Source organism: Nyctereutes procyonoides, unplaced genomic scaffold (assembly GCF_905146905.1).
Source record: "Nyctereutes procyonoides isolate TBG_1078 unplaced genomic scaffold, NYPRO_anot_genome, whole genome shotgun sequence".
NCBI lineage: Eukaryota > Metazoa > Chordata > Mammalia > Carnivora > Canidae > Nyctereutes > Nyctereutes procyonoides.
The window spans coordinates 56,670,342-56,814,520 of record NW_026575047.1 but is presented as its reverse complement, the minus strand read 5'-3'; the positions used below and the strand labels follow the sequence as shown (position 1 = coordinate 56,814,520).

The window sequence follows — 144,179 nt, the reverse complement described above, 5'->3', positions numbered from 1 at the left end:
TATAATATGATTTCATTTATATAAAGTTCAAAATACTGTATTACTTGGAAGCACACATGTGTATAACAAACCAATGAAGAAAAGCAAGATTGTGTTTATCACTAAAGTCAGCATAATGATTCCCTCTAGGGTAGAGGGAAAGTAAATGAGTGCAGAAGGCATGCATAGAACTTCGAGTTCATGTTACTTTGAGTAGTTTTTACATGGGGATATACTTTATCATTGACAAAACAGTACATATTTCATAATTTAAAACTTTAAGGGGTGCCTGGGTGGCTCAGTCAGTTAAGCATCTGCCTTCAGCTCAGGTCATAATCCTAGAATGCCAGGATTAAGCCCTAATTGGGCTCTCTGCTCAGCAGGGAATCTGCTTCTCCCTCTGCTTCTCCCACTGCTCATGCTCTATCTCTCCCAAATAAATAAAAATGTTTTTAAAAGTTGTTAAAGGAGGGAAGTGAAATTGAGAAGAAAAATGAGGTTGAGGGGGAGTGAGTGAGTGTATGTGTATCTATGTGTGTATGAGAGAGAGACAGAGAGAGAATGAATAGCAGCTGCAATTTGAATCACCAGCTGATTAGTCTTATGATAAATCACACTGTTATTCTTCAATATCTATCTGATTTTGTTCAGGCCAAACCGGCAAATTAAATGTGAGAGGTGGTACAAATCAACACCTCTGTGTCTTTCAAATTTTGATGGTGTGGCACCAATCACTAATATTCCCTTTATGGAATGGTATTACTTTTGTTCTTTAAAAAAATTAATATTTGGTTTTTGGGTTTTCTGGGGATTTTGTTTTGCTTTATTTTGTTTTGTTTTTTGAGAGAGAGAGCATATGTTCAATTTGGGGGGAAGGGACAGAGGGAGAGAGAATCTTAAGCAGGCATGTGGCCCAATATGGGGCTCAATCCCATGACCCTGAGATCATGACCTGAGCCAAAATCAAGAATCAGATGTTTAACCATCTGAGCCACCCAGGTGCCCTTGTTTCGTTTCGTTTTGTTTTGTTTTAATACAGGGTAGGTTTACAGCTCTATGCCATGTTAGATCCTTACTCCATGGGTCAGGAAACAATGTAAAGATCCTGATACATGACAAGCATACCTACTATAATTCACTTTTAGGCTCTAGAGAATTAAACATTGGATGGCTCGGGGACCTACTGGATCCACTGAGAAATGATGCAGCTGATGCTCACAAGACTCCATTCTTTTTTTTTTTTTTTAAGATCTTAGTTATTTATTTGAGAGAGAGAGAAAGATCACAAGAAGAGGACAAAAGGCAGAGGGAGAAACAGACTCCCCACTAGGCAGGGAACCCAATGAGGGACTTGATCCAAGGACCTGGATCATGATCTGAGCTGAAGGCAGACACTTAACTGACTGAGCCACCTAGGTGCCCACAAACCTCCACTCTGACTGAAAGATCAATGTGTCTTTCAGCTCTCCAAGAAGTACATTATCTCAGAACCAGTGCCCAACAATCTGAAATGTCTGGATATTCTCTTTCCCTCAGTGAACAGTGACACTGCTAAATAGTAATATGATCCTTTCAGAAAAGCTAGAAGGAAAAAAACACAGTCTGAGTTTGTTGGGTTAGCCTCAAATATACCCAGATTCATCTTCATTCACATTATTCTATATTTTCTGATTCACCAAGTGACTCCGGCTTGGGACTTAGTTAGTGGGTGACTGTGAGTCTTCACTGAGATGGTATGTATTAAATTTTAGTTAACCAAAACTAGAGTGGCACTGATCAAAAGAGACATAGTGGACTGCACACCTATTTCAGCCTTTGGTACCTTCTGGAAAATTGGCCCCTGTTTAAGATCTATTTAGGCCAAATCATTCAGATTGCTGTGCTAGCTCTTCTTTGTAAAGCTTCTCCTTATGTTGGACTTTGTAAATGGCCTTCAGGAGCCTTCTTAATGATATGGACCAATAATAACTGTTTTGTTAATCAAAGCCTTTCTTTCAATACTCACTTAAGTCCAGTTGACTACAAAAAACCATTTAAGTAATTATTTGGTCACTATTTACTATGGATTACTGTCCTATTCATTACCATGATTAAGATTCTTATTGCCCTTAGACCCAACCATTTCAGATGCTAGCCCCAGATGTCTTTATTTTTTCATTTTTTTATCCTTTTTTCCCTCTTTTTATCCAAATTTTAATTTAAATTCTAGTCAGTTAACATACAGTATAATACTGGTTTCAGGAGTAGAATTTAGTGATTCATCATTTACATACAACACCCAATGCTCATCATGACAATGCCCTCCTAAATACCCATCACCCATCTAGCCCATCCCCCACTCACCTGCCTCCATCCACCCTTAGTTTGTTCTTTTTCGTTAAGAGTCTCTCATGGTTTGCTTCCCTCTCTCTTTTTTCCTTTTCCTGTATATTTATCTCTTTTGTTTCTTAAATTTCTTAAATATATATGTGCACATATATATATGCACATATATATATGATGCATCTTCTTTATCCATTTGTCACTCAACGGGCTCTGGGCTCTTTCCATAGTTTGGCAATTGTTGATAGTGCTACCCTAAATATTGGGGTCCATGTGCCCCTTCAAATCTGTATTTTTGTATCCTTTGAGTAAATACCTAGTAATACAATTGTTGTCATAATACAGTAGTTCTATTTTTAACTTTTTGGGAAATCTCCATACTGTTTCTCACAGTGGCTATACCACTTTGCATTCCCACCAACAGTGTAAGAGGGTTGCTGCATCCTCAATGACACCTGTTGTTTCCTGTGTTATTAATTTTAGCAATTCTGCCAGGTGTGGGGTATGGTGTCTCATCATGGTTTTGATTTGTATTTCCTGATGATGAGTGATGTGGAATATCTTTTCATGTGTCTGTTGGCCATCCAGATGTATTCTTTGGAAAACTATCTATTCATGTGTTCTGGCCATTTTTTAACTGAATTTTTTTTTTGGAGGGGGTTTTGAGTTTAATATATTCTTTAAGATTTTGGATATGTCATGTGAAAATATCTTCTCCCACTCTATACATTGGTTTTTGAATTTTGCTGACTGAATCACCCCTGAAGCCCAGGAATAAATCCCACTTGATCATGGTGCATAATTCTTTTAATGTAGTGTAGAATTTGACTTCCTAATATTTGGTTGATAATTTTTGTATCCATGTTCATCAGGAATATTGGCCTATAATTCTCCGTTTCAGTGGGGTGTTGGTCTGGTTTGGGAATCAGGTTATATTGGCATAAAATGAGTTTAGAAGTTTTTCTTCCTTTTCTTTTTTTTTTTTTTGTATCAGTTTGAAAAGAAAAAGTATGAACTCTTCTTTAAATGTCTGGTAGAATTCCCCTGGGAAGCCATCTGGCTTGGACTTTTGATTTTTGGGAGATTCTTTATTACTGATTCAATTTCTTTGCTCGTTATCAGTCTGTTCAAATTTTCTATTTCTTCCTGTTTCAGTTTTGGTAGTTGGTATGTTTCTAGGAATCTTTCCATTTCTGCCAGGTGGTCCAATTTGTTCACTTATACTTTTTCATAATATTCTCTTATAATTGTTTGTATTTCTGTGGTGTTGGTTGTTATTTCTCCTCTCTCATTTGCAATTTTATATATTTGTGTTCTTTCTCTTTTATTTTGGAGAAGTATGGCTAGGGGTTTATCAATTTTGTTAATTCTTTCAAAGACCAGTTCCTGGTTTCATTGATCTGTTCTACTGTTTTGTTTTCTTTTGGCTTGATTTGTTTTTTTTTTTTTCTTCCTAATCTTTATTATTTCCCTTCTGGTGGCTTTAGGTTTTATTCACTGTTCCTTTTCTAACTCCTTTAGGTATAAATTTAGGATGTGTATTTGAGACTTTTCTTGCTTCTTGAAGTTGACCTATATGCAATATATTTCCCTCTTAGGACCACCTTTGCTGCATCCCAAAGGTTTTGGACTATTGCATTTACATTTTCATTTGCTTCCATGTATTTTTTTTATTCCCTCTTTAATTTCCTGGTTAACTCATTATTCTTTAGTAAGATGTTCTTTAACCTCCATGTATTTGTAATTTTTCCAATTTTTTTCTGGTGGTTGACTTCAAGTTTAATAGTGTTGTGGTCTGGGGATCCCTGGGTGGTGCAGCGGTTTGGTGCCTGCCTTTGGCCCAGGGCACGATCCTGGAGACCCGGGATTGAATCCCACGTTGGGCTCCCGGTGCATGGAGCCTGCTTCTCCCCCTGCCTGTGTCTCTGCCTCTCTCTCTCTCTCTCTCTCTCTCTCTCTCTCTCTGTGACTATCATAAATAAATAAAAAAAATTAAAAAAAATAGTGTTGTGGTCTGAAAATATGGATGGTTTGATCTCAATATTTTTATACTTACTGAGGGCTGATATGTGACCCAGTATGTGATTTATTCTGGAGAATGATTCATGTGCACTTGAAAACAATGTATTATCTGCTGCTTTAGGATGAAATGTTCTGAAAGTATCTGTTAAGTCCATCTGCTCCAGTGTGTCGTTCAAGTATTTTTTTAAAAGATGTTATTTATTTATTCATGAGAGAGGCAGAGACATAGGTAGAGGAATAAACAGGCTCCCTACAGGGAGCCTGATGCGGGACTCGATCCCAGGACCCCTTTGACCTGAGCCAAAGGCAGATGCTCAACCACTGAGCCACCCAGGTGCCCCTCCAATGTTCTATTCAAAGCCATTGTTTCCTGTTAATTTTCTGCTCAGATAGTCTGCCCATTGCTATAAGTGGAGTGTTAACATCCCCCACTATTATTTTAATATTATCAATGAGTGTCTTTATGTTTGTTATTAATTGATTTATATATTTTGGTGCACTAATGTTGGGGCATAAATACTTGTAATTGTTAGATCTTGATGGGCAGACCCCCTAATTATGATATAATGCCCTTTTCCACCCCTTGTTATGGTCTTTGGTTTAAAATATAGTTTGATTGATATAAGTATGGCAACTTCAACTTTCTTTTGTCCATCTAGAATGATAGATGGTTCTCCATCCCCTCACTTTCAATCTGGAGGTAACATTAGGCTTAAAATGAGTGTCTTATAGGCAGCATATCCATGGGCCTTTGTGTTGTTGTTTTATCCACTCTGATACTCTATGTCTTTTGATTGTAGCACTTAGTCCATTTAAGTTCAGAGTGATTATTGATACCATATCACCAAGTTTCCTGCACATCGAGTGTTGTGAAGCTTCAGCTGTAGAGTAAATGGGATCTAGCAGGTTCTAGTTTATTTTACCATTTTCTTTTGGACATCTCCTTAATATAGCCATTACTCTCAGAAACAGGAATATAACAGGATTTCCTAGGAATCACACACACACAAAACAGTGACCTAGAAAAAAATCACAAGATGGAGAAATTCACCTCAAAAAAAAGAACAGGAGGAAGTAATGGCCAGACACTTTTTTTTATGATAGGCACACAGTGAGAGAGAGAGAGGCAAAGACACAGGCAGAAGGAGAAGCAGGCTCCATGCACCAGGAGCCCAACGTGGGATTCGATCCCGGGTCTCCAGGATCGTGCCCTGGGCCAAAGGCAGGCGCCAAACCGCTGCGCCACCCAGGGATGCCCCAGACACTTAATTAATACAGATATAAGTAAGATACTTGAACCAGAATTTAAAGAACAATTCCTGGGATACTAGCTGGGCTTGAGAAAAGCATAGAAGAATATACTAGAATCCCTTATTTCAGAGATAAAATAACTAAAAACTAGTCAGGCTGAAATAAAAAATGCTATAACTAGGATGCAAAACTGACTGGATACAGGGACAACAGGATGGATGAAGCAGAATAACAATCAGTGATATAGAAAATAAAATTATGGAAAGTAATGAAGCTGAAACAAAGAGGAAATGAAAATATTGGTTCGTGAATGTAGACTTAGGGAACTCAGTGATTCCTTAAAGCATAATAAAATTTGTATCATAGGAATCCCAGAAGAAGGGAGGGAAAAGGCAGCAGATGGTTTATTTGAGCCATTTATAGCTGAAAACTTCCCTAATATGGGGAAGAAAACAGGCATTGAAATCCAAGAAGCACAGAGAACTCCTATTAAATTCAATAAAAGCTGACCATCACCAAGCCATATCATAGTCAAATTCCAAAATACACAGAAAGAATCCTGAAAGCAGCAAGAGAAAAAAAAAAACCTTAATCTACAAGGGCAGACAGATCATGTTTGCAGCAGATGTCTCCACAGAAACCTGACAGGCCAAAAGGGAGTGGTATGATATGTTCAACATGCTGAAGGGGAAAAATATGTAGCCAAGAATACTTTTTTCCACAAGGTTGTCATTAAGAATAGAAGAAGAGATAATGAATCTACCACACGAAAACTAAAAAGTCTGTGACTACTAAATCAGCCCTGCAAGAAATATTAATGGGGACTCTTTAATTCAGGGTGGGGGGAATCCTAATGATTAGAAAACATCAGAATGAATTTGTGCCTAGCAGGAACTGTGAGCCACCTTATTTGTCTTACCTTAGGGCTGCATAACTCAACAACTCTGCCATAGCAAACTACAAAAGATTTGATATCTTGTCATCCTACAGGAAATCATCCTTGTCTACTACATTAATGACATTTTTCTAGTAGAGAGTGGAAACCTGGGAGTGGCAGGTACCCAAGTTTCCCAGGTAAGGCACAGAGATAATAGACATAAAACCAAATAACCCATCAAAATTTAAGGGCCTCACACCTCCATGAAACTTTCTGGGAATCAGTATCTGGGGCATATGTTCTAAAGAAAAGATTCACAACAGCTGTGTTTTCAGTTTCAAAGGGGGAATAGCACTTTATTGCTATTATGAAATAAAACCCTCATGAAAATAGAAGAAAAGGGAAATCTATGCACAGATGAGGGCAATAGTAAGCATAAAGGAGAATAAGACAGTTACATCAAACTGAGTACTTACAACATCCAACTGCATTAGCTGGGGAAGCCCTGTAATGACAGCTAAGCTGGAATCCTGACTGAGAGACCTGGATGGGGCTTCCCTTTCAACTACCATCCCCATAAGGGCCATATTTATAGGGCAAATGATAGGATCTGAAGTTAAACATTTGTTTGCCTAAGTGAAGTTTGCAGTGAGCTGCATTCCTGATATCATGTCTTTACATATTCAAGGAGACTGGGTTAGGTGTGCTTGACATCCCCTCCCAGATTTCATTGGGGATGGGGGCAGCCCAGCCTGGAGAAGGAGAGGATGTAGACAAAATTTACAGCTCTTCGCGTCGAGACTAGAAAGGCCAATTCTGAGCCGGAGGCCAGCTAATGTCAACCAATTGGGCTCCTGAGTTCACTCATGCAGCACAAGTCTCACAAACAACATTTTTTTAAATAATAAATTTATTTTTTATTGGTGTTCAATTTGCCAACATACAGAATAACACCCAGTGCTCATCCCGTCAAGTGCCCCACCTCAATGCCCGTCACCCATTCACCCCCATCCCCCGCCCTCCTCCCCTTCCACCACCCCTAGTTCAATTCTCAGTTAGGAGTCTTTATGTTCTGTCTCCCTTTCCGATATTTCCTACCCATTTCTTCTCCCTTCCCTTCTATTCCCTTTCAATATTATTTATATTTCCCAAATGAATGAGACTACATAATGTTTGTCCTTCTCCGATTGACTTATTTCACTCAGCATAATACCCTCCAGTTCCATCCATGTTGAAGCAAATGGTGGGTATTTGTCATTTAAATGGCTGAGTAATATTCCATTGTATACATATAACAAAACTTTTTTATCCATTCGCCTTTCCATGGACACCAAGGCTCATTCCTCAGTTTGGCTATTGTGGACATTGCTGCTGTAAACATTGGGGTGCAGATGGCCTGCACTTTCACTGAATCTGTATCTTTGTGGTAAATTTAAGCAGTGCAATTGCTGGGTCACAGGGAAGATCTATTTTTAACTCTTTGAGGAACCTCCACACAGTTTTCCAAAGTGGCTGTACCAAGTTCACATTCCCAAAAACAGTGCAAGAGGGTTCCCCTTTCTCCACATCCTCTCCAACATTTGTTGTTTCCTGTCTTGTGAGTTTTCACCATTCTCACTGGTGTGAGGTGGTATCTCATTGTGCTTTTCATTTGTATTTCCCTGATGACCAGTGATGCAGAGCATTTTCTCATGTGCTTGTTGGCCTTGTCTATGTCTCCATCTGATATTTCTGTTCATGTCTTTTGCCCATTTCATGATTGGATTGTTTGTTTCTTTGCTGTTGAGTTTAAAAAGTTCTATATAGATCTTGGATACTAGCCCTTTATTGGATATGTCATTTACAAATATCTTCTCCCAGTCTGTAGGTTGTCTTTGAGTTTTGTTGACTGTATCCTTAGCTGTGCAAAAGCTTCTTATCTTGATGAAGTCCCAATAGTTCATTTTTGCTTTTGTTTCTCTTGCCTTCATGGATGTATCTTGCAAGAAGTTGCTGTGGCCAAGTTCAAAAAGGGTGCTGCCTGTGTTCTCCTCTAGGATTTTGATGGATTCTTGTCTCACAGTTAGATCTTTCATCCATTTTGAGTTTATCTATGTGTATGGTGTAAGAGAATGGTCTAGATCCATTCTTCTGCACGTGGCTGTCCAGTTTTCCCACCACCATTTATTGAAGAGACTGTCCTTTTTCCAGTGGATAGTCTTTCCTGCTTTTCGAATATTAGTTGACCATAGAGTTGAGAGTCCATTTCTGGATTCTCTATTCTGTTCCATTGACCTGTGTGTCTATTATTGTGCCAGTATCACACTGCCTTGATGATCACAGCTTGTAGTACAACCTGAAATCTGCCGTTTCATTGCATCTGTGTCTTTGGGGTAAGTCCCTAGCAGTGCAATGGCTGTGCAAATCTGACATTGTGATGCCCCCAGCTCTGGTTTTCTTTTACAACATTCTCCTGCTTATTTGGGGTCTTTTCTGATTCCACACAAATCTTAAGATGATTTGTTCCAACTCTCTGAAGAAAGTCCATGATATTTTGATAGGAATTGCATTGAACATGTAAATTGCCTTGAGGAGCATTGATATTTTCACAATGTTAATTCTTCCAATCCATGAGCATGGAATATTTTTCCATCTCTTTGTGTCTTCCTCAATTTCTTTCAGAAGTATCTGTAGGTTTTAGGGTATAGGTCCTTTACCTCTTTGGTTAAGTTTATTCCTAGGTATCTTATGCTTTTGGGTGCAATTGTAAATGGGATTGACTCCTCGATTTCTCTTTTTTCAGTCTCATTGTTAGTGTATAGAAATGCCACTGATTTCTGGGCATTGATTTTGTATCTTGCCACACTGCCGAATTACTGTATGAGTTCGAGCAATCTTGGGGTGGAGTCTTTTGGGTTTTCTAAGTACAGTATCATGTCATCTGCAAAGAGGGAGAGTTTGACTTCTTCTTTGCCAATTTGAAAGCCTTTTATTTCTTATTGTTGCCTGATTGCTGAGACTAGGACCTCTAGTACTATGTTGAATATCAGTGGTGAGAGGGGATATCCCTGTAGTGTTCCTGATCTTAGGGGAAAGGCTCTCAGTTTTTCCCAATTGAGAATGATATTTGCTGTGGGCTTTTCATAGATGGCTTTAAGGATACTGAGGAGTATTCCCTCTATCCCTACACTCTGAATGTTTCTTTTTCTTTTTTTTTATTTATGATAGTCACACACACAGAGAGAGACAGAGGCAGAGACATAGGCAGAGGGAGAAGCAGGCTCCATGCACCGGGAGCCCGACATGGGATTCGATCCCGGGGCTCCAGGATCGCGCCCTGGGCCAAAGGCAGGCGCCAAACCGCTGCGCCACCCAGGGATCCCAACTCTGAATGGTTTTGATCAGGAATGGATGCTGTATTTTGTCAAATGCTTTCTCTGAATCTATTGAGAGGATCATACAGTTCTTGATTTTTCTTTGTTGATATCTATCACATTGATTATTTTATGAAGCTTTGCACAGTGGCAGTATCGTAGCCAATGAGGTATATCCAAGGCTCGATTTTTGCTAATTGTTTTTCTTTCTTTTTTTAATAATAAATTTATTTTTTATTGGTGTTCAATTTACCAACATACAGAATAACACCCAGTGCTCATCCCGTCAAGTGCCTCCTTCAGTGCCCGTCACCCATACACTCCCACACCCCACCCTCCTCCCCTTCCACCACCCCTAGTTCTTTCCCAGAGTTAGGAATCTTTATGTTCTGTCTCCCTTTCTGATATTTCCCACACATTTCTTCTCCCTTCCCCTTTATTCCCTTTCACTATTATTTATATTCCCCAAATGAACGAGACCATATAATGTTTGTCCTTCTCTGATTGACTTATTTCACTCAACATAATACCCTCCAGTTCCATCCACGTTGAAGCAAATGGTGCGTATTTGTCATTTCTAATGGCTGAGTAATATTCCACTGTATACATAAACCACATCTTCTTGATCCATTCATTTTTTGATGGACACCAAGGCTCCTTCCACAGTTTGCCTATTATGGACATTGCTGCTAGAAACATCGGGGCACAAGTGTCCCGGCGTTTCATTGCATCTGTATCTTTGGGGTAAATCCCCAACAGTGCAATTGCTGGGTCGTAGGACAGGTATTTTTAACTCTTTGGGAACCTCCACACAGTTTTCCAGAGTGGCTGCAACATTTCACATCCCCACCAACAGTGCGAGAGGGTTCCAAAGGGATTCAAATTGGCATTCTATACTTTTTAGGGTATAGATCCTTTACTTCTTTGGTTAGGTTTATTCCTAGGTATCTCATGCTTTTGGGTGCAATTGTAAATGGGGTTGACTCCTTAATTCCTCTTTCTTCTGTCTCATTGTTAGTGTATAGAAATGCCACTGATTTCTGGGCATTGATTTTGTATCCTGCCATGCTACCAAATTGCTGTATGAGTCTAACAATTTTGAGGTGGAGTCTTTTGGGTTTTCTATGTAGAGTATCATGTCCTCAGCGAAGAGGTAGAGTTTGACTTCTTTGCCAATTTGAATGCCTTTAATGTCTTTTTGTTGTCTGATTGCTGAGGCTAGGACTTCCAGTACTATGTTGAATAGCAGTGGTGAGAGTGGACATCCCTGTCTTGTTCCTGATCTTAGGGGAAAGGCTCCCAGTGCTTCCCCACTGAGAATGATTTTTGCTGTGGGCTTTTCATAGATGGCTTTTAAGATTTTAAGGAATGTTCCCTCTATCCCTACACTCTGAAGAGTTTTCATCAGGAATGGATGGTGTATTTTGTCAAATGCTTTCTCTGCATCTAATGAGAGAATCATATGGTTCTTGATTTTTCTCTTCCTGATATGATGAATCACATTGATTGTTTTATGAGTGTAGATCCCACCTTGCATCCCAGGGATAATCCCACTTGGTCATAGGGAATAATCTTTTTTTTTAATTTATTTTTTTATTCAAGCACAATTTGCCAACATATAGTGTAACAACCAGTGCTCATCCCGCCAAGTGCCCCCGTTAGTGCCCATCACCCAGTCACCCCAACCCCCCGCTCACCTCCCCTACTACTACCCCTTGTTCATTTCCAACATTTAGGTGTCTCTCATGTTTTGTCACCCTCACTGATATATTCACTCATTATCTCTCCTTTCCCTTTATTCCTTTTCACTAATTTTTATATTCCCCAAATGAATAAGACCATATAATGTTTGTCCTTCACTGATTAACTTACTTCATTCAGCATAATACCCTCATGGTCCATCCATGACGAAGCAAAAGGTGGGTATTTGTCATTTCTAATGGCTGAATAATATTCCATTGGATACATAGACCAAATCTTCTTTATCCTTTCATCTTTCCGTGGACACAGAGGCTCCTTCCACAGTTTGGCTATTGTGGACATTGCTGCTAGAAACATCGGGGTGCAGGTGTCCCGGTGTTTCACTGCATCTGTATCTTTGGGGTAAATCCCCAGCAGTGCAATTGCTGGGTCATAGGGCAGGTCTATTTTTAACTCTTTGAGGAACCTCCACACAGTTTTCCAGAGTGGCTGCACCATTTCATATTCCCACCAACAGTGCAAGAGAGTTCCCTTTTCTCCACATCTTCTCCAACATTTGTGTTTTCTTGCCTTGTTAATTTTCCCCATTCTCACTGGTGTGAGGTGGTATCTCATTGTGGTTTTGATTTGTATTTCCCTGATGGCAAGTGATGCAGAGCATTTTATCATGTGCACGTTGGCCATGTCTATGTCTTTGTGAAATTTCTGTTCATGTCTTTTGCCCATTTCATGATTCAATTGTTTGTTTCTTTGCTGTTGAATTCACTAAGTTCTTTATAGATCTTGGATACTAGCCCTTTATCTGATATGTCATTTGCAAATATCTTCTCCCATTCTTTAGCCTGTCTTTTAGTTTTGTTGACTGTTTCTTTTGCTGTGCAGAAGCTTTTTATCTTGATGAAGTCCCATTAGTTCATTTTTGCTTTTGTTTCTCTTGCCTTCATGGATGTATCTTGCCAGAAGTTGCTGTGGCCAAGTTCAACAAGGGTGTTGCCTGTGTTCTCCTCTAGAATTTTGGTGGAATCCTGTCTCACATTTAGATCTTTCTCCATTTTGAGTTTATCTTTCTGTATGTTGTAAGAGAGTGGTCTAGTTTCATTCTTCTGCATGTGGATGTCCAATTTTCCCAGCACCATTTATTGAAGAGACTGTCCTTTTTTCAGTGGATAGCCTTTCCTGCTTTGTTGAATATTAGTTGACCATAAAGTTTAGGGTCTACTTCTTGGTTCTCTATTCTGTTTCATTAATCTCTGTGTCTGTTTTTGTGCCAGTACCACAGTGTCTTGATGACCACAGCTTTGTAGTACAACCTGAAATCTGGCATTGTGATGCCCCCAGATATGGTTTTCTTTTTTAATAATATCCTGGCTATTCGGGGTCTTTTCCGATTGCACACAAATCTTAAGGTGATTTATTTCAACTCCCTGAAGAAAGTCCATGGTATTTTGATAGGGATTGCATTAAATGTGTAAATTGCCCTGGGTAACATTGACATTTTCACTATATTAATTCTTCTGATCCATGAGCATGGAATATTTTTCCAACTCTTTCTGTCTTCCTCAGTTTCTTTCAGAAGTACTCTGTAGTTTTTCGGATATAGATCCTTTACCCTTTGGTTAGGTTTATTCCTAGATATCTTATTATTTTGGGTGCAATTGTAAATGGAATTGACTCCTTAATTTCTCTTTCTTCAGTCTCATTGCTAGTGTATAGAAATGCCACTGATTTCTGGGCATTGATTTTGTATCCTGCCTCACTGCCGAATTGCTGTATGAGTTCTAGCAATATTGGGGTGGAGTCTTTTGGGTTTTCTACGTAGAGTATCATGTCATTGGTGGAAGAGGGAGAGTTTGACTTCTTCTTTGCCAATTTGAATGGCCTTTAATGTCTTTTTGTTGTCTGATTGCTGAGGCCAGGACTTCCAGTACTATGTTGAATAGCAGTGGTGAGAGTGGACATCCCTGTCTTGCTCCTGATCTTAGGGGAAAGGCTCCCAGTGTTTCCCCAATGAGAATGAATTTGCTGTGGGCTTTTCGTAGATGGCTTTAAGATGCTGAGGAATGTTCCCTCTATCCGTGCACTCTGGAGAGTTTTCATCAGGAATGATTGCTGTATTTTGTCAAATGCTTTCTCTGCATCTATTGAAAGGATCATATGGTTCTCGTTTTTTCTCTTGCTGATATGATCAATCACATTGATTGCTTTATGAGTGTTGAACCAGCCTTGCATCCCAGGGATAAAACCCACTTGGTAATGGTGAATAATATTCTTAATGTATTTTTGGATCCTATTGGCTAGTATCTTGTTGAGAATTTTTGCATTCATGTTCATCAGGTATATTGGTCTGTAATTCTCCTTTTTGGTGGGGTCTTTGTCTGGTTTTGGAATTAAGGTGATGCTAGCCTCATAGAACGAGTTTGAAAGTATTCCATCTGTTTTTATCTTTTGGAACAGCGTTAGTAGAATAGGTATTGTTTCTTCTTTAAACGTTTGATAGAATTCCCCTGGGAAGGTATCTGGCCCTGGACTTTTGTGTCTTGAGTGGTTTTTGATGACTGCTTCAATTTCCTCCCTGGTTATTGGCCTGTTCAGGTTTCCTATTTCTTCCAGTTCCAGTTTTGGTAGTTTGTGGGTTTCCTGAAATGCATCCATTTCTTCTAGATTACCTAATTTATTGGCTTATAGCTGCTCATAATATGTTTTTAAAATTGTTTGTATTTCCTTGGTATTCGTTGTGATCTCTCCTTTTTCATTTGTGATTTTATTAATTAGAGTCTTTTCTCTTTTGTTTTTAATTAGGCTGGCTAATGGTTTATCTATCTTATTAATTCTTCTAAAGAACCAACTCCTGGTTTTGTTGATCTGTTCTACAGTTCTTCTGGTCTCTAGTCATTGAGTTCTGCTCAAATATTTATTTACTCTCTTCTTCTGCTGGGTGTAGGTTTTATTTGATGTTCTTTCTCCAGTTTCTTTAGGTGCAAGATTAGCCTGTGTATTTGAGTTCTTCCCAGTTTTTTGAGTGATGCTTGTATGGCGATGTATTTCCCTCTCAAGACTGCTTTTGTTGTATGCCAAAGATTTTGAATGATTGTATTTTCATTCTTATTAGTTTCCATGAATCTTTTTACTTCTCTAATTTCCTGGTTGACCTTTTCATCTTGTTAGCAGGATGCTCTTTAACCTCCACGTGTATGAATTTCTTCCCAATTTCTTCTTGTGATTGAGTTCAAGTTACAAAGCATTATGGTCCAAAAATATGCAGGGAACAATCCCAATCTTTTGATATCATTTGAGACCTGATTTGTGACCCTGTATGTGGTCTATTCTGGAGAAAGTTCCATGTTCACTTGAGAAGAATGTGTATTCATTTGTGTTTGGATGTAAAGTTCTGTAGATATGTGTGAAATCTATCTCGTCCAGTGTATCATTTAAAGCTCTTTTTTCTTTGGAGATTTTATGCTTAGAATATCTATCATTTGTAGAAAGTGCCATGTTCAAGTCTCCTAGTATTGGTGTATTATTATCTAAGGATGTCTTTACTCTGGTTTTTAATTGATTGATATACTTGGTAGCTCCCACATTAGGGGCATAAATATTCATGATTGTTAAAACCTCTTGTTGGATCAATCCTTTAAGTATCATATAACTGTCCCTCTTCATCTCTTACTACAGTCTTGGGATAAAGGGTTCAATCCTCTGACATGAGGATTACTACCCCTGCTTTCTTTTGAGGACCATTTGAATTGTAAGTGGTTCTTCAACCTTGCATTTTCAGGTTGTAGGTGTCCTTTGGTCTAAAATGGGTGTGATGTAAACAGCAAATAAATGGGTCTTGCTTTATATCCAGTCTGAAACCCTGTTCCTTTTGATGGGATCATTAAGCATATTCACATTCAGAGTTACTATTGAAAGATAGGAATTTAGTGTCATTGAAATGACCTATTCAATCCCTGTTTTGTGGGTTATTTCTTTGGGCTTCCTCTTTCTTTTACAGAGTCCCCCTTAATATTTCTTGGAGAGCCGGTTTGGTGGTGACATATTCTTTCAGTTTCTGCCTATCTTGGTAGCTCTTTATCTCTCCTTCTATTTTGAATGACAGCCTTGCTGGATAAAGTATTCTTGGCTGCATGTTCTTCTCATATAGGACCCTGAGTATATCCTGCCAGCCCTTTCTGACCTGCCATGTCTCTGTGGAGAGTCTGCTGTTAATCTGATAGTTCTCCCCATATAATTTAGGGATCTCTTGTCTTTTGCTGCTTTAAGGATTTTCTCTTTATCTTTGGAATTGCAAGTTTCACTATTAAATGTCGAGGTATGGGATGGTTTTTATTGATTTTTGAGCGGGGATCTCTCTATCTCTGGGATCTGAATGCCTGTTTCCCTCCCCAAGTTAGGGAATTTCTCAGCTATGATTTGTTCAGATATGCTTTCTCATCCTCCGTCTGTTTCGGTGCCCTCGGGAACCCCAATTAAACAAAGATTTTTTCCTTCTGAGGCTGTCATTTATTTCACTTAACCTTTCATCATGGTTTTTCAATTGTTTGTCTCTTTTTTCCTCAGCTTCCTTCCTTGCCATCAACTTGTCTTGTATGTCACTCACTCTTTCTTCTATCTCATTAACCCTTGTCGTTAGGACCCCAGTTTTTATTGCATCTCATTTAATTGATTTTTAATTTAGGCCTGATTAGATCTAAATTCTGCAGTCTGAAGTCTCTTGAATCCTTTATGCTTTTTCCCAGATCCTCCAGTAGCTTTATAATTGTGCCTCTAAATTGGCTTTCTGACATCAAATTTAATCCAAATTCTTTAACTCTGTGGGCAAGATTAATGTTTCTTGTGTTGAGTTCTTCCTTCTAGTCATTTTGCTCAGTATAGAGTGCTAAAATCGAGTTGTACTGGAATCAGGAAGAAAAAAAAAACAAAGAAAAAGAAAAGGCAAGGCATTTTTTTTTCTATATACTGTTTCTATATACTGTAAGTCCCTCAACTTCCCATGGAGCTTTCCAGGGCTGCTGGGCTAAGAACTTGCTCTTCGTCTGTCCTTCCAACCAGTCTTCTGGGGGAGGAGTCTGCTGTGGTGATTCTTAAGTGTGTGCACCTGGGAGAGCTGCCTTGCCCTCTGCCAGGTACACAGCTCAGTGGGAGCTGTTTATCCTGTGTGGCCCCCATTCCCTCGCAGCCCTCCTCCATCCCAGGCACAGGGTGACACCAGGAGGAACAACAACACTGGTGGCAGCCAGCTCTCCAGCTCTGGAGTCAATTTCCGTAGTAACTCCTGCAGTCTCCCAGTCCACACTGGCCTGATGCTCTAGTGGCAGGTAGCGCTGACTGACACAGCTTGTTGGTGCTCAGTGACAGGAGCATCCTTGCTGTGCTGTGCCCTTCCCCTCCTCCACCTGTCCTGGGGGAGCGGAGGATCCTGGGCTGTGTCCCCCAGTGCCCTGGGATCTGTGGCCTGCCGTGCTGGATTTGTCCTTCTACCGGGGCTCCCGAAGGCAGCAGGGCACAGCCCCCTATGCCTGGAGCCACCGCCTGAGCTTCTCCCGAGGCTCCGGCGGGGTGCGCGTTCTAGCCCTTTACCGAGCTTGACCCACAGTCTGTGTCATGCTCTCCCCCTGGCGCACTTCCTCTGTTAGTGACCCCAGGAACCTGGAGGCTCCTCTGCCTCTCCTGCGGTTCTGCCTGAGTTCTCTACTAAGCACCTTTTCATTTGGGAAGAATCCGGTGCAGAGTTTTAAAATTCCTGTTTCTCTGGGATTGTGCTTTCCTGTCCTGGAGACTTTTGCTGCCTGGCTTTAGCCCGACTCCTCGTGGGGGCCCCTCCCTCACTGGATTCTTATTTAATTTTTTTTTTTTTTATGTTTTCCTACCTTGTTAAAAGCACAAACTCTTCTCTCTGTAGCATTCCAACTGTTCTCTCTTTAAATCTCAGTTCAAATTTGTAGGTTTTCAGGATAATTTGAAAGTTATCTAGGTAAGTTGATGGGGACAGGTGACTTGGGGACCCTACTCTGCCATCTTGTCCCGCCCCCCAAAAAATTTTTTTTAAGATTTTATTTATTTGAAAGAGAGATAAAGAACAAGGAAGGGGAAGGGCTGATGGAGAGGGAGAAGGAGACTCCACACTGAGCAAGGAGCCTGATGTGGGGCTTCATCCCAGGACTCTGGGATCATGACCTGAGCAAAGACAGACACATAACTGCCTGATCCATCCAGGTGCCCCATATCAAGGAAACCTTTACCCACCCTGGGAGCAAAAATTTTCATATATATATATATATATATATATATATATATATATATATATTTTTTTTTTTTTACTAAAGTCTTATAGTTTTAGTTCTTACATTAATGTCAATGATTCACTTTGAGTTAATTTTCATATATGGCTCGGGGTAGGAGTGTAAGTTCTTATTTTGTCCATGAATGTCTAGTTGTCCAGCACCATTAGCTGAAAAGACCATGCTTTTTCCATTGAATTGCTCTGGCAGTTTGTTTTGAAAATCAGTTGACCGAAAATGTGTGAATTTTTCCTGAATTCTCTATTCTGGTCCATTGATTTACACATCTATCATTTTATAAATACCTCAATATCTTGATTACCTTAGCTCTATCATATAATTTGAAATCATGTAGTATATAAAAGAAGAAACAGAAAAGCACTTAAAAATTACTTTGGCCATTATACACAATTTGCATTGTATTACAAATTTTAGGATCATCCTGTTAATTCTGCCAAAAAAATTGCATTGAATCCATAGGTTAACTTGGGAAAAAAATTCACATCTTAAGAAGACTGAATCTTCCAATTGGAAGGGTGCAGTGTTCTCTTTATTGAGTTCTTAATTTTTTGGTAATGCTTTGTAATTTTCATTGTGAAGTCTTATGTTCTTTTGTTAAATGTATTCTAAACTATTTTATCTTATGTGAATTTTATTTTATTTTATTTTATTTTCAATTTTTTTTAATTTTTATTTATTTATGATAGTCACAAAGAGAGAGAGAGAGAGAGAGGCAGAGACACAGGCAGAGGGAGAAGCAGGCTCCATGCACCGGGAGCCTGACGTGGGATTCGATCCCGGGTCTCCAGGATCGCGGCCTGGGCCAAAGGCAGGCGCCAAACCGCTGCGCCACCCAGGGATCCCATCTTATGTGAATTTTAAAATCAGCTTGTTGGGGCACCTCGGTGGCTGAAAGGCTGAACATCTGCCTTTGACTCAGGTCATGATACTGGGGTCCTGGGATCAAGTCCTGCATCAGACTCCTTGAGGAGAGCCTGCTTCTCCCTTTGCCTATGTCTCCGCATCTCTTTCTGTGTCTCTCATGAATAAATGGATAAAATCTTTAAAATAAATAAATAAATAAATAAATAAATAAATAAATAAATAAGGACAGCTGGGTGGCTCAGCAGTTGTGTACCTGCCTTCAGTGCAGGATGTGATCCCAGAGTTCTGGGATTGAGTCCCACATCAGACTCCCTGCAGCGAGCCTATTTCTGCCTATTTCTCCCTCTGCCTATGTCTCTGCCTCTCTCTGTGTGTCTCTCATGACAAAATAAAGTCTTTAAAAATAAACAAATAAATAAAATCAGTTTGTTAATTTCCATAAACTAATGATGAAACATTTTATTAAGTTGTATTGAATCTGTACATTGATTTAAAGACAATTGACATCTGGAAAATATTTAATCAATGAATATATAAAGATAGAATAACTATATATTTAGACATTTAATATTGCCCAGTAATTTTTTTATAGTTTTTTGTATTGAGGACTACTATACCGCTTAGTACATTTATTACTCCATATTTGTGGTTTTTCAATGCTATGATAACTTTGTTTTTTAAATTTCATTTTTGAGTTTCTTGCTGCTATTATATAAAAAGAATATTGATTTTTGTATACTGATTTTGTTTCCAAAAATCTTGCTAAATTTTAAAAGTTACTTATAGATTCACATGGATTCCTTTTATATAGTAGGGTATAAATTTTTTCACTTATGAATGATGATGCTTTTACTTCTTCCTTTCTAATTCAAATGCTTTCTATTTCTCTGTCTTGCCTAATTTCACTGGCTGATCTCCAGGAAAATACTGAAAAGAAATAAAGAGAGTGAAGATCTTTGTTTTTGTCCCAACCTTGAAGAAATGCTCCTAGTCTCTGACCATCTAGGATGATTTTATTTAGAGCTCCTCACCAATTAATTAAGTCACTTGTGATTTCCCATAAGACCATGTATAGCCATTTTCTCTTTCCACAAAAAGTGGATGATGTGCATACAAAGTTTTACCATTGGGGGGATCTTTCCGACCCCACACTACTGTGTTTTTATTTTCTGATCATGCCAACAACATCTCTTGATCCACTGTAAATCAATTCAAATATATATTTTTTCTTTTCTCCCGGCTGGTCATACAAAATATTCCATTGGTTCAAAGATAAGAGCTAAGAGAGAGGCAACATGGAGGTGAGAGACAGTTGTTATTAGAGCTTACTTGTAATGTTTAGATCTGCTCAAGCCTGATCTTAAATATATCACTTCTGCTCTTAATGATGAATTTATGTTGGTTCTACTTAGTCTTATAACTACACACACACACATATAATATTTCCAAATATGTATATAATATTACTAAAAAGTATATATGGCAATAAAAGAAGATCTGAATCTGTATGTTGGAAAGGGTCTCCTGTGAACTAAGGAAATCTAAGTTCATGTCCTAGTAAAACTGTTAGATATTAAGATTTTTAAAAATCTGACTCTGTGTTAAAAGACAAAGTTTCTCACAAAGTACAGAAAATCTAGTTGCCATCAGATTTCTTAAAAGCAACAAAAGTAATGAAATCATGGATCATCATATACATAAAGATCAAAGACAAAATGTAAACCACATTTTTTAATCCAATTAAGCCATCCTTTGAATATCAATGATATAGGAAAACAGTTTAAAATATGAACAAAACTCAGGAGATACATATGCCTGACCTCTTCCTGAGGAACTTACTAAAAGATGACCTTTATCAAACCAAGATATAATCAAAGAAACATCAGTAAAAGGACTGGTTATAAGTTTTGAATGTATTTACTTATAGCTCTAACCCTAAAACAAATTGATATTAAGAATTGTTGTAAAAATTATATGTTATTACAAAGTAGAACTTACACCATTCTTAATTTTTTTCATTTTTTTTATTTTTTTAAATATTTTATTTACTTATTGATGAGAGACACACACAGAGAGAGGCAGAAGTATAGGCAGAGAGAGAAGCAGACACCCTCTGAGGAGTGTGATGTGGGACTCAACTCCAGGACCCTGGGATCATGACCTGAGCCAGAGGCAGATGCTCAACCACTGAGCTACCCAGGCATCCTTAACTCATTTTTTAAAGGTTTATTTATTTATTTTGAAAGCAGGGGGAGGGGCAAAGGGAGAGGATGAGAATCTCATCAGACTCCCTTCTGAACCCAATATAAGGCTCAATCTCATATCCCTGAGATCATGACCTGAGCTGAAACCAGAAGTCCAATCAACCGAGCCACCCATGTGCCCCTATACCATTTTTTAAATATGGAGAGAACAGAGAGCTAACAGGGAGAGTAGAATATCCTCCTCATTGTTGTATAGGCAATTGGTAGAATTCAAAATTTATTGCATAGCTGTTAAATAGTCAAAATCTAAATAAAGGAGACTGAAGATAATATATAAAGCACTAGTGTAAATTTTTCTATACTAATTCACATTTCTTAAATACCCAAAGAAATAAACTCAGTAAATATAAAGGAGAAAGGAACAATAATAATTACATATACATATATTACATATGCATATAAAATATGTATGAGGTGTGGGGGATATTTTTATTAAAAATAAATTTTTTATTTAAAAAAGTCAGGAAAGATAATCTAAAAAATGAAAATGGCTTCTTATAGGGATTGAGTCAGAATGAGGTTTGAAAGGATGGGAATTTTATTTTATTTATTTATTTTTAAAGATTTTATTTATTTTTTTATTTGAGAGAGAGAGCATGAGTGGTGGAGAGGATCTAAAGGAGAGGGAACAGCCAACTTCCCCGTGAGCAGGGAGCCCAACGTGGGGTTTGATCCAAGGACCCTGAGATTATGACCTGAGTCACACTGGCACTTGTGAAAGAATGGGAATTTTAGTGAAATATTCCAACATATCTTTTTATGTAGTTTTGATACTTGAAACTTCATAATGTTTTATAAACTCAAAGCTGAAATTAAAGAAATGAAGATGAAATTATAAAATTTGGGGCACTTGGGTCAGTGAAGTGTCTGCCTTCTGATCAGGTCATGATCCCAGAGTCCTGGGATCTAGCTCCTCATCAGGATCCCTGCTCAAGGGGGGGTGCCTGCTTCTCCATCTCCCTCTCCCCTTTGCTTGTGTGCACTCTGTCAAACAAATAAATAAAGTCTTTAAAAAGTAAAGATCAAAATTTCAACAGATAGAAACAAATAAACCTATGTATCAAGCTAATAATTAATTCAGGAAACTTCTGAATACTATGCTCTGATCATCATTAGGGGGATTTAGCTTAAGAACTAAAAATCTGCAAAGAAATCTTGGATTTTACTTGGTACATTTGCTGTTGATAGTGGTATTGGTAATCTGAGTAATGCAAGATAAAGCAGATGATAAATATATTGGGTTCTCACTGTGGGAGAAGGGAGAAATAAATATAGAGTGAGAGAAGGTGCAGAAGAATCCAGGAGTATTGGATGTGAAATTTTGTCATACTGAATAGAAAAAGGAAATCCATGAATCCATATTAATTCTAAAGAAAAACAGTGGGTAGGAGGAAAAGCTCTTCTTGACTAAAAAAATACAGCTAATATAAAAGGAATGGAGGGAAAATTATTGTACAATCACCAGTGTAAAGTTGATTCAGACAATAATCACGCATGGATACAAAACTAGTAGGTAAAATGTTGAAATATTTACTCAAGTCTCAAAGTACGACTATTCACATTATTTTTAATTACAATAAATATTTGTAATGGAGAAATCTAGCAGATACCACACTAACCAAGTAATAAAACTTAGCATCACCAATAATACAACAAACTACCATATGTGCCTGCTTTGGTGAGGAAAAGAGTATGTAACATCATCTATATATCATTTTCAAAAATATATAATGTGAATCTAATCATGAGGAAACAATCAGATGTATCAGATCTGAGGATTCCTATATAACTACTGCCCAAGCTTTAAAGAATCACGGTGATAAAAGAAAGAAAATATTATGAGGTGGTTTAGAGATAAATAAAGGCTAAAGAAATATAAAAACTAAAGGTGTGTGTTATTTAATTAGGTCTTGTTCAGAGAAAGAAAAATGCCATATGATTTCATTCATATGTAGAATTTAAGAAGCAAAACAAATGAACAGAGGAAAGGGGAGACAAATAAAAAAAAGGACTTAACAATAGAGGACAAAACTGATGGTCACCAGATGGGAGCTGGGTGGAGAGATGGGTTAAATAGGTGAAGGGATTAAGAATACACTTATCATGATAAGCACTGAGTTAATTGTGGAATCAGTATGTTGTGCAACTAAAACTAACTGTTAACTATACTTAAAAATATAAATACATAAAAACATAAGCAATATTATTGGAACAATTGGGGAAACTTGATTATGGGTTGTGAATTAGATAATATTATTGAGACAATGTGAAATACTATATGGTGTTGTATAAGAATGCTCTTGTTCTTAGGAAAAATATACTGAGATATGTAAGAATAGTGTCATGAAGTCTGTAATTTATGTCATATGGTTTCACAGAGATAATAAATAATTGAGCAAATATAGCAAAATATTAGCTATATTGAATTCTAGGTAAAGAAAATTTGTATGTTGCAACAACTATACTTATTCTTTAAACTTTTCTTTAGGGTTAAATAATTACTAGGAAATGGTGAAGGAAGAATAGTTATGGCATGTTTCATATGAGAAACAATTGTCATAAAAAGAGAAATAGAAAAACTCCTGGGAGCTAGTTAGTAGGTTTCATAAGTTTGAGAGGTCTGAAGTTCAGACTGTACTTAGTAGGAAAAAACCTCTGGATGAGAGGAGATTACAAGCATTTAGGTAATAAAGCATAATATTGTTGGTACTCAGTGCTGTGAGAAGTACCACAAAAATGGAAATGAAAGAATATAAGATTGACCTTTAAGTGTTACACTTCTGGATAAGCCACATATGGACCAGGGCAGAGGTTGCATAAGTCACTTTTTTTAAAAAGGGAATTGGCTTCCAGATCTGAAAAATGTAACTGAAATGTGGCATTTCTAAGAAAGTCAGTCATTGGTGGAAACATTGAATAGAGTTGGCCTAGGAAATGCTGGATACAAACTTCTTTAGGGACGTTGGCCAGTGAAGATGATTCTTTTGGTGGGGAGGATGCAGAGGAGCAGAGGGAGAGGGAGAGAGAGAAAATCTTAAGCAGGCTCAATGCCCAGCACAGAGCCTGACATGGGGCTTGATCTCACATCCCTGGGATCATGACCTGAGCCAAAATCAAGAGTTGGACGTTTAATCGACTGAGCCATCCAGGTGCCCCGTGTCAAGATGATTCCTAATGGAAGTTGAATATATTGGGTATTTGAGCTTACTGTCATCAAAATTCAGTTCCTCCAACTCCCTCTGTCTAGACCTCAAGCTTCATGAGCAAGTATCTGTTATTGAGGGCCCTGTACATCTTCTTACAGGGAAAGAATGTTCTGGTCATATGCACTGTCAGTATTCCAGTCCCTGTAATAGTTATTTCTCTATTTAAATCAAATTGGCATTCTGATTTTAAAATTCTATCTTCTCAGCTTAGTTAGTGTTAATTTGGTTGGTGGACTGCCCTAACAGGCTTCTAAACCTGCAACCATGACAGGCCATCTGAATGTGGTAAATTCTTCAGATTTGGCTCATTTGTCCCTTTGTTTATTTGTGCATTTATTCATGTAGCAGATGCTGTTGGTAACCTGGGTCTTATCAACATAGTACATGCCAATCCTAGTTCCTGTTGCCAGCATTTGCATTTTTTTTCTTTGGGCACTCTCTGACCAGCTGGAACTGTCATGCCCCTCCTGCAGCAAGCCAGCAGTGTGAGCAGTCACTGGGACAGTCAGTGTATAAAAAACTCCCTCTCCCTATTGACAGGATAAGTGTGAAGTGAATATTCTACACTTACTCTCAGAGTTCCTCAGCAGAATTAAGCACTATTCACCCACAGTGGATACTTGATTGATAATGCACACTTTTTGGTTTTTCTCCTTCCCTAACTCATTTCCTTGCTTCCCTACCAAAGTTTCTATGATCACCTCCCAAAGAAAATACTTGTACTCAAATTATTGCCTCAAATCTGCTTCTGAGGAACCCCAAAATAAGACAATTTCATTTATTCACCCATTCATTCATTAACATTTACTGAGCATTTGTCACGTGCCAGACAGAGTCAAGTCCTTAGCAATGCATGGTCTCCTTAATCATTATTCATATCATCCCCTTTACAAATGAAGAAATTGATGCTTTAAGAAGTTAAGCAGCTCATCCAACATCACAAAATAGAACTGAGTGCTGGAAGGGAGTGGTGGCAGATTAGTTTGGCTGAGGCTCTCACAATCTGAGTTCTGGGTTGAACAGTATGGAGAAGGAGGTTTCTGTTGGGGTAACAATTGAGAATATTGTTCTGGTATACAAGTATCCTCTGCTTCTGAAAGTTCATGTTACACCACTTTGCTTTTATGAAAGACACACTTTAGCACATACCTATTTTTACTAACTGAAAGAAATCTGAAGATTTTTACTTTTACAAAAAAAAAACAGTTGCAGTGAAAATAGTGCTCAGTATTTGTTTTGCAGCTAGCCATAATAGAAGCAGCGCATGCCCAGAGCAGGGGACAGTGTCATCACCAGCTTCTTCTCTAGGAACTACACTAGCATCTCAGCATCTGCCATAGTTTTTAACTGTCTCTATGAGAATCTTTACTTTTTATTTCCATTCATTGTGTCATCCATTAGCAAGATGTTTTCTAAGGTATCTGAAAAGCCTATGAGAGGTTCTTTTTTTTGGGTCTGGGAATGCTAAAAAGATTTTCAATGTAAATTAATGGTAATTGCTTTTTTTTGCTTTATGTCATTTCAGCTTATGAAGGATTTCATAGGAACATTCTACTTTTGAAAAGCAGAGAAAATTGTAATACTGTTAGAGATGACTGAATGATTAAAAAAGCATTTCAATAAAATATATTTGAATTTTAAAAAATTATCTTTATTTTCTGGGAAAATAACAACAACAACAACAACAACAACAACAACACACACACACACACACACACACACACACACCTGAATTTAAATCCTACCTCTACTAGGTTTCAGCTGTAAGACATACAGTTACTTACTCTAAGCTTAATTTCCTAATCCATAAAATGTATAAACTCAAAATTGTTATAAGAATTAATGAGATTTATTCAGACAACTAGCACCAAAAGCGTATAGAAATGTAATCTGTGGAAATAAACTGTCATTTCAGAAACTCCGTGTTAAATACTAAAATACAGATGCAATTAGTACCATGCTCAACCAAATTAAAACAAAACATAAAACATCTTATGACACGAATAATATCTACATTGTTGTCTTAAAAAGCCTTTGTCTTTCTATATCATAATGATGGTTTACTGTCACAAAGCAAAACTAAAAACAAACAAAAAAGGCAAGGGTTAGGTATAAAATTGTTTGAAGCAATCTTAGAGTCCAGAGTCCAATAGTAAATTTTATCATTTTAATAATTTTGTGCTGTTGGTGTCAAGCAAGAATAAAAAAAAGGAAATATTGCTTATCAATTGAAAACAATATTCATGGGTGGCTCAGCAGTTGAGCCTCTGCCTTTGGCTCAGGGTGGGATCAGAGAGTCCCGGCATTGAGTCCAACGTGGGGCTTCCTGCATGGAGTCTGCTTCTTCCTCTGCCTGTGTCTCTGCCTCTGTGTGTGTGTCTCTCATGAATAAATGAACAAAATTTTTTTAAAAGAAAACAATATTCATTATTCTTCCATAGCCAGATATCTTCTTTTGTTGATATCCTGAAGAAAAAAGTGTAGTCTGCACCATTTTTAATAATTGATTTTATTTAACCAATGCCCTTTCTTAGATTTAAAAAAGTATTTTGTTAGAATTCCTGTTAGAATAAGTATTAAAAATAGTTTTAGACATAGGAATGCAGTGTGAATGATTTCAAAGAACTAAATGATTCACTTGTTAGAAGGCAAAATTTCTGAGGATGGGTTCATTGATTCCAGTGGAACTGTTTTATTCAGAACAGCTCAGATTAGCAGCAGTAGCAGCAGCTGGTATTCAGTGAAACTCTTTTCCACCTACTCTCCAACTGGGTTTAAGGTAGGCACAAAGAGACTGAAATGACCAAGGTCAAAGCATGATAGCACTTCCAGGCTTTTTTCTTGAATGACTTTTTTTTTTAAATCCCAGTAAACATACAGTATTATATTAGTTTCAGTGTACAATATAGCACTTCATGGGACACCTGGGTGGCTCAGTGGTTGAGCATCTGCCTTCAGCTCAGGGCGTGATCCCAGAGTCCTGGGATCGAGTCCCACATCGGGCTCCCTGCAGGGAGCCTGCTTCTCCTCCTTCTGCCTATGTCTCTGCCTCTCTCTCTGTATCTCTCGTTGAGAATCAACTTTTTTTTTAATTTTTTTATTTATTTATGATAGTCACACAGAGAGAGAGAGGCAGAGACACAGGCAGAGGGAGAAGCAGGCTCCATGCACAGGGAGCCCGACGTGGGATTGGATCCCGGGTCTCCAGGATCGCGCCCTGGGCCAAAGGCAGGCGCCAAACCACTGCGCCACCCAGGGATCCCTCTCTGTATCTCTCGTGAATAAATAAAATCTTTTTTAAAAATACAATATAGCAATTCAACACTTCCATACATCACCCTATGCTCATTACAAGTATCCTCCTTAATACCCATCACCTATTTCACCATCTGCCCACCCACCTCCCCTCTGGTAACTATCAGTTTGTTCTCTATCGTTAAGTCTATTTCTTGATTTCTCTCTCTCTTTTTTCCCATTTGTTTTGTTTCTTAAATTCCATATGAGTGAAATCATATGGTATTTGTCTTTTCTGATTTATTTTGCTTAGCATTATACTCTGTAGCTCCATCCTAGTCATTACAAATGAAAGATTTCTTGCTTTTTTAATGGTTGAATAATATTCATATATGTATATATCACCTCTTCTTTATTCATTCATCTATCCATGAACCCACTTATGCTATTTCCATAGTTTGGCTACTGTAAATAATGCTGCAATAAACATAGGGGTGCATGTATCCCTTTGAATTAGTGTTTTCCCATTTTTTTGATAAATAATCGTATGGTAATTCTATTTCTAACTTCCTGAGGAATGTCCACACTGTTTCCTATAGTAGCTGCACAATTTGCATTCCCACCAGAGGCACAGGAGTGTATCTTTTTCTCCACATTCTTGCCAATACTTGTTTCTTATGTTGTTAATTTTAGCCATTCTGACAGGTGTGATGCAATACCTCGTTGTGGTTTTGATTTGCATTTTCCTGATGGTGAGTTATGTTGAGCATCTTTTCAGTATCTATTGGTCATCTGTAGGTCTTCTTTGAAGAAATGTCTATGCATGTCTTCTGCTCATTTGTTTATTGGATTACTTGGTTTTTGGTGTTGAGTTGTAGAAGTTCTTTGTATATTTTAGATGGTAACCCTTTATCAGATATATCATTTGTAAGTATCTTCCATTCCCAGGTGGTCTTTAGTTTTGGTGTTGAAGGGGATTAGGAGTGCATCTGTCTTGATGAGTACTAATACATGGAATTGTTGAATCACTATATGGTACACCTGAAACTAATATAACACTTAACTACATTGCAATCGGAAAATTAAAAAAAAAAAACAAGAAATTGCATGTAAAAGGGCTTCAAATGACTTTTTGAAAGTGTTTAGAGAACTGCTCCAGCAATGGACTCATGTGCGGAGTGGAAGAAGTTGGTGCTGGAAGGGAAAGCAGGGCCCACATCCAATGGGGCTTGGTTTTGGAGTTTGGACATTTTCCAGAAAGCTGTAAAGAACCAGTGACAGATTCAGGCAAGGATGCAATGAAATCATATTTGTTTCCTTAAAAAACATTCCACAGTGAGATTCAGTAGCGAAGTACTGTAATATGGACCAGCATTGTGTTGCATTTGGAAGATATAATAATGAATAAGGTGGTATGATCTTGCCTTTCCAGGGCTTACATTTGAGTTCAAGCGAGAAACACTAAGGATCTAAATTAAGGTAGTATCCGTGGGATTGTATAAAAGGAAATGGATGTTATAATCATAATAACCATCATAGCTAGTAATAATAATAGTTTATTACCACTTATTGAGCATGTCCTATATGTCGGGCACTAAACACTTCACACGTGCTGTCTGCCCATTTCCACACAATAGCCAGAATGATTCCAATGGGTTAAGTTTGTTGTAACTCTCTCAAATACTTCTAGGACGTCTCCACCTCATTCAGTGCAAATACCCATGTCCTCAGGATGAGGTACATAGCCTGGACTGTGGCCCACTCTGACTTCCCTGAGCTCATCTCAACTCTCTCACTTTGTTTCAGATACTGTGTATGTGTGTATGTGGAGGAGTATACAAATTTTCTAGGGAGTCCTAGGCTGCTGTAGGCACCTTTCTGCTTCAGGGCCCTCTCTGCCTGGAATGCTCTTTCCCTTATACCCTACATCTCATTCTGTCACTTCTGTCAAGCTTAAATGTCACCTTTTCAATGACACCACTCTGGCCATCCTGTGGCATTCTCTGTCGTCCTCACCTTGTTTTACAGTTCTCCTTAGCATTTATCACTTCTGATACACCAGATTTGTTATTTTTCTCTACTAGATCCTAAATCCCATGAGGACAGGCTTTGTTTACTGCTGTATTCTTGACACCTAGAACAGTGCTGGTCATTTTATCTGTCTGATAAACATATATTAAAAGGATACATGAAGACTTACAGTGGCCCTATGAGAATTAGTACTATTATTTTACCCACTTCATTGGTGAGGAAACAAAGACATTAATTGGAGGTTTATTTAACTGAAGGTTCTGTATCTAGTAATTGTCAGAACTTGGATTTGCATCAGATAAAAAAAATTAAGTGCTGGGCACTTTAATTATGCACCCAGCACTATTCTAAAACCTTTACATATATTAACACTTAATTCTCACAATAACCCCATTTTCAGATGAGAAAAATAAATCCAGGGAGGGATTTATGATTTTGCCTGGCATTTTTGCATTTGCTAATAAATTTGGAGCCTGTGCTCTTAACCATTTTGCTATGCTACCTATTTTTAAAACTGGTGCTTTAAGGAGTATATGACTTTCCATCCTAATTTGCCAGGAGAGTGAGGAAGAGGAAGAAATCTTGGATTACTAACATTATTGTGATTGAGGACTGCCACAGATGAGAGTCATCAAGTCAGGAAATGTAGGATGAGTTGGTTTCATTCTCCCTTAACTCCAGACATCCACATCCAAACGCCTCCTTGATTTCTTCATTTGGATATTAGGATACGAGTTCAGCTTCAGTAAAAGGTATCTAGAATAACCATGCAGATTATAGAAGTTAGCTGTCTCACACTAAAGCTCTGTGACTCACGAAGTCTTCAGGGATCCACCTTGTACCTACAAAATGGCTCACATTCCCATCATCAGAAAGGGACAAAGTGAAAAGAGGCATCCCATTTATTTTAGAGTATCATCTAGAAATTGCTCACATCGTTTCAATGGCCAGAACCTACTGACATGGCCACATTTAGAGAGTTTATTACAGGCAACCATGTGTCTGGCTAGATAAATCCATTATCATGAATGAATAGGAGAATGTATATTACGGGTCAACTAGCAGTCAATCTCTATTACAGATATCCACTACAAGGATAGAGGCATCTCTAACTTAACATTTGCAAAACCCAATTCCTGCTTGTTCTTCCAAAATCTGCTCTTCTCCAAAATTATTCCCGTCCTAGTTAGTGGTGGAAAATGGAACAAATGAGTAGTTTGATTTTAGACATGCCAAGTTTTGAGGTGCTATAGAACATCCAGTATAGATTTCCAATAAGGGGTTGAAGATATGTCTGGTTCTGAGTGAGATCAATAGTCAAGATTCAGACTTGATCCCTGACTGATATAAATGAAGAGGAAGAGTATATGTATATGGTACTGTCGGAGACTGCATAATACAGAGGGCAAAAAGAAGCAAGGATGGAAAGGAAGAACATTGTGCAAAGACTTCAAGAAGAGGGCCCAAGACACAGGGAAAGAGGCTGGAGAATGTGGGGTGATGGAACCAGTGTGTGAGCCTGCAAAAAGGTCAGATACCATGAACACTGAGAAGGAACTTTCAGATTTGGCCATTGTGCTTGTGCCATTAACACAAGCAGTGTATACAGTAAAATGGGGGCAAATGCTAATGTAAAGAGGGACTTAGAAATGACAAGTACAGATAGCTCTTCCAAATAGAAGGAACAGAATTAGTAGAGGGAGAATTTATGAAGAAGAGAGGGAACAACTAAGGGATTAAGAGTCTTGAGATTCTTTCCCACCTCCCACCGAAGGGGGAAAAAAAAGGCTGTAGAAAAAAGGATGGCTCACACTTTAAGGCATAAGACAACATAAAGACTCCTAATTCTGGGAAACGAACTAGGGGTGGTGGAGGGGGAGGAGGGTGGGGGGTGGGGGTGAATGGGTGACGGGCACTGAGGGGGGCACTTGACGGGATGAGCACTGGGTGTTGTTCTGTATTTTGGTAAATTGAACACCAATAAAAAATAAATTTATTATTAAAAAAAAAAGACAGGAGATCAGGGTGAGTGCAAATTAGGTAAATCTGCAGGAATCTGGGTGAAGGTGTGGAATTCATGAAGTGTGTAATGCCAATCAACGGTATTGATAATACTATTATTATTACTAAGCCCTAACATTTACTAAGCACCTCTCATATGTCAGTCAATATGTTAGTAATTTGACACAGGCAGAGGGAGAAACAGGCTCCTCACAGGGCGCCGGACATGATTTAATACTGTCATTTATCATTAATTGTTCTGGGATAATTTAAATTCCACTAGCTTATTTTTTTACGTTTTTTTTTTTTTTACAGGTTATAATTGGGAAGCCTATACATATATCTGACTTATAATGTTTTAAGAATGGCAGTTAAATACAGTGCTATGTAAGACTGTTGATTTTTAAAAAAAAATGAATATCAGATGAATGGGATCTATATAGTATTTCTGGGCTTAGCGAAGTCGTAAGCCATTAGGAATATTGTTTGTTAGTGATCCCACTACAGCTTTGCTAAGTGTCGCAGAGCCATAAAATAAGCCCTTTTAAATAAAAAGGTGACCTTGATAGTATGAAGACGCATGGCTTTAAGTGGCTTCAATTGTCACGGGGATGGAATCAGCATCCCCCCGGCTGGTGTGGACCCTGAGGCCACCATCTCCGAACAACCTGCCAAGGGATGGGCTTTCACCTTCTACTACAGTGATGACATTGTGTCGGCGGGAGGCCCAAGCAGATGACCTTGTCCCCTGAAGGTGGCTCACGCTCTCGGGGTACCTCTGCAGGACCTACACAGGTCGCCTGACGGGAAAGGGCTGAGATCGAAGGCCCGGCGTCCGGAGGCGTCGGCCCCGCTATGCGGGGCTGGAAGCCATCACAGCCCCCGCCCCCCGGCGGACCCATCCCGGTTAACATCGGGAGCGTTTATGTCCTAGCACGTCCCTGGACTTGGGTATACCAGGGGGCCGTCCAGCCCTCCCAGGGGCTCCAGGGGGCTCCCGGCGTTACCCCCTTCTTTCCGCGGGGGTAGAGCCACCACAGACAGAGGTGGCTCCATGGAAACGCGAACTCCTCTGCCTCGTCCCAAGATGGCGACCAGCCCTGGTAGGACTCCAGGGAGCCCTGAGCCACTTCCCCTTCCCAGCAGGCCCTGCGCGGGCGACGACGGCAAGAAGGCAGGGGGCAGAGCCGGCGTGAGAGGGCGGGGCACAGCGCTGCGCCCGCCCGCGCGCACCCCAGCCCCGCCTCACGTCGCAGCGTCCCGGCCCGGAGCTCTCGCCCGGCCGGGCGGCGCGCGCTGCCTGCTGGGATACTCGGCCCGCCCAGCCAGTCCTCCCGGCTTGCGCTGCGGCCGCGAGATCCGCGTTTTTTTCCAAGATGGTGGCGCTGGGTTCGGGGTGACTGGCAGTAGACGACAGAGCCTGAATCCCCTTCGCCGGAACCTCGACACACCGCCTTCCTCCCGCTCACGCACCCCGCTGCCACTTAGCCATCCGCCGGCCTGCGCGCTCGCCTTCCGCCGCCGCCTCGGACTTGGGCTTCATCTTTGCGGACCCAACGCTTCGGGCAGCGGGCGGCGGCGCCTCCCTCGGCGCGTCTCGGGGTCGCGCTCGGAGCAGTCCGCAGCCCAAACCCGGCTCGGCGGGCCCCGCAGCTCCCCGGCGCGGACAGGCGGCGGCTGGCGGCGAGCCTCGGGGTCTCTTGCGGCCCCGGCGCCCCCTTTCCCGGCCTCCGTCTCCGGAGAAGGAAGCGCGGGTCCCGCATGAGCCCCGGCGGTGGCGGCAGTGACAGGGAACGAGGCGGTGGCGGGCGGAGGCGGCGAGCGAAGGCTACTGCGACCAGTGAGGCAGCCGCGGCTGCGAGGGCCACGGCCCGGGCGCGGGGGCGACCGCAGGTCAGTGTGGCCGGGGGCCGTTCCCGACGTGGTCTGTGTCGCCGAGCCGCCTTCCGGGGCCTGGGAGGGAGGGTGGGAGGCTCCCGGACCGCGCGGCGGTAGGGGCCGGGGGAGGGGGGCTGCTGCCAGGACTAGGCCTCTGGTGGCGGCGGCGGCGGCGGCGGCGGCGGCGGCGGCGGCCTCCGTAACTGTCAGTCCTGGCCGAGGGCCGGAGGGAGGGTGGTGTGGCCGGAGGGGACGCGAGCGGGCCCGGGGCGGGGCGTGCAGGGCGTCGAGAGTTGGCCTCGGTGGAAGGGCTCGCGGAGCAGGCCGGACCCGGGCTGGTAGGGCCGGCCCTCTCCTCCCGAGGGGAGAGTTTTTCTTGAGGGCTCGGCCCGGTGGGTGAAAAATGCTGAGCCTGGCGCTGCGGTGGGTTGGGATTTGGGGGTGGACGGTGGCGGGGGCGGGGTTGGGGGGGGGAGGGCGGATGAAGTGGGAAATCAAGCCCCGGGTCGCGTCCACGGATTATCCGCGTTTTCATGTTAAACGTGAGTTACCGGGTTTGCCAGAAATTCCCTTAAATGCAAACCTGCAAACAGTTGGCATCTTTTACTTTCCCTTTTCAGTTGAGAAAATGAAAAGGACTCTATCTTCGTCATGGCGTGGAGGTTTTGTTGGTAAAGTGAGAATTGAACGTGGCAAATGCTTTAGTCAATAAAACTGTTAGAAATGATTTTAATGTAGACTTAGACTCCTTCAAAGATAATTTAGTCTCTGAATTTTTAAAAACGACCAATGGGCATACTGAAATAGAAATATTACTAAATCTGTCTGGCATTCTATTTATTAAGTGGCTAGGGTGCTGTTGAAATGTAAAAGAATAGTAATACGGGATTTACAGTCCATAGTTACCCTCCGTAAATATGAGGGGGAATATGGATATGACCCATAATTTTGGAGAATTCCACTGCCTGCAATATTGAAAGAAGCAGGAAATTATTCCAGAATATTCTGGGGGAAGAAAAGGGCCTGAAATGGAAAGGACCTAGAGTTTGGAAGTAAGACTGTTAAAAAGTTACCTGTCAGAGTCACTGTGGATACCCAGTAAATATCTTGAGTGAATTAGACAAGAAGGATAAGAAATGTTTATTCATAATCTCTGACTAATAAGTACTCAGATTATTGTGTAAGCCATGTAAAAATTTAGAATTTAGAAAGATAAAAATATGATTTTGTCATGATGTATATAGAAATAATTTTAGAGGTAGATAGTGCTTATAAATCGGGTTATCACATTTGTAATAAAATGAATACAATATTCACAATGATGCTGATAAGACCAAAGAATGAACCTGAAGCCGTTTAAAGAAACTAATAATCATGACAACAAAAGCAAGAAATAAATTCAAGAAATAATGATCTCCTTACGAGAATGGGATTGGAAACTAAGGAAGTCTTGTATTAATATATATTACCAAGTATTCTAAGTATTATGTACACTGTTGTCTGGACATTGCCTAGTTCTTGAGGACTTTACAGAGTAAATTACAATATTACAATGTTTTGGTTCCTTTTCAGGGGTTTTGTAAGCTGTTTTTGTTTTACTTCTCTGAAATTGTACATTTTTTTTTCATGGCTTAAAAAATACCTTCTTAAGTATGCTTATTAGAAGTGTGAGGAAGACATATTCTCATCTCACTTGCCCAGCTCATGTAATAAGGTTTATTGGGTATTTAAAATTGGATTTTAACATTTAATCAGTTGTATTTCTTAAACTTTAGATCATTTTTAAAGTGGTATTCCTCTCTCCTGTCCAAAAAAGAAAAAAAAAAAAATCACCCCACACATCTGAAATGATTTGCCATTTCAAATAAGCAGTCAGTGGAATAATCCAAAACTATGCATCATATCTAAATTTTTCAACCCAAACACTTGAAATATTTACAGATGTTTATTTTCTTAAATGATTATTGGTTATGTTCTTGTCATGTGGCACATTTTTGTTTATAGCTAAACTAGTATCGGTCAAAACAGGGACATTACATTAAGTATATAGGTATCTGTTAAGAAATTAGTTTTTTGATTTTTTATGAGTGAAGACAAATTTTCTCTTTTTAGGATAATTCGGGATAACAGAGTTTTGGCTGATTTTGACATTCCCTGCTCTGCCCCCACTGCAAATGAAAAGATAAATTCAGACATTATAGTGTATACAGGGAAGATAGCTTTGGAATTAGATTCCATTTTTAGTTCTGGGCTCAACCTTACTTGTTTGATCTTAGTTACTTAGTCTTGGTGAGCTGCAGTTTCGTCATCTGTAAAATGGGGTGGTGAAACTAACTCAGTTTCAAGGATTAGAGTTTGTAAAATGTCTGACATTTCAGCCCTCAATAAGTATTATCATTTGAAGTCTTCCTGAAACGCCGTTTTTTTTATTGTTCTTAATATTATTCTCACCTTACACACAGTGAACTCTTACCATGTTATCTTTTACATTATTTTCATTCTCACTACCTATGAATTCCCTTTAAGGGCAGGGACTTCTAGTGTTTACTAGAAAGTGTGTTGCCAGAGTATGGATGAATTAGTTACAGTAAATAGCTAACGTTATTGGGTACCTACTGTGACTGCTGTGAGGGTTAGGTGTAGGAGCTACAAAGACAGGAAACTGTGTGTTTGTCCTTTGGAGGCTTATAGTCTAGAGGACTTTCTCCACTTAACACCATGTTTTGTGAAGTCTATCACACAAGGGAGCCTCATCTGTGCTTTCGGTCATAGGGCAGTTCTGTGGACCCAACACTTCCTGCCTGCAGCTGCTATTCTAAAGAATATTGTTTTACGCTTTTATACAACTATTTGGCACATGTGATATACTTTATATGTCTTTATACCTTGGTCCTACTCCATAACCCAAAATCGGGCACAGTGTGTGTGTGTGTGTGTGTGTGTGTGTGTATGTGTGTGTGTATGAAATTTACTTTGGTAGTCCATAAAGACTTTGATATTTTTCTGGGGTGATTGTCTTCTGGTTCTAGATTTATAGAAGTTTCAAAGGTGAGTAGGACTGTCCTTGAGGCCAGGCACTCCCGTTTTACACCTGAAGAACTTGAACTGCAAAGCTTTAAAATGATTTTTCAAGGCCACCCAGGTAGCAGAGCTAGAACCACAGTCTGAGTTTCTGGACTAGAGTTCAGGACTCTTTGTACACAGGGGCACATGTTCTCTCCTACCTAATGGGAGTAGTTTGCTTCTATTTGAGTGTTTTCTACACTATTATTGGAAGACAGACTTCATAAGATGTCACCTTTGGCCTTCTCTGAGCATAACAATGCAGGAAATGGGGCTTTTTCTTCTAATAAAGGAAGTCAATTGAAACTACAGTAAATAGAAAGGATGTTAATGTACAAACATATCTTGTGTATGGAACAGGTGTTTAAAATATTTAAAGGTGCTATATAATGTCATGACTTAAATACATAAATACATATTTATAAATAATAAATATTTATACCAGCTTTCATTTTCATTTACTCTCAGAAATGTTACCTATAGTGTGCTTTTATCTAAGTTATCTTTAATAAGTAAACACCATTATGGATAATAAGTTAAAGTTTTTTTAAGTTTAAGGCCAATCTGAGAATGAAATAAAACTAATACTTTTTTTTTGGTAATATTGCTGTTTGCAAATGAGATTTAGCTGACAGTTGTTACTGTTTGATTCTAAGCTTCATGACTGTGAACTCCCTAAATTATATATAAATTTTAAGTTTCAGAGTCTCAACAGGTTCAGTGAACAAAAGCCACCAAGAACCACTGATGTGGAGGAAGAAGCACTTACTTTGGTGTCAGAAGATCATGGGTTCATCCTTCCCATCTAGCTTCCTATCTGGTCCCTAGCAGGTCATTTATCTTTCAAAGCCTATGTTCTGTTAACTTCTGTTAAATAAGGTGATACTTGCTTTGTCTGTTTCAAAGGATTGTTTTTCAGATGTGGTCATTCTCAAACATTGGAATAATACTGTATAAAGTGACCTTATACATGATTTAGTGACTTGCCCAAGAAAACCAAGTTGGTTGGTGGTAAACACATGATTGGAACCTTGGTATATTTACATGCTTTTCTCTATAAACATTTTTAAACTTTTCATACTTCCAGAAGTATTATTTTGGGAAATATTTAGTGCGTGAATTTATTTTACATTTGTTAACTACATTTGAAATAAACAATAGATCTTAATAATTAGCGATGCGGGGGCAGCCTGGGTGGCTCAGTGGTTTAGTGCGCCTTCAGCCCGGGGCGTGATCCTGGAGACCTGGGGTTGAGTCCCACGTCACGTCAGGCTCCCCACATGGAGCCTGCTTCTCCCTCTGCCTGTGTCTCTGCCTCTCTCTCTCTCTCTATGTCTCTCATGAATAAATAAATAAAATCTTTAAAAAAAATTGTTGATGCACTATTTGGTATCATTAATCCTTAGTCAAATTCCTTCTGTAATTACCTTTACTTCTTGACCTCTTGTTAATTTGATAAATGGCAGGTGAATCATAAGGTTGACATAGATTCTTACTTGGTAAGATTATTCCTGAAGTTCAAACCTAGGAAGTCTGCTGGAATCTACAAGACATCACATTGGATCATAGAAAAAAATCCTATATAAGACTTTATTAAAGTCAGCATCTATACCATAAATACAAGCATGGAAGTTGCATTTGATCCCTCAACACTTATTAAACAAATAGGATAAAATGTTCCTTAAATGAAACTCCTTGGCCAGTATGGAGCTTAATGTGACTCTTAACAGTTAAGTGTGTTACAGAAGTTGACTTTCTATACTCTTCCAGGTTAGTTGAGGTTAGTCAAGCACAGATCCTTTTATATTACAGAAATAAAACGAAAAAAAAATTGACCTGTCTCTGCAGTATGCAGGCTTGTAACTCTTTGTTGCTAATGCAATGTGATGACTTCTTGTATCAAGAGGGATATCTTATCCATTTCAAGCTTCTAATATAATAGACTTCTATTCTTGGATGTGAGAGGATAGTGTTAGAATTGTTTTTGTGGCCTGTAACCACTATCCTAATATATTTACTTTTATATTCTTTGTAATTCAGAATAAATTCTGAATTTTTCCTCTGAATTAAATATGCAGACAGTACAGAGAATAATGTAACAATCATGTATCTACCATTCAATATGGATAAATGTCACATTTTGTCTCTTGTACTCTTTAGCTCCATCTTTAAAACTGGTGTTACTCATTTTCTTCTGAGATGATACTTCTAGCACTGTAGATACCACTATGGGAGTTTTCTTCGTGCTGCCAACAAATACTTCCTTTCTCTTGTCAGATGTAAAACATAATCCTTTTCCTTGGAAGGGAAAGGATGAAATGCCCACCAATGTTTTCTCTATAAAGGTAATGGGGTCATAGGGAGAAACATGAGTATTTCCAGCTTATTAATTATTTTAGTATTTTTTCTTATGGATTCTATTTATTGTGCTTCTGTGTGTGTATATGTGCCAATATTGATAACCTTATAATGTGCCGTAAATAAGGATGTTGATTATTTACCTTTGTTAAATAAAGTTTTTGTTTGGGGAAAAATATAATCTTTCGAGCACCTGTTGTATGTGATATGTATACTGATCTATTTCACACAAAGAGTAATTGGGTAACATTTTTCTTTTATACTTTTCTTTTTTCTTTTTCTTTTTCTTTTTTTTTTTTTTTAGATTTTATTTATTTATTCACAAGATACACAGAGAGAGACAGAGACATAGGAAGAGAGAGGAGAAGCAGGCTCCATGCAGGGAGCCTGATGGGACTCGATCCCAGGACTCTGGGATCATGCCCTGAGCAGAAGGCAGATGCTCAGCCACTGAGCCACCCAGGCATCCCCTCTTGTAGTTTTCTGAAGTGAGCTGACATTGCATTATATTCCATGTTGATGATAGAAACTATGCTGTTTAAGATATTCTAAATTTAAAACTTCTAAGAAATGAAAGTTTCCCTAATTACTTAAGCTGTTTCATTCATATTCAATTTCTTACACATTTTTCTATATCTGTGACATATTACTATAGACTGAAAGATAATGTCCTTCCAAAATTTAATATGTTGGTATTGTAACACCCATTTAAATGGTATTAGGTGGTGAGGCCTTTTGGAAGTGAGATCATGAGAGTAGAGTCTTCTTGAATGGGATTAGTGCCTTATAAAAGATTTCAGAGTTCCCTCTTCCGCCGTATGAGGACCCAGCCAGCAGACAGACAGCTAGCTGTCTGTAAACCGGGAAGGTGGTTCTTGTCAGATACTGAATTTGCCAGTTTCTTAGGCCCTAGGAATTTGAGAAAGAAGTTTGTTTATAAGCCACCCAGTCTGTGGTATTTTGTTTTAGCAGCCTGAAATGGACTAGGACACATTAAATATATTTAAAAAAACAGAGAGGGAAAGTAGGAAATTAAATGGATAAAGTTTGGTAGGTAAGGTAGGGATACATTGTGCTTGACAGAATGGAAATGCTTAAAAAGTGGAGAATAGTATTGAAATATGAATGCTTAAGGAAATATATTAGAAAAACCAAGCTAACTTTAGTTTTAAATACATAAAACTAGATTTCTGCATTTCAGATATTATTGTATATTTCTTTACTGCCCAGAGTACTGTATTTCAAATTATCAACATGAAAAAGTCTAACTGGTCTCATTTAACTTTAGAAGGGAGTCAGTTCGCTCCTAAAATTCTTCTTACAACTTGTGGGCTAGATGAAAGGCAAGGAAGGGTGAACTTAAAAATAGTTGGATCTCAACTGGAAAATAGGTAAGTCACTTATCTCAACTGAAATTAAATCTTTTCTTTCCTCTTGGATTGAAGATTCTAGGAGAACAATAAACATTTGCTGCCTGTCTCCTTTTTTTCTTTTCATGTATAGTTTTATATATTTGTAGGTGCTTGATGAGTTCAGGACTACTTTTAGATATCTACTGTGGGTTGATGAACTAAGAAAGAATGGTCAGGAACAAAATCCTCTAGGCTTCAGAACTTTAATTAATTTTAAGTAGATACAGGACTAGGGGTCAGCCTAGATAATGGGCCAAAGACCTATCTATGTTATGGCCCCACTTTACTGCCTCTGCCTGTGCTGACTTTGACAAGGCTTTCCTAGTAGGAAGGGTATGTTTGTGTTCTCCGTAATTCTAGCTGACATCAGACTTTGAGAAATTGAGGCTTATCCCTACCTTACAAGTGTCTCTTAAGTGATCAAGATTTAATTCCCCTAAGTGCTATTTTAGACATGTAGCATGTGTTTAAAACTGCCATGACTACAATAGTATTTATTTTATGTTCTTATCTCGATATCTTCCTTTAATAAGAGTAGATTGGGTTAGATGATCTCAAAGGTAACTTTCAGTTTAGATACTATATTCATTTTTTCTCTTTGAATATATGTTTTAATTATTATACTTAACACATACAGTAAGTAATATAGGAAATATTCATTCCATTCAGAACTGAATTCTTCCACTTTCGATTTTTGAGAAGTAAATGCAGTCTTATGTATTCACTTAACAGCAACATCGTCCTAATCTTTCCCAGTCCTATTACCCTCTTTCTACTTAGATAATAACAATCCTGAGGTTGAGTATACATCATATTGTTTATACTTTTACTGTACCCTTGTACGAGTATCCATAAGTGATAGATGTTCTGTTTTAAATTTTTACAAATGGTACTGTATTGTACAGAATCTTTCATCAGATTCCTTTAAAAAATTTTTTTTGAGATTATATATATATATATATATATATATATATATATAGGTGGATGTGTGTCTAGTTTATTCAGTTTGCCATATGGTACTCCATTGTATGGCTATATAAAATGTATTTCACTATTGATGGATATTTTGAGTTATTTCCCTTTTTGTTATAAAAAATGCTGCAGTGATTGCGTTTACACATTTTTTTGGTTGAGATATTGGGCAGACTCATTAAAGTGAAATTGCCTGGGAATAGGTTGTGAACAACTTTTACTTTATTAGATATTTTTAAATTCTTCAATAAAATCAATACGCCAGTGTATACTTTACCAATATATGTGTATTTTGTTTTCCAGCATCCTAGCCCATACTTGGGATTGTCCTATTTTAAAATTTTTGCAAATTTGATGGCTGTGAAATACCTTTTTTTTTCCTACCTCACTTTAATTTGCACTAAATGGTGAAAATTGTGGGTAAATGGATATGAATTTTATTATTTTTGGTATCTTTTAAGTTTTGTAAATTAAAGAATTGTTTTAAAAGAATGAGCCATTTTCATACAGTATATTTGTTGTAAGGGACCTTGAGGATCATCTCATACAACCTTCTTATTTTGCAGTGCAGCCATGAAAATTTACAGAATAAAATATTGCTTTTTGCCCATTATGGTATTCTCTTTTGGGATATAGAATCTCAAGTTTCACTGTTGAAATCATGAGTCTTTTCCTTTATGATTTGTATTTTTTGTTAAAATCCTCTTTTATATTGTCTCCTAGGGGTTGAGAGGTTCATGTTATTTGGGATTTTGTGGGTTTTTTCTTTTTTAAGATATTTTGTTTATTCATAGAGACACAGAGAGACAGGCAGAGACAGAGGCAGAGGGAGAAGCAGGCTCCATGCAGGGAACCTGACGTGGGACTTGATCCCGGGGTCTCCAGGATCACGCCCTGGGCTGCAGGCGGCGCTAAACCACTGTGCCACCGGGGCTGCCTGGGATTTTGTGTTCTTGTGAGTTTTTTTTTTTTTTTTTCTTTTTTTCATTTAGGTCCATGTGGGAGGGAGTCAGAAATCAGATTTTTTTTCATATGATAAGCTAGTTCCAACATTAAATATTGAATTCTTCCCTCTTTTTTTTTTTTTTTTTTGGTCACCTGTATCACCTGCCATGTACTTGGGTTTTAGTTTCTTTTTTTGCTTTTTAAAATTTTTTTGGTCTTTTTCTTTAAAACACCAGTACTACATTGTTTCATTTCAAATAGGTTTATATTAAGCTTTGAAATCTGAGAATATAGGCCTCTCTTTTATTAATTTTCAGAACTATCCTGGCTCTTAGACTTTCATTCTTTCATAATCATTTAAAACTGGTTTATCAGATTCCTTTGGAGATATTATTTGGAATTGCATTGAATATATATTGAGAATTGATGTGGTTCATTTTGTTATTTATTTGATTCTTCTGTATTTTGCATTTTTCTACATAAGTGCCTTTTACACATATCTTATGTTTGTTCTTAGATATTTGATTAATGTTTTTACATTTAAATAGCATCTTCTTTTAATAACATTTGGTTGTTGCTGGTATTGATTTTGTATCCATCAATTTGGATGAACTCCATCATTTCTAATAGTTTTTAATTCTTTTGGATTATTGTGAACAAATTACAATTCTGTCTTTTCAAGTGATCTTTTAAAAATATAATTCTAACCTTGTTACTTTCTATTTAAAGTTTTTCTTTGACTTGCCATTGCTTTTAGAGTAAAATTCAAAAACCATTATTAGTTAACAAAGTCCCACGTGATCTAGATTTTCTACTTCTTCAGCCTTACCTTTCTCCACACTCCCTATTGAACAGAACCATCCAACAGTACTGACCTTTTCAGTGTTTTGAGCTGTCCAACCTGTTTCTTTGCCAAACCCTTTGCCACTGCACATTTGGGCAACAAATTTCACCCATCCTTTAGGTCTCAGGGAATACTGCTAAATATTCCATAGTATTACTCAGGGAAGCCTTCTCTGAAGAATCCTCTTGTACTCACTGGTTTTAGTGCTTCCTTGTATTATGCTGTTATTGAATCCTGCTTTTTCTAAGTACATAATTTCAACTGCAATTATGTAATTTCTTTACTATTGAGTTGATTGTATGAGAAAAGTAAATGGTTCTCTATTTAAATGATTTTTTTACAGTAATCTTTAAACCAAATATGGGGCTCCCACAACCCCAAGATCAAGAGTCGGTGTTCCACCTTACTGAGCCAGCGAGTTGTTCCCTCTCTTTTTTTTAATGTGCAATTTCAAGCATTTGTGAGTGTTGGGTGAATGAATGAATGTTCGTGTACTGATTGTTCTAGAAATATTACGCCAGTTGGTAGCTAATCAAAAGAATGAAACTACTTTGAGGTATTTTACTGCACATTAATAGAAAATTAAATGCCCTCAATTTTTACTATTTATGTCCTTCAAGTGTGGCTGGTCTTTAGAACAACAATTTTCTGTTTTTAATAGAAGCAGTTTAGTTCACTTAAAATTATATGTGGTAAGTTTTCTTAAAAGCAGTTTGAAGTTAAATTAGAAGCCAGTGGTCTTTTGTTATCCTTAAGTCAGATTTTATGAGTTTGATACACAGGTGAAATAAAATAAATCTGCAAGTATGTGTTCATGATTATTTCAAGGAAAACCCACCTACCTTTAGTTATTTTAGTATCTTGTACTATACATCTTTGTGTGTGTGTGTATGTGTGCGCGCGCACGTGCTTGCGTGTATAACACAGGCTGAAAGCTAGCATAATTCGGGGTGTAATTTTAGGTTAGGCACTATATAAGATTGAACTCGAACTATCGTGCAAAAAGAACCCAGGGGAAAATTTCACGGTAGCAAGCCCTTGGGACTACATGGCACATTTGCTTCTATTTTCAGTTCATAGAATAGTTGACTAGAATGAGTGATTTATCATTAAAACTAGGAAATTGAAATAATTCTGGTGACTTAGAATTTCTAAAGGATCTCTGTAGATGACACTTGATCTACACTTAGATAAGATATGCTCACTGCTGGTAATCATGTGATAAAATAAGTGTGTAAAGATAACCTTATTGGGGGAAAATAACATTATTGACCTATCATGAGTCTGCTTTCTATAGTTATTCAGATAGGTAAATAAGCATAATTTAATTAATTTCTAAAATGTTCACAGAACCCAGAGGGAGGGCAGACCAGTTATTTTAGAGAGTTCAGTTCTTTTCCAGTGCACAGTGATTGTGATCCCAGAGTTCTCCTATGTATAACTGATTGTACAACCTAGATTTGCAGCACACTCTCAATTTTAAGTATTAGATTATTCCTATAAATCATAAAACCAAAAATTCCAACATTTTCATATTTCCAGAGAGCCTCCTTTATTTCCTGGTTGGTTGTCCCCCTCCCCCCATATTGGTGTGTAGAATTATTTTCGACTGAGGAAGTACAGGTAGATAGGTGTATATTTTTAAGTACAAAAATAAATGAACGTTTCCTCTCCCTTTCTTAGCTAATTCTAAAACATAACAGTTGTTCAATGTAAGTGTGGAAAAACATAAAATTGCCTGGCAAATACCAAACAAGTATATCCGTAACTATAGGTACATGCAGCTTTTATCCTTTCTTGAGAAATTAAAAAAAAAAAAAACAACAACAAAACACTGTAGTTTTTACAGTTTCTAACTTTATTGAGATATAATTCACATAACCATAAGATTCACCCTTTATTTTTTATACAGATTTTATTTATTCATGAGAGAGAGAGGCAGAGATACAGGCAGAGGGAGAAGCAGGCTCAATGCAGGGAGCCTGACATGGGACTTGATCCCGGGACCCCAGGACCACACCCTGAGCCAAAGGCAAACACTCAACAGCTGAGCCACCCAGCCATCCCAGATTCACCCTTTTAAAGCATACATTTCAGTTTTAGTATATTTGGGTTGTAGTATATTCAGTATATTTGGGTTTTAGTGTATCTACTACCACTAATAGAACATTTTCATCATCCCCAAAAGAAACCCTGTACCAGTTAGTAGTCATTCCCTATTCCCTTGTCCTCCAGCCTCTTACAAACTCTAATCTGCATGCTTTCTATGAATTTGCCTGTTCTAGACATTTCATATACAAGAAATCATGAAATACGAGCCCCTTTTGTGTATGGTTTCTTTTTGCATAGTATTTTTAACTTTTTTTTAATGGCTGAATAGTATTATACTATGAATGTGCGAACTGTTCAGCCATCAGTTGATAAATCTATTTGGATTGTGTCTTTTTTCGTATGAATCACATTGCTATAAACATTCATATACAGACTTTTGTGTGAACATATATGTTCAGCTCTCTTTGGTATATATATCTAGAGAAACTGCTGGGTCATGAGATATCTATGTTTAATATTTTGAAGAGCTACCAAAATCCTCCAAAGTGACTGCATCATTTTACAGTTGCATCAGTAATGTATGAAGGTTCTTTCTGATAGCTCTACTTACATGCCAAAGATGATTGTCTCTATTTTAGTAATTTTTGTGTGTGAAGGTTTCTCTTTGTGGTTTTGATTTGCATTTGCTTAATGATTAATGATAACATTTCATGTGCTGATTGGCCCTCTTTGGAGAAGATCTACTCATATCCTTTCCTGTGTTTTAATTGGGTCATTTTTTCTTTTTACTGGGCTTTAAGCATTTTTTATATGTTCAGATGCAAGTCCCTTATCAGATAGATGATTTCCAACTATTTCTCTTCATGCTATAGGCTGTCTTTTCACTTTCATGATTGTTTCCATGAAGCACCCAAGTTTTAATTTTTGATGAAGTCCAACTTACAAATTTTTCTTTTGTTGCCTTTGGTGTTAAGAAACCATTACCTAATCTGAGGTCATAAAGGTTTATGTCTGTTTTCTCTAAGACTTTTTAGTTTTAGTTCTACATTTAGGTCTGTCACCTGTTCTAAGTGAATTTTTGGATATGGTGTGATAAGTTTAGATCTGGAATGCGTTTGGGATGTTTTTGGATATGGTATACAAATACCTATCTTTCATTTTTTTTCCACTTGGGTAGCCAATTTTTTAGACCACTTGAGGGATCCTTTGCTCATTGATTTAAAATGCTGCCTTTTTATTTCATTCTATTTTTTTTAAAGATTATTTATTTTAGAGTAGTGGAGGAGCATAGGGAGAGGGAGAGGAATTGCAAGCAGACTCTGTTGAGCATGTAGCCCAGTTTGGGGCCCAATTCCACGACCCTGAGATCATGACCTAAACTAAAACCAAGAATTGTATGCTTAACCAACTCAACCACCCAGGAACTCCAAAATGCCACGCTTTTATAAACTAAAAAAATGAAGTATAATTTGTATCCTATAATGTATACATTTTTTAAGTATATAGTTTTATGTATTTTGATGCATGTATATACTGTAACAACTACCACAGTTAAGATACAGAACATTTGAGTTACTCCCCAAAAATGTTACTTTGGTAGTCATTCTTCCCTTTTTTTTTTTTTTTTAAATTTTTTTTTTTCATTCTTCCCTTTTTGCTCTGGGCAACCATTGATCTGCTTGCTAGTTTTCCCTTTTCTAGAATTGCATATAAATAATATGGTAAGTTATGTACTCTTTTTTTGTTTGTTTGGCTTTGTTCCTTCAATACATATTTGAGATTCCTCCATTTTGTGTTTATCAGTTTTTTTTTTTTCAAATATAGTGTGGCTGTGCCACAGTTTACTTATTTATTTGGTGAACATTTAGATTTTTTCCACCACTAGGATGTTGTGAGAAAAGGTACTCTTTGCATGTGTCTTTGAACATACTTTCATTTATCCAGGGTAAACAACTTAAACTGGAATTATTAGATCATATAGGTTTATGTTTGAATTTATAAGGAATTATTTTCCAAATAGTTATGCTATTTTGCATTCCCACCAGCACTGTTCTTTCAAATCCTTGTCAGCATTTGATATCCTCAAATGGCAGACATTCTGATGGTTGTGTAATCCATTGCAGTTTCTTTTTCTTTAACTGTAAAATACACATAACATAAAATCCACCATTTTAAACCATTTTTAAGTGTACAGTTCAGTGGCATAAAATACATGCATGTTGTTTTGCAGCCATCACTCTTACTTATGTCTGGAACTTTCTCATCATCCCAAATTCAAATAGTAACACTCCCTTGCCTCCTTGTCTTTCCCCTCTCTCCAGCCTCTGGTGACCACTGTTCTACTTTCTGTCTCTAAAAATTAGACTGTTCTAGCTACTTACATAAGTGTGATCATATAATATTTGTCCTTTTGCTTCTGGCTTGTTTCACTTACTGTGATATTCTCAAGGCTCACTCATGTTATAGCATGTATCAGAATTTCTATTTTTCTTTTAAGTTTGATTTATTTTTGAGGGAGGGAGCATGAATGCAGGAGGAGAGGGGAGAGGAAGGTGCAAATCAGACTCCCAGCCCAGAGCTGGGCTCCATCTATCTCATGGCTCTGAGATCATCACCTGAGCTGAAATCAAGTCAGGTGGTCAAATCACTAAGCCACACAGGAGCTCCTCCTCCCTTTTAAGGCTGAATATTATTTCCTTCTATGTAAAAATACCACATTTTGTTTAGCCATTCATTCACTGGACACTTGGATCTTCTTGTATGTTTAGTTCTTGGGTATATACCTAGGAATGATATTGCTTGGTCATATGGTAATTCTGTTTAATTTTTGGGGGAAATCAGCGTATCATTTTCCATGTAAGGTGTACCCATTTTACGTTCCTACCAGCAATCAGAAAAAGATTCCAGTTTCTCCACATCTTTGCTAACACTTGATATTTTGTTATTTTTCAAAAAATTTTTTAAAATTTTTATTTATTTATGACAGAGAGAGAGAGAGGCAGAGACAGAGGCAGAGGGAGAAGCAGGCTCCATGCACCGGGAGCCCGACGTGGGATTCGATCCCGGGTCTCCAGGATCGCGCCTGGGCCAAAGGCAGGCGCTAAACCGCTGTGCCACCCAGGGTTCCCTATTTTGTTTTTTTTAAAAAATAATTTTCATACTAAAGGGCGTGAAGTATCATAGTTTTTACATTTCCCTGATGAATGATGTTGAGAAGTTGTCATGTGTTTATTGGCCATCTGCGTATTACCTTTTGTGAGTACCCAGATACTTTGCTCATTCTTTTCGGGATACAAATGCTTTATTAGATACATGTATTTCTTCTGTGTCATTACTGATTTTTTTTTTTGGTCAATTATTTTATTAATTACTAAGAACACTTCAACCATAATTGTGAACTTGTTATCTTTTCTTTCAGGACTGTCCATTTGGTCTCATGTATTTTGAAGCTCCAGCTGTCATGTGCATTCATATTTAGGACTGTTAGATACCTTTGAATTGATTCTTTATTGTTATGAAATATCTCTGTGGTCCTCTATTAATGTTCATTGTCCTAAGGTTTACTTCGTCTGGTATTAGTATAACCACTCTTCCTTGTGATGATTCATGTTTACATATTACATCTTTTCCAACTTCTCTGTATAGTGTTTCTTTTAGACTGTGTATAGTTGCATCTTTTTGATTTTTACAATTTCTTGCTTTCTGAGTGTTTAGTCCATTTACATTTATTATACTTGACTACATGATTGGGTTTAAGACTACCAAGTTACTGTTCATTTCTATTCCATCTACGTTCTTTTTTCTCCTCTTTCCTGTTTTCTTTTGGATTGAGCATTTTTATAGAAGTCTGTTTGATCTTTGCTATTAGCTTATACTTTCTCTGCCCCCAGGGGTTGTACTAGTATTTACAGTATATCCCTTAATTTGTATCAGTCTATTTTCAGAAATATACTTCTTAGAGTATATTGTGAGAATTCTAATAGAGTATAAATTTGTTTACTCTCCTCTGTCATCCTTTGGGTATTGTTGTCTTATATTTTACTTCTATGTAAGTTATAAATTCCACAATCTTACTTGTAATTATTTATTTTTAAAAATTCTATTTATTTATTCATGAAAGACCCAGAGAGAGAGAGGCAGAGACATAGGCAGAGGGAAAAACAGGCTCTGCAAAGGGAGCCTGATGCAGTACTTGATCCCAGAACCCTAGGATCACACCCTGAGCCAAAGGCAGAAGCTCAACCACTGAGCCACCCAGGCATCCCTGTAATCATTTCTTTTATTTTTTATTTTTTTAATTAGTTCTTTTAAATGACCAGTTGTTTTGTAAAGAAATTTAAAAATTAAAAAAAAACAGGTTATTAAACCAGATTTATCAACATTTTTTTGATATTTATGCTCATCTTTACCATTTTTATTTTCCTTTGTGTAGTTTTCTTTATGTAGATGATGTTTTCTATCTTGTGTTATTTCTCTTCTACTTGAAGAATTTAAAATTTTTTGAAGTGCAAATACATGAGCCAGAAAACTTTCAGGTTTTATTAGCATGAAAATGCCTTAATTTCTTTATTACTTTATTAGGAAAATACTCCAACTCAAGTGTGAAATAATTGTAGAATATAATTCCACAATTAACATTTTTCTTTGTGTTGTATCTGTCCATTATTTGTTTTAATTCTTAGAGGCTTTTCAAAGTAAGTTGCAGTTATTATTATTCCTCATCCTTAACTTCAGCATGTATGTTGTTAACTAAAGCTTAGTAATTTATTATTAGATAACTTTAGTATATTGAATTTAACTGATTTTAGTATATTATTCCAGTTATTTATTTCTGTGTAATAAATCACCCTTAAACATCAGCATTTAGTTTGCTTATGAGTCTGTGCTTTGTGCATACTGGAAGGCACAGCTTTGTCTTGGCTTCAAGTATGTCACAGTGGCTTGATAACTGGTGTAACTTGATAACTGGAGGCTAGAATTATCTGAAGGATGGTTCACAAATCTGGAGATTGATGCTGGCTGTTAGAACTTCAGCTAGAGTTCAGATCTAGAACACTTAAATGTTGCCTTTATATGTGGTCACTTGGCTTCCTTACCAGGTGGCTGACTTATTCAATATATGGTGACTAAATTCTAAGAGTATCTTAAAAGAGCAAGGCGGAAGTACATGGCATTTTTATAACCTAGCATTAAGTCACACAGCACCATACTCTTGATTCAAAGATCACAGAGGCCACTCATATTGAAGAAGAAGGGACATAGACCCCACCACCTGATGGGAGAATGCCAGTGTTAAGCTTGTAAGAATAGCATGTGTTATGGATTATATTGTGTGGTGACCATATTTGGAAAATAAAATCTGCCAAATATACATACCATTCCATGAGAGTTTTGACAAACATGTACACCTTTGCAATCCAGCCTATACCCATTTCTAGTCAGTTTTTTCCTCCAAATCAACCATTGTTCTGATAACTTTCATCTTAGATTAGTTTAGCTTGCATTAGAATTTCATATGAATGATATATTAATTTGTATGAGGTTTTTTTTATTCAGCATAGTATTTTTGAGATTCATCCGTGTTACTGCATGTATAAGTTGTTTGTACCTTCATTCTTATACTGTTTTCAGTTCTTAGCTGTTATGAATAAAGCTAAAATGAATAATTCTTTAAAGTTTGTGTGAATATAATATCTTTTCTCTTGGGTAAATGCCTAGGAATGTAATTTTTGGGTAATAGGATAATTATAATGCCAGATCTTTTCCCCAAATTCATTTGTTTTGTTTTATACTCCTACTAACAATAAATGAGATTTCCAGTTGCCCAGTGTTGTTAACATTTAGTTGTTTTGATATAGCCATTCTAGTAGTTGTATAGTAGTTTCTCTTCATTATTTTGGAGGGCAGTTTCACTTGATACATAATTCTAGATTGACTTTTTTTTTCAGTCTTTGTTTCTTTTTTTTAAAAAAATTATATACATTTTTAAAGATATTTATATTTATTTATTTATTTATTTATTTATTTATTATTATTTTAGAGCATGTGTGCATAAGCTGGGGGAGGGCAGTGTAGGAGGAAGAGAGAGGGGGAAAGAATCTCAAGCTGACTTTGCAGTGAGCCTGGAGCCCAGTGCAGGGCTTGATCCTGTGTCCCCAAGATCACGACCTGAGCCAGAAACCAAGTCAGACACTTAACCAACTTAGCAACGTAGGTGCTCCATGTTAGCCTTTGTTTCTGATGAGAAGTCTGTGGTTATGCTTACCTTCTTTCCCTGTATTTGAAGTCTTTTCTTCCCCTCTCTCCCCCTTTTAAGATTTTTCTCTTTATCCCTGATTTCATTTGTGATTATCCTGCTTAGGATTTGCTCAGTTTTTCTTTTTGCATGTGTTTTTTTGATCTGTTCATTTATAGTTTTATCAAATTTGAAGTGTCAGTCATTGTTTCTTTTTTAAATCACCTCCCCTCCTCTTACACAGTCTCTTTTTCTTGGGACTCCAGTTACATGTGTATTAGACCAATTGATCTGGTCTCAGGTCATTAACATTTTTAGTCTTTGTGTCTCTCTGCTTCAATTTGCTTTGTTTTCGGTTTCATTGTTTTTTTTCTTCCTACAGTGGCAAATACTTTCAGATATCTTAGTTTGTATTTCTAAAACTTCCATTTGGTTTTTATGTTTTCTGTTTCTTACTCATTCAGCCTTCAATTTTTGAGCATATTTAGAATAGTATTTGAAAACCTTTATCTACTGGTTTCATCAGTTCTTTCATTTCAGGGTCCATTGATTATCGGTTTTTCTTTTGGTTCTAGGTCATATTTCTGTTTTCATAGTTACTTATTGGGTGCTGCGCATTGTTGTTCCCCCCCCCCCCTTTTTTAAGATTTTATGTATTTATTCATGAGAGACAGAGAGGCAGAGGGAGAAGCAGGCTACATGCAGGGAGCCTGATGTGGGACTTGATCCCGGGACTCCAGGATCATCATGCCCTGAGCTGAAGACAGACGCCCAACCACTGACCCACCCATGCATCCCAAGGATGCTGCACATTGTAATAGTCTGTTGTTGAGTGACTGGATTTTGTTGCCTTTTTAGAGTATTAAATTTTGTTTTGGCAGCCAGCTAAGTAACTTGCTGGCCACTTTGATCAAGGCTGTATTAGGGTGTGTCTTCAGAAGGCTATATTTAAGGCTAGTAGCTACTATAAAGGCATGGCCCTTTTTAGTTCTTTACAAAATGTCCCCAGTGTTAGTATGTTCTCTTCACTCTGGTTGGGGGGGCGGAGTTTAGGGATTTCCCAGTCCTGAATGAGCTGGGAATATTTCAACTCACTACTCTTCTTTGTCTAGCTTCAGGGAATCTTTTGCCTTACAGTTCAGGTGCAGAATCAAAGGACTGCCAAGTGGCAGATTTCTGGAACGTTTTTTCTGTGTAGCTGCTCTCTTCTCACTCGGTTTTGCAAATTCTATCCTTCAGCCTCTGGAATGCTTGAGTTCTTGGTTTTCACTTTAGTGATACTGTTGTCCTCTGATTAGGTTTTCCCTACATTGGCTACATATTGAAAAGTGCCTCTAGGCAGAAATCTGAGCACGGGGTGAGGGGGCTCATTTTATTTCTGTTGGTTCTCTCTTGAATCATAGTCCTGCACTGCCTGTTATCCAGCGCAGGGTCTGAAAACAGGAGTTTCATATAGGTTGTCCAGTTGTTGTTTTCGTGTTTTATTTTGACAAGAAGCAATTGTTAACATACTTTTGGATATTACTCTAGGCCTACCTTCTGTTCCACTTACCTATTTATCTAATGCTTGTACTTTACTGGGTTTTTAAAATAAACATTTGATTGAAATATAATATACATAGAGAAGAGTGCACATAAAATGTACATATAGCTTGTGAACTTTCACACACTAAACACATGTTTAGCCAGCATCCAGATCAAGAAATAACAGCAGCAGCGACTCTGAAGCCTCTTACACTGTTTATTACCTCTCTTCCTCTGGGAGTAACTGCTATCCTATTATTAATTCTAATAGCATAAATTAGATTTGCCTGTTTTTATGCAGTATATCATTAGAATCCACATTTAGTTGTGTCTAGCTTCTCTCACTTAACATTTGTGACATTCATCCATATTGTTGGTTGTAGTCATTGGTAGTTCATGGTAGTTGCTGTATAGTATTCCACTTTAGGTATATACCAGAATTTATTCATTTTACTGTTAGTGGGCATATAATTTTGTTACTCTTGGTCTGAGACTACTTAAAACATTGCTATTCTAAACATTCCACTAAATACGTACTCATTTCTGTTTGATGCATACTTAGGAATGGAATTTTTAAGTCCCCGAGTATGCATGCACTTAATTTTAGTAAATATTGTCAGTCTTTTGAGAGTTGTACTGATTGTAATTACACTATTTAATATTCTGGGTTTAATCTCAGGTAAAATGATTTTCTTGATTATTCTGGTATGCTTGGTCTTCAGAATTTTATTAAATTGGCATTGGATTAAACTTGTGTTAATTGGGAAGAAAATAATACCCTTGTTTGTTTCTACATGAATTCCATTTGGAACTAGCCCAAAATTCTTCAGGCCATGGATCCTGATTTTTTTTTTTTTTAAATTGAGGGGAGATATGTTGTTAGGAGAACATACTCTCCATTACTATAAGAATAAAAATTTAGATAAAGATGAGCTGTATCATGAACCAGTTTACAGCGGGAAGGACTGATATATGTACACAGATAGCTATAAGGTAGAAAATTATACATATAGGGTAGAAATTAATGTGTGTATAGTAAGACCCAAAAGACAGTGGTTATTTACAGAAGAGTTTAGAGAACCCTATGAGATACAACCTTTAGAGTGAATAGAGTTTTTAATAAGGTATGATAGATTGTTGGGGGCTGGAGTTTAGTTAGCAAAGGATAGGGAAATATGGAGTGAAGTGACCTGAAAAACAAAAGCATTGAAGTCAGAACTACCAATGGCCAGTATGTAATAACCAGTATTCCAATGATAGTACTTGATGATCAAGTAACCTGGTAATAATATTATGTAGTGGGCAATAAGACTTATATGAATGGGTCGGGGTCAGTGGCAAGGATTTCATATGATATGTGGAGTTTGAAATTTATCTTCTAGGTATTGGGGAAGCATAGAATATTTTGAGCTTTACAGTGATATGGCCTAAGTCTGGAAGATAATTCCAGTAGAGGGAGTCAAGGATAAAGGCAAATAGGAAACCAGATGAAGTAATGAGGGTCTGTACCGTTTTGGTGTGCATGGAGAAAAAAAAGGAAGAGTGATTTCAATTTTTTTTTTTATTTATTTATGATAGTCACAGAGAGAGAAAGAGAGAGAGGCAGAGACACAGGCAGAGGGAGAAGCAGGCTCCATGCACCGGGAGCCCAATGTGGGATTCGATCCCGGGTCCCCAGGATCGCGCCCTGGGCCAAAGGCAGGCGCCAAACCGCTGCGCCACCCAGGGATCCCTGGAAGAGTGATTTCAAAGATAAAATTTATAGGGTTTGATTTTAAATTAGAAGGGTGGTACAAGGGAAGGAGTATGGCCAAGACAACTTGGGTTTGAATCATAACCTTATATTTACTAGTTAAATGACCTAAAGCAAATCACCAAAGAGAAAACAGCTCTTTTGTAAGATGTTTATTCTGTGAGCATCTTCAAGCATTAGAAGTGTAAAAATGAATGGTCTAGTCTGGGCTGAAAAGTTTGGGCCAAATTGTGTATAGTTTGGTCTGAAATGTTTGGGAGATTTGGCTTTATTTTGAAAGTGTTGAAATATAGGGGATTTCTGAGGTAGAATTGGTAGCATTGGGTGAGCAATTTACTATACTGGGAAAGGGGCCTTCTCTTTAGAGTATGACTCAAAATTTTCCAGTTTGGGTGACTGGACTGGCAGAGCCATTATCATCTCACTGGGTTTTTCTTAATATGTGTGATAAATGTCTTACAGCTTAGTTTATATGTCACCTCATGAAGAATACCTTTCCTGTCCTCCCAAATTAAGTGAGAACTCTGTGTACACTTATCACATCCTATGTTTCTCCCTCAGAACAGCATTATCCATTGCAGTTGCATAATTTATTGTGGTTTTTATTAATAGTGCCCAGTTTGCCCATTACATGAGGATAAGAGATTATGTCTAGTTTCTTTCACTGTTTTTATCCACTTCATAGGCACTCAAAATCTCTTACACTTTTTAAAATTGAGATATAATTGATGTATAACATTGTATTAGTTTCCACTAGTGGACATTTTTTTGAATGAATGATTAAGAATTTGAAGGTTAAATTATCAACTGATGGTTAGGCTAAATAAAAATAAAGGCTAAATAAAAATGAGAGGGAAAAAATAAAGAGTGGCAACAGTTTTAGTTTGTAACTAGAAGAACAGCAAGATCAGGCACATTTAGGGTGGAGTGAGTTTTTTGGGAAATAACTGAGTTTGATTTTAATGCTAATAATATATCCGAATATCTGTGTACGATTGGTAATTGAGAGTAGCAGTCTTACAACTCAAGAGATAAAGGCATAAAGATGTAGAGTTAAGGGTACTAAGTATAGGGGAGTTATAGAAATAGATGACATTGCACAGATAATTAATTTAGGCTAGTGCAAGAAACTTGGGTGACCAAGAATGAAAGGTAGGAAGATGAAGTAGCAGAAGACCTAGTTGCTGTCACAGGTAGAAGAATATGGGGGGGGGGGTATAGCATTATGGAAGTGAGAGGGAGATGAGGAGTGATTAGTGGTGTGAAATGCTACAGAAATAAAGTAGGATTGGGGCCACCGGATTTAGAATACACAGGAATGATGATGACTTCTATAAGAAAAATGTTAGGTGAAAGGTTTTGTATGTTAGCAGCTGAGCTAATGGTTTTCAGGTCTTTCGTAGGGGTTGTGTTGATTCACAACTCAACAGGGGTTAATGAAGTTGAGGGGATTATGTGGGGATTATATATGAAAGTAGTATTTAAACATTTTAGTTTACAGAATGGATGAGAACAGTCTTCGGTGAGTTGTGACATTTATAAATCTACAAAGCTACAAGTAGCTTTACCTATAAATTTAAGACATAACCATGGTGCAAAGGAGAAGAGAAGTGCTGAGGGAACACAACAAAAAAGTAATAGAAAAGGTAGTCCTTGAAATTAAGTTTTGACCTAGGCTTAGAAGGAGGTGAAGGAAATAGGCTGTTGGAGAGGAGTTGAAGCGCATACCAGATGTAGTAATAATAATATAGAGACATATGTATATGTGTGTTGTGCATATATAGTGTGAGAATAGGCAGATGGACCATTGTAAGAATAATGAAAATATTAGAGGGGCAGATGAATGTATACCAGTAAAGGCATTTCTTAATTAGATTGGATTTCTTAGATTATTAATTATTAGACTGAGCCATCTGTTGAAGAGGGACACAGATACAAAAATAAAGTCGTTAGGGTGCTAATGGTTTGCAGAGACTAACATTTCTGGTTCTTACAGTTTCTCTTATCCTGTATCATTCTAGATTTGGTATATTTCCCTGTAATTTTGTGTTCTTAATCTTCTAAGGCAGGGTTTTTCAAATTGAGATCTGTGTATTGCCTGAAATATATGTTAAAAATACAATTCATGCACCTCTACTTTGTGTACTGAATCAGTCTCTGAAAGTAAAGATCAAGTATCCACTTTTTACAGATTTCCCCAGCTGATTCTATTCCTGAATAGATTGAGACTTGGTCCTCTAAGGTCTTAAAACTTGGGTAATTGAAAAAAGATGTGTTTATATGCTGTGCATTCATTTTCTACCATCAACCTATAGGCCACTGAGTGATTTTCTTAGTCTTTGGGAGTTTGTTTCTTTATATATGATTAAAGGAGATGGATTAAAAGATTGTAGTTCTTATTCCACTGAGAAATGCTCTGATCATTAACAAATGAGTTAAGAATTTATAGTGATTGTTTGGACACATGCTTCAAGCTCAGAATTTGTTTTTTTAATGATCAAGTTTTGATAGACATGTTAAATATTTGATTTAAAGAAATAATCATTGCTGTGTATTGAGCTCCTTTTAAGTACCAGTAAGCATTGTCCTACATACTTTGAAAACATTTTCTCTAAAATTCACAACAACCTGAGGCCTGAGACTGACTCAAAAGACAAAAGGACTTGCCCAAGGTTGCTAATCTAGGAGGCAGTGGGCAGATGCCTGTATAATGTACCTAACATAGCAGATGCTCAGCATAGAGAATTTAAGTAAAAGCTAAATGGTTATAGGTGTCTGAAGGAATTAGAGGCATATAGTCAAACAGTTTTCATATATTCTCAGCCCTTTTGGAGGGAGGAAAGAATAAAGAAATGGTATACTGTCAGCTCTGTGGATGAATATGGAAAATATGGCTCTGCCAGCTGAAAGCACCAAGGCAACAGAACCTGTCTAACCACCCTTGCATGTGTCCTGGCAACAGCATTAGGGACACTTGTATGGTTTTGGATATTCATAAATATTACAAAAATGAATTTCCTTTCAATGGATTTTTTTGGGATTTTTTTTATTTTTTATTTTTATTTTTTTTAGTTTATCCAGTTTTTGTGAAAAGAATTGAGTGAGGTGTTTTATATTTTAGGTTAAAAATCTGTAAGAACCTGATTTTAGAATTCACCAGCTCCTCAGAAGTTTGGCGAAATATGGTATGTTGCTGTTTTTATATTTTAGAATTCAAAACTGCATGTATATCTTAATGTCATGGTTAGAATAGTGACAAACATTTTCAGCAAATTTGGGTGCCTACCATTTTTAAAGCATTGTGCTAGGTGTTAACTCACTGTGCTACCAGGTAGACTATGAGGGACATAAGTGGGATCCTGAAAGAAATCAGAAGAGGTGAGTGTGTTATGAGAAGTGAAATCTTATGTATGAGAAGATTGAAGGGGGCAGGTTTGGCTGTTAGACGATATGAGTTAATAGTAGCTTCAATTTGTTGAGCTCTTACTATGTGCCAGGTACTGTTCTGAGCAAATTATGTGTTGGTTTGTTCATCTTCAGGACAGCCCTCTGAAAAAGACACTACTCTCATCTTAGTTTTACCTATGAATGCAGTGAGGCTCAGAATGGTTAAGGAACTTGGCCAAGAATTGCCATCTAGGAAATAACCAAACAGGAACTTGAATCCAGGTTGGCTCTGGAGCTTGAGGTTGTTTGTGCTCTGTTGGAATACTGGACCTCATAAAAGAGGAGCCTAGAACTTGACTCAATAATTTTCAAAATACATGTCGCTCTTTAATGAATTAATTTACCTCGATTAGTCAAGAGATTTTAACTTTATTATTTTTATGGTGACATGTTAGAAAGTTAGACTTCTTTGAATCTTCTAAATCTACATACACATTTAGTCTAGTCTTATGAGAGAGAACCCAAGAGAGGGCATTGTTCATTTCAGGGATGCCAATGCCTCTTCCTTATTTGACCTCAGGAATGTCTTAAGCTCTTATTAGGAGACTGGTAGCTCTGATAGGGAAATTATTTCTTTCAGGGGTAATAAGTCTTACTTATTGTAGTCTCCCAAAGTTATTTATATAGACTAAAGAGACTAAGGCCAACCTTCACCCTTATCTGAATTTGAAGCCAAGTTTTTAGGCTGCTGCAGCACTGAACATTTTGACTCTTCTCTTGGTATTTTCAGATATTTTACTATTTTATATTGGGTTTTGGGTCCATGCCAGTAACCACCTTCTATGATTGTCTCTTGTCACTTTGAAAGTGTTAATTATCAAGGGTATTTTTTTTTTCTCATTTTTCCTCAATTCACTTTTCAGATTTGGCCTTGGCTATACAGTTTGATAGGGAAATAATCAAGGGGAAGAACTACTTGCACAAAGAGTTCTCGATCCCGGGTTATTTCAGATCTTTGCCAGAACTATATAGGATTAGGATGCTTGGTAAGTTTGAACCATGACAATCAAGAAAGTTCAGATAAGGCCAAGTAAAGGGATCCAAAGATACTAGATTGAGGGAGGAGGACGTATTTTTATATTTTGCCAATCTCTTTCATGGAATTGAGTATTAGTGGGTTTATGGTTGAGAAAGAATAGAACACATTTTCATGAAGTACCCCAAGAGGTTTGGGCTAATGTTTGATTACCCTACTAAATATAGAATAAGTGGGACTAGACTTGAATGTGTGTGTGTGTGTGTGTGTGTGTATACATATATATAATTATCCATTAAGCATTTAGCTACCTGGAAAACCCTATGACTGTTAGTCTCATTTAAACAATTGCCAAAGAGTGGGATCTCAGTCCATATTCTAAATATTTGCTCAGTTACCTACATATACTTAATGAAACTCTGTATAGTAAAACTAAAACCAAAAAATATTCCAACCCTGGATAGGAAGTCAGTAGATCTGAGTTTTAATCCAAGGTTCAACACTAATTCTAAGATCTTGAGTGAGTCAATTAATCACTCTCAGTCTGCTTAATTTGTTTTTTTGTTTTTCTTAAATTCTTACTCTAGTATCTTTCGTGATCAGGTAGAGCCAAAGTTGTCATGAGACTCAAGCAAGATAACTCACCAAAGTGCTTTTGTAAACTGTAGCACTCCATAAAAGTATAAGAGATTATCACCACATTTTCTCAAGAGATCATTTAAGGGGGAAAAAAATAATGCTGGAAAATAGTCTTTAAAAGCATTTCTATAATAATTACTCTTCTGAAGAATGTTGCATTGACACCTAATTTAAAGCTTTGAAGATTATGTTTTGAACAATGGATTGGGTTTATATATTAAAGTGTTCTAACTAAAGGTTTGTTTAATTTATTAGAGTTATTAAACCTACGCTCAGATCAAGTTAGCAGCTAAACTGGTGTGACAACCTGTTTTTAATCAGTGACTCAAAGCTGTGATCACCCTGATGTCACCGAATGGCCACAGCTTGTAAAAGGTAATTTTGAATGTTATTTTACAGCCTTTAAAAGGCTGTTATTGTAAAGTAAAATACATACTGTACAAAATGAAGAAAATGTATAGTTGGCAGGAATAAGTAGTATACCTAAGTGTTAATGTGCTTCTCCATTTAATATCCTTCCTGAAATATTTTATGCTCCCCCCAGATCTATCTGTATAAGTAAACAGGAAAGTATTTCTCAAGAATGTCAAGCTTTTAAATAAAAAATATCATTCTGAACATTATAAAAGCCATGAAAAAATGCTCAATGTGCATTTAATGTGGTGAGAGTTTTAACTCAAATGCTGCTTTATAAATTTTTACAGGTTTAATAAAACTAATGTAATTTTCTTTCGTAGAGAGTTACAGTGGAGGTAAAAGGAGTGGCTTGCATGCTGGATAAGCTACACCTGTTTTTATTGGAAGTGAGCCTCCATTTGAATGTTCTGGCTCATACTGCAGTATTTAGAGTAGGAAGTATTTTGTGATTACTTTTCTGTAATCCAAATCAAGACCTAAAATAGAGACTCTTCTAAGATTTATTTTTTTATTTTTTAATGTTACTTATTGTTTGTTTTAAAATTCCTTTTCTGGTTTGTTACTGTGACAAACTTTAGGTTAACCTAAATCTGTACTTTTGAGGTTTTTTTCCCCCTTTGATTATATCCTGAATTTGGTAAAACTATGAACATGTACTAGACCCTTACTTCCAAAAACTGGACAGTAAAGAATAAAGAGACTCTATAGTGGGGCCAAAGTAAAGCTTGGAAACTATTGCTAGATGTTAATTTAATAGTTTTGGGAATCTGAATGGTAACTAAGATATGTTTAGGTAAGCTATTCATGATATTACAGAAATAAAAGCAGAATGACTAGAAATTTATTCAACTGTGTACTTTAACATATTACTGTAAGAAAAGTGTTTCTCTTAGTTATTTGTATATTCACTTTTCTCTTAATTAAAAATAATTTCCATTTTGAGTAGAAAACAACTTGCGCTAATAACCATGTTTAAGAGACCCAGGATAGACCTCTTTTAGGGTAATACCTCTTTCAATCCTTTCATATTCTATCCTTCTGTTAGACTGAATTTGTTTAAATTACTTGGTTTGACATATAAATGGTTTTTTGAAGCTCACTTGAATATATGTTAATATTAACTGATAATCCACTTATATTTACAATAATTTGGTGACAGTTTGATGCTAATGTTTACATACTCTTTTGTTTAGGGAACAGAAATTGGAAAACTGTCATTTGATGATGTATTTAATTTCAATCCCATTTCTCAAAACTTTGTAGTATATATTGTGCTTTTAAGACTCCAATTTGTTTTCCTTCTTGCTTATGTCTTACCTTTTTGCAGTAGTATTTTAATTTTCCTGTCATTGTGTCCTCATTTTTTTCCCTCTCTCTTTCTCTTTCCCTATTAATTTTGAAAGTTTTGCCGCCTGCGTGTTTGAAAGCTTCTAATCTGCCTTTCTTCCCTTAGTGCCAGCAGGTTTATTTTTTGTTTTGCAAGCCTGCTCTGCCTCCTTTACAGTATGACATCTGATGCTGGAGGGTCGCACTTTCAAAAATGAGTCAGCTGGTACATGGGGTTATCATCAGTTTTTAGCTCTTCTGTCTGAGACATACAAACAAGTTTGGAAGCAATCTTGGGGTACTTACCCACAAGGCTGGTGGAGACCAGGTGTGTCACAAAGGTGATTTGCTTGCTCCCTGGGGGAGAGGGTGGAGTGAAATTTTTGCATTTGTGTCAGTGCCAAGTCACCTGCCACCTCCAGCATGCCCCAGTTTTTAGTTCTAATATAACTATGCAAAATTGAAAATAAATATACTGCAAAGAGGTTCTAAAATATTTGAGCTGCTGGAGTCTCTTTTTTTATTTTTTCTTTTTTTTTTTGCATTCTTGGCCTTGGACTCTGAATGAACTGCAGTGAGGAGTAATTTTCATAGTCTAATAAATCAGATTTTTAACAGCTAAGAAATGTGGAAAACAGTTTGTTTTTGTTACTTTTCTTTTTTTTTTTTGATGTGGCTCTGATTTTAAGATTCTTTTGTTAAAATTGTTCAAGATTAGTCTCAAGTCAGTGATAGATTTAGAAATCAGGTTATTGTAAATGTCATTTAGCTTTTGATCTCTTAAAAAAATTGAGAATTTGAGTGTTAGCAATGAATATTCTATTGATTTAATATACTGATGCTGTTTATAAAACTGAATAGGGTAACAGGAGTTTATTTTTTTAACACCATAGTAGAAATAGGCAAAATTGATTCATACCCCAAAATGAAAATAACAGACTTTTTAGTGCCTAAGAGTTTTGAATATTTCTATGCAAGATAGTATATTTAAAAAATAATAGAAAACAACTGGCAACTATTAATAACAAATCAGTTCATAATTATGCATAGTAAAAATTTAATACCCCAGCTTGGTATACTTTTGATATGTAGTGCATCTTGCCCCAGTATATTTTCAGGGAAAGTTAATTTCATTGTTGAACCAAGATAATAATGATTAGAATGATAAATCTCACTTAAAAGTGTCTCAAAATTCATTAAGGCTATTAGATTTAAATTTGAATTACTTAGAGCATAAGTTGGCAAACTTTTTCTTAATGGTCCAGATAATAAATACTTTAGGCTTTGTGGGGCATAGCTGTATTCTAATAATACAACAAAAATAGGTGACTGACCCAGGCCCTACTTTGTTGTCCCAGGAAATAGTTTGCTGACCCCTGATCTAAATACAGTTTGGGACTGTGAATACCAGTAAATGAATACTTGGAATATTTTGGATAACCAGCATTTGACTGTAGAAAGTTTCATAGTTGTATGTTTTTATTATAAATATTTGACTTTGTGAATAACTGTGATTTATTATACATTATACTGCTTTGTATGTTGATATCTAAATACAGTGTTTACAGTTTCCTTAAAAAAATGCACTGACTTTTTTATTAGTCCAGCTTTTATAATAAACGTGTTGAATGGCAATCTGATAACTTTTTCTTCTGTTAAAATCTTTAGTTACTTTTAAAATTGTTAACAGTTAAATCTTGTTTTCAAAGTTGTCTTCTAATATAATATGTCTGCCCCTTTTTGGAATATGGAATATTTTGCTTAATTTTCCTCAATTGCATTTTACAGATCGCCAGGAGAACCTCAGTCTGACGACATCGAAGCTAGCCGAATGTAAGTGTATCTTGGTTGTAGCTGTGGTGTCTTTTAAGTTACCCTAGATTGCTTTAAAGGTGTTATATTATTTGAAAATAATTTCCAGATATAAGAGTAATACAATTAAAAAAAAACAATTGCGAGAGAGGAACTTTCTTATATTTTTCCTACCAAAAAAATTCCTTTAAACTTTGGTACCATATCATTAGATTTCTACTTTTAGGTAGGTAGTTAGTTGTATACTCCTGGATTCTAATGTCTTTTTGGTTACCTAGCAGTTGTGGGAAAATAGGGGAAAGAATTCAGGTTAATAATCATTTATTAAATATTTACTATATATAAGGCAGCTGGTGATGTGTTGTGGATACAATGGGGTATTCCTGGGTAGCTCAGCAGTTTAGCGCCTGCCTTCGGCCCAGGATGTGATCCTGGGGTCCTGGGACTGAGTCCCACATCAGGCTTCATGCATGGAGCCTGCTTCTCCCTCTGCCTGTGTCTCTGCCTTTCTCCCTCTCTGTGTCTCTCGTGAATGAATAAATAAAATCTTTTTAAAAAGCCAAAAAACAAACCAAAGTTGCTTCATAATAAGTTCCTAGCCCACAGAATAGTCTAATCAGTGTGAAGGACAGGAAAGCAAATCATCAATCATCATAGTAGAAGGATACTTAGGATGCAACAGGAACATAAAGGAGTATTGAGTTACCTAGGTATATAGTAGGAGCCTAATGCAGGGAAGTAGGGGTGGCCAGGGACGGCCAAATTAAATCTTGAAGTGTAATTGGGAGTTAAGTAGCAGAAAGCATTGGCAGGGTTGTTCTAGGCAGAAGTATGGGTAAAGTTATAAATCGGCACAGTGATCTTAGGGAACAGTAGGTAGTTGAGGATTTTTAAATCATAAACTGATTGAAAGACAGGAAATTGAAAGGAGATAAGACTTGTTAGGGTTAAAGCCTTGCATGCTATGTGAAGGGCCTAGGCCTGTTTCATAGGGATTTGGGGGTCAAAAAAGAATTTGCTAAGGAGGGTGTAGTAACCTTGTTAGACATAAAATTTTAATAGTATTGGCAGCAGAGAAACAGAATTGAAGTGTGTGGTTAAGAGAAGTGTGTGGTGGTAGGGTGATCAGGGCTTCAATAGTTCAGTCCATGAAAGCCTTAAGAAGGACAGTGATAGGGATTCAGGATAACATTCCCTGGATGTAAGAAAAATATTTGGAAAGTGAAATAGTTAAGACTTCAGTGATTGGTTGTAGGAATTTAAGAAGTTTAAGTTAATAGGAAAATGGTAATTACTGAAGCAAGGTTTTTAAGGTAGTAAGGGTTGGAAAGAAGAAATAGGTATAGGGATCACTTTTGAATAAGAGCGAAGGCCCCTATCTTCCAAAACTACTAGAAGGAGCTAAAGATGGATATGTGATGTTAACTATGTTTGTAGGTGTGAATGAGGAAGTCAAGTCATTCTCAAAGAATTTTCTCCGTAAATTCATTTAGATCTGCTGTACCACTGTTAGTCTCCTTTGAGATGATATGACACATTTCTTGAAAAGGAGGTTCAATTGTTGAGTAAGTTTGGAAACTGCAAAGTTAAACAGGTTTCCTTACTGAAAATGGTGGAAATAGACTTTAAAGTGGTGTTATACATTGTGAATCTCCAAGAAGGGACTGTAAGATGTATTTCTCAAATTTATGTGTCCATGTAAGCTTTTTTTTTTCATTTGGCAAAACAAAATTTTTGTGGTAAAATACACATAATTTATCATCTTTATTATTTTTAATTGTGCAGTTCAATGATGCATGCAACCATTTGCCACCATCATCTCTACAGCTCTCTTCGTCTTGCAATACTGAAACTGTATCTTTTAAACAATAACTCCCAATTCCCCCTCCTCCCCATCTGCCAGCAACCATCATTCTATTTTTTGTGTCTGATTTTCACACTGATTAGACTATTAAATTCTGCCTCATACAAAGGGAATCATGTATATTTGTCTTTTTGTGATGGCTTTATTTCATTTAGTGTAATGTCCTCAAGGTTCATCCACACTGTGACATGTGTCAGAATTTTCTTCCTTTTTAAGGCCAAATAATATTCGTGTGTGTGTGTGTGTGTGTATGGCATTTTATTCATCCTTTCACCCATCGATGGACAGTTGGATTACTTTCATGTTTTTGCGATTTTTTTTTTTTAAAGATTTTATTTATTTATTCCTGAGAGACACAGATAGAGGCAGAGACAAAGACAGAGGGAGAAGCAGGCTGCCCATAGGGAGCCCGACGTGGGATCCAGTCCTTGGATTGGGATCACGCCCTGAATCAAAGGCAGACGCCCAACTGCTGAGCCATCCAGGCGTCCCGTTTTTGCTATTGTTAATCTGTCATGAACATGGGTGTCTAAATTGCTCTGAGACTCTACTTTTATTTCTTTGGGTAGATACCCACAAGTAGAATTGCTGGATCATATGGTAATTCTTTGTTTAATTTTTTGAAGAACCTTTGTACTGTTTTTCATAGGGATTGTACCATTTTACATTCCAACCAAGGGTTATTTTTCCACATTCTCATCAGTACTTGTAATTATCTGTTTTTGATAGTTAACCATCCTAATTAAGTGATTTTTAAAAACCGTAACTTTGTGATCATGTAACTTTTTAAGAAAAATGTTTTAATATTGTTTTGGGGGACACAGGGTTTGATTAGGGAATTGAGGAGACTATGAAAACTTTGAAAGTGACTAGGGGGAATGAATGAAGAAATAGACAAAATATTGAGTCTTATGCTACTGAGCAGCTAGTTGAAGTTAGGAAACTTATCATAGTCGGAGTTTAAAGACCCTTTACTAGCCAGAAAAGTGGCATGGTATTTCAAGGTTGGGTGTTAGGAGAGCAGATGGGGCAGTATGCTAATGGCATGTGCATAGGTTGTTAACACTGAAGGAGTTGAATTTATATGTCATTGGTGAATACCATGATTGGATAGGTTGTGGGGCCAGGCACAAGAGTTGGGTTGGTTACAAAAAGCCTGATAGGTCATAGAGATAGTTCAGTGTAAATGAAATTTTTAGAAGGGTGGATGGTGATGATCATGGGTTGGGTGTTTAATATGCCTACAGTCATGGTTGGCTGACAGAAGAGGTGAACCTTTTTGAAGAAAGTCAAGTATTTTGGATAAGAGGGAGCTAAAGTGTTGGGATAGATTGTGAACACCGGCATCGAAGTTGGCATCCAGGTGACCCAGTCACCTGGGTGCAAAATGAAGCTGTTAGTATAATGGGTATAATTTACCAGAAGAGAGAGGAAAGGTATTCACATAGATAACATGACTTTCAAAGTACAAGTTCTGTTTGTGTTATATTTTGTTTTAATGGATATTGCTTTAAATATAAGGAATTAGAAGAATAATGGGTTTTAGTTGTCAGTTCACAGAAAAGGTAAAAGATAGGCAGTGCCTTTTGGGGTACGCCAGGCTTTAGTGAAAGCTAAGAGGTGGAGGGACCAGGACCATTATATAAAGCAGTTGCAGATTAAGGACAACCTGTATTATAAATGTTTTTTCTAGAGATTGTAGTAGAGTAGATTAGTGGGATGAAGTAATAATAGTAAAGAATAGAAAAGGGTAGGTGAAGTTTGGCACTATGTAGTAAGAATCAAGGATGACAAGAATGCGAGGCATAATAGGATATTTGTCACAAGATTCCAGATGAAACTCTGGAGTTCTGGTTGAGTTCAGTGAACTGTTAAACTGTTTAACTTGGCCATGTTAACATGGACTAGCAGGAAATTATGATGTCTTGATAACGGTATGTAAGGTTCCACACATAATCGCTGGAATATAGTTCTGAGTCTTCCTTTCTTCCCCCATTTCTCAAATTCCTATACCTGTGGAAACCATAATCAGGCAGTAGTTTAGTAAGGTAAATAGGTCCAGGTTCTATAATTTTCTGAGTCTGGATTTACAAAATAGATAATGAAGGATTCTTGGCTTTACCTAAGAATTAACTAGGGTCTTTGATTAATGGCAGCATCTTAGATTTATTGAAGTATGATTTTTTGGGGGCACTTGGAGACACATTTGCATTTGACATCCTTTAGGGAACATGTTGGGTACATTTTAAATGGCAATTATATAAAAGTAAAAAAGTTACCCATTTGTTTTCAGGTATTCTTAGTGTTTTCTATTCTCCATGGTGCATAAAAACAGTACAAATTTCTAACATTTGCATATCATTCTGTAGTTGAGCCTAGAAATAGAACTAACACAATAACCCAGATCTTTTTATCCAATTGTATGTATATTGTCTCTGTATTTTGTGTAAGCTTATATATTATTATTTTTTTGTAAGCTTATGTATTATTGGAGTCTTTTTGCACATACTAATTTAGACTTTAATTTTTTTTTTTTTTTAATGATTTCAAAGCAGTTTCTAATAACTTCAATTTCTCCTCCTTTGGTCTTTACTCTCCACCCCTATCTTTAATGCTTAGGATATGTTTTCAGGTGTATAACCAAGACAATAAGTGGAACATGGGTAAACGTATTAAGTGATTTCTGGTTCAGTGCATATCAAGGCTATTTCCGTAAGTACTTAGTTTTCTCTACATGTTGGTATGAGCTAGCACTCAGGTCTCAGGCCCATCATTATCTCTTATCTCTAGATAGCTCTCATATTTCTGTCTCCAACTCTAACTTACCCTCTGAGTTGTAGACTTCATATATCCAATAATTGAATGTCTGATTGATTCTCTTAACATGTCCAAAGTAGCTCTTGATTTTCATCCTCTTAAATCGACTTGTCTTCTATCTTTTTGCCATCTCAGTTGGTAGCAGCTCTTTTTTTTTTCTTCCAGTTTTTCTAAAACTTTGGAAGCATCTTTGATTTCTGTTTTTCACTTAAATTATCAGCAAATCATGTTGACTCCACCTTTAAAATACCGTAATTCAACCACTTGTCCTTTTACACCATTTCTACCTCTATCACTCTAATTAAAGCCATCATCTTTTGCCAAGAGAATGAAATTCTTCCTCAGTAGTTTTGCTGCTTCCATTCTTGGGCCTTTCAGTATATTTTCTATGTAGCAGCCAGATTGATCTTTCCTAAGATTTATTTATTTTAGAGAAAGAGAGAGCATGAGTGAGAGGGGCAGAGTGAGAGAGAATCTGAAGCACACTTCATGCTAAGCACAGGAGCCTGACAGGGCTGGATCCCACAACGCTTGAGATCACAACCTGAGCCAAAACCAAGAGGCAGATGCTTAACCAACTATACCACCCAGGCAGGCGCCTTCAGAGTGATCTTTTTAAAATCAAAGTTAAACCATGTTATTTATGCTCAGAACTTTCAAGGGCGTTCCATCTAAGAGCAAAATCTGAGGATCTGCCAGGACCTGTATGAGCTCCCTTGCACTTGTGTGGCCTTTCCATTTCTCTTGCTTGTCTTTACACTGGCTTTATGGTCTTGCATTTATGTTTCAATGTTCTTAACACTCGTGTCTACTGTTTGTGACCCTTCTCTAATATCCACATGGCTTCCTTTTAGTTACCTCAGTGATGCCTTATCAGAGAGGCCTTCCTTGACCAACTTCATCAAAGAATGGTCATGTGTTGTGTTCTCGATTACCCTGTTAGATTTATCATCATAGGATTTAATGTCAGTTGACTTGTTTCACTTTGATTTTTTTGTTGTCTTGTTCATTTAATACTAGAGTGGAAACCTAATGAGAGTGCCTGGTCCATAATAGGTAGTAAATACTTAATATATGAAAGAGTGAAATTACTAAATTAATGTAAAATGTTTATTTCAACCCTTTTAATTCCTTTGCAGAAGTGTAGGAAGAATTTTCTAGCATCAGTGTATGTGTAAATAAATGATAAATATGTACACGCCCATAGACCTTGTGTAGTTATTTAGCGCCTAACATCTTGAACACTTACCATAGGATAAGCCACTATGCTCCGTACTCTACATGCATTCTGTCATTTGATAGGAAAGGTGAGCCTTTTTAAAAAACAAACAATAATGAAAATATTTATTTCTTTAGGTATATAAAGTTTAATTTCTTGAATTTGCATTTTATATATTTTTTGACATCTAGTTGGCACATGGTGTTACGTTAGATTCAGGTATACAGCATAGTCACAACTTCACAACTTTCTACATTATGCCATGCTCACCACAAGTGTAGCTACCATCTGTCACCATACAATGTTATTACAGTACCATTGACTATATTCCCTGTGTGTACCTTTCATCCCTGTGACTTCTTCATTCCATAACTGGAATCCTGTACCTCCCACTGCCCTATACTCATTTTGCCCCTCCTACCATCCTGCCCCCACTCCCTCCCCCTCAGCAGCCATCAGTTCTCTGTATTTATGAATCTGTTTCTGCTTTTTGCCTGATTTATGTGTTGTTGTTTTTTTTTTTTTAAGATTATAGATGTAAGTTAAATCATATGGTCTTTGTCTTCCTCTGTCTTATCTCACTTAGCATAGTGCCTTCTAGATCTATCAGCATTGTCTTAAGTGGAAAGATCTTACTGCTTTTAAAGCTGGGCCTTTTAATCAGATTAGACTATAGACACACAGCTTGGATCCTTTGAGACTGTAGAGAACTGGTACAATTTCTTTCTTAAATTTTTGGCAAAATTCCCCAGTGAACCTAATCTTGTTCTAGCACTTTCTGTTTTGGAAGGTTATTTATTCAGTTTTCATATCAGATTGTCTTTCTTCTTGTGAGTTTTGGCAGATTGTGTCTTTCAAGGAATTAGTTCATTACATCTAACTTATCAAACTTGTGGGCATAGAGTTATTCATAGTATATCTTTTTTACCCTTTTAATGTTCATGGGATCTGTTGTGATGTCCCTTTACTTCATTTGCGATAGGAGTAATTTATGTCTTTTTTTTCCCTTAGCCTGGCTAGAGGAGTACTGATTTTATTAATCTTTTCAAAGAACCAGCTTTGAACGTTGATTTTTCTCTGTTGGTTTCTGTTTTTCAATTTCATGGACTTCTGCTAGCATATTTCTTTTCTTTTCCTTACTTTGGATTTAATTTATTCCTTTTCTGGATTATTAAAGTGGGAATGTAGATGATTAATTTTTTATCTTTGTTTATGCATTCAAAGTATAAATTTTCCTCTGAGCACTGTTTTTGCTGCATCCTGCAAATTTTGATAAATTGTTTTCATTTTTATTTAGTTCAAAAGGTTTTTAGTTTCTCTTGTGATTTTTTTTATTGACTTGCTTTGTTTAATCTCCATGTATTTTGAGATTTTCCAGTTATCTTTCTGTTACTGATTTTTTTTTAAGATTTTATTTATTTATTCATGATCGACAGAGAGAAAGAGGCAGAGACATAGGCAGAGGGAGAAGTAGCCTCTCTATGGGACACCTGATGTGGGACTTGATCCGAGGACCCCAGAATCATGACCTGAGCCAAAGTGAGACACTCATCTACTGAGCCACCCAGGTGTCCCAATTCTGGTTTAATTCTGTTGTAATCTGAGAGTAGACATTGTATGATTTCTATTCTTTTATATTTGTTACGGTGTATTTTATGGCCCAGAATGTGATATATCTTGATGCATGTTCCATGATAACTTGAGTAGAATGTGTAATCTGTTGTTGGATGAAGTAGTCTATTGATGTTGATTCTATCTAGTTGATTGATGGTGCTGTTGAGTTCAACTGTGTCTTTACTGATTTTCTGCCTTTTGGTTCTGCCCAGTTCTGATAGAGGGGTATTGAAGTCTGCAATATGTTAGTGATTTTTTTTTTTTTTTTTTGTAGTTCTCTCAGTTTTTCCCTCGTCGAGTTTGATACTCTGTTATGTTTTGAGGATTGTTATGTCTTGGAGAATTGATGTATTGATCATTACAGTGTGCCACTCTTTAACTCTGATGATTTACCTTGCTTTGAAGTTGGCTGTCTGAAATTAGTATAGCTACTCTAGCTTGCTTTTGATTATTGTTAGCATGATACATTTTTCCTCTTTATTTTTCATCTGTATCTTTATATTTAAATGTAAATAATATGTGGTTGGATCTTATTTTTTGACCCACTCTGGTAATCTGTGCTTTCAATTTAGACCACTAATGTTTAAAGTGATTATTGATATAGTTAGATTAATATCTAACAGTTTTGTTACTATTTTCTATTTGTTGCCCTTGTTCTTTTCCCTGTTTCTGTCTTCTGTTTTTTCTTCCTCTGAGTGCTGAGCCTGACTGGGCTCGATCTCACCACCCTTAGAGCTTGGCTTGAGCCAAAATCAAGAGTTGGCTGCTTAACTGACTGAGCTACCCAGCTGCCCTTAGAGTTTTTATATCTTAACCTTGTCTACTTTTAAATAACATTGTATCATATCACAGGGAGTATGAGTACTTTATAACAACAAAATAATCCTAATTTCTTGCTTCTGTCCTTCTGTATCACTGCTATTGTTTCACGTATGTATATATAAGTGCATATACATATTTAAAATTATACACACATAAGTATTTCATAACTAAATACATTGTGTTATTATTTTGAACAATATTATCTGTTAGATCAGTGATGATTAAGAAAAATAAGCTATTTTATTTCTACTCATTCCTTCCTCAGTAGTTTGTCATTATATAGGTTTGAGTTTCTGATCTATATAATTTTCTTTCTAAAGAAGTTCTTTTAATATTTCTTGCAAGTTACGTTCATTGACAACAGACTGCCCTCACAACAGATTGCCCTCAATTTTTTATTTGTCTAAGAGTCTTTCTCTTCTCTTAAAGAATAATTTCTCTTCTCTTACAGAATTCTTAGTTTGGTGAGGTTTTTTTTTTTTTTTTCCTTTAAATTTTGATACTTTAGCTAATTCATTCTATTCTTGTATGCACGGTTTCTGAAAAGTCAGATGTAATATTTATTTTTGTTCTTCTGTAGGTGTTTTTCTCCTGGCTTCTTTCAAAAAATTTTCTTTATCCTTGGTTATCTGTAGTTTGAAAGTGATATTCCTAGGCATAGTTTTTTGGTTTGGTGTGCTTTTTTTAGTGGGTTTTGGTGGGTTGTTTATTTTATTTTTGACATTTATCCTTCTTGATGTTTTTTGAGTTTCCTGGATCTGTGGTTTGGTGTCTAATATTAATTAAAAAGGGGGTACTCTCAATCTTTATTTTCAGATATATCTTCTGATTCTGTCTTCAAGTTCTTCTGATAGTCCCATTACGTGTTATACTTCTGTAGTTTTTCCACAGTGCTTGCATATTCTGTTTTGCATTTTTTTTCCTCTTTGCTTTTCAGTTGTCAGAAGTTTCTTTTGATCTGTCTTCAAGTTCAGTTTCTTTCTTCAGTTTCCAGTTCACTGTTAAGCTCATTAATGACATTTTACATTTTTGTTATGGTGCTTTTGAACTTGGGCTTTTTTTGTTTGGGTCTTTGGTTTTTTTCTGCTTACATTGTTCAACTGTTCTTTATCCATTAGAACCCTTAGCATTTAAATCATAGTTGTTTTAAATTTCTGGTGTGCTAATTCTAACACCCCTGCTGTATTTAGTTTTTTTGTTTGCTGTCTTTTCAGTATTTTTTCCCTTTGGTATGCCATGTAATTTTTCTTGATAACTGGGTATGATTTTCTAGGTAAAAGGAATTGCTATATATAGGCCTTTGGTAATATGGTAGTGAGGTGTAGGGAGGAAGGGAAACATTTTATAGTCCTGTGTATAGGTCTCAGTCTTCTAGTGAGCCTGCCTGTGCCTCTGGATTGTGAACTTCACAAATATTTCTCATTTTTTTTTTATTTCCCTCTTAAGTGGAACAGGATGACTAGAGTGGGCTGGAGTTGGATATATCTTACACAGGTCAGTTAGGCTCTGAGAATACCTGGCAGATTAGGCTTGGGTTAACTAGTTTCTTCTGAGGCCAAGGCCTTGTTAAGAATAAAGTGCTCTGGTATATTTCATTATAGTTCCTTTTTCCCTCTCCTGCTTGAATATGAGGGGATTTTTCTCCAACATGGGCTATGAGAACCTGGTTGAGCTTCTTGACATAAATATCACAAAATTGTGGACATTCTGGTGGGACTAGGTCCCCCTGGAGTTTTTAATGGTTAGACTTTTATGTGCTGACCTTCCAGGAATTTGTCCATGATAGTTTAGGTTTCCCTGTCCTGTTATAGGCTCCTCTGGCAATAGCCTGCTCTCTGCTTCAGTAAGCCATGGCTCCCTGTATTTGCCTCTCTCTCCAGTCTTTGGGGCAACAGTTTGTTCTATATTCTTCTCTCAGTAATCCAAGAAAAGTTGTTCATTTTTTAGTCTGTTCAGCTTTTTACTTGTTTTTAGATTAGAGTAGCAGCTTCCTAGCTCTTCCATGTGGAACTAGAAATCAGAAATTGAGATATAGCATAGATTGGATGCTTTTATTTTCTATATAGAATGGGAGACAGTATTTCTGTATGACTTGAATTTAGGTGTACTTAGTGTGTATAATTGCATTTGTGGATTAAATAACATCTTGAAGTATATTTTACGTAAAATATATAAATCCCTTTAATCAAATGGAGATCTCTTTTCAAGATCCTCTGCTATAGGTTCTGATATCATGTTCTTTGCATATTCTTTTTATACCTCTGATATACCTATGAAACTGGGAAGTTTTTTCAGAAAACAGTGATTTTTATTTTTTGTTCCATTTTATTTTAAATTCCAGTATAATTAACTGTTACGTTAGTTATGTCAGTTTCAGGTGTGAGTATAGTGATTCAACAGTTCTTTGTGTTACTCAGTGCTCATCACAGTAAGGATACTTGTAATGCCCTTTACGTATTTCACCTATCTCTTTACCTGTGGTTATTATCCCCTCTGGTATCCATCAGTTCTCTGTAGTTATGAGTCTCTTTTTTGGTTTGTGTCTTTTTTTTATTCGTTTGGTTCTTAAATTCTGCATATGAGTGAAGTCATATAGTATTTGTTTCTCTTTGACTAATTGCACTTAGCATTATACCCTTTAGATCCATCTATGTTGTTGCAAATGGCAAGATTTCTTTTTTTTTAATGGCTGAGTAATACTCTGTATATGTATATGTACATGTACATGTACACACACACACCACATCTTCTTTATCTGTTAATGGACACTGGGATTGCTTCCATATCTTCGCTATTATAAATAGTGCTGCAGTAAACATAAAATGAGAATATCTTTTTAAATTGATGTTTTCATATTCTTTGGTAAATACCCAGTAGTGGAATTATGGGATCATAGGCTAATTCTATTTTAAATTTTTTGAGGAACCTCCATACTGTATTCTATAAGTGGTTGCACAGTTTGCATATCAACCAACAGTGCATGATGAGAATTCCTTTTTCTGAAACTGGGAAGTGTTCTGACAGTTATTTCCCTTTATGGTTAAATACTGGAAAAAGGTAGGATTAATTGACACTGTTATATAGTTACTATCAGAAATTGAAGGATCTTTATTAACATTTCATAATTTGCTAGGTTCTGAGAACATAATTGTAAGGAAGCTATTTAGTCATGTCTCTTAGGGAGCTTACCATTTAAATAATAGTTATAAGGTGTACTGAGAGTAGGTACAGGTTGCTGTGGGAGCAAAGATGGAATATGAAATCATCTTGGAAATGGTATGTAAGCTGAGTCTTTGAGGATGACTCAGTATAAAAAGGGATCATTGTATTCTAGCCCAGAAGAAAACTTTTCTATAGACTTGGAGCCAAAGAAGAGAGCAAAACAAATTCTTTGAACTCTAGGAAGTTCAATATTGATTGAATGTAGATTTGGGTGGTGGGAGGAAATGTGCTAAAAAAATGCAGCTGGAAGTAGGAAGCCTTGATAGATAGTGAAAGGCCATGACACTACTGAAAAGTCCTGGGTTTTCTCCTGATAGACATAGGAAGTAATGAAAGTGTTAGGCATAGAACTGGCCTGAGTCATAGTCTACCTTTTTTTTTTTTTGGAGAGGGGCAAGTGGCAGAAGGGAGAGGGAGAATCTTAAGCAGGCTCTGTGCCCAGTACAGAGCCTGCAGGCTGGATCTCACAACCCTGAGATCATGACCTGAGCTGAGATCCAGAGTCAGACACTTAACTGACTGAGCCACCCAGGAGCCCTATACATTCTATTTTAAATAGAAAGTATCACTCTTCTTGTTTATGGTGGAGATGGAGGAGAAGATGAGCTGCCTCTGGTTGAGTCTTCTCAGAGAAGAATGAGCAGAATCTGGCTATTTTTGTTGAGGTACTCTATTAAGAGGGTTTTTAGAATCAATGTCAATTACACATTTTATTCATTATATCTTATGTGTCCCTGAAAAGGTTTTAAGAAATATTAATGGAAATGGTGTACTTTATTAGATAGAATTTGTTAGCTGTAAATGGGATTCAAAGCTAAAAGAGGTCAGTGAAAATAAAAAGGATGCTGTTCTCCCTAAATTATGTAAAAGCAGGATTTTCTGATTTACTAGGTTCTTTATTGGCTTCTCCATTCTCCTTTCTAGAATAATTGTATTAGAGGACACAATAAACTGTTCACTGTAGGTTAATGAATGCTCATTGTTTTTGTTATCATTTCACTTTGTAGCACTACCTTCTACCCAGTTACCCATGACAGAAACTTAGGCACCTACAAACTACATCTTTTAAATATTTCTTGCATTAGTTTCCTTTTATTCATTCCTGCTATTACTACTTTCTTTCCCTGGTCTTTTACAATACTCATTACCTAGATTGCCTACCTCAACTTTTGCCAGCTTTGATCCCAGTTTACAAAATGGAATTAATCATAAAGGCAGATTTGACTTAGTCACTTACTTGCTTAAACTCTTTTGTGATTTGTATTGCAGATATTCTTATGTTGTGGTTTATGAATGGTATATAAATCTTCTGAAATTTTTTGTAAGATTGGAATACATGTGCATTTTTATGGGGAGAAAATCAGTCACCTTTATTAGACTACTCCTATGCTGACTAAAATCAGAATTCTTATTTTTTATAAAGTCTCATAATCTGGCCCCTTCCTGCCACTTCATATTTTCGAGTCCTTTTTTAAACTTTATTGAACTTAAGTTGTCATAAGATGTTCTCAGGCTCCTGTGCCTTTACTCACTCATTTCCTTCTTACCTTGTCCTAGGTTGCCTTTCTTTATATTGCCATAACTCTGTATTTCCTATGATATTAATATCCTCTGGCTTTCAAAACCTCCTTTAAACAGTAAGTTTCGGACAGCCCGGGTGCCTCAGTGGTTTAGCGCCGCCTTCGGCCCAGGGTGTGATCCTGGAGGCCCCCTGGATCAAGTCCCACGTCGGGCTCCCTGTGTGGAGCCTGCTTCACCCTCTGCCTGTGTCTCTGCCTCTCTCTCTCTCTGTCTCTCATGAATGAATAAATAAAATCTTTAGAAACAATAGGAAGTTTCTTGAAGAAAAGAGCCCATATGAAAACAGTAAGAGGACCTAGAATAGGACTAGATTTTCAAGCAGAATAAGCAGAATTTGAACTATGCTGAAGGAGACATTTGGAAGTCATCAGGTATTGCTTTGAAGGAAGAAGGAAACTGTCCAAAGAGAATTTAAAAGAGAAAGTGTCTAATGGCTGGTCCCTGGAGAGTATAAACATTTCTAGATTAAGAAGGGAACTCTGAAGAACAACCAGAGAGAAAGGAGGAAATCAGAAAATGGTGTCCTGAAAGCCCACAGTAAATTTCCAGAAGTTCTACATTTCTCAGCAAGGTTAAACCAAATAAGTGAAAAATGATGACTTGGCGAGATTATTTTCTACATCACTAGATACTGAAGCTAGGTTATAAGGTGCAGTAAGCCTTGACCTGTTCCTTTCCCACACACTGTTATTCTTGTTCTCAACTGATGCTTCTGGATTATTCTCTCAGTATGCTGCTTATTTGAAGCTGTGCATTCTCAGTATGTCATCCTCTGTCTTTCTTGTTTAGTGATCTCCCAGTCACTTCTCAGTCTTTGAAGAATTCTACTCTTCCACTCTACCCCAGATCTGTCATGTCTTTGTTTATATGCTTAACTTCCAACTCCCTAGCATCACAATTCCCTAACCATTTTATCTTTGATAGTCTTCACCTCTGCTTTGCTGTGTCTTCCCATTCCCTTGGGCATGCTAATGTTTATTGTTTAATGTTAATTAAAACACTCACCACAGGTTGTAGTCTTTGTATGCTTTCTTACTTGCTTTCTCTCATCTCATATGTTTTTACTTGTTTTTGAGAGGTGTCCTGTTGCCCCTGTAATTGTCTTCCAGTCTCAGCCCTCTAGTTTCTCTGTTTCCTGACATTAAGCGTTCAGATCCAGAAGATTGAATAGATCATATTCTGTAGTCTTTTCACTCAATTGATTGTTTCCTTTGCTGTACACAAGTTAAGTTCACTGTAGTCCCATTTGTTTTTGCTTTTGTTTTATGTGCTTTTGGTGTTATATTGAAGATGCATTGCCAAGTCCTATGTCATGAAGCTATTTCCCTGTGTTTATTTTGGGAGTTTTTTAATGTCCGATTTTATGTATATGTCTTTAATCCATTTTAACTTTTTTTTTTTTTTTTTTGTAATGTAATACAAGATGTAGAGGTCAGGGGCACCTGGGTGGCTCAGTCCGTTAAACATCTGCCTTCAGCTCAGGTCATGATTCTGGGTACTAGGACATAGCCCCACATCAGGCTCTCTACTCAGTGGGGAGCCTTCTCCCTCTCCTTCTGCTCCCCCTGCTTGCACTCTTGTGTGCTCTCTCTCTGTCAAATAAATAAATTAAAAAAAAATCAACTGCAGCATGTCTATTTAAAAAAAGATATAAAGGTCTAACCTCATTCTTTTGCATATGGATATCCAGTTTTCCCAGTACCATTTGTGGAAGAGACTCTCCTTGCTACCTGTGCTAAAGCTCATTTGACCGTATATGTGAAGGTTTATTTCTGGCTTCTCTGATGTGTTCCATTGGTTTGTGTCTTATCTGACGTACTATTCTGATTTCTTTAGCTTTGTAAGATGTTTTGAAATCAGGAAGTGTGACACTGGCTTTGTTTTTCTTTTTCAAGATGGTTTTTGCTGTTTGGGTTCCATTGAGATCCCATATCCAGGAATTTTGTTTTTTGGATTTCAATTAAAAAATGCCATTGAGATTTCAGTACGGATTGAATTGAATATATAGATTGCTTTGGGTATTATGGACATTTTAACATTATTGTCTTATAATCCATGAACACCGGATCTTTACATTGGTTTCTTTCAACAGTGTTTTGTAATTTTCATCGTACAGTAGTTTTTCCTTATCTGTGGTTTTGCTTTTAGTGGTTTCAATTAACCATAGTGAAATGTGATCTGGAAGCAGGTAATGCTTATAAATATTATATATTGTTAGAATTTGATCACTAGTAGTCTAGCATTACATCACAATGCCTATGTCATTCACCTCACTTGATTTCATCATATAGGCATTTTATCATCTCACATCATCATAAGAAGGGTGAGTATAATACAGTAAGATATTTTGAGAGACCATATTCACATAACTTTTATTGTAATATATTGTTGTAATTGTTCTGTTTCATTATTATTTGTCTCTTAACTATGCTTAATTTATAAATTAAATTTTATCATAAGTATGTATGTATAGGAAAAAACATTATATATAGGGTTTGGTACTATTATGGTTTCAGGCTTCCATTAGGAAGGGGCTTTGGAATGTATCCTGCATGGACAAGGAGCACTGTTTGGATACAAGTCTTCCACCTCCTCAATTAAGTTTATTAGTAAAGTATTTTATTCCCTTTGATGCTAATAGGAGTAAATAGGAGTATTTTTTTTTTTGAAGTGAAAAGTTCACTAATTTTATTTTTTTAATTTTTATTTATTTATTTATTTTTATTGGTGTTCAATTTGCCGACATCTAGAATAACACCCAGTGCTCATCCCATCAAGTGCCCCCCTCAGTGCCTGTCACCCAATCACCGCCACCCCCCCCCCCGCCCACCTCCCTTTCTACCACCCCTTGTTTGTTTGTTTCCCAGAGTTAGGAGTCTCTCATGTTCTGTCTCCCTTTCTGATATTTCCCACTCATTTTTTCTCCTTTCCCCTTTATTCCCTTTCACTATTTTTTATATTCCCCAAATGAATGAGACAATATAATGTTTGTCCTTTTCCAATTGACTTATTTCACTCAGCATAATACCCTCCAGTTCCATCCATGTCGAAGCAAATGGTGGGTATGTGTCGTTTCTAATGGCTGAGTAATATTAATAGGAGTATTTTTAAATTTTCCTTTTGTTCATTGTTCATAGAAACACAACTTGTTTTTGCATTGGCTGACTTTTATACCCTGCAACTTTGTTAAATTTTATTAGTTTTTTTTTTTTTTAAATATTTTTTATTTATTTATTTTTATTTATTTATGACAATCACACAGATAGAGAGAGAGAGGCAGAGACACAGGCAGAGGGAGAAGCAGGCTCCATGCACCGGGAGCCTGACGTGGGATTCGATCCCGGGTCTCCAGGATCGCGCCCTGGGCCAAAGGCAGGCGCTAAACCGCTGCGCCACCCAGGGATCCCAAATTTTATTAGTTTTAATATATATTTTTTTTTATTTGTGGAGCCTTTGGGGTTTTCTACATATGAGATCCTGTCATCCGCAAACAGGTAATTTTGTTTCTTCCTTTCCAGTCTGGATGCCTGTATTTATTTCTCTTGCCTGATTGCTCTGACTAGGATTTCCACTACTGTTCTAAAAAGAAATGGTAAGAGCAGGCATCCTTGCATAGTTCCTGATTTTAGAGGGAAAGCTTTCAGCTTTATACCATTAGGTATAATCTTAGCTTTTCGTATATGGCTTTCATTATGTTGAGGTAATTTTCTTTGTGTTGTTTCTTGAGTGTTTTTATTATGAAAAGATGTTAATTTTTGTCAGATGTTTTCTCTGCATCAGTTGAGGTGATCATGTTATTTTTGTCCTTTGTTTTGGTTGAGTGTGTTTGATTGATTTTTGTATTGTGAAGCATTCTAACATTCTAGGAATAAATCCCACTTGGTAATGATAAAACTCTTCTGATGTGTTAATTGAATTCTACTTGACTTAATATTTTATTGAGGATTGTTACATCACTAATCAGGGATATTGGTCTGTATTTTTCTTTTCTTTGTCTCATTTTGGTATCCGGGTAATGCTGGCTTCATGGGATGAGTTTGGAAGTGTTTTCAGTATTGTGGAGAAATTAGAGATGGATTCTTATTAATCCCTTTTTAAATCATTGGTAGAATTCTCCACTGAAACTGTCTGGTCCTGTGTTTCTTTGTTGGTAGGTTTTGGATTACTGATTCGATACCTTTACTTAGGTTGCTTCAGATTTTTTATTTACTTATGATTCTGTTCTGTTAGATTATATGTTTTACAAGTGTATTCATATCTTCTAGATTATTCAGTTTGTTGGCATATATCGTCAACAACAGTCTCTTACGATCCTTTTTATTCTTGTGGCATCAATGTTGATATTCCCCATTATTGAAAGTGGAGTATGGAAATGTCCTACTATTATTGTGTTACTATTTGTCTCTCTTTAGTTCTTTTTTGGTGTTTAAAATATCCGGGTGCTCTTCTGTTAGGTGTACATATATTTATAATTGTAATATATTTCTTGTGAATTAACCCTTTAATTATTTGATGTGTTGTTTCTTACTATAGTTTTTAACTTGAAAGTTTTTTTTCTGGTGTATGTGTATATGTCCATCATATACATATTTAATATATATGTATGAGACTAATCCCTCTCTTTTTTGGTTATTTGCATATGATCTCTTTTTCAATCCTTTCACTTTCACACTGAGTATATCCCTATATCTAATGTGAGTCCCTTATAGGTAGCATATAGCTGTTTCTTTTTTTTTTAAATCCATTCAGCCACTCTGTGTCTTTTGATTGAGGAGTTTAATCCACTTATATTGAAAGTTATTACTAATGGGAAAAATTATTGCTATTTTTTGTTTTTTTTGTATGTTTTTAAATTAATTTTTCCTTCTTGTCTGTGAGGTCTTCCTTTGTGTTTCGTTGGTATTTTTTTGTAGTGACATATTTTGATTCCTTTCTCTTTTGTGTATCTTCTATAAGCATTTTCTTTCTGGTTACCATGGAGATTACATAAAACATCTTATAGTTGTAATCTGTTTCAAACTGATAGCAATTTCAATTGCATACAAAAACAGCTCCTTTACATCTCTCCCCCCATTTTGTTATTATTGACAACAATTATGTCTTTTTATGTTTTATAACATCTAGCATATATTTACAATCTAAAAAATGTTTTCATCTTTCAGATCTGCCTGAATTGATTTACTCACCACTATTACAGTATTAGAAGATTCTGTATTTGCCTATATATTTAACTTTACCAAATATCTTTATATTTTTGCATGATTTTATATTGTTTACAGTCCTTTTTTATTGTTATTGTTGTTGAAAGACTTTTTGTATTTTTTGTAAGGCAGGTCTAGTAGTGATGAACTGTCAGCTTTTGTTTATCCTTGGAGGTCTTTATTTTCCATTTTTGAGGGTCAGTTTTTCTATATATGGTATTTTTGGTTTGTAGTTACTTTTTTCAGTACCTTGCATAGATTGTTCCACTTCTTTCTGGTCTTTATTGAAGACTTCTGCCTTGTACAAGACTAATCATTTTTCTTTTGCTGCTTTCAAGATTCTGTCTTTGACTTTTGACAGTGATTATAGTGCATTTTAGTATCTGTCTCTGGGTTCATTATAGTTGAGAGTCCTTCAAACCTCTTAAAATTAGATGTCCATTTCCTTCCTCATATTTGGGAAGTGTCTGACCATTGTTTTTTCAGGTAAGTTGTCTGCCATATCCTCTCTTCTAGGGTTCCTCTAGTTCATCCATTGGTCAACTTGGTGGTATCCTAAAAGTGTGTTAGGCTTTCTTCACTTTATTTTTATTTTATTTTATTATTATTTTTTAAATTTATTTATGATAGTCACACAGAGAGAGAGAGAGAGAGGCAGAGACATAGGCAGAGGGAGAAGCAGGCTCCATGCACCGGGAGCCCGATGTGGGATTCGATCCCGGGTCTCCAGGATCATGCCCTGGGCCAAAGGCAGGCGCCAAACCGCTGCGCCACTCAGGGATCCCTCTTCACTTTATTTATTTATTTATTTTTTAATAAATTAATTTTTATTGGTGTTCAATTTACCAACATACAGAATAACACCCAGTGCTCATCCCGTCAAGTGCCCCCTCAGTGCCCGTCACCCACTCACCCCCACCTCTCACCCTCCTCCCCCTCCACCACCCCTAGTTCGTTTCCCAGAGTTAGGAGTCTTTATGTTCTGTGTCCCTTTCTGATATTTCCCACACATTTCTTTTCCTTTCCCTTATATTCCCTTTCACTATTATTCATATTCCCCAAATGAATGAGAACATACACTGTTTGTCTTTCTCTGATTGACTTACTTCACTCAGCACAATACCCTCCAGTTCCATCTACGTTGAAGCAAATGGTGGATATTTGTCGTTTCTAATGGCTGAGTAATATTCCATTGTATACATAAACCACATCTTGGCATTTCTATACACTAACTGTGAGACTGAAGAAAGAGAAATTAAGGAGTCAATCCCATTTACAATTGCTCCCAAAAGCATAAGATATCTAGGAATAAACCTAACCAAAGAGGTAAAGGATCTATACCCTAAAAACTATAGAACACTTCTGAAAGAAATTGAGGAAGACACAAAGAGATGGAAAAATATTCCATGCTCTTCACTTTATTTTTTAAAATTTCCCTCTGACTCAGTAATTTCAAGTGGGGCCTGCCTTTGACTTTATTTTCTTCCTTCTTCTTGGTTTAAGTCTTCTGTGGATCCTCTCTCATGAATTTTCAATTCACTTATTATTTACCTCTAGAATTTTTGTTTGGTTCTTTTTTATATTTTCTTTTTGTTGATACTCTTATCTTGCTTATGAGTGGTGATTTCATCTAGTTGTCTCCTATGTTCTCTTGTAGCAAATTGGTTTTCCTTAGGCAATTATATTGCATTTTTGTCAGGTTAATTCATAGATCTCTGCTGTTTTTGTTTTGTTTTGTTTTTGTTTTTTTTTTTTGAGAGAGGGAGAGTGAGAGTGTGTGAGAGCAGGAGCCAAGAGAGGGGCAGAGGGAGAAGCCAACTCCCTGTCGAGCAGGGAGCCTGGGACCATGACCTGATCTGAAGGCAGAAGCTTAACTGACTAAGCCATCCAGGTGTGCCAGATCTCTTCTTTAAGGTCATTTCTAGAGCTTCATTTTGTTCCTTTGATTGGAATTAGACTGTGATTCCCTGTTTTTATTTTTCGTATGCCTTAATTTTTTTGTGTGGATTTCATTTTTGAAAAAACAGCCATACCAGTCTCTATGAACTGGCTTCATTAGATTCTTGGTACTTCTAGAACCTTTTATTAGAGTGTATCTTCTTGGGCTTAATGCTTATAGTTTCCCAAATGAAGAGGTTTGTTGATTTCTTTCCCAAGAGTTTACATATAGTCTTTTAGCCTCTTAGGTCTTTCTGTAGTACTTCAGGTTCCAGAGAACTGTCTTATTTTCTATAGCCTCTAGGCATCTAGTGTATGCTGGTTCCAGCCATGCTCCAAGTCAGGTGAGATAGAAACTAGTTGCTTCAGTAGCTCCCTTTACCCCCAAAAACAGGAATGTTGGACATAATTACAATGGGTGAAGCTGCAGGTTGGGCTTTTCATCATGATTACAAACTGTGCCAGTTTGGGGAGGTATTAAAGGAATTGAAATAACACAGCTTTCTATACATGTTTCTGGCTGTTTTTGGCTTTGAGCTTACGTGGGTTGCTGTAACTTTCTAACTGGTTTCTAGAGGTCTCATAAAGGGTTTTCAAACCATGTGTAAGTTAGTGTTTTTGTGAGGGAATAAATTCTGGGGCCTTATTTTCCTCTGTTGCTGACGTCATTCCTTGGTTAGCTTTTTATCTTTGTTCCAATAAATTTAGTATATCTCCAGTTCAGTTGGTAGGAGAAAATGCTAGAAGAGTCATTTATCCCCTATACAGAGGTAACTTTAATGTATAGTAACTAATCCTTAGTATAAGTTTAAAGATCTCTTTTAAGGGTTTTCTCATAACACTGGAAGAACTCTTACTTGTTTCTCAACAGTATCTATAAAAGCTCTTATGTTTCCAAAGTTTACTCAGCTCTCTAAACCCCTAAAAAAGATGATTTTTTAAGAGTGATCCAGATATTTGTAATGCAAAATAATCAGTTAACCAGACCTTCTTTTATCACAGAATTTATAACATTGCCTGGTAAGTGGTAGACACTCAAGTATAAATTAACTAAGGAATACATTTTGTCTTGATTATATGTGAATCAGAAAGAAATGAAAGACTATTTCATGATTATCACAGAGAATTGATAGATGCACTGCTCTAATGGCAACAACTCTTTTGTGTTTCTATCCTTTTAGGATCTTAATTGGAGGAATCAGATGGATATAATTTGTGTTTAGTTCATTATAACCTCACTGTAAAATGTGACACTTTTAAAGAAAAAAACAGGTTAAAGTTGAATAATTTTATCAGTTTTACAATTTTAATTCATGTTTAATGTATAACAGGTACTTTGGGCAGATTATAAACCTCAATAAAATAATGCTTAGAGATTATTATGGTAAACATATTTATTAGTAAAAATACTTATAATTAGTTTTTTCCCCTGAAAAATGTATCTTATTTTATAGTTAATGGCTTATTGGTTAAATATGGTAATAATGACTTTCCAATCATAGAGTCAATCTTGAAACAATCTAATATTTCCTGCAATTCCTCTGTAAACAACAGATCCAACCTTAAACCTACCATAACCATGTCACAGACGTCTTATGTCATCCATTTATATAAGTTGTACGATCTAGGATACCGTTGTTCACTCTTCGAAAATTTTTATGTTTAATGTAACTTTGGGGGAGAGAGTGGAGTGTTTACAGAGGTAACATCCCAGAAGGAACAAAAAGATGTCCTTACTTTGAGAAACCACTAGGTAAATGGTGATGGCTTTATAGACATTATGTAATAAGTCTTTTATTTCTGGCTTCTTAATTCCTCACATCTTCATTTAACTTGATCTTCAATTAAAGTCACTCACATTGACATTTTTTGATCTTTGCCTTTTTATCTCCTTTATTCTTTACTTTATCTACCATTAGTTTTGCATGTCATAGTTACTATATCTTATATCATTGTTTTTAATTCTAATTCCACTAATTCCAAATGTGTTGTTCACTAACACATTTTCACTTTCTGATGGTATCAATTGTTGTGGCTTCCTTATCTTCATTCCTATATTCATTACTTATTTTCCAACTACTTGTTATGTTTAAGATTTTCTCTCTCTCTCTTTTTAAGATTTTATTTATTCATGAAAGACACAGAGAGAGAGGTAGAGACATAGGTAGAGGGCGAAGCAGGCTCCTCGTAGGGAGCTGGATGTAGGATTTGATCTCCAGATCTGGAGATCATGCCCTGAGCTGAAGGCAGATGCTCAACTGCTGAGCCACCTATGTGTCCCAAGATCTTTTTTCAACTTTAATCATCTGTGTTGTTGGGCCTCAGTCTTCTAATCCTAATGGCTTGCCATTGGTATAGGAATATTAAACATACTTTCCTAGTATTTATCTCCTTGATAGGTAAATTAAGCTGCTGTACATAGTTATGGTTAGCTTATAACTTTTATCATTATTACAGGCATTTTGTTTTGTTTTGTTCTGTTCTGTTGAATACTGGATTGATTCAAAAAGTAGATTTGAAGTCAGAAAACATAGTATTAGTGCCATTGATGACACCTTGGTTTTCCTTTTTCAGCTACTGATGACTGAAACCATTTCTTCTGCCAGTTGATTGTTCTAAAAAGTTATAGTATGGTGACAGTATTTTCTTGTAGTGTTTTATTTTGAAAACTTCTATACATGTAGCAAAGTTGAAAGGTTTTTGCAATTGACGCAATATGTCTATCATCTAGATTTTACTAATAATATTTACCTTGTTTTATCACATATCATTTTGCCCATGATTCCATCTTTTATTTTTCATGCATTTCAAATTGCTGACTTCAGTGCCCTTCCCCCTAGGTGAAACTATTTTTTAAAATATTTCTGTCAACTTTTCTAGAGTAACTTTGGCCTACCACATGTAATTCATTTGTAGAACTGTCTCACTTAATCGAGCCTTAGAAATAAAATAAGTAGATAATATTACCTGTTTTAAATGCATACTTTCAGGTGTCTACTTTAACTTTGAGAGCTTTCTCACTGGAAGATCTCACTCGCCCTCCTACATTATTGACTCCGTAAGAAAAGTCTGTGATATGTAAGGAAATTATAAAAAGTAAGCTATATTTTTAATTTTTTGAGGAACTGCCATATTGTTTTCTAGGGTGGCTGTACCAGTTTGCATTCCTACCAACAGTGCAAGAGGGATTTGCCTTTCTCCACATCCTCATCAACAGCTGTTATTCCTTGTGTTGTTGATTTTAGCCATTCTGACATGTGTGAATTGCTATCTCCTTGTAGTTTTGGTTTGTATTGCCCTGATGATGGGTGGTATGGAGCATCTTTTCATGTGTCTGCTGGCCATCTGTATTTCTTTGAAAAAATACCTATTCGTCTTCTGCTCATTTTTAAATTGGATTATTGGTTTTTTTGGGTGTTTTATAAGTTCTTTGTATATTGTGAATACTAACCTTTTATTAGATGTGTTGTTTGCAAATATTTTCTCCTATTCTGTAAGTTGCCTTTTAGTTTTGTTGATTGTTTCCTTTGCTGTGCAGAAGCTTTTTATCTTGATGAAGTCCCAGTAGTTTATTTTTGCTCTTGTTTCTCTTTCCTCAGGAGACATATCTAGAAAGAAGTTGCTATGGCCGATGTCAGTAGTTTTGGTTGCACTACCAAGTATTTACCCAAAGAATAAAAAAATACTAATTCAGAGAGATACATGCACCTCGGTATTTATAGTAGCATTATCTACAGTAGCCAAATTATGAAAACAGCCCAAGTATCCAGCTAATGAGTGGATAAGGAAGATGTGGTATATACACACAATGGATTATTACTCAACCATAAAAACAATAAAATCTTGCCATTTGCAACGTCGTGAATGGAGCTAGAGAGTATTACACTAAGTGAAATTAAGTTAGAGAAAGACAAATACCGCATAATTTCACTCATGTGAAATTTAAGAAACAAAACTAATGAACATAAGGGGCAAACTCTGGAAAACCAAGAGACAAACTCTTAACTATAGATATCAGAGAAAGACAAATACTCTATAGTTTCGCTCATAAGTGGAATTTAAGAAACAAAACCAATGAACGTGGGGGGTGGGTGGAAAACCAAGAAACAAACTCTTAACTATAGAGAACAAACTGATGGTTACCAGTAGGGAGATGGCCGGGGGAGGGGATGGGTTAAATAGATGACGGGAATTAAGGAATATACATTTGATGAGCACTGAGTATTGTGTGGAAGTGTTGAATCACTGTATTGTATACCTGAAACTAATATTAGACTGTATATTAACTAATTGGAATTTAAATAAAAACTTTAAAAAAAAAAAAGTAAGCCATAGTTGTCCTCTTGTAGTTTTGATTGAGTGACAGATAAGGTTGTCCCTAAAGGGATCTGATAAGGAAAGGAGTCTGTCTTCATTTCCTTCCTTTTTTCTATATCTTTTCTATATCTTTTTGTTCTTTTTCTTTTTATCTCTTTACTACTTTTTCTTTCTCTCTCCTTTAATTTAATCATAATTGGGATAAAGTGCACATTTTCCTGCATTGATTTGCTGAGGAGAGTGAGCAGGCCATGTGCTTAGATGAAAATGTCATTGGAGAGCAAGGAACACAGACTCTAAATTGAGAGTTGGGAAATTTTTCCTGTGAAGGGCCAGGTGGTATTTATTTTAGGATTTGCAAGCTGTACAGTCTCTTAAAACTACTCAACTCTGCTGTTGTAGTGCGAAAACAGCCATAGACAATAATTAAATTAATGAGCTTGGTTATGTTTTAATAAGACTTTTAGTCACCGGAACTTGAATTTCATATAATTTTTGCACAAAATAATTTCTTTTTTGACTTTGTCAACCATTTAAAATAGAACCATTTTGGGGGCTATAAAAACCAAGTGTCTGGCTAGATTTGGCTCATGAGCCTAGATATGGTGACTGCTACTGTATAGCAATAACTTTGTACAACTTATTTATAAAAATGTTATTATTAGTGTATGCAGTCCCAACATGGAGGCCTTTTATATGCTCTAAATTAGATGGGGATACAGAATTGTACAGAGATAATTCAAGGTGTCACTGGTGTGAGGAAGAAGAAAAATGTTTATATTAAACATATATATATTAACCGTATTGGTTGATTGCACGGATAACATGGAGGTTCTGGCATGGCCTCCTTTCAGTCCTTTCTCATCTGTGTGACTGGTTTTTCTATGTCTTGGGCAGAGAAGCAGACTGAATAGTAGGATCTAATTTCCTTTGGTATTAAATCTCCCCTTTGTGGTGTTAAAAACCCAAGTTTTGATTCTGTCTTGGGCTCAAATCTCTCACACAAGATGTGTGACTTGTTATGTAACAGCTCTGAGCATCAGCAGAATGATGGTTTATATAGTTAATTCATAGACTTATGAGTATCTTAGTAATAACTAGGTGCCAGGCAGTGTTGTAACTATGTATATTAACTCATTTAATTCTCTCACAGCCATGGTAATTGTCATGTATACCATCACTTTAATGATGAGGAATCTGAGACACAGAAATGTTAAGGAACTCATTCAAAGTCCCGTAGTTTTGTTTTGTTTTAAGATTTTATTTATTTATGACACACACACATAGAGAGAGAGAGAGGCAGAGACACAGGCAGAGGGAGAAGCAGGCTCCATGCAGGGAGCCTGGCATGGGACTCAATCCCAGGTCTCCAGGATCAGGCCCTGGGCTGAAGGCGGTGCAAACCACTGAGCCACCTGGGCTGCCCAAGGTCCAGTAGTTAATAAGTGGTAGAGCCAACATGTGAATTTGGGCAATCTGGCTTCAGAGTGCAAGCTCTTAGCTGATAGGGTTTACAGCCTTCCAAAGTGGGAACATCTGTAGCACGTAGGTTCTCAAGAAATTACAGATACATTAAGTTTATAGAATTTTGTGGCATGTTTCCTCTCAGAAAAGTTGGTATACTTGTGAGATAGCAGATATCCATAAATGTAAGATTCAGATTTTGATTTTTCAGGTGTTTTGCTCTTTTTTCAATTACATAGTATTTATGGAATTTTTTTTTTGGTAGGACTTTTTAGTACTACTATTGTTAAGAATTATTTTGAAATGAATCACTTTCTGTGAGACAGTATAGTGGAAATGACTTAGACTCCAGAGCAAAAAGACCCATGATTCCTTTTCTTATCCTGATTGTGCATTTTCCTTTGTGTGATCTTGGATATATGATTTTACTCTTTCAGTTCTGTCTCTTTTAGCTGTGAACTGAAGATATCTTCTAAGTCATGGGATTCAAATGAGAGATAACTATGCCAGAGTGCCCAGGCACAGTATGTCTAGTATGTTATCAGACATTCCTCAAACACTAGTACCTTGTTCGCCTACCTATTACATAGAATAACCTAAACCTTAGAACTGAAAGATGGGAAAACTGAGGCTCAGACCATTACTTGTTGAGGGTTGCACAGGTTATTAGAGGCAAAAGGAGCTGTCATTTAATGCAGTCCATCTATTTTCTCAGTCTTGTTTTTACTGTTCATACTCCTTTATACATTACATACAGAGGCATTATGTATTATGATTGGGCTTGGGGGAATTTTCCTTAGGACAAAACCTGACATTCTTATTAAGAAAATAATTAGTGTTTGGTATTTTGGATTTTGATAATTAATCATTAAAGAGTCATATGGACAATTTAGCCTCAAGGCTATTCAATCATGTATATGAAATTATGAAACTAACATTTTCTCTATTAATATATGCAAGTAGCATGTTTATTATAGAAAAAATGAATTAGAAGCAAAAACATAGAAGAATTTTAAAAAACCCATTCAACATCATTTAGAGAAAATGTTAACACTTTGAAATAAAGTGGCTTCATCTTACACTTAGAACTTTGTAACTGACTTTTATCAAATACTGATGAATGAGGAAGGCTATTCCTTGCCAAATTTAGATCTTGGTAATTTTCATTTATTCCATTCTGACATTTGATGCAGGTCATCTAATTTCTGCATGAATGCATATCAGTTCATTTACGTAATCCCCTATTGTTGGGCATGTCATTTTTTGCAGATTTCATAGAAACAATGCATTTTTGCAAAATTGTCCCAATTATTTTAATTTGATCTCTGATTGTATGATTTATTCTCTGTTCATTTTTAAAACTTTTGATATATGTTCATAATTTTTCTCTAGAGTAGAAATACATATCCGTTAACATTTTCTCTAGGGAAAGCTACTGTATTTTGGGAGAGGATGGTATTAATATTTCATTCTTTTCTAGAGGATAGCAACATACAGTATAAATGTTCTAAATTCTTATTCTTCTCTTTACATATCACTTAAAAGTTTTATGTAATGATAAATCTGGAATAGTAATCTTTAATTTTCAAAAGTTGGGTTGTTTGTATCTATATGTAATAAAGTAACTATTAAGTGATTCCCATGCAATTTTTAAGTGTGTTTTTGTAAGGTTTTTTTTTTTTTCTCCCTCTATTTTACATGCATGTATTTGCATGGAACATTTTAAAAATAGAAGCATCAGAATGAATTGAATGTTTTGAATTACAGTTGACCCTTGAACAACATAGGTTTGAACTGTGCAGGTCCACTTAAATGTCTTTTTTTTTTTTAATAGATATATGAACTTGGGTACTGATAAATACCAGTACAGTACTGTAAATGTATTTTGTCTTCCTTAAGATTTTTTAAATATTTTCTCTAGCTTACGTTAATGTAAGAATATAATATAAAATACATAAACATGAAACGTGTTAATCACCTCTTTATGTTATTGGTAAATCTTCTGGTCAGTGGTAAGCTATTTTTAGTTAAGCTGTAGGTTACTCTAAAGTTATATGTAGATTTTCAATGATGCAAGGGGGTGGCACCTCTAATGCCAACACTGTTCAAGGGTTAATTGTGCTAGCTAATCTTTGTCACTTACCTTGATAGTTTAGAGACAAAATTAGACTTAATTAGTATGTCCCTTATCTACTACTCATTTGCCTTCTTGTTCAGTTTCTCATGATTAAGAAGATACATCTCACAGTTAACAAAATGTGAACTCTATTGCCATTTGCCGTGTACACGTCAGTAAGATAATTGTACTAACATTTTGAGAGGTAAATTTTTTTAATAGTTTTGATTCTGTTCCTTAGGAATAGTTATGAATTATGTTTTTTTGGATTCAGTAGACCACTTCCCTTAAATTATGTAATCTCGCATCATCAGATAGTAGAAGCATAGATCTTAAGAGTTGAATAAACTATAGAGATAGATATTGTAGTCCAGCTTCTTGCTTGATGAAACCATCTCTTCTTCAGTATCTTTGGAACCTCGGCTGGAACAGCCAATTAGGAATGTGAATCTACATATTTTAGGTTCACAAAGTAAGTGAAACATAAGATTTTGCCCTAAGAGAACTTAAAATATTCCATGTTCTTATGACATGGGATTGATAAGCAAGTTCAGTGACATGTTTTAGGTTCAAGATGTATGTTCAGAATCATTTTCTTGTAATATAACACAGCTTTGGATATTTCATTTATAAGTTTATTTTTAAATCCCTTGTATGGTAGATAATTGGAGAAAAAACTTTCTCTGTTCCAGATAGAAGTTCTGTGTTAACTATAAATCAAGTATTTATAAACTATTAAAATTCTAATTACTTATAAAGGGAAGCTGGGATGATACTTTAACTAGACTTTCATTTTCTTAATGTTATTTTTTTTAGGGCAGCCCTGGTGGCGCAGCGGTTTAGCGCCGCCTTCAGCCCAGGGTGTGATCCTGGAGACCCGGGATCGAGTCCCACATCAGGCTCCCTGCATGGAGCCTGCTTCTCCCTTCGCCTGTATCTCTGCCTCTCTCCCTCTCTCACTCATGAATCAATAAATAAAATATTTTTTAAAAATCCTATTTTTTTTAATACTAAAATACTAAAACTCTTGGCCATAAACCTTTGATTTTCATCTGTTGTGCTAAATAATTTTTTTTAAAGATTGTATTTATTCATTCATGAGACACAGAGAGAGGCAGAGGGAGAAGCAGACTCCCTGTGGGCAGCCTGATTCAGGGACTGGATTCCAGGATCCCAGGATCAGGACCTGAGCCAAAGGCAAATGCTCAACCACTGAGCAACCCAGGCGCTCTGTGCTAAAAAATTTAAGCACGTATAACATTGAACAAGTTTTTTCCTCCTCTTTTTTTTTTTTTTAAACCAAAGAAAAGCATATTTTTAAATAATGATTTTGATACGTGGTGCTGTTCCTTATCATAGTATGTTGGGAAGTATTTATCAAACATTTCAGTAGCTAAAAGTTTTATATACACAGTGAATCTCCATTTTCTACACTTCATCTTAATATACAAGTTTATTACTTTAGTGCTTGACTAATTTGCCTTGCCTCATGATCTGTTGAGCTTTTTATGTGAGAGCTGTACTAATCTTAATCACTGTGCTTATTGTTTGGATGCTACAGGAAGCGAGCAGCTGCAAAGCATCTAATAGAACGCTACTACCACCAGTTAACTGAGGGCTGTGGAAATGAGGCCTGCACGAATGAGTTTTGTGCTTCCTGTCCAACTTTTCTTCGTATGGATAACAATGCAGCAGCTATTAAAGCCCTCGAGCTTTATAAGATTAATGCAAAACTCTGTGATCCTCATCCCTCCAAGAAAGGAGCAAGTTCAGCTTACCTTGAAAACTCGAAAGGTGCCCCTAACAACTCCTGCTCTGACATAAAAATGAACAAGAAGGAAGGACAAGGAGCAAGAGATGATTTTAGAGGTAAGATGTTCTATTTTTTTTAAAGATGTTCTATTTTTAACAGAATTTTGGATTGAATCTGATTGTAAATTTAAATAAAATGTATGAGGTTTTTGTTTGTTTTGTCTAATTGTGTGACATTATGACAAGATAGTATAGTGGTGTTTATTACCATTATATTTATTTATTGTGGTAAAGGACAGAACTTATAATGGAACTAATAACTTAATGGTATCTTATTGTTCTAATGGTCTCTCATTAGAAGCAGATTATATTCCAAAAGTTGCTTTGTTAATGGATTGGAACTTTTGAACATTTTCCACTAAGAAGAATGTGTATTAAGTGGTAATCCCCGAAATTAGACCACAAAATCTAACTAAATTATCAAATAACTGGGCTGAATATGTAGAATGAGTTGTGAAACCCCAGCACTATGAGGGTGAAAGAAGCAGAAAAAAGTGGTAGCAGTCCTTTCCATTTCCAAGAGCAAAGCATAATTTTGTAGCCATCATTTGAGAAATAATTCAGTTTTCTTTTCAGTATTCATCCCATATTCTGCTCAGCTTCTTCTAGGCATTTGGCACACTCATACTGCCAAGAATCATCCCCTATCAATGGCAGTCTTCACCCAAACACTTGTTTTCTAAATGATCCTGTATTCCAAAATTGTTTTAAAAATATATATATTTTTAGATCTTCAAATCCAAGGTTTCTTTTCCTTAAGTGAAGATAATCATTGTTAGTAACAAGGTAATTGAATTTCTAAATAACTGACCCGGCTCAGCCCATCAGAGGTAATTGTACTTTAAAAGAGGAAGCTTTTTGTTTAAGGCATGTATAAGTTGGAGAACACCTCTAAAGTTTTCAGTAGCATGATTTGAATGTAGGTTTAATTGGTTATATGGAATTGTGTTATATCTTTCACTCTAATTTCACTGTAAAGATGTTTTCATAACTTGATAACAACTTTATACTGTTTCAAAATGTATGATTCTGTTACAGGATTTAATCTCACACTGGATAAGTCTGGATGTTTGTCATTATGTATAATAGGGAAGTTACAGTTGACTCCATTATACACATTTCCAGCAAGTGTGTACCACAGAGTTAACAGTTAATAAATGTAGAATGTGCTGGTGCAATTGAATGCAGCCACCTATGGGGAATTATAGTACCGGGTAGATGGACACATGTTTTTGTCTCTGTGCTTCATCATAGGTGCTTATTGAGTAGTTATCACTAATCTTTGCTTCCTGTTTTTGCTCAAGTCTGTGTAATTTAGCAGCTCCTTATACTTTCTTCCAATATGCTACTCTGTCCTCCTACTCCCTTTTTCCTACAGCTTTCTACTTACTATAGTATTTCTTATTAGGAATTAACAAATGCATTAAGTACACTTGTACTTTTGATTGTTAATTATATTTGTTAATTCTGATTACAAAGTTCTATATGTATTAAGTAGCCTGCCCCAAACTCTGTTTTTGCATAAAAATTTTCTTAAGTATAAAATTTTATAGACTAAGTGTATTTTCAGGAGCATGTATATATTATAAAATATACAGATAGACCATACAGAAATGTTTCTTCATTCAGCATTTTCTCAGTAGAACATCTAAACATTGTGAATGTCTGTGTCTCTTATAATGGTTTTTAAAGTAATTTATGTCTGTTCAACATTTTAAGTGAAACACCAAATAGGAAAAGTATGGGCACCTTTTATATAGAATTAGTAGAATGTCAGAAACACTTGAAGGCATTCTGAACAGCGCATCAACAAAGGGTATCTGGGTGTTGCTGTCCTTTGAGATAGGTCATATTACTGCATTAAAAAAAAACTTTGTTAATAAGTTTATGATTTGATGATTTGGGAAGCAGAGTGTTTTATGTTTTTTTAAAAATCTTCTTTTTAAAAATTTTTTAAAAAAGATTTTTTATTGATTTGAGAGAAAGAGCACAAGCACAGGGAGGGGCAGAGGAAGAAACAGACTCTGATATGGGAATCAGTCCCAGGACCCTAAGATCATGACCTGAGCCGAAGGCAGATGCTTAACCGACTGAGCCACCTAGAAATCCATAGTGTGTTATGTCCTTTAGTTACTTATAGTAGGTATATATTCTATTTTGGTTACATTTTAGGGAACAAGGGGTTTTTCGTTGTTTTGTAAGAAGGTGTTATAATTTTTTTCAATTAAAATAATGGTAAATAAGCTCCCAGTTAGCAGTTTCACACTTTTCAGAAAGAGATTACTGATGTTTAGCAGAAGATGCCTATATGATTTCCCCCACTATCTGAAAGTAGAGCATTCCAATGAAACTTTCGTGAGCCAGGATGGCAAATAAAGTGAAAAAGCAATTACCATTAATTTCTGTGAAAACAGTTTTGAGGTTCCCTTATCTAAAAAATATCCTCTCGGGATCCCTGGGTGGCGCAGTGGTTTGGCGCCTGTCTTTGGCCCGGGGCGCGATCCTGGAGACCCGGGATCGAATCCCATGTCAGGCTCCCGGTGCATGGAGCCTGCTTCTCCCTCTGACTGTGTCTCTGCCTCTCTCTCTCTCTCTGTGACTGTCATAAATTAAAAAAAAATAATAATAAAAAAATAAAAAAATTACAAAAATATCCCCTCAGGCTGTTCTGATACCTTAGAACACATCTTGCTAATGGATGTACAAAATTGAGATAAACACAGATGCCTACATAGTTGAAAGTTGTGGTGACTTAAAGCTGAGATATTGAGTGTAATTCCTGGGGAAGGAGCTCGGCAGTGCCACTCTTGCTCCTCAGGGTATATGCTGCCTCTGTAATGGCTTCCTGTATAACAAATACTAAATGTTTTTTTGCTTTTTAACTTTCTTAGTATAAATGAAGTAGCCTCATGGGAACTGTCAAAAAGCAAGGTATACCTATATATCTAATAGAACAAACCTAAAAAGATTAACTCTTTATTAAAGAGTTAAAACCCATAAAAGAAACTAGGTATTGACAGTCTGATAGTAGGGGCCAAAGATCAGATTCACATTGTGTGGTAAAATTTGGTATTTTTCTGGTTGAACTTTTACAGCTGTTCATTTTATGATCACTTGAATGTAATACTGTCTTTTACTGTGGAACAAATATACAAAGAGGTAGAAATTGTAAGAAATTTTATATGTTGTACAGTACATGTATATGAGTCCATTTGTCACAATGAAGATTGAATTACCTACATGTGTCTAAATTATCCTCTGCCTAATTTATTTGTTGACATGTCGGTCTGCTGCTTCCTTTATTAAAGGGATAGATTAAGACCTTTGTCAGTATTATATTATATTTGACCAATATAATCTCTGTAAAATTAATAGACAAAATATATCATTTGTTCTCTTTCCTGTAAAGTAACATATCCAAATAGTTTATTCAAAACCTAGAAACTATTTGGGGTGCTCCACTTTTATTTCTTACAGAATTTGATAGTGTTTTTATTGACCTATACAGTACTACCTTAGGAAAAAATGGTCTTGAAATATTAGTAAATACTGTTTTATATTTTTTAATTTGAAAGACAATATTTTGTAATTTGTAGAGATATGCATGCTTTTGCTTAGATAATTTGAAGATGATACTATCTTTTTTCACATATCTGCTGATTAGCAGATTCTTTTGTTGTACTACAATATGAGTTAATCAATTTTGCCCCTATTTATCAGGAAAATAAACACTTAGAAATTCATCAGTGGACTTCCACTTAGGTAACTGGCCAACCTGTGCTATATGCCATCACCCAGGTGTAAATGAGGATTGGAATACTGGTGTTTAGTTTTTATAGTTTCTATTATGATGGCATGTCAGAGAAGAGGTGGTGAATAGATTTGGAGTTAGCCAGCCTACAGTGTCTATCCAGATGACACTGTAGAGAGTTGGAGGGAAGACCAGAGTTTTCATAAGATCCCCTTTTAGATACAGAATGATTGATAATTAATTCTAATTTGGAGTTAGAAATAATCTCAGTAGAAAATTTAAGTTGATGTATTCACATGAACCAAACTAGTATAATTCAGGACACAAAACCTTTGGGGTACTATCTAGCAGTGAATGTAGACATCTTTGTATCCGTTGAGATATAGAGCTTTCATGGTTTTTGAATTATCTTTCCCCAGATCATTCATTCTTCCTTTAGCTATTAGAACAGGTAATATAGTTGGTTTGTAAAGTGAAAGTCGATTATCTAATGTTTAAAGGATATTTTCACGTCATTTATTTAATGAAATTGTTTGGCTGTCAGGTCGGAATATTTTTATTTCTGTATTTTCATTTGAAATACAGCCATTTATGTTCTTGTTAAAACAATTTATTATATCCCCAGTTACCTGATATTCATGCAAGTCATAAGAGAAAAAATAAGTGTTCAGGTACGTTTCTCAGTTTCAGTAAGGTGAAATTTTGCGATTATTTTTACCTTATCTCAGATTATAAATGAAGGATGTGTTTTTTTGTTTTTCTTTTAGAGTAGATCATGAGAGTGAGTACATTAGAGCTAAGCTATTTTTAATTTTAAAATGTTTTTTTTTTCCTTTTTTTTTTTTAAGTTGGATTCATGCTAAGTACCAGGGAGTTCATTATTTGAGGTGTTGAATCTATGAGTTGTCAATTGTGTGATGTCTCCAACCTTGGAGATTTACTACTCTTTGAGTTGGAATTTTCTTTTTTTTTTTTAAGATCTTATTTATTTATTCATGAGAGAGAGAGAGGCAGAGACATACGCAGAGGGAGAAGCAGGCTCTGTGGGAAGCCTGATGCAGGACTCCATCCTAGGACCCCCGGATCAGGGATCACAACCTGAGCCAAAGGCAGAGATGCTCAACCACTAAGCCACCCAGGAGCTCCTTGGTTGGAATGTTTTTACAGGGTTTTCCTTTTCAGTCACTGTACTCCGTGCTTTCTAATGAAAAAGTCAAATGTTATGAAAGGTCAGATTAAATTGCATGAAATAAATTAATATTTGAGTAGAAGATGACAACCTGGAGTTTTAGAAAGCAGCATGTAAAATTCTTTTTTGTTGGAGGTGGTGAGTAAGCAAATTGTTAAGAGGAGAACACAGAGTTTTTCTTTGTTCTAATGTGTTTCATCTAGTGGCATTCCATTTTGGGAGTGGAATGCTTATGCATTCCATAACCTCCAAATTTACTCTTCATTCCTCTCAAGGGGATATATGTATAGATTTAAATTTTGTTGAAGAGAATGAGAGCCGTATGTTTTTGTCTAAAGGAGCATAATAGCAAATACAGAAAATTTTTAAAAGGTGATAATGGAGGTCTAAGCTACTGTTTAGACAGATGTGAGAGGAAAGGAAGATGCATGCCAGCAAACTGTGACAGACTCTTTCACTCCCACATTAGTAGTCCCTGACTCCAGAGATTTTTATCTCAAAAATCCTTGAAATGTTTTCTTTTTTGTTTCTTCTGTGAATTCATTCGAATTTCAATTTGTTAACATTACTATGACTCTGAAAATGTATAATAAATTGATGTTTGGTCTTTCATTGCCTCCTGTCATTTTTGCCTCTTATGAAGTTATTTCTTTATGGAGGAGAATGGATGTGATAGAAAAACATAATAAAACTCCCTTGGATTTAAATAATACAGATTGCAAAAACAATCAGATACTCTTACTTACAAGATTTATATTACAAGAGAAGTACCAAGAAGGATTAAACTAATGAAACAGTCTCCTGGCATTCTAAAGGCTTTGAAGGCAAGATAGGGAAAGGTGAAAAGCTTCTTTCTACGTAAGCAAGGATCAACTAAACTGCAATATTGAGTACATACCAAAAAGAGCATTAGCTTATAAACAAAGTGGAAATTTATTTCTAGCTTATCTAACAGCCATCATATTCTAGGTTTGCAAAGTTCTACTTCACATAGTCTTTCAGAAATGCTTCTGTAGTGGCATTGTTATCTTCAACACATGGCTTCCAGAGCATCCTGGGAGCATCATCCCATTAGCCAGAAGGAAAAGCCTTGGCCTGAAGTAGCTCTTAACCTCAAAAACCTGGGAAAGCTGGGAGATGGAGTCCAAATCTGCCCAGAAAGGAGAGGAAAAAGATTTTGGTGACTACATAGTAATCTGTTTTACTTGTCTGCTTTTATATCCGTTCTTACCCCACTGTATTTTTTATTACTCTGTAACAATATCCTGTTACTCTATAAGGTTTCTTCTAATCTGATTCCTGGCTACAGATGGCAGTGTTTGTTAATTTCAAATCTTATGAGAAATGGTATATTAATTCTTCTCAATCACCCACAGAATGACTACCCTGGAAAAAAACTAAAAAGGAGGATTCAAAGGAAGCAGTTGGATTTTAAGATGTATAAAAATAAGACAAGGGCTATTTCCCAAAGAGGATGCTGAAGGAACCTCTCTTGCCTTCTCAGTCTTTTGAGAAGAGTAGTGAGATAAGAAACCTCTCAGAAGAACAGTAGTTTCTGCTCTGAAGTGAGGTTGTAAGAAGTGTATCATTATGAATTAAATCAGCACATGGTTATCTTGGTTCATATTTATAAATTAAAGCTACATGTTAATTTCTACTGTGATTTTGAAAAGTGTTCAAGCTCATTAAAAGCTATATATTATGAAGGAATATAAAAGATGAGATTGTTGCTATTAGTAGTAGTTCATTGAAAAAATAGGAAAATATATTTTGTTTGTTGAATCTAAATATTAGATATGTTTTTAAAGGAGTTGTAATTCAACTGGTATTGAGTACAAAAGGGCTGTTTTACTTTTCACTAGAACTTAAGACAAAATAAACATTTCTAAATATAAATGTTCTCCTTTTTTCTCTAATTTTCTAGATGTGACTTACCTAACAGAAGAGACGGTGTATGAAATTCTTGAATTATGTAGAGAGAGAGAGGATTATTCCCCTTTAATCCGTGTTATTGGAAGAGTTTTTTCTAGTGCTGAGGCATTGGTACAGAGCTTTCGGAAAGTCAAACAACACACCAAGGAAGAACTGAAATCTCTTCAAGGAAAGGATGAAGACAAGGATGAAGATGAAAAGGAAAAAGCTGCATGTTCTGCTGCTATGGAAGAAGATTCAGAAGCATCTTCTTCAAGGATAAGTGATAGTTCACAAGGAGATAACAACTTACAAAAATTAGGCCCTGATGATGTGTCTGTGGATATTGAGGCCATCAGAAGGGTCTATACCAGATTACTCTCTAATGAAAAAATAGAAACTGCTTTTCTCAATGCACTTGTGTATTTGTCACCTAATGTGGAATGTGACTTGACGTATCACAATGTATACTCTCGAGATCCTAATTATCTGAATTTATTCATTATTGTAATGGAGAATAGAAATCTACACAGTCCTGAATATCTGGAAATGGCTTTGCCATTGTTTTGCAAAGCAATGAGTAAGCTACCCCTTGCAGCCCAAGGAAAATTGGTTAGACTGTGGTCTAAATACAGTGCAGACCAAATTCGTAGAATGATGGAAACATTTCAGCAACTTATTACTTACAAAGTCATAAGCAATGAATTTAACAGTCGGAATCTAGTGAATGATGATGATGCTATTGTTGCTGCTTCAAAGTGCTTGAAAATGGTTTACTATGCAAATGTAGTGGGTGGGGAAGTGGACACAAATCACAATGAAGAAGATGATGAAGAGCCCATCCCTGAATCCAGTGAATTGACACTTCAGGAGCTTTTGGGAGAGGAAAGAAGAAATAAGAAAGGTCCTCGAGTGGACCCATTGGAAACTGAACTTGGTGTTAAAACTCTGGATTGTCGAAAACCACTTATCCCTTTTGAAGAGTTTATTAATGAACCACTGAATGATGTTCTAGAAATGGATAAAGATTATACTTTTTTCAAAGTAGAAACAGAGAACAAATTCTCTTTTATGACATGTCCCTTTATATTGAATGCTGTCACAAAGAATTTGGGATTATATTATGACAATAGAATTCGCATGTACAGTGAACGAAGAATCACTGTTCTCTACAGCTTAGTTCAAGGACAGCAGTTGAATCCATATTTGAGACTCAAAGTCAGACGTGACCATATCATAGATGATGCACTTGTCCGGGTAAGTTGGGCTAATGCTTAAAAACTAGTATTAGAATAAATACCTAATGCTGGGGAGATTGTAATACAGTTCAGTGAGTTCATTTTATAAGTAGACTGCTTAAAAAAATTACATGGCATTACGTGGTATAGAAACATTTGGGCATTTTGTATTATAAGTGTAAATATTATACGTCTGTTGTTCCTGTCCAAATTTATAAATGTGTTCCACAAAGTATTGGTTGTCTTGAATAATGATCACTCTCTCTTTGGGAAAAACAAACAAACAAACAGATTTCCTAAGTATCAACAACTAACTCTAAAAGTTTCTTCTCTGTTCAGAAGACAAATGGATGTTGGAAAAAGACCTGAGCACAGAACAAGGGGGAATGTTGACATACCAATAAGTATGAATGTCAAATCTTAACTGGGAAAAGTGGTATAATAAAATCATACCATAAAGTAATAAGTAGTATCCAAAAAAATTCCGTGACTTAAAATTTAGAGTTAGTGTGAAGTTGAAATGATCTGGGCAGTTTGGTGTGCTGCTCTAGTAAGCGTTCTGTTCATTCTGGATCATTTACAGGAGCCCCTGTATAGCACTACCTGACTGTGGTATTTTCTTACCACTTAAATATTTTGGAGTTGGTTGGAACTACTGGGAAAACATCAGCCATTCCAGGAATCTAAATTAATGGTGCTTTGTCATCAACCCAGTCCAGGGAGCTTGAGCTGGGAGAATATTGGGAACACAAGTACCCACTTCTAACTTCCTGTTTTTCCAGATTTGCTGCCTTTTGTTCATTCCTTGCTTCTACAAAAATTAAAAATTTTAGTGCCCCCATTTAAGAACGGAGGCCTGGCCAGAAGACAGAAACCAATTGCCAATCACATACCAGCAACTTATTTTCCATAGTTTAGCAGAATGGTGTAGAGTATCTGTATGACATGAGTGATGTGTTGTAAAAAATATGTTGAAAATCTTGTAAGTTTTAGTTGTTAGAGTAGAATTGCAAATCCCAAGACTATACACTTTATGGTTGGCTTCTTGGGTTGGGATCCTTTCATCTATCTCCAATAAAAACTATGCCTAGCCTTTAAAAAGCAGTGAAGTTATTCTCTATAAGATTCAATCCAGAGTTAGAAATTAGAAAAAATAATAATTGTCCACCTTCCTAATCCGCCTTCAGCTAAGAAATCTACCCAACTTTATTTTCCTTCCCCTCGTTTCCCACCACCACCTCCTCTTAGTAAAGCAAGGCTAAGAACCAATAAAAGTTTAAGTACTTGTTGTATACTTATTTTGTCATCTAGAATTTTGAGGAAACAGTCATTTTTGTTTATAAGGCCTTTTTAAAAGCAGGTTTTAGGGTAAAACTGAACTTTTTAATTATGCTAACAGTGAGGTTTTTTAGTGAGTTCTGTTTAATTATGTCAAGCCAGAATATTATATTTGGCCAATTTTAAACCAGGATTCACTAAATAATAAATGTACTTAACTGTTACCAGTCCATGAAAGTTCACTTCAGAAATCTTATGTATTAGGCACTTTGCTAAGCAGTAGAGATACAAAAATGAATTATGATACTAAGAAGCTTCTTAGGGACTAAAATACTCATATTAAGCAAATTTAGTCTTCCTTCCCTTTTTTCTTTTTTTAATGACAGTGAGAAAAGGTTAGGAGAAAAACATCAAAATAGGCCTGTGAGACAGTCAAATTGATTCTATTTTAAAAAACATTCATAGCTGGTATGGTTATGATAAAGTCCTAGTATTTTAGGACAAAGAGTACGTTCACAACAAAAAATAGTTTAAGGTTGTCCTCTTAGCTGAACTCTGAAAAGTACTGATGGATTTTTTAATATCTTACTCTTCAAGGATCTACTTTTACTTTTTTTTTTTTTAAAGCCTTATTCTTCCTCCTGTATCAGTTTGACAAAATAAAGCTATTGACCACTTTCTTATGACCTGCTAATTTGAACTAGAGAGTAGGTTGGGAAGAGAAAAAGAAATGAGAATTGTGGTGAGTTCAATGTTAATAAGTAATTAAGGTTATAGGATCATATACTTTTTTTTTAAGATATTATTTATTCATGAGAGACAGAGAGAGAGAGAGAGGCAGAGACCCAGGCAGAGGGAGAAGTAGGCTCCATGCAGGGAGCCCTACGTGGGACTCGATCCCAGGTCTCCAGGATCACACCCTGGGCTGCAGGCGGCGCTAAACTGCTGCGCCACCAGGGCTGCCCCAGGATCATATACTTTAATTTTTTTTTTTATTTTATGATAGTCACAGAGAGAGAGAGAGAGAGGCAGAGACACAGGCAGAGGGAGAAGCAGGCTCCATGCACCGGGAGCCCGATGTGGGATTCGATCCTGGGTCTCCAGGATCGCGCCCTGGGCCAAAGGCAGGCGCCAAACCGCTGCGCCACCCAGGGATCCCGGATCATATACTTTAAAAGCTAAAAGGAGCCTTGCAGTTCATCTACTCTTTAGTTTACAAATGAGGCCCAGAAAATAGTGACTACATATATGGCACTCTAGGGTATGTTTCTGTGTTAGTTCTTATTTTTTAGTTATGAATTGTAAGGCTGACTGGCATGGTAGAAAGAGGAGGAGTGGAGGAGTACCTTCAGTTAATAATTACAGTTTTGCCTTTTTTTTTTTTTTAAAGAAAAATATGTTCCTTCACTTTCGTGTACCATGTAATTCAAAGACTAGCAAATTATGTCCTACGTACGGTTTTTAGAGTAACTGGGTTTTGTTTGTTTTAAAGATTTATTTATTTATTTATTTATTTATTTATTTATTTATTTGAGAGAGAGAGAGAGAGAGCATGAGAGGGGGGGTGGCGCAGAAGAAGTGGGAAAGTGAATCTCCAGCAGACTCAGCACAGAGCCCGGTGCAGGGCTCGAGATCACAACCTTGAGATGAGGACCTGAGCTGAAACCAACAGTTGGGCCCTTAACCAACTGAGCCACCCAAGCGCCCCAGAGGATCTGTTTCTGATGGCAGCTGAAGAATACTGTTTACAGTATTTTATTGAACCTTAGATACTATTGATTGGAGGACACACTATTATTTTCTTAGTACTAAAAAGGGAAAAAAAAAAAAGCTGCCAATTAGTTGTGAGATGCCACCAATTTTATGGTATATCCTGATTTCAGAGATGTTAAAATGTGAAAAAGGAATTTTAGAACCAATGAAATAATGGTAAAATATAAGTTGTCTGGTCACAAGTAGGTATCTCAGAATCATTTAAGAACTACCCACACCTCTAAGTTACTGGAGTATTTCTCCCTGTGACTTTGATTAGTTCTTGTTGTTTTTAAAAGTAGATGATTTGTCATTTTTCTTAGCATTCCGAGGGGAAAGGGGTATGAGATTTTATTTTACTTTTTATTTTAGGAGATTATGTTAGGAGAATATGAATATCATGAAAGAAAGCATGGCCACCTGTCATGTACCCTAAAACTGTCTTCACATCTGCATGTTTTAAAACAAAAAAATCCAAGCTTCTACCTTCTAGAGATTCAGATTAGGAGTTCTGATAATAGGGGATCCCTGGGTGGCGCAGCGGTTTGGCGCCTGCCTTTGGCCCAGGGCGCGATCCTGGAGACCCGGGATCGAATCCCACGTCGAGCTCCCGGTGCATGGAGCCTGCTTCTCCCTCTGCCTATGCCTATGTCTCTGCCTCTCTCTCTCTCTCTCTCCCTGTGTGACTATCATAAATAAATAAAAAAAATTAAAAAAAAAAAAAAAAAAAGGAGTTCTGATAATAGAGCCTAGGAATTCTATTTCTGGTAGTGCCCCCAGATATTCTGATAAAGCCAGACTACAAATCGATATTTGGGAAGATGGCTGTTGGTACAGTTTATATATACATATTTATTGAGGCCATTTTTAACATTTTTTTTTAAGATTTTATTTATTCATGAGAAATAGAGAGAGGCAGAGACATAGGCAGAGGGAGAAGCAGGCTCCATGCCGGAAATCCAATGTGGAACTCGATCCCGGATCTCCAGGATCATGCCCTGGGCTGAAGGCAGCTGCCCAACCACTGTGCCACCCAGGTGCCCCTATTGAGGCCAGTTTTATATACAAGTACATATTTAGGAAACTAGCAATCTTTGAGAGCAGGTTTAGAATAAGGATTGACAATGGTATGCAACTTGTTTCAGATTAGGCAGGCAGGTCCTAGAATTCTGGATTGGTATCTAAAGACTGAAAGGAATGTCTGAAATGTAAACTGAGTAGGAAAGTCCAAAAATAAGAACTAGAGCTGATCAAGGTGATAGGCACAAATGAATAGCCATACTACCAACTGGTTGCCTTAGTTCCATTCATTTTTTTTTTTCTGAGCTGTGACAGGGCTATCTAACCGAGGCCCCAGCATTTTCCTTGGCAAACACCTTTAGTTATAATTTAAATAGAACTTGATTCTTTTATTTTTCACAATTGATGATTACTTTAAGAATAATATCCTGTGCTGCTCTGAGTATGATTGATTTTATCTTGTACATTCAGTATATTGTGCTTAATGCAATGACCATTATTGTTTTTTATGATTTATTCTAAATGAAATGAAGAACTTCATACCTGATTTATGTCTTCAAAAGAAATAAAAAGAATGAAGTAGATCTGCATAGATTCTCAGCATCATATAATAATCTAAGAAAATGAAACTTGTCAAACTTCTTAGTTTTATGTGTGAGACGAATGAAACTCGGATTCTGGCCTACAGAAATTAATGGCAGAATTGGAAATAGAACTCTGCGTTCCTGGTCTCACAAGCAGATGTGATTATATGATATGGCTGTTATTCAAACACCTAAACTTTATATGTAAGATATAAAAAACTTCAACTGTTTATAGAGAAATGAAAATGAACAAATGTATCTGGATAATCTAAAGATCTTGTTCTAGTCAGTAGCTTGAAAGTGTAAACTAAGTGTTTAACCCTAGAGTCTAATAAGTTGAGGTTGCTTAAGCCAGCCATTCTTCAAGATCTTAGGTATTCTTAATTTAAGTATTAGAGAGGTCTATTTTATAGGACTACTTCTACTTAAATATCTGTACTATTAAGGAATTTTTTTCAGTTATGGATAAAGATGACTTTATCATAAGTAATAGCCCAGAATACTGTAAGATTTTAAAGGATGGGGTTTTTCTTTTGACTCTTGTAAATCTGGCAAGTATGATATTTTTATAATAAAATGTCATCCTACCTAGGTATTCTGGGAATGCTTTGATACCAGATCAATTTTTTAAAAAATGATCTCTCTAGGATTTCATCATCATGGCCAATTAAAAGTTCAGAAATTGAAAATCGTTTTGTCCAACAATTGATGAAATCAAGAGTCTTAGTAAGAAGAGGAAGTCATATAAGGAAGAGGTAGATTTCATTACATCCAGTCTACTTTTGTTTATTTTCCCCCAGCAATCTGTCTTTTTCCAGTCTCCTTATTAAATTAATATAAAATATATTCTACTGTAAGAAAATCTGTATATAAAAATACAGCTCTATGTACTATAAATGCTTTCAATTCAAGGATGCATACAGATTCTCATTTTCACAATGTTCACTGACATAGTCTTTAAGTTTCCAAATATTCTGCATTCAAGGCAGCTTTTGATTTTCAAAATTCTGTTTTAAATGGTATATATGTATTACAGAGTTATACACCTTTGCTGTTCTTAAATCATTCTCCAGTTGAACATTGAGTCAGAAGTGGTTGTTTTAAGAAAAATAAAAATAAGTGCAGTTCCTTAAGTTCCTTAATAATAATAGCCTTTGTCAAAATGATAACTGGTAAATTTTAATGTTAAAATTAAAAGTAAAAGTTGTTTTTTAAAGGTAGGCTACCCTTGTATATTATATGTAAATGATAAAATATTATAGAACCACTTAATAGATACTCGAGAATAATAATCTAACAGATAATAACGGGAAATTTTTAATTGTAGAGTTCAATTGCTTCAAATACCTATTTTTCAAAACATTCTTTTTCATGTTTGCATTTGACATCCTGATTCTAAATTACATTTATTGTAAAAAATAATATGTAGAAAAGCGTAAAGAAGAAAATAAGTTACATGTAATCTCAAAAAAGATTTTTGCTAATTGTTGAGAGCAGGAAGGCCTAGTATAGTAGTTAAGAGCTTGTTGCCTGGATTAGAATCTCTGTCTACCATTTACTCATACTGAAAACAAGTATTGAATCTCTCATTATTTTGGGATCTTCATCTGTAAAATGGGAGTGATAATATTACTGGCCATATAAGACTGTTGTGCAAATGAAGTGAATTGGTAAATGTAAAGTGCTTAGAAGAGTGCCCTGGCACATAAGTGCTATATATTATTTTTGTGTTGTTATTGAAATATTTTGTTCTATACTGCCTGGGTTGTTTGGTTTTCAGGCAAGCTTGAAAAAAGTTTTAGTACAAATAAAAGTAACAACAACAAAAGCTAGTAGGTATATGATATTATTGTACAGGGAATTCATCTAAGTGCTTCGCATGTATTAATTTTTGCTTAATATATCATTCTCATTTTATAGATGAAATTAGCAGAAAGATAAAGCTACATGATTACGATTAATTATAGAACATTGCTGTAAATTATTTTGGCACTTGGGTGGGGAGCAGAGTGGAGATTGGTGGAGATGGACAGACGTAATATTTTATTAATAATGAAGATAAAATTGTTTCAGTGTCATACAAAGTGTCTTAGGTGTAGCTAAGGCTATAACACATGGTCTCTGAATCCTGTAAAAATGACGCCAAATCCTTTAAAAGATATAATCACATTGATAATGGAGTCTGCTCTCATTTGTGAATATGAATGAGGAAGAACTATAGGATGCATAATTTAAATACCAGATAATCATTTTTTTTCACCTTGGAATGCATTATACTTTTGATATAAGCAGGTTTGTCTTTGTATTATAAGGGCATACATAAATATTGACTTATATTCCTTTAACACCTAGGCAGGTGGGAACTGGACGAAGGAAACTAGGAATGCGTTCCATGGCAATATGGGATGTTGGCGTGATGGGTAAACCACATTGGAGCTGACAATTCTATTTTAGTTCTCAGCATTCTTTATTTTCTGTGGCTTGAAACAGGTTTCCAACTGGAACTATTTTTCCCCAAGTTTATTTTCAAAACTTGGGACAGGCTGTAAAACCAGATAGTGAATCTTTTGTTCAGAGATCAAAGTTGTTTTAAAAGGTTGCAACATAATGTGTTATCTTAATAATATTGCCCACTCTAGAACTAACTGTTACATATTTTTATTAAGCCTTCACATCTTTTCAGTATGAAGAATACTATCCCTTTTTTTTCTTTGCAGATGAGGAAACAGGCTTATTACTAGAGTTGCTTGCTAAAATTTTAAGTTTAAAAATTAAGTGATAGTTGGAACTAGCAGAATGTTCTCAGTCTTCACAACAGTCTGTCACAAAAATAAGTTATCCTAATACAACTTGGCATAAAAAGGATTTTGTAAACATCAGAGACCACTGTTTTACGGGATATTTTTTAAAGCTAAAGATTTTAAATTCACAGTATTATAGAACCCAGAAGTTGAAGATACCTAAGATCATTTCAGCCTTTGTCCTTAAAGCCTTTTTGACTGCAGTACCAAGTAAGGTATTTTGCATAGCATAGGTACATATATGCGTATCTGTCAGTACATATAATTAGGTGCCATTATTATGTGGAATACTTTCTGACTTTCTCCCCTGATAGTTGGTTTGAAACCACTAAATGAATTGGGCTACCCCCTAACAAGTTGCAGATGGCAATTTGAAAAACATTGATCTACTACAACTGACTTGATTCATGAATTCATGAGATTTTTATTTTAGTTTTTATAGACCTCCAAGAATATCCAAACTTTACCTAAAGTCACTACTTTAGGACTGTAGTATAGTTATTTCAATGATGTTTGCATTGCTCAAATCCATTTTTAAAATCCTAGTTGTAATCATTAGTTGCAGTAATTTGAACACCCTTAAATATTCTGTTCCTTCAAAGTTAAAGTTTTTTAACAGCCAAATGGCATTTAAAGTCAATGTATGTAGCAAATAACGCGGGTGATAGTGAGGGAATGCTGTTAGTAAATTTCAGATACATTAAAAAAAGGGGGGGCAGTATAAATATTTCACATTAGAATTTAGTGTGGATTTTTCTGATCTCTTAGTGACTGAGATCAGTTATGTATATCATTATGTATATTACTCTGTAGACACAAATATTTGGTAGAGATTTGTAGTTGAAAAATGCTGGATACTAGGGTTTTTGATAACTGTTAGTAAGAAATTAAGAGTAAGGATATGAGCAAGCGTATGTCTCATCTGCTTTCAAAAAAAAGTGTATATGAGATGTGTTGTGATCCATTAAGTGGCAATTTATACTAAACACTTGTAAGAGACCACAAATTGTTTCCCTATTTATTGTGGTTTTTTCTCTTAATTGAGGTTATTTTATTTATGGCTGATTGGATAAGAGGACTTAATTCCTTAGTTTCTGTTCTATTAAACATAAAGAATTACTAGTGAACAAATTTGAAGTTATACTTCTAGACTCCATTATTTTTTGTTGAAGTGATTTAGATTGAGTAGTCACTTACGTGTTTGGCTGTCATGACTTCTTTCCCTGTCCTAAACTTACAGCCCAGGTTTGTTATACAGAAGTAACAAAATATCTAATTTTAATTTTCTACTGTATGTTAACTTCATGACAAATCAGTAGTTAGAAAGTAACCTTTTAATAATTCTATGCTGGCTTATTTTCTGTCCTATTTTTCCATTATCTGTGAGACTGAATCTTTGCCTTTACTGGCTTTTTACCAGTTTGCTTCCTGTTTCCATTTAAAACAAATCAAGTCAGTATCTTTTATTTGCTCCATAGCCCTACTCCTTATTTTTATTTTTTGCTTCTCCTTAGTTTTATTTTGCTTTCATCTTTAAACTGGCAGTCATCTTCTTTTCACTTTATCTTTTCACCACTAGCTAGAGATGATCGCTATGGAAAATCCTGCAGACTTGAAGAAACAGTTGTATGTGGAATTTGAAGGAGAACAAGGAGTTGATGAGGGAGGTGTTTCCAAAGAATTTTTTCAGCTGGTTGTGGAGGAAATCTTCAATCCAGATATTGGTAAATATTTTAGTGATGTGATCATGATGTCATATCTTTTCGAATTAAGGATTTACCAGGGTTTATAGGTATTCTCAGTTACAAAGAGCAATAATAGGTTTTGGTATGTATTTCTTAGAGTCACAGATAATGACTGAATGTGTGGGTTTGGGGGACTGATTTGCATCACTTGTTTATTCAAGTTCTCATTTAGATTACTTAGTCAAATATTTTACTACAGGAAACTATCTCTTAGGTAAATGAAACTGAAAACACTTTAAAATGGTATATTAGAACAATTGAAAGATTTCTTTGCTCTTTTTACTCTAAAACATTTCGTCACACTCCTACCGTTTCTGAAACGAGTTTCATACAATAGTGGTCTTAAGAATGTTCAGTGTCTCACAAGTGTATCATGCTCAAAGTTTGGAAATCTTGCCTGGTATCAAATTAAGTTTTTATTTGCTGCAGGATTTCTTGGATCTTAATATTATAACATTTTTACAAACTTTTTGAACTCCAGAACCCTTTTTCTACCCCACGTCTAATAACATTTGCTCCCAGAAATGTTTTTGATGAACAGTTCTGGAAAACACTAATGTACATATGCCAGTCTGAAAGTGATGGATTTGAGTTTTATTGATGGACAAAGTAGAATGGGTAAAAGACTGCAACTTCTTGGATAGTGTTCTTAACGGGGTCAATCTGAACTGATTGATTGGGTTCCTAAAATATAACCACTAACTTGGTTACTAGGTTTGCTAATTTTTAAAACTGAATGTATGGCAATTAATAGGAAAAGGATTCCATGAAAGGTACCGTCAGAATTGTAAAGAATGGCACGTAGAATAATGCATATGTCATTTCCATTAACCTGTGGATTCTCAGTGTGTACATTGGATTGACTTTTCTGTTATTAGGTGGTCATATATGTGCATATATGTAAACAGAAGTAGACATGTTGAGTTCATAATATATAGTTAAGGCTATATATTTTAGCTAGCATTTATTAATCAGAAGGCTATGAAATTTGTTCAGAGTAAACCTACAGACATCTAAAACCATGCCTTTTTTTGAGAAAATTAATTTGTGAGCTTCATAGTTTTGGTAGACCTTAGATCTAGGTTCCTTTGTATCTCGACACATTAAACATTAGCTATAAAGCATGCTTACATTATATGCAGAAATATTTTTAAGAGAAAAACATTCATTAAACAGTTCCACTTGATAGTAAGGTAATTGAAATGATAGCAGTTAAAACTATCAAAAAGAAATATCTTAGAAGAGTCATCCTTTATGGTGCATTTCTTCCAGGGACTGGCAAAAATATGCCCAAGATGGAATCACTTTGAACCTTAAAATTACTATCTTTGATATACAGAGATGAGGGTAATGACCTGTGTAATTTATATTCTGATTAATTTGTAGTTTATTGCTCTTGAGACCAAAGACATTTGTGTGATTTCATCAAATGTATTAATTAATTGTAATTATTTTTGACTGTTCTTAACTCTGTTAATAACAACTTTATAACTAAGTGAAGTTTTTAAGCACTTCAGTGAATCTTGTAACTTGGGCCTATAAAAAAAGTTTAGCTCTTAACTGAAATTCAGGGAAGAATTGTATAATTTTCAAACTTTATTTCATGAACATTAACTTTCACGAGAAAATTCTAGTTTACTTTATACTGTTATGATCCAGGGTATATTTTACACTTCCTTTTGTATTTAACTTAATCTGAATGTGAAAGTAAACATTTTTAAAGCTTTCAAAAATCATATAAATTGATGTACTTATGTGTCCTATTGATTTCTAAAGTTCTATTAGAAACTGCCCGTTTTTTCAGACCTAATTTTTAAAAAAAATTTTTAAGATTATTTATTTATTCATGAGATGTGGTGAGGCAGAGACATAGGCAGAAGGGGAAAGAGGCTCCTTGTGGCGACCCCCATGTGGGACTCAATCCCAGGACTCCCAAGATCAGGGCATCAGCAGATGCTCAACCACTGAGCCACCCAGGCTTCCCAGACCTGATTTTTAAAATATTTTCATTCAGTTACCCAGTAGCAACTGAAAAACATTTTAGTAAATTGAGAAAAGTCGGAAATTCATAAAATAACATATAACCTTTTCCTTAGATATTCTGTTCACCTAAAGGGAAGAAGGTAATTCTGCTTTAGTAATGGTATTCAGATAGGTAAAACCAAACATTCCTACTTTTTAAAATGAATGTTACAAAAAAGATCTCCAAGCTCGGGTTTTAAATAGCGAAGGCCATGTGAAATTGAAAGAAGATTACGGATACAGACTACTTTTGTTTTACATACTGGCTCATAATTAATGTGTGTATTAAATAGCTTTGTGTTTTAGATATAATCTGACTTGACCAAATTTACGTAGGCTTACATGCTTGGCTTTATCTGACTTTGTTAGAAAGGTGCTAGAAAAACTTCATGGGATCATTGTACAGTTTTGAAAAAACAAAAACTTCCTTGAAATTAAAAATTGTTTTTTGAAAACAGCACATATAGATTAAATCTGTGTTAATAAGTTTTTATAAAGCTTTTTTCCCTTCAATTTTACATTTATTTTTCTATCATTTGTATGAATACAAATTAACTTATCATTTGTATTAGTAGGAGATAAGAGAACTTGAATTTAGTGAACATTTTCCTTAACTTCTTGGAAAATGCAACCGAAATTGCTTTATTGCCACTACCTACAAGTTTGTGTAATTATTTTATATTTATATTTGTATCGTTCACCAGTCTTTAATATTACTGTATTTTTTAAATCATTTTTTATAGGTATGTTCACATATGATGAATCTACAAAATTATTTTGGTTTAATCCATCCTCTTTTGAAACTGAGGGTCAGTTCACTCTGATTGGCATAGTGCTGGGTCTGGCTATTTACAATAACTGTATACTGGATGTACATTTTCCCATGGTTGTCTACAGGAAGCTAATGGGGAAAAAAGGAACTTTTCGTGACCTAGGAGACTCTCACCCTGTAAGTCTGCTATTTTTTTATTTGATGTTGTAGATTTTATTTAAACATAAAACTATAGTTTATGTAAAAAAGTTTTCATTTGGAATTATTTTCATTTGTTAATATTATACCTAGTAAGATACAGTTGTTTTAATTTGTTGAAGTACCATGGACACTAAAAACTCAAAGGAGAAATTTATTGTAACTATCAGCAAGCAGATTTTGTAGTATTGATACTGTAGAAAAGGGCTTTTAAACATGTTTTGTTTTTTTGGTTTTCGGTGTGGGATTTTTTTTTTTTTTCTTTTTTAAATGAAACCACATGAGATCGCCAGGTGAAATCAAAGCTACTCTGGATAAGGGGCTTGGTGGCTACAGTTAGTATGTCTGTTTCTCTCTCCAACCCCTCCATTACTGTTAGACACCTCTGAGGTTCTCTCATAGGAGCACAGTGTAAAATCCATTGCTAAATCAATGCTGTGGTTTTCTTAGCAGAGAATTGGACAGATCAGTGACTGTCAATGTCAATCTTTCTGTATTGTAAACTATTTGAGGGACAGAAGGGATACTTTCTGTGCTTCAGGGTTTTTGTTTTTTCTTTTTTGTTGTTGTTTGTTGTCTGTGCTTTAGTTCTTATTATTTTTTTTTTCTTCCTGAGAAGAGGGAAACTTGTATTTTATAGTTTTGTGGTAGCCTAATTTTTCATTTCTGGTTGTTAGGTCCTCTATCAGAGTTTAAAAGATTTATTGGAATATGAAGGGAATGTGGAAGATGACATGATGATCACTTTCCAGATATCTCAGACAGACCTCTTTGGTAATCCCATGATGTATGATTTAAAGGAAAATGGTGATAAAATTCCAATTACAAATGAAAATAGGAAGGTAATAAGTGTTTAATATCATCATTGTTTCTTTATTAACAGTTTTAAAGCACATATGCTTGTAATTTTTAAAGAAGTATCTAAACTAGTTCATACAGAAAATCAAGAAATCAGGTAATCAAATTCTTTAAGTGAAAGCCACAGTTTTCTAAATCTTTGGTGTAAGCTGGTATGAGTCTGTAGTTGGGCTTAAACTTGCCCTTTTTAAGAAAAAGGACAGGAGTAGGAGATAGTGACACAATGTGGCTGTAATAAAAAGCAGAAACAATGTATTTATGATACTGAACTGTACAGGGGAGAGAAACAAGGACCTCATGATTAGGATCCTTATCACCCAACAAATTATCCTTGCCTTTAATGTATATATATACATATGTCACTTAAAAATACTAGTGAAAAGTGTTTTTTAAGTTAGATACATGTTTTCTGTAAGCATCTGGAAACAGAGGGGAATAACCCAAAATGTGACAGGAAACTTAAGATAAACTATATAGTAAACCTTTAAAAAACATAGTTTTATAATATAATTTTTGATAAAATATTATAATCTCTAAGTTAGGATACAAAATGCATTTAGCGTTTATGATTTGGTACCAACTTCTTTATCAAGTAAAACACCAACATTTTGGCTGAACTGAATAACAGTAGGCAACTTCCCAAATATTCTAGCATAAACAACATGAGGCTTCCTAGTTTGCTCAGATCTAGTACATTGCAGTTGTTCGTTTTGCGAATAGATATATACATGATTTAAATGTCTCTGTGTTCACACACCTGGTTGACGGACTCAGAATTGTATTGAGGCCTGCTTTTATATTCAGTCTTACTTAATATAAAATCAAAATTGAAACATATATAATTAGTTTATGTACATGGCCTTTTTAGAGTTCGATATTTGCTATTGCAGAGAGCTGTGAAATTGTTAAAGGTACAGACATACCTTGTTTTATTGTACTTTACTGCACTTTGCAGATGTTGCATTTTTTTATACATTAAAGTTTTATGGCAGCCCTGTATTGAGCAAATCTGTCAGCACCATTTTCTAACAGCATTTGCTCACTCTGTCTCTTTTTCACACTTGGTTAATTCACATTTTTCAAACTTTTTCATCATTATTGTATTTATTATGATCTATGCTCAATGACTCTGACTCATTGAAAACTCAAAATGATGGTTAGCAATTTTTAGCAATATTTTAAAAATTAAGGTACATACATTTTTTGAGACATACTATTATTACAAACATCAGTTACAGTGTAGTGTAAACATAACTTTTCTATGCACTGAGAAACCAAAAACTTCATTTGACTCGCTTTATTGCAGTATTCACTTTATTGTAATGAACTGAAACCACCCTCACAATATCTCTGAGGTATGCCTGTATTTTCCTTTCTATGTGTAAAATATGAATCTTTAAAAATATTCATGAATGTTCATTCCTTCTCTGGAAAATAAAAACAAGCTATGCAGCCCAGTATCTTGTTGTGTTTTACTTGTATAGTATATTATAAGAAGTTCTTGTGGTTAATGTTTTCTGCAGGAATTTGTCAATCTCTATTCTGACTACATTCTCAATAAATCAGTAGAAAAACAGTTCAAAGCTTTTCGGAGAGGTTTTCATATGGTGACCAACGAATCTCCTTTAAAGTATTTATTCAGACCAGAGGAAATTGAATTGCTTATATGTGGAAGCCGGGTAAGAAAGCAAAGTGTCTGAAAAACACCCTATTGTTTGTAATGGTGTGATATATATGTTAAGACCTATTTTCTTGAATTTGCAGAATCTAGATTTCCAAGCACTAGAAGAAACTACAGAATATGACGGTGGCTATACCAGGGACTCTGTTCTGATTAGGTGAGGTACTTAATTCTTAAAAGGAAGATGAAATTCATCAAAGGGGTGTGTACTTCATGCTTTAGACCTTCATCTCTAGGTATTACTTAGCACATAAGCAAACTCACAAATTCTTAATCTATATTAGAAGTGTATTTATAATATCACCAGTTTTTATTATTATTCATTTCTTGAATGAAGTATTTTATGTAAGTCACATGTTTTATTCTGCATTTGGGGTATAAATGACCTAACATTCCTAGTGATTCTGATTAGCATGTGCTTACTGCTGGTTCGAAAATGATGAAAATCATCTCTGAAAGTTTCTCTTTTCTTTTGAACCCTGTGTTAGTGAGCTGTTATTCTTGACCCTATTTGAAGTACCCTTTGTGTGAAATTTACATTCTTTTATTTAATCTTTATAATCAGATGCCAAGGTACATATTAGCATTTGTTTTACACCTGAAGAAAATGAGCCCCAGATTTTCACAGAAAAATGTAGAGATTCCCAATCTTATGTGCTTCCAAACAGATGCTGTTCAATATCATACTATCTCCTTTTCTGTACTATACTATTCAATCTTAAAAGACAGACTTCTTCCTCCCTTGTGGAGATTGGTAAACGGGGACAAAGGTGCTTTTTTGTTGCCTACTAGTGGGATAAGTTGAGGAATGCAAACATAACTTCTGGAGGTTGTTTCTACTCTAAGACTCCAGTATGTGAACACCAGAATTGAGTATCAGCTGTATCTAGAAATGAATAACATTTTATATTACATTATTTTTCTGTTATTTTATTCTTCCTGCTATGTAGGAGGATACTTGTATTTCTTCTTTTTTAGTACACCCTAAGTCATTTCTAGTAGCAATTATATAACTAAGCAACTGCTAATATGCTACTTACCTGAAGTTTCAAATTGACACATGAAAAGATTGAGGACAAGATAAAACCTCACTGTGAGTCCCAAGGACTTCACAGTAGTATTTGTTAGTGATGTAAATCACAGATAGGTTTGTAGCCTCTTAGTTTTTCTTTGAGAATAGTTGGAAATATTTTGTGTGTTCTTTATAGAGAAATTATTTTTTAAAGTTTTTATTTCTAGCTTATAACATAATTCCTACTTGATACTTAAGATCATATGTTAATGTGTGATTTGAAAGGCAAATGAAAAGATGGGTGTAGTAGCTTCCAAATCATTCTCACCATTAACGGTATTCTTAAAACCTTTTTAAACAAAATTCAAACTTCTTATTTTGTCAACATATATAAGAAAATATTCATTGATTAAATAGAATCTACAACTACTAGAAAGTTGAAGACTTAGAATAGTTATTATAATACCAGGAAAAAATTGGCGATATTGTTATCTTGGTTGATTTTTATTTCATTTTAAGTGTTCAGACGTTATTGAATTGAAATGAATAAAACACTTTGAAACTGTTTAATACATTTAAGCTAAAAATTAGTAGCATAACACTTGATGTAATAGAAAAAAACCAATGAAGGTATTTTAGTTTTTATTGTTAAAAATATAATTCTATTACAATTGTTACCACTGATAAAGTTAATGAAAATAAATTTTTCAAAAACAACTAAATGTAAAACATGAACATTTAAGAGTCTAGCATTAATAAAAATAAAGTTAAATGTTGACTCTCAAGGAAGTTTTTGTGTATATGTTTTCTAGTTGCTGATAAAGCTCTCCCTGATTTCATTTACTAAGAGACTTAGAGGTATCTTTTTAAATGGCCCTCCTTAGTGTTTTGGGGTGAGAGTCAAGGACTACTGCAGTTTCTTTGTAGTTGATACTGACTTTCTGTTTAAAAGGCTTGATCAAGCAACACCTGGGTGGCTCAGTCAGTTATGCATCTGCCTTCAGCTCAGGTCATGTCCCAGAGTCCTGGATCAACCCTCACATCGGGCTCCGAGCCTCCTTCTCTCTCTCACTCTGCCTGCTGCTCCACCTGCTTGTGCGCTCTCTCTCTCTGTGTCAAATAAATAAAATCTTATTTAAAAATTAAAAAAAAAATTAAGACTTTATCAAATTCAGATTTAATTATCCTCTCCCCACAGTTAATGTGATTCATTTCATTGAATTTTTCCATATTATATCAGCCTTTTATTTCTAGATAAACCTTACTTAGCCGTGTGGTCTATTAGTTTATAAATGTGTTGCTCTTTTATTTTACTAACATTTTAAGGTCTGTATTCATGAGGAATATTGACCTATAATTACCTTTTTTATACACATCAGGCTTTTGCTACCCTTGTAGTGAGTTGAAAAAGAAAACTGTTCCTTATTTTCAGAAATACTTGCGTAAGATTGGTATTTTTTTCTCTTAAATATTTGTTCAAATTCACCAGAGGAGACTATCTGGGCCTGGACATTTCTTTGTTGAAAGTTTTGTTCTTTGGAGTTTTTAAAAATTTTATTTGGAAATAACTGTAGATTATTGGAATTTTCTTTTAAAGTATAGGTTGGTCCTGTAATAGCCTCTCTACTTTCCCACAGTGGTAACATTTTGCATAACTATAGCACAGTTTCAAATTCAGGAAGTTGATATTGGTTCATCCTGTAGATCATATTCAGATTTCATCAGTGGTTAGGCCCTTATTTCTATGTACGTTCAGTTCGTGTACTTGGATCACATTGTATAGATTCAGATAACCACTATCTTCATCTTAGTGTACAACTTTTTCATCACCAGAAGGGTCTGTGTTTCTCTCCCTTTCTAGGCATACTTTGTACCCCAGCATGATTACCTTGAGATCCATCAAAATTGTCACATGAATCAACTAGTCATTCCCTTTTATTGCCGTGTGTAGTATTGCATGGCATACATGTACCAGATTTGGTTTAACCATTCAACTGCTAAAGGACACTTGGGTTATTGTCAGATTTGGCTATTAGGAATAAAGCTACTAAACATTTAAGCACAGATTTTTGTGTGAACATAAGTTTTCATTTCTCTGGTATAAATGCCCAGGAGTGCAATCCTGGGTCATATGATAAGTACATGTTTAGATTTCTAAGAAACTGCTAAATTATTTTCCAGAGTCCCTGTACCATTTTTCATTTCCCTGGGGTATATGAATGATCCAGTTTCTCCATATTATTGCTAGCATTTGTTGGTGTCAAAATTGTTAACTTTATCCTTTCTCCTAGATAGGTTGTGATGATACCTCATTGTGCTATAATTTGAACTATCCTTGATGGCTATAATGTGGAATATTTTTTCATGTACTTATTTGCCATCTACATATTATTTTTGGTGAAATGTCTGGGGTTTTTTATTGTTGAATTTTGAGTTCTTCATAATTTTTAGTCCTTTTTGAGGTATGTGCTTTGCAAGTACATTCTCCTACTCCTGTAGCTAATCTTTTCATCTTAACAGAATCTTTGCATAGCAGAAGGTTTTCATTTTGATTAACCTTGATTTTTCTTTTATGGATCATGTTTTTGGTAAAGTCAAATCTTGGCCAGCCTTAGGTCCTAAAGATTTTTCTTTCCTAAAATTTTTTACAGTTTTACATTTTATATTGAAGTGTGTTCATTTTGAGTTAATTTTTATATAACATTTGAGATTTAAGTCAAGATTCACTTTTGGCCTGTGGATGTCCATATGTTCCCATATAATTTATTGAAAAGGCTATCCTTCCTTTACTGATTTGTTTTTGCATCTTTGTCAAAAATCAGTGTATAATGTTTATATAAATCTTTTTCTCAATTCCCTATGCTATTCCCTTGATCTGTGTTTCTATCCATCCCTCTGCCAATACTGCACTGTCTGTATTTCTACAGGTAAATGGTAAACATTAACATCAGATAAGAGTGCGAATGAAAGATTTCTTGTCTTTTCCATATTTTAGCTACTCTTTGCTTTAACATACAAATTTTATATTCACTTTGACTATGCTTAAAAAAACCTTGATGAAATATTGATAGGAATTACATTAAGATCAAATTGGGGAGAACAGACATTTTTACTATGTTCACTGTCCAACCTATGAATACAGTATAATTCGTCATTTATTTAGGTCCTTTTATTAAAATGACATTGTATTTTTAATTTTGGTTCCCACATGTTAGTATACAGGAATATGATTGATTTTTTTTTACATGTTGATCTTCTATTTTGGACCTTGATCTTCACTTACTTTAGAAGGTTTTTTAGGTTTTTTTTTTTTTTTTTTTTTTTTTTTTGAGACCTCTTGGGGTTTTCTTTGTAGACAGTCATGTCATCTGTAAATAGGGATAGTTTTGCTTATTTTTAAGTTTGTATGCCTTTTATTATTTTTTTCCTGCCTATTTATGCTAAAACTTTTAGCACTGTGCTAAATAAGAGTAGTTAAAGCAAAAGCCTTGACTTGTTCCTGAATTTAGGAGAAAGCATTTATCTTTATCTCTTAAGCTTCATATTAGTGTAGTTGGTGCTCTACAAATTCAAGAGGTTCCAACCTCTGTACCTTGTGGGTTTTTTTTTTTTTTTTTTTGGTCTGCTTGTTTTGTTTTATTGTCTTTTGTTTCTTAAGATTTCATTTATTTATTCAGGAGAGACACAGAGAGCGAGGCAGAGACATAGGCAGAGGGAGAAGCAGGCTCCATGCAGAGAGCCTAATGTGGAACTCGATCCCAGGACTCCAGGATTATGCCCTGGGCCGAAGGCAGTCGCTAAACCACTGAGCCACCCAGGGAAGCCCCCCTATACTTTGTTTGTTGAGCTTTGCTGTGAACAGGCTTTTGGCTTTTTGTCAGATGTTTTTTCCACATCTGTTGCTAGAAGCATGGTTTTCTTTATTCTCTATTTGATACAGCACATTGCATTAATGGATTTTCCATTATTGAACCAATGTTCCATATCTCAGTCATTTCCATTTAGTTCATTGTCACATTTGACGTGGTAATGGTGGTTGATTATTTTTGTGTCTTGAGTTCATGAGATACACTGGCCTATAGTTTTTGTCTTTTTTTTTTAATGTTGTCTTGGTCTGGTTTAAACATTAGGATTAATTCTGGCCTCGTAAAAAGTTGGGAAGTGTTCTATTTGTAGGAGAGATTGTGTTAAGGTGGTACTAATTGTTTCTTAAATGTTTCGTGGAATTCTCCAACGAAATCATTTGGGCCTGGAAATTTCCTATTTTTTGGGAGAATTTGAAATTCAGTTTCTTCAGTGTTTATAAAGCGATTAAGATATTCTTTCATACTGGGTGGGTTATGGTAGTTTGTGTTATTCAAGGAGTTGATCTATTTTATTTAAGTAGTCAAATTTATGTGTGAAGAGTTCATAATATTCCCTTCTTATCCTTTTGATGTCTGCAGGTCTGAACTGATCATACCCTTTTTTATTCCTCATAGTGGTAATTATGGTTTTTTTTTTAACTTGTTAGTCTTTGTTGAGAGATTTGAAATTATTGATTATATTGAAAAGCTAGCTTTTTATTTCTCTGTTCTTATTTTCAATTTCATTGATTTCTGCTCTTTATTAGTTTCTTCCTTTGTTTTGGTTTATTTTGCTCTTCTCATTCTAGCCTACTGAGGAGAGAAACAGTGATTGGTTTGAGACCTTTCCTCTTTTCTAATGTAAGCATTTAGTGCTTTAAATTTTATTCTCATTATTGCTTTAGCTATATCCCATATGTTTTGATATGTTGTGTTTTTCTTTTTTTTCTTATCTGTATTTTTTAAAATTTATTTTGAGACTTTTTCTTTGTTAAACAAAATTATGTTGTTTAATTTCCAGGGTTTTTGGATATTTTCTTCTTTCTTCTCTCTTATTTATTGATTTCTAGTTTGATTCTTTTATAGTCAGAGAACTTATTCTTGCATGACTGTCAATACTTTTGAATTTGTATATTCTGTGTTGGTGGGTGGAATGTTTGGTGATTGTTAATTTAGATTTTGTTCATTGATGATTTTGTAGATTCTGTGACCAGTAGTTCTATCAGTCACTCAGAGAGAGGGGTGTTGAATGCTCCATACTGGTGGGTGTGTCCATTCCTCCTTTCAGGTCTATCAGTTTTGACTTTATGTATTTTGAATATCTTTTGATTGGTGCATAAACCTTGAGCCTCAGTATGTCTTTTTGATAGATTGATCATTTATCATTATGTGGTGTGGTTCTCCGTCTACTGATTTTCTTTCCTCCAGAATCTGTTTGTCTGATCTATTAATCTTCTTTTAACATTTTTTTAAATTAAACTTCTTATTGTGAGATAATTCTAGATTGGTATGCAGTTGTAAAAAATCACACAGAGACCCTGTGTACACTTTATATTTCACTTAGTAGCAAATTTTTATAAAACATTAGTTACAATATCACAAGTAGGATACAGTTAAAATTCAGAAAAGTTCAATCACCACAAGAATTCCTCCTGTTGCTTTTCTTTATTCCGTCAAACCCATATATCTATAGCTTTTCACTATGCCCACTCTGGTCCTTAACACCTGACAACAACTAATCTGTTGTCTGTTTCTTTAATTTTGTCATTTCAAGAATATGAAATAAGTGAATCACACCTAATATGTCACATTTTTGGGATTTGCCAATTTTTTTTAGCCATTTGCCTGTTGAAAAACTTCATGTTTGTTCCTCATTTGGAGCTGTTATGAATAAAGTTGCTATGAATAATCACATGCAATTTATTTGGTAAACACACATTTTCGTTTCTCTAAATGCCAAGAATGCACTTAATTGTTTTTTACTATTGAATTTGAGAGTTCTGATACTTTTCTCTTACTCCTTTTATCTCTGTCACGTTTTGCTTCATGTATTTTGAGGCTCTGTCATTTAGTACATATCTTGAATTCTTTCTTTCATTTATTTTTTTTGTACATACCCATTTATAGTCATTATGTCTTATTGGTGGATTGGTCTTTTTATCATTACATAAAGTCCCTTTTTTTAATTTGTAATTTTCTTTGCTCTAAATCTAATACGAATATAACCATTCCTGGTTTATTTTTTAATGTTTGCATATCTTTTTTCTGATGTTTTATTCACAACCTATCTGTTGCTGAATTTGAAATGAGTTTCTTAAAAATAGCATGTAGTTGAGTCCTTTTTTTCCATCCACTCTGTCTGCCTTGTAATTGATATAGTTAGAAAATTCCTATTTAAGGTAATTATTGATACATTAGGGCTTATGTCTACCATTTCAGGTTTTCTGTTTCTCCTTTATCATTTTGTTTCCATGGGTTATCTTGTTACTTGAACGTTTTTTTAGGATTCCGTCTTGATTTACTTCTAGTGTTGTTTGGGTTGTATGGTTTAGTATAGTGTTCTTCCTGTTTGCTGTGGTACATTACATTGTACACATGTGAAAGTGGATCAGCATCTCTTCCAAAGAAGTATGGAAACCTTGCTTTCAATTAGGTTTCTTTCCCCACTTTTAAATATTGTTGTGAATATTAATACTGTTATAATTTTTATATCAGTCATCACATAGGATTTACAAAATTCATGAGAATTTTGTGTATACCTGTATTTCTGCTATTTCAATTCTTCCCTTTTGCTTTAAGAGTCTTTTATGACTTCTTTTAGTCATTCTTCAAAGACAGGTCTACTAATGGCAGATTCTTTTAGTTTTCCTTTGTTTGGGGATGTCTTTGTTGCTGAAGATTAGTTTTGTTTATGCCATTGGGATTTGTTCAGCTTCTTGGATTTGTGGGTTGTTTTTTTGTTTGTTTATTTTTTTTGCTCAACATGGAAAATTTGGGGGCACTATTTCTTCAAATATTTTTTCAGCCCCAGTGTCTCTCCTTTCTTTCTGAGTTTCTAGTAGTACCAGTGTTCAGCCATTTATCATCATTACACATGTATCTGAGACTGGTTTGGTTTTGGTTTTTGGTGTTTGTTTTCTCTTTTGTTTTCCAGTTTTCTCTCGTTTGGTTTTTTTATCCTCTGTCTTCTTTACTGTTGAGCCTATCCAGTATTTTTCTCTATGTTTTTCCAGTTCTATAATTCACATTTGGCTCCTTTTTAAAAATAACTGCTGTTTCTTTCCTGAGATTTTTCTCTTGTTTCATTTCTGAAACAATAGAGCTTGTAATTGTAAAATCATTTTTATGATGAATGCATTAAAATCCTTGTGAGATAATTCCAACATACCCTGTTCATCTCAATGTTGACACCACTTGTTTCTTGTTCTTTCATGTTGTAATTTGGCTTGCATCCTAGACATTGTGTCTGTTAGGAGATCCTGGGTCCTATTTACATTATTTTACTTTAGTAGGCAATCATCCTATTCAAGTGTAACACACGGGTCCTAGCATACTTTTTGTGGGTTGTGGTTCCAGAGACAATTTTAGTTTTCAGAGCCTTTGTGCCACTATCCTGCTTTGCTTTATATATCTTATTCCATGAGGGCTCCCACTGGTCCATGATGGTGTTGCTTGATGGAGATGAAATGAACAGCTTCTCCATGCAGACATGTGTGGTATCTTAAGCCTCCCATGGGCTGGAGAGTTCTTGCTGCGCTCAGTGCCTTTTGTGGCAGATAAATTAGGCCCGTTTTGCCGGCCATTCAGGGTCCCTCGGCTAGGAGGGACTCTGGGTCCCTACGAGAAAGACGAGCACTTACCAGGCCAGGACCAATTGTGGCAGAAAAACCCTCCCAGCTGTGACTCTGGGTTGAGAAAGAAAGTCTCAAGTATGACTTCTTTTCTTCTTGTTCAATTTAAGTTTATCTTCTGTTTTTTGGTACTATCATTGTGCTTCATTTATCCTGTGGTTCCTCTAGTTCATTTTTAGTTTCCTCCATCTGATATGATTTCTTTTCTTTCTATTTCCAGTTATCCCCTGCTCTTGTCAAACCTTTCAAGATCTTTTCTTCAGTTTTAGTTATGTTTCTGACTTAATTGTCCTTTCATAGCCTCTACTATGACTTAAATTTTTTTTTACCTTAATTTGAAATCTGTTTACAGTTTTCATATGTTTTGTTGGCAGATCTTTGGCACACTTTTATTCTCTATAAAGACATGATTCTTGCGTGCACACACACACTATTCCTCTCTAGTAACTCTGTGTATGATCTTTTTCTGTTGCTCTCTTTTTTTCCTTTTTTTTAAAAAGTCAGATGAGTTTTCTCATGCTTAGAAGAGGAAGAAATAGGCCAGAGCAGCTTTTTCATGCTTAAAGAAGGCTCTGTGCATTTTGTTTTTGCAAAATGTTTTTTTTTTTTTTACAGGTACATATATGAGGCTGTTTTTTTTTTTTTTTTTAATGAAGCCTTTTCTGAAACTGCCTATTCTACTCTCCCACCTTTATTAGAATTTTCCTAGGCCTTTTTATTCTTGATTTGGTCAATTTGGACCTTATTTCCAGCAGTTTCTCCTCAGTTCTGGAAGGGAATTTTGGTGTTCCAGGGCTTTAAGGACCCGGAACTCTTTACTGTATCATGCTCCCCTTGCATTTAGCTACAAACTGGATAACTCTCTTTTGGCTGCCTTCTCAGATTGGCCTGGGCTTTCCAGCAGGTTGATGATGGTTTTAAGGTTCCCTGTTCCCTGAGCTGTAAGAAACACAGTTGCCTTCTTTTTGCTTCTACACCCACTGGCAGAGATACCAACCAGGTATTCTAGCCGTGTCAAGTGGTGTTTTTCTGTTCATTTACATGGAAGGATTTATAGGGCGATATCTTGTCACCTGGTTTTGAAGGTGTATCTGTAGGTCTTCCATTTTCCCATCCAGTTAGCTCTGGGTTTATCCAAAAGATTAGGAAGATTGAAAAGAAAAGCAAAAACAAAGTAATTGTGTCATCCCCACCATCATTGTCCCAAAACCTCTTATCTTTCTTCTGATTTTTTGTATCTGTTAGTATCCTTACCTGAATCCATTGTTTCATTGGAGGTTGCAAAATGGTGATTTGGAAAAAAATTTCTTTTTTTTTCATTCTACCTGCTGTTCTTTCTCCTCATCAGTGGATGCTATTTGATTACTATGTAAAATAGTTTTACTGAAAAGGCACAATAAAATGTAATTAAATAATTTTAGACTAAGGAGTTAATGTAATAGTTTGAATAGTGACAATTGAGTTTGGATTTTGGTTAGTTTTTTTTTTTTTTTTGCCTTTTTCCGAATACTGTTTATAAGCTCATAGATTTTTATATATTGAATGTTTTTCACAATCATTAATCTTCATGATATTCAAACTACTTAGTTTTGATATACTCTTAACATCACCTCATTACATTTTGAAATTTTGAGCTCACTTTGAGCATTTTTAACTCTAGGCCTGAAATAAACCATTTTCATAAGAAATCATTGGGGAATGTCATTTTTAAAAGTCAGTTTGGAGTACAAGGTATGACCTTTGTTATTAAATACTAGTGCATTTTCCAGGGGACAGTGTGTGAGGAACAACTTTTTCAATATATCCTGGAAATCACCCCATATCAATGTAGAGATATCTTCCATGTTCTTTTGTATGGCTAAATACTGTCATTGTGTGGAAGCAGTATAGCTTATTAATATCCACGGATATAATGTTTATTTTTACTGTTTTGGTATGAGATGTCACAATGAGTTATCTCATACATGGATTATTCCATATATATATATATCTTGTTCTGTTTCTGATCTCTGTGTCCCTAGTAGAAATTTTGATCATACTACCTTTTTTTTTTTTTTTTTTGGTCACCTTAGAAATTAACCTTCTGTTTCCAAGTTTATTTTGCATATTTCTTGAGTATATTTGAGTATTCTTATTTCTGTTTCAGATTTGTTCATTTCTGAGTTTTGTATTTCTGATTAATGGTTTTCTTTACTATTTGCTGTTGCATTTTCTCTTCAAGTTGGAATATGGGAATTACAGGTTTTCCATTCTTTATGATCAAATTTTTCAAGTATATTTTTTTCTGCTAGAAAATACAGCTGCTTATTTGCTGAACTTGTTTCATTATATCTTTTTTTTTTTATTTTGGATTTTGATTTTCCCATTTATGTTTCTGTTGATTTAGTTTTTCTGGACCTGGTATTAGTAGATCTCATGGTAGAGTGGAGAGAAGTTTAAGTGGCTTTAGTGGTCTCTTGATGGAATGGTCCCCTCTTTTGCTCTTACAGTAAGAGTAGTTTCTTTAATACATGGTTATTTGGCCTAGCATCTTTTGATTCTTTAATTCCATCTTGTTTACTTAGGGCCTCTTTGATTAGCTGCTTCCATCCCTTTCATCCCTTTGTAGCCAGAGCTGCTTTGAGGGGACACCTGTCTCCCAAGGTGCTCCTCATCACTTCGAGGCATAATGCCTACCTGTCACTTCTACCCTAGTACTTTGCCCAGGCCCTTCCTTTTAGCCACCTTGTTGCCAGGCCTCTTATCTGTCCTTAGTTGTTCACACTCTTGGGGTAGAGCTCTGCCTTTCTGGGGTGAACTCTAACCGATATTATTATGCACACCCTCCTCTTCCATATTGCTCCTGTAGGACTCTGCTAGTTCAGGCTCAGGTATTCATACTCTCAACTTATGTGTCAGTTGGGAGTTTGCCACTCTGTCTTCCTAGGTTTAATCTAAAGTTATGGGTGTTTTTATTGGATTTTTCGCTGCTTTTTAATCTCCATAAGTTTTAAGAGAGGTAGATGGAATGTGATTCATACATATGACTTAGGTAGAAATACAGAAGCCTCTTTTTCAGTTTTCTGAACAGTTGCATTCCTAATAAATAAACAAAGAATATAAACAGACTGGTCAGGGTCCTATCTCTCTGCCTGCGTCTGATTCAGTTAGGATTCAGAGCCCTCCTACAGTGTGAGAAAACCTGATTACCACTCATTTGTAGGGCAGCTCTGCGGCTCTGACAGAAGCTCTGGCATACAGGAGACTTATTTTTTCTTGTCAGCCACCCAAAAGGAGTGATCTAGACTATGGAACAATTTTGTCCTCCTGAAAGAGGCACCTGGATATTCCATGTCTTACTTCCTGTGATTATGATATAGTTCTCTATTGTTTCTCTAGGTGAATGAGAGGTTTGCTAGAACTGAGGGGTGGGGGAGGATGTTAGAATGTCAGGGAAAAGAAGTAGAAAGACATTGAAGAGAGCCGAGAAATCTAATAAAGCTGCTAGCTCATGTCAGAAGAATTGGCATTGTACCAACAAAAATGCCTGCATTTTAATAATAGAAATTGTATACTGGAATACTAGAATATCAAAAACTAGAATTATAATTACACATGTAGGAAGTGTGATATTCTCTGCTAAGATTCCGGAAAGAGCTCTTCAAATAAATATTAAAATTATCCTTTGACTAAGTAACATTGTCAATTTTTTTCTGAAATCTTGAAATTTTTTTAGTTGAGAATTATTGTGGATACATCATTATTCAAACAAGCAAGCCAAGATTGCTCTTAATGTACTGCATTTTGTTTTTGGTGTGAGTATAACAAGCATCATTATAACAACATGACTTTTATCACCTAGATTTTGGGAATGCCAGGGACTAAATCATTCTCTTAAAATAATTGCATATAGCAGAAATATCAGAATTATCCCCCATCCGCACTTCTACAGTACACAAAATCAAAAGTGTTCTAGTTTATTTTTTAAAAGTATGCTTTTGGATTAGTACTATTAGATGTGTGTTTCTCTGTATTTTGTCCTTAATCTGTATCACCTTTTCCCGCCAAAATCTTGTATTTTCAATTCGCAGGATTTGGGTTTTGGATTTGGTCGTTTGTTTGCTGCTGATTATATATTATGAGTATACCATAGTTTATCTAATTACTTCCTGTTGTTGGACACTTAGGTTTATCAGTTTTTACCATTCTAAATAATGCAGCAGTGGATTACTCTTATGTTTTTAAGTGTTTCAGTAAGATTAATTAGTATAAGTAATTTGTAGATCCTTGATTACCAGGAATGAATGTTCAGGGTTTCTGATATTAATTTCCAAGTTACTTCTGTAATACGGTTTTAATAAATCATAAACTCTTATAAGTGCTAGTTGTAAATGAATGCCAAACTAAAATCAGTATTCTGTCTTTTCTCAGAGAGTTCTGGGAAATCGTTCATTCATTTACAGATGAGCAGAAAAGACTCTTCTTGCAGTTTACAACAGGCACAGACAGAGCACCTGTGGGCGGACTAGGAAAATTAAAGATGATTATAGCCAAAAATGGCCCAGACACAGAAAGGTAATTATTAATTTTTTTGTAGTTTTACATAGAATTATCCAAATCACATGAAATATTAGTTCAGAGAGTATTTTTCTATTACTGTTTGAGGAAATTTTTAACACACTGGCCTAGTTCAAAACTATTACAGAGCTCACTTGATTTAAAATTTTGCAAATTGATATTCAATTTTTCATAATTTTTAAACTCAAGACCTTATTATGTATTCTATTTAAAAATGGTTGAATTGAGGCTTGGAAAATTGTTCAGCACTAGGTTTCATAATCTTAAACATTTGAATCCAATTTCATAATCTTGGCATTTAATTTGTTCTCTATTATATAAGTTAATGTTTTTGTTGAGTAAGGATCATTCATGAACAGTAGCATATTTGAGGGTTTAAATATATAGAAATATATAGAAATGTCTGTGCCTCCCTTTATTTCTATTAGCATTCCACATTATTTGATGTATTATTTGATGACTTTAATGTAAATTTGTTTATATTTGTTATTAAGTCACTTATATAACATATTGCCAAGAATATTTCTAACTGGCATTAAAGAACACAGACTTTGAAATCTTAAAAACCAAATTTGGGTATTCTCTCCACTTTAGAGTAAATTTACTTCTCAGTGATGTCAGCTCTGTAGTGGGAATAATGATAGGTTTATTGTGAGATTTAGTTAAGTGAGATCTAACAGTTAAATACCTGAAACAATGTCTGGTTTGTCATAATTCAGTGGATACAATATGTTATCATCAGTCATCACCATCTTCATTATCATCAGTATTGAGTAATACATAAGATAAAGACAAACTGATACTTGATAGCTGTACACAAAAAGCAAAAAGTTTGAGTTGCATTAACGTGTACTCTGCATTGCAAACCGTCTCAACTACAGGTACGATCTAAAAGTAGGACTTTTTAATGATGAGCATGTTCCCCATGATTTATTTTCCTATTTTCCCCCCCTTCTCCCTATTTAGGTTACCTACATCTCATACTTGCTTTAATGTCCTTTTACTGCCGGAATATTCAAGCAAAGAAAAACTTAAAGAAAGACTGTTGAAGGCCATCACTTACGCCAAAGGATTTGGCATGCTGTAAAAAAAAAAAAAAAAAAAGAACGAAAAGAAAAGAAAAGAAAAAGAAAAAAAGGAAAAAGAAATTTAAAATTTTAATAAATATAATGAGGGATAAAATTGGTGGTGATAGTGTCCCAGTACAAACAGGCTGTAAGATAGTGAACCACAGTAGTCACCTATGTCTGTGCCTCCCTTCTTTATTGGGGATATGTGGGCTGGAACAGCAGATTTCAGCTACTTATATGAACAAATCCTTTATTATTATTTTTTTTTTTTTTTTTTGCGTGAAAGTGTTACTTATTCTTTCACTTGTATGTACAGAGAGGTTTTTCTGAATATTTATTTTAAGGGTTAAATCACTTTTGCTTGTGTTTATTACTGCTTGAAGTTGAGCCTTTTTGAGTATTTAAAAAATATATACCAACAAAACTACTCTCCCAAGGAAAATATTGCCACCATTTGTAGACTGTGTAACCTTCAAGTATGTGCTACTTTCGTCCCTGTATCTAACTCCAATCAGGAACTGTGTTTTGGGTTTTTTGTTTTTTGTTTTTTTTTTTTGCTTTTTTGTTTTTTTTTTAAACAATTTGCTTTGAAACTTGAAGTCTTGAAAACAGTGTGATGCAATTGCTGCTGTTCTAGTCCCCAAAGAGTTTTCTGTGCAAAATCTTGAAATCAATAAAGATGGAAGGGAGAACTTGGAATGTTTTAACTGCAGCCCTCAGAACTTTACTTTTAGTGACAGCACAACAAATTAAAAACAACTCATGCCACAGTATGTCGTCTTCATGTGTCTTGCAATGAACTGTTCCAGTAGCCAATCCTTTTTCTAGTATATGAAAGGACAGGGATTATTTTGTTGTTGTTGTTGTTGTTGTTGTTATTGTTGTTTTAAGTTTACTGGGGAAAAGTGCATTTGGCCAAAAGAAATGGTAATCACGCCTGATGCAAGAAAGCTAGGAAGTTTGTTGTTTATTATAAACACAAAGCATGTGAAAGTGCACTTAACATAATTTTTTATTAATTACTTATTACCTGCATTTTAAATAGACAATCCAAAGTCTTCCCTTCATGTTGCCATCATCTTGTCTAATCAGCCATTTTATCAAGGCACATGATCAGTGTTACAACATAATGGAAAGGATGGCTATTGTGCCTTGTTATTTAATCATACATTAAACAGACCTGGAAGTGAATGGAACTATTACTCTTAAGTCCTACTTACATTGTATATCCCCAAAGATTAAGTTTTACTTCAAAAAGTAAGTGTTAAATATTACTTTCATGTACTATGGAAAAGTACAAATAGGTTTAAATTACTGGGCGTTCAGAAGTAAGTAGTTTCCCCTTTCTAGTCTTCTGTGTCTGTGATGTTAATTTCTTTTATTGCAATATAAAATAAAAGGATTATGTATTTTTAACTAAGGAGAGACATATGGATATATCCTTTTACTACAAGCTACATACAGCTGATGAGCTGAGCTTGTGCTTTGATGATTGTTTTAACAGACTATGATAGATCAGCCTGATGATTTGTGTGAAATTGGCAGGAAAAATGCAGCTTTTCAAATCAGTGGAGGGGAAAATGGATGTCTTTCAGGATTATTTTAATTATTTTAGTAATTGAGACAGATCTGTTATGTACCATAATGCTAAATAAAACAGTGACATTTTTCATCATAATTTAGTGGAAAAAGAAAACAGTGCTTTCCATCTTGTGATAAGGTAACCTTTTTTTGTTGTTTTTTCTGGGCCAGCCTTTAGAAACACTGTTAAGGTATGTACACTACCTTGATGCAAGGGACTCTCATGATACTAAGTCATCTTAAAGAGTGTCTCATCCATGTACTTGTGTATAATGAAAGGAGAGAAATCAAATACTCTGGGGGCATTTTATATAATAAATTCGTGAAGAAATGTGTGCTCTTCAGTTCTCAAGTTCTATTATCACAGTATTGAAGTTCTATAATTGTATTAACATATCTGTATGAAGTTTGTGAATGGTAATTGAGTATAGGTTATCAGATATAGAATTCACATCAAATAGACTTTTAACAAACAGTTCAAAATAAACCTACCCTTAAAAATATTTTAAGAGAAAAAGTCATTGGTTGTCCATACTAGCTGCTCTCACTTGCATAGTTATTTTCCTGGGCATGTTACCACTTCTCTTACCACTGCCTCCTGTTCACTACTGTTTACTAGAATGCCATTGAACAATATCTCAAGGAAGAGGAAAACAGAAATTTTGACTATGATGACTACTTCTACCCTAAAGTCTTACTATTAAAGTACTTTTTTTGTCTGGATACTCTTACATATTTTGATTATCTGTGAATCAGCCCACAGTCTGCAGGAAGCTCTGCCAAAAACATGAACCATAAACTAAAATAATTAGCTTTCCAAATGAAATAGAAACTTGCTCTTACATTTTATTGTTTTAGAAAACTTCAAACATGCAACATAAAAATACAACCTGCTGCCAAACTTTTCTGGAACCTGACAACTTCAGCAAATGAGTTGGATTTCCTCACCCTATATACCACTATCCCAGGTTGTGGTTAATTTTATGATAAAATACAACTACAACTTCCCTAGTTTTATTTTGGGGTGCATACCTGTGTAGGAAGATGAATATCCAAAAAACAAAGCCTTAAAAATGAGGCTTCAAACTGAATTTGCTGATGTTCATTCATTCATGATTGTGACCTAGCAATATCACTCTGTTCTCCTTATACAGCTGCTGAGGTTTCAGACCCCTTTTGGGGTTTTTCTCAAGAATTTCTTAGTCTGTTAGAAGGATTGTTTTCCCAAAGCTACTTTATTTGTATTCTTGATTTCCCTTACCTGCTCATGCACTTTCCATACATATTTTTTTTTAACTTCTACTAGCTCCCTAAGGATCGTCTACCCTTTCCACCTTTTCTGTGAGCCACCAAAGAATTAAAAAACAAACTTCAGTTTTCTCCCTCTTTTGCCTTCTACTCAATGTTATTAGTCTATAATTTCCTGGGGAAGACTGTTAACAAAATGCAAAGTCCCAAGGCTTTCCCCCTTCTCTGTTCAGATCCAGTAAGTTGGCATTTGTTAACCACTGCAAGATTTTGATGCAAATGTCTCCCTGTGAGAACTGCTTAACCCATTTCTGTGCCACTGAAAATGGTCTTCTGTAGAATATTCAAAACCACCCCAATTGCCAGTATGAACCTTGCCAGCACCTTGAACTTAATTTGGCTGCTACTCTGTTTTTCAGTTGGATGTATACTATCCAAATCTTGGATGGATACTATAATTCTACTTAAAGTTTTTTGTCTTTACTTGTCCAGTTCTCTCTGGTCAACCTCAACCACTCCTGGAGATTCTTGTATAAATCCATATTTTTTGCTCAGACTCTAGCCCCAGGAGATCTTTCGGGTACCTCAAAGTTTATACCAAAACTTCATCTTGCATCGCTACCTACTGTTAATTTGTTTCTTCCTTAAAAGGATCACTTTCAGCCCTGTCCTCAAAATCCTTTGTGTCTCAGTTGTCACAGCTTATATCAATTATTTTCCCCTCCAGTCTTCCCAGTTGGTTGTTGTCCTTCATCATACTTTCAGGTCCTGGTTGCTTTTAATAGTTTCCTAAAACTACCCTGACTGTAACTTCTTCCAATCTTTTTCATTCTGCTAAAACAGTTTTGTTAATTTTTCAATATCCCCTGCTTCAAAATTTGTTCCCCTTTGAATATTCTTCAAGCTTGGCAGCCAAAGCTCTCCATAAACTGGGCTCCAAATGGTTTTCCAATTTTGCCATCTGTTACAGGCACTTCTCTCCCTGCATGCTCACCCAACATCTTCATTTTGTGCTTATTTCATATTTTTCGACCCTTCAAAACCAAAATTTAAAACACTTCACCCATGAAGATTTTGTTGATCCCTGACACGGACACCCCCCCCCCCAGGTGCTTGTGTGACTTCACAGCAATTCACACTTCCCGTAATAGCTCAGCTTGGTGGAGCACATTACTTATTTAAACAGCAAAGGAATCCCCAGGGGGTTTTCCCCCATAACCATTACCTAGGATGTGAGCAGATTCATGAAAAGGTTATGTTTGTCATCTTCCCACCAGTTTGTCACTACTCGAATGATTGAAAACGACTCAGCATGCAACAATGTTCAGTGAAGCTTCCTGTTTTTTTCACTAAAAATGGCATGTCTCCTTGTCTCCTCCCCACAACCCCCCCCCCCCATGCACACACACCCTGAATTCTTTATTACTATTAAGCATTGAATGTAGCTAAAGGACTTGCCTCTTGAAGTGACTCCGGATCAATGACTGAATGACAGATAATTGACAGATTTCCTTGAGAGCGATATTGTGTGACTTCCCCAGCCCTACCTTTTGGATGTGCTCTTGAACCAGGAGCCTCTGAGCAGTCCTGCTGTCTGGCCGCACTCCTCATGGAGATGCGAGCAAGCATCTTACACCATCTCACTGTCGCCAGCCCTTTCATGTCTGTCAAAGAACAATCCTCTGCCAAACACTATGCTTTTACACTAAATGAAGCACCATGATGAATTCCTGTTCATAGAACCTCATTACCATTACTACAAATCAATTCTCAAATCAGGATTCATGGATTCATTTGAACAGGACCTGGAGTAGTTATCCTAGCTATCATCTGGTCTTTAGCAAACTAGAAAATGGGATAAGCATGTGTCTGGTACATGATACACGGCTGTTGAGGATGCAGTCTACAGTGTCAGATGACTGGGTTTCATTGCTGGCTATCAGGATTCAGTGAAGTTGAGGTACAGATGCTAGACAACCTGGTGCAAGACCTCCTGAGAGAGACTGAGATAGGTACTTTGAAAATTTGCCAGTTAAAGGAAGAATCCATTGAGAGGTTGGAGATAATTACAATGAATTTCTTTTGCAGGAGTTGACCCTCCCTCATCCACCTCAAAGTAGAGGAAGGGTACTTCCCTCATCTTTTTGTTTTTGTTTTTTCTAATTCAGGTAAAATTCATGTAACAAAATTCACCACTTTAAAGTTGTATAATTAGTGGCTTTTAAAATATTCATGAAATTGTACAACCATCACCATTGCATACAGAGCATTTTTATCACTGTAAAAAAAAATTTCTGTGCCCATTAGGAGTGACTTTATTCTCCCCTCAGTAATCCTCCCCCCCCCCCCCAATCTCTTACACAAACCAAAACCCCTGGTAATCACTAATCTTTCTGTCTGTAGATTCGCCTATTTGGGACATTTCATATCAATGGAATCGTGCAATATGTGGCCTTTTGTATCTGACTTTTTACTTAGAACTGTTTTCAAGGTGCATCTATGTTGTAGCATGTATCAGTACTTCATTTCTTTTTATGGCTGAATAATATTTCACTGTATAGATATACCATATTTTTGTTCATTCATTTGATGGATATTTGTGTTATTTCTGCTTTTTGGCTATTATAAATGCTACTGCTGTGAACATTTGTGTACAGGTTTCTATGTGAATATGTTTTTATTTCTCTTGGTTATGAGTGAAATTGTTGGGTCATATGCCTACTCCTTTCTAGGAACTATCAAACTTTTCCAGACTACTTTTTGGCATTTCCACCAACAGTGTGTGAGTGAGAGTTCCAATTTCTCTACATCCTGGCTAACACTTATTATTGACATTTTTATTCTAGCCATCCTTGTAAGAGTGAAGTATTACATGGTTTTTATTTGCATTTCCCTAATGACTAATAAGGCTGAGCATCTTTTCATGTCCTTTTGGCTATTTGTTCATCTTTGGACAAATGTGTATTCACATCCTTTACCCATTTCTTAATTGGATTCTTTTTATTACTGAGTTCTTTATTCTGGGTGCAAGTTCTTTACCAATTAATTACTTGCAAATATTTCTCGCATTTTTTTGGATAGTATTTTCACTTTCTTAATGGTGCTCTTTGAAGCACAAAAGTTTTCAATATAGTGATGTCCAAATTTTCTTTTTTTTTCTTTTGTGATTTGTGCTTTTGTTATCATACCTTAAAAAAAAATTACCTAATCCAAGTCATACTTTTTTTCTTTTAAATGTCTTATAGTAAGGTCTTTGATCCATTTTTGCATATTGTGCACTGTGGAAGTCCAGCTTCATTCTTTGGCTTGTAGATATCCAGTTGTCCAAGCATAATTGTTCAAAAGACTTGTTTCCCTATGAATGGTCTTGGCACCATTATTGAGAAGTAATTGATCATAAATATTAGACTTATTTTTTAGGCTTGCAATTTTATTCCATTGATTTTTATGTCCTAATGCCAGTACCACACTGTCTTGATTATCATAGTTTAATTACTGTAGGTCAGATTTGAATTTGGGATTTGTGAGTCTCCCAAGTTCCTTTTGCAGGTCCTTTTGTCTATTTGAGGTCCCTTGCAGTTCCATATGAATTTTTCAATCAACAAAACACACAGGTGGAATTTTGATACAGATTGTGTTGTGTTTAGAGGGAATATTGCTATTTTTGACAACATAAAGGTTTCCAATCCATGAACGTGGGATATCTCTCCCATTTGTTCAGTCTTTATTTTTTTCGTTGATGTTTTATAGATTTCAGTGTACAAGTCCTGACTTCTTTGATTAGATATTTCCTAATTTGTTGTTCTTGATGCTACTATAAACAGAATTGTTTTCTAAATTTCATTTTTGGATTGCTCATTGCTAGTATATAAACTATAAGTAATTTTTATATGATAATCTTGTATTCTGCTTGCTTTCTTTTCTTTCTTTCTTTCTTTCTTTCTTTCTTTCTTTCCTCCCTCCCTCCCTCCCTCCCTCCCTCCCTCCCCTCTTCCTTCCTTCCTTCCTTCCTTCCTTCCTTCCTTGTTTCTTTTTTCTTTCTTTCTTTCTTTCCTTAGGAGATTTTACATCTAGCACCATGCATTTGTGAATAGAAATGATTTTATTTCTTCCTTTCCACTCTGGATTCTTTTTGCTTGTTCTTCTTGCCTAAGTGCCCTGGCTAGCTCTTCTAGTACAATATTGAATAGAAGTGGCAGGAACAGACATCTCTTCTTGTCCTTGATTTTAAGAGGAAAGCATTTAGTCTCACCGTCATGTGTAACGTTAGCTGTTTTTCATAGATTCTTCAGGTTGAGGAAATTTTCTTCTATTTCTAGTTTGTTGAGTGTTTTCACAAGAAAGGATATTGGATTTTTGTCAAGTGCTTCTGCATCCAATAGAGTATATTATTACATTAATGGATTGAACCAACCTTGCATTCATGAGCTAATCCTACTTGCCCATAGTACACAAACCTTTTTAGATGCTGCTGGATTTGGTTTTAGTATTAGAATATTTGTGTTGATAAGAAATATTGGTCTGTAGTTTTCTTATCTGGTTTTGATACCAGAATAATAGTGTTTTCATAGAATGAGTTGTAGGTTTTCCTTCATCTTTAACTCAGTGAGGTATGTTTCAAAATGAACTACTTGGAGACCTTGATCCTGTGATCTTTAGATTTGGGGGAACACAGGGATGGTACATGACTCTTCCTGGAAAGGGTCCTTGAGTAAGGTTTGACTGAAGGAGTCTGTGACAACTGAATAAAGGACACATTCACCAATAATGGGGCTGAGCTGTATGTTTCCTGTGTGCCACATGTGGTGTAAGAGATGATCCATCTTGAAAATTACCCTACACATGTGGGCTTCTTGCATGTGGCCCAACATCTTGTGCCAGGTACCCAACATCTGAGAACCATCAAATGTAGAAGCTGTAAGGGGTGGAAAATGGGAAGCTGCCAGCCAAACTAGAGGTTCTCAGTTGGGGTTCCCAGCAGGGCATATTTCACGAAAGCTATTAACCCCCACCTCTGAAGGTTCAATACCCTATTACAGCTGCACCAACCAGATAAGGTGGAATCCTTTTTTCTGATGCCCACCCTTTCAGAAGAAACAGCTTTTAGTAAGAAGAAAGGTAAAGGGAGGAAGAGAAAAGAAACATTGTTCATTTTTCTATCTTCAGGCTTTCCATCTAGAGGAAGGTATGAGTGAGAGTTGTTTTCAGTTAAGATAATTTTGATAGAGTGGACTTAATACCCAGAAATGTCACATCACCTGAGATTTATTTCATCCCTGTAAAAATAATTTAGAGCCAGAGAGAAAGTTTGGTAAAAGAAAGTTGTCTTTTGCTGCTCCACATTCCCTTTCCCATATACACCTATAGTACTCATTACTTAGTAAATCAGACCTATGGAAAGAACTTAGGACACATAAGATGACGATAGGATAAGGAAAGATTTCTATAAGAGATTTCAAAACCTGCCTCTTACCCTTTTCCAACTGGAGTGTGAAATGTTTTCTTTTCATTAACACTTACTAGACAAATATCAATTGAATGCCACATTGCAGGTTTGCTGGAAATTTTTAATTGATTCAAAACTGCTTTGGTCATTCAAGAAGTCTCTTATGGGGAGACAATCTAATCGACCAGACATGTACAAACCACTAAGGGTAATAGTAGTATCTCAAGGTACAATTTGGGCAGAGAATTAAGATCCAAAAAAATTTCAGGTAGGATTTAAAGGTTTAGCTCTTTTTTTCTGTTTATATCTTTTTATTTTTATTTTTGTATATTTTATTGAGTTCGATTTGCCAACATATAACATCCAGTACCCCCCCTCCTCAGTACCCATCACCCAGTCACCTCATCCCCTTGCCCACCTCAGATTCCCTTATTTCCCAGAGTTAGGAGTCTCTCATATTCTGTCACCATTTCTGATTTTTCCCACTCATTTCCTCTCCTTTCCCCTTTATGCCCTTTCACTATTTTTCATATTCCTCATGTGAGTGAACCCATATAATGATTGTCCTTCTCTGATTGACTTACTTCACTCAGAATACCGTCTAGTTCCATCCACATCAAAGCAAATGGTGGGTATTGTCTCTTCTGATGGTTGAGTAATATTCCATTGTATACATATGCCACATCTTCTTTATCCATTTATCTTTAGGTGGACACCGAGGCTCCTTCCACAGTTTGGCTATTGTGAATATTGCTCCTATAAACATTGGGGTGCAGGTGTCTCGGCTTTTCACTGTATCTGTATCTTTGGGTTAAATCCCCAACAGTGCAATTGCTGGGTTGTAGGGTAGCTCTATTTTTAATTCTTTGAGGAACCTCCACACAGTTATCCAAGGTGGCTGTACCAGTTCACATTCCCACCAACAGTGTAAGAGGGTTCCCCTTTCTCCACATCATCTCCAACATTTCTTGTTTCCTGTCTTGTGAGTTTTCACCATTATCACTGGTGTGAGGTGGTATCTCATTGTGGTTTTGATTTGTATTTTCCTGATGGTAAGTGATGAGGAGCATTTTATCATGTTCTTGGTGGCCATGTCTATGTCTTCTTTAGTGAATTTTCTGTTCATGTCTTTTGCCCATTTCATGATTGGATTGTATGTTTCTTGGGTGTTGAGTTTAATAAATTCTTTATAGATCTTGGATGCTAGCTCTTTATCTGATAGGTCATTAGCAAATATCTTCTCCCATTCTGTAGCTTGTCTGTTAGTTTTGTTAACTGTTTCTTTGTGCAGAAGCCTTCTTGCAAGAAGTTGCTGTGGCCAAGTTCAACAAGGGTGTTGCCTGTGTACTCCTCTAGGATTTTGATGGATTTTTGTCTCACATGTAGATCTTTCATCCATTTTTAGTTTATCTTTGTGTATGGTGTAAGAGAATGGCCTAGTTTCATTCTTCTGCAAGTGGCTGTCCAATTTTCCCAGCACCATTTATTGAAGAGACTGTCCTTTTTCCAGTGGATATTCTTTCCTGCTTTGTCAAATTATTAGCTGGCCATAGAGTTGAGGGACCATTTCTGGGTTCTCTGTTCTGTGCCATTGATCTATGTGTCTGTTTTTGTGCCAGTACCACACTGTCTTGATGATCACAGCTTTGTAGTAAAACTTGAAATCTGGCATTGTGATGCTCCTGGCTCTGGTTTTCTTTTTCAATATTCCCCTGGGTATTCAGGATCTTTTCTGATTCCACACAAATCTTAAGATGATTTGTTCCAATTCTCTGAAGAAAGTCCGTGGTATTTTGATAGGGATTGCATTGAACGTGTAAATTGCCCTGGGTAGCATAGACATTTTCACAATGTTAATTCTTCAAATCCGTGAGCATGGAATATTTTTCCAACTCTTTGTGTCTTTTTTTTTCCCTGCTTTTTTTTTTAAGATTGTATTTATTTTTTTTAATTTTATTTTTTATTGGTGTTCAATTTGCCAACATACAGAATAACACCCAGTGTTCATCCCATCAAGTGCCCCCTTCAGTGCCCATCACCCATTCACCCCCACCCCCCGCCCTCCTCCCCTTCCACCACCCCTAGTTCGTTTCCCAGAGTTAGGAGTCTTTATGTTCTGTCTCCCTTTCTGATATTTCCCACACATTTCTTCTCCCTTCCCTTATATTCCCTTTCACTATTATTTATATTCCCCAAATGAATGAGAACATATAATGTTTGTCCTTCTCTGATTGGCTTACTTCACTCAGCATAATACCCTCCAGTTCCATCCACGTTGAAGCAAATAGAAACGACAAACTCTTTGTGTCTTGCTCAGTTTCTTCAGAAGTGTTCTGTAGTTTTTAGGGTATAGATCCTTTACCTCTTTGGTTAGGTTTAGTCCTAGGTATCTTATGCTTTTGGGTGCAATTGTAAATTGGGCAATCTAGAAAAAATGGACACATTTCTGGAAAACCACAAATTCCAAAACTGGAACAGGAAGAAATAGAAAACCTGAACAGGACAATAACCAGGGAGGAAATTGAAGCAGTCATCCAAACCTCCCAAGACACAAAAGTCCAGGGCCAGATGGCTTCCCAAGGGAATTCTATCAAACGTTTAAAGAAGAAATAATACGTATTCTACTAAATTGTTCTGAAAGATAGAAAGGGATGGAATACTTCCAAATTCATTCTATGAGGCCAGCACCACCTTGATGCCAAAAAAACAGACAAAGACCTCACGGAAAAGGAGAATTCTAGACCAATATCCCTGATGAACACAGATGCAAAAATTCTCAACAAGATACTAGCCAATAGGATCCAACAATACATTAAGAAGATTATTCACCATGACCAAGTGGAATTTATCCCCAGGTTGCAAGTCTGGTTCAACACTCGTAAAACAATCAACATAATCACATCAACAAGAGAAAAAAGAAGAACCATATGGTCCTCTCAATAAATACAGATAAAGCATTTGACAAAATGCAGCATCCATTCCTGATCAAAACTCTTCAGAGTGTAGTGATAGAGGGAACATTCCTCAGCATCTTAAAAGGCACCTGTGAAAAGCCCACAGCAAATATCATTCTCAATGGGGAAAAACTGAGAGCCTTTCCCCTAAGATCGGCAACATGATAGGGATGTCCACTCTCACCACTGTTATTCAACATAGTACTAGAAGTCCTAGCCTCAGCAACAGAAGAAAGAAAGAAACAGAAGAAATTAAAGGCATTCAAATTGGCAAAGTCAAACTCTCTCTTTACAGATGACATGATACTGTACATAGAAAACCCAAAAGACTGCACCCCAAGATTGCTACAACTCATATAGCAATTCAGCAATGTGGCAGGATACAGAATCAATGGCCAGAAATAAGTGGCATTTCCATATTCTAACAATGAGACTGAAGAAAGAGAAATTAAGGTTTAGCTCTATCTTGACAGATGGGTAGGTGTATACTAGGCAGTGAAAGGTGTTCAATATGCCTGAGTGTGAGCCATAAAAGGGTCAAGATGGAGTTGGAAAAGACTATGATAGATCAGATCATGGAGGGCCTGGTAGACCATACCCAACACTTGGGAATTAATTTTGCAGACATTAAGTAGCAAGGATAATCAGTTTTTCATTCTATATCTATTTTATGATATAAACTGAAGGAGCATAAGTGCCATTTCTTTTTTGTTTTGTTTGTAGTTAGGAAACTATTGATATAATGCTAGAAATACATTTAGGAGCTGAGGAGAGAAGAGAGGGAACAATCTAAGACATGTTAGGGACTGGAGCCAGGTGACAGGTTAGATATTCTTGCATGGGACAGAGAGGAGTCCTAAAAACTACATTTTTGGTTTGGGTAATTGGGTAGATAGTGGGTCTAAAGAAAAGCATACTCAGAAGATAAAAATTTTGGATCTTCAGCCTATAGATCATATAGGTCATAGCTGAACCCATAGGTAGAAACCAGGGAAAGGGAATAAAGGGAGGGAAGAAGAACACAGTCAGTATCCCTGGGAAATGGTATCATTTGACATACACATGGAACTTTCAGTAAGGAAAATTGTCAATGATGTTTGCTCGTTTTTATCTGTGCTCCACTAGAAACCAAGCCCAATGAAGGCAGAGATCTTGTCTTGTTCACGGCTGTGTCCCCAGTGCCAGCATCAGAATGTAAACATGATTTATGGAGCTACACAGCAACCTGGGTATCTCAGAAAATCCCTTCCATCCTCCTTGCTGTACCTTTGCACACGGCTGACTGACACCCTACCCTCAATTGCAGCTCTTCATGCAGCTTTTAAGAAGGATATATATGTACATCACATGAAGATAAATCAGCTAAGTGAAAATATTTCAAAAGTTTTGAAATGTGATAAACTTCGTAATCAATTATACCAATTGTCCACCTATCATTGCCTGACCCTGCTGGGTTTGATCCACTTCTCAGTGGGCCCTAAATGGGACAGTAGTGATATCAAATCTGTTGCTTGAGGTAAATAAGAAGATAGGCTTGCTCCAGAGATAACACCAAGGGCAAGAAGATAACCTTCAAGTGCTTTAAGGTGAGATTGAGACAGTATATAGTTGGGCCTGTCAAATATGGAAGTTATCAAAAAAATGCATTTCAAAATTGCCCACAATGTGGTTGCATTCAGCACCCAATCCAGTGAAAATGCCATTTGCCTTCAATATATATTCATAGGACTCACATATTTTTTCAAATTTAAATTGTGTTCTCCAAAACATCCATAGTGCCTATCACAATATATTCTTTTGTTGGCTTCCTTACTGCCTAACTCCCTTCTTAAATGTAAACTCCAGGAAAGTAGGAACATGTCTGTTTTCCTTTCCTCAATGTCCAGTACATAACTGTTGAAGGGATGTATGAATGAAACTATATTTGCAAACCTGAAGGGCCTAATTTGTCAACTGGACTTCCAGATCTCTATAGAAACTACCAGTAAAAGGTAGTGTAAGAATTATTCCTGAATGTGAAGAAGGATTTTCAGCTTTTCTGGTGTTCAGGTGCTTCTCACACTTTCTTTCCATTTTTCAGAGACAACACAACCCTTATAAATGTAGCTGGTTTGGGAAAGCAATAAAAGGAAAACAGTTTATTTTCCATATGTTGTTATGAAGGTGGTGAGTAAATAGATCATCTTTTCCCAAGTTACTTTAAAGACAGCTGCATTATTCCTCTCTATTCCAATTTTTCATCTAGACTCCCCATTCCAAAATCATTCTTGTAATTACAGTATTTATTTAAATATAGCTTTTTTTTTCTCCTGATAACTATCTGTGTGTTTTCAACGCTTCTACTCAAGTAAGCCAATAAAATTCACACTGAACCCACATGAAGTAGGTCATTTGGGATAGCACAGATCACTGCAATGTGTGACAGGAGTGTGTGAGCCTTCTGCCTCATTTCAGCCATCTGATTTCACAGGTGACACTAAACCTGTGATTAATTAGCCATGTGCTTTATAACATGAATTCCACTTTCTTAGGTTTCTTTTGCTGTTATCATGGGACTTAAATATTTAGAAAATACACAGAAATAATATTTAAAGAGAGACTTAACATTACTTAACTGTAAAATCACCACCATATATTTATCTCACTACTATCTAATTGATAATAAAAAATTTAACTGCCTTATGTTACTTAAGAAAAAAGTCTGAAATATTAACTTACTGGCCTTATCATAAGGCTACTGGAGGGACAAGACTGAAGATGTTTTATTT

General features: G+C 35.9%; 1 protein-coding gene and 1 pseudogene across 8 annotated transcripts; both read left to right on the top strand.

Annotated features, from left to right (window-relative positions):
• The first annotated feature begins 9,940 nt into the window (after window positions 1-9,940).
• LOC129510667 (U4 spliceosomal RNA) lies at window positions 9,941-10,005 on the top strand (annotated as a pseudogene).
• A 23,179-nt stretch (window positions 10,006-33,184) lies between these two features.
• Window positions 33,185-132,266, top strand: UBE3A (ubiquitin protein ligase E3A). 8 transcript variants are annotated; one of them, XM_055326080.1, is made up of 15 exons: window positions 33,185-33,300; window positions 57,565-57,628; window positions 58,754-58,876; window positions 59,761-59,880; window positions 61,376-61,589; window positions 63,037-63,081; window positions 92,797-93,104; window positions 99,912-101,155; window positions 110,151-110,295; window positions 113,082-113,287; window positions 113,986-114,150; window positions 115,690-115,845; window positions 115,931-116,004; window positions 128,966-129,109; window positions 130,079-132,266. In XM_055326080.1, exons 5-15 carry the CDS (start codon window positions 61,438-61,440, stop codon window positions 130,197-130,199), a joined length of 2,760 nt encoding a protein of 919 aa, XP_055182055.1. In that variant the 5' UTR covers window positions 33,185-33,300; window positions 57,565-57,628; window positions 58,754-58,876; window positions 59,761-59,880; window positions 61,376-61,437; the 3' UTR covers window positions 130,200-132,266. The 8 variants fall into 8 exon arrangements, with proteins under 8 accessions (XP_055182055.1, XP_055182054.1, XP_055182053.1 ...); XM_055326079.1 differs by lacking the exon at window positions 58,754-58,876 and having other exon boundaries at window positions 61,427-61,589; XM_055326078.1 differs by lacking the exon at window positions 58,754-58,876.
• The last annotated feature ends 11,913 nt before the right edge of the window (window positions 132,267-144,179 follow it).

What these genes read in the sequence shown, in the direction of transcription:
- UBE3A (XM_055326079.1), top strand. Translation starts at nt 61,438, where the DNA reads ATGCTGGAGGGTCGCACTTTCAAAAATGAGTCAGCTGGTACATGGGGT. An exon ending in TAGATGATGCACTTGTCCGG is followed by an intron (nt 101,156 to 110,150) that starts GTAAGTTGGGCT and finishes TTTCACCACTAG; the next exon opens with CTAGAGATGATCGCTATGGA. An exon ending in AATGGCCCAGACACAGAAAG is followed by an intron (nt 129,110 to 130,078) that starts GTAATTATTAAT and finishes CTCCCTATTTAG; the next exon opens with GTTACCTACATCTCATACTT.